The 144,179-nt window shown below is 41.1% G+C and overlaps 3 protein-coding genes across 9 annotated transcripts in view; 1 reads left to right on the forward strand and 2 right to left on the reverse strand.

Annotated features, from left to right (window-relative positions):
• The first annotated feature begins 2,878 nt into the window (after positions 1–2,878).
• irf7 (interferon regulatory factor 7) lies at positions 2,879–31,752 on the forward strand. 3 transcript variants are annotated; one of them, XM_048545690.2, is made up of 10 exons: positions 2,879–2,941; positions 3,150–3,315; positions 8,643–8,817; positions 9,926–10,050; positions 15,575–15,635; positions 16,656–16,832; positions 17,940–18,092; positions 23,135–23,503; positions 24,166–24,278; positions 27,804–31,752. In XM_048545690.2, the coding sequence occupies exons 2-10, from the start codon at positions 3,151–3,153 to the stop codon at positions 27,972–27,974; spliced, it is 1,509 nt and encodes a 502-aa protein (XP_048401647.1). In that variant the 5' UTR covers positions 2,879–2,941; position 3,150; the 3' UTR covers positions 27,975–31,752. The 3 variants fall into 3 exon arrangements, with proteins under 3 accessions (XP_048401647.1, XP_048401648.1, XP_048401646.1); XM_048545689.2 differs by having other exon boundaries at positions 2,932–3,005; XM_048545691.2 differs by lacking the exons at positions 16,656–16,832; positions 17,940–18,092 and having other exon boundaries at positions 2,922–3,005.
• A 1,030-nt stretch (positions 31,753–32,782) lies between these two features.
• Positions 32,783–63,605, reverse strand: si:ch211-210p4.6 (malignant fibrous histiocytoma-amplified sequence 1). 2 transcript variants are annotated; one of them, XM_048545098.2, is made up of 11 exons: positions 63,571–63,605; positions 61,369–62,254; positions 59,349–59,643; positions 57,936–58,122; positions 54,164–54,342; positions 50,762–51,249; positions 49,391–49,548; positions 41,534–41,696; positions 36,216–36,331; positions 35,509–35,606; positions 34,416–34,538 (listed from the first exon to the last, which is right to left on the reverse strand). In XM_048545098.2, exons 1-11 carry the CDS (start codon positions 63,584–63,586, stop codon positions 34,524–34,526), a joined length of 2,601 nt encoding a protein of 866 aa, XP_048401055.1. In that variant the 5' UTR covers positions 63,587–63,605; the 3' UTR covers positions 34,416–34,523. The 2 variants fall into 2 exon arrangements, with proteins under 2 accessions (XP_048401054.1, XP_048401055.1); XM_048545097.2 differs by lacking the exon at positions 35,509–35,606 and having other exon boundaries at positions 32,783–34,538.
• A 7,633-nt stretch (positions 63,606–71,238) lies between these two features.
• phrf1 (PHD and ring finger domains 1) overlaps positions 71,239–144,179 on the reverse strand; it is an 87,958-nt gene continuing 15,017 nt past the window's right edge. For 2 of the 4 annotated variants that reach the window (XM_048545490.2, XM_048545489.2), the window contains 17 exons: positions 138,940–139,060; positions 135,176–135,325; positions 132,961–133,166; positions 131,669–131,752; positions 129,332–129,453; positions 122,804–122,895; positions 111,344–111,525; positions 108,193–108,331; positions 104,416–104,549; positions 104,141–104,328; positions 103,432–103,563; positions 95,386–95,543; positions 91,376–94,795; positions 86,942–87,099; positions 81,455–81,781; positions 75,579–75,707; positions 71,239–73,660 (listed from right to left, as the gene is read on the reverse strand). In XM_048545490.2, coding sequence (XP_048401447.2) covers positions 73,508–73,660; positions 75,579–75,707; positions 81,455–81,781; positions 86,942–87,099; positions 91,376–94,795; positions 95,386–95,543; positions 103,432–103,563; positions 104,141–104,328; positions 104,416–104,549; positions 108,193–108,331; positions 111,344–111,525; positions 122,804–122,895; positions 129,332–129,453; positions 131,669–131,752; positions 132,961–133,166; positions 135,176–135,325; positions 138,940–139,045 — 5,880 coding nt within the window. In that variant the 5' untranslated portion in view covers positions 139,046–139,060 and the 3' untranslated portion in view covers positions 71,239–73,507. Of the gene's footprint in view, positions 73,661–75,578; positions 75,708–81,454; positions 81,782–86,941; positions 87,100–91,375; positions 94,796–95,385; positions 95,544–103,431; positions 103,564–104,140; positions 104,329–104,415; positions 104,550–108,192; positions 108,332–111,343; positions 111,526–122,803; positions 122,896–129,331; positions 129,454–131,668; positions 131,753–132,960; positions 133,167–135,175; positions 135,326–138,939; positions 139,061–141,308; positions 141,329–144,179 lie in introns of those variants that run through there. The other 2 variants (XM_048545491.2, XM_059652072.1) reach the window with 2 other exon arrangements.

The raw sequence follows: 144,179 nt of genomic DNA on the forward strand, positions 1-144,179 counted from the left end.
TCCCACAGTACAGCTCCACCAATAACGCAACATTCCCACAGTACTGATCCTCCAACAATGCAGCACTCCCACAGTACTAATCCTCGAACAATGCACCATTCCCACAGTACCAATCCTCCAACAATGCAACATTCCCACAGTACCGATCCTCCAACAATGCAACATTCCCACAGTACTGATCCTCCAATAATGCAGCACTCCCACAGTACTGATCCTCCAACAATGCAGCACTCCCACAGTACTGATCCTTCAACAATGCAACACTCCCACAGTATTGATCCTCCAACAATGCAACAGTTCCACAGTACTGATCCTCCAACAATGCAACATTCCCACAATACTGATCCTCCAATAATGCAGCACTCCCACAGTACTGATCCTCCAACAATGGAGCATTCCCACAGTACTTATCCTCCAACAATGCAACATTCCCACAGTACCGATCCTCCAACAAAGCAACATTCCCACAGTACTGATCCTCCAACAATGCAACATTCCCACAGTATGGGTCCTCCAGCAATGCAACATTCCCACAGTACTGGTCCTCCAACAATGCAACATTCCCACAGTACTGATCCTCCAATACTGCAGCACTCCTACAGTACTGCCCCTCCAAAAGTGCAGCATTCTGTACTACTGACCTTCTGACAGTGCAAAATTCCCACAGTACTGACCCTCCAAAAGTGCAGCATTCCGTAGTACTGACCTTCCAACCGTGCTACATTCCCACAGTACTGACCCTCCAAAAGTGCAACATTCCGTAGTACTGACCTTTCAACAGTGCAACATTCCCACAGTACTGACCCTCCAACAATGCAGCTCTCCTTCAATTCAGTGCAGCTGTCACTCCAAGGAATCCCTCAGTACTGATCCTCTCACAGTGCAGCAATCCCACAGTGCTGACCCTCTGACAGTGCAGCAATCCCACAGTCCTGATCCTCTGGCAGTGCAACACTCCCTCAGTACTGACACCCTGACTGTGCAGCGGTGCCTCAACACTGACCCTCCTACAATGCAGGATTCCCTCAGTCGTTCATTGGAGTATCTCCCAGATTGTTTTACTCTCGCCCTTGAGTGGGACTGAAACCCACACCTTCTAACTCACAGCTAAGAAAGGGCGCCCACAACTGAGACAAGCACGGAAGTGTTGTTTTATGTGTTCCTGAGAAAAAAAAGCATTGCTGTTCAAGCTATCGCTTTTCATCCCCCACTAATTGCTCTTGAGAAGTACCGCTGAGCTGTTTTCTTGAACGCTTTGCCTTTGGAATGAGGGTATTGCCACAACACTGCTCGGAAGCAAGTTGCAGGATTATGACTCAACAATAGTGAAGGAAAATTGATATAGTTCTAACGTGCGTGACTCAGCAGGGAGCCTGCTATGGTGGTGTTGCAATGTAATGTTACTGCTGGCCTTGTTTTTCCAGGTGATTGAGGGCACAGGTTTAGAAGATGTTGCCTGTGGAGACTTGGTGATTTGTTGTAATGTCACCTGTAGATGGAAAATTATGTGCCGCTATGCACTGCACATGGAGGGAGTGAATGTTTAAGGCAGTGAAAGGGGATGTTGAGCAAGTGGAAAACTTTTTCCTGGATGTTGTCAATCTTCCTGGGTGTTATTGAAGCTGCTGCCATCCAATCAAGTGGGGGTCATTCTATCATGTTGGAAAAACTCAGCAGGCTTCTGGAGAAGGTTAACTGGACCCAAAATATTAACTCTACTTTCTCTCTACAGATGCTGCTAGACTTGCTGAGTTTTTTCCAGCAATTTCTGTTTGTGTTTCTGATTTCTAGCATCTGCAGTTCTTTGGGTTGATTTTTTCATTCTATTATGTTCCTCACCTGTGCCTTTTATACAATGGAAAGCTTTGTAAATCACAAGGTGAGTTATTTACTGCAAGAATCCCCAGACTCTGGTCTGATCTTGTAGCCACATTTATTTATCTGGCTGGTCCATTCTGGTTCCTGGTCAATGACAAGTCCCAGGATATTAATGGAGGGGAACTTAGAAATGGTGCTGCCTCTGAATATCAAATGGAGGTTCAGTTTTCTTGCAACATGAACTTCGCCTGCTACTCCAGTGGCACATTCATTACACTTATGAGCTATTGATGAGCCCTCAACTGAATGTTACCCAGATCTTGGGGCTATGGGCAAGGACTGCTTCAGGATCTAGAGTTGCAAATGGTGCTGAACATTGTTCCAAACATCAATTAACATCTCCACCTCTGACCTTATGATGGAGGGAAGATCATTGAGGAACCATTCGAAACTGTTTGGCAGTGTGCCTGTGTGTCTGCAGCCCTTGCCTTTTTACTTTTACAGGTTATGGATTTGAAAGGTTGGAGGAGACTTGGTGAGTTACTCAAGTGCAAGTGACACACTCAAACAGCTGTCCAAGGGCTAGTTTGTGGAAGAGGAATTTCTCTCAGGGCCTGGAAACATACAGAGGGCTTGGGTTTTGCTCATCTTCAAATTACTTGCTGATAATGTTCACTCATTGGTAAACAAAATTTCCCAAAGCCTTGCAAAATGAAAGGGCTTTCCCTTTTTTATTTGAACAGAATTGGCTATGTTCGAAGTTTGGCGCCAATTCCTGTTTGGCTAACAGCGCAACAATGGAAAGTGAAACTTAGAAATAACTGAGCTTACAAATTCGACTGGATTCCACGTGATTTCAGGGAAAGGAAACAGGTTTGCCATATTTGGAAAATGACAGTACGCGCGCCAAGTATGAGGATGGAGGCTGGTGCTGGGCTTTCTGAGCCGTGGTGAGATGATGAAACCACAAACCGCGGGGGTGGAGAAGGGTGGGGACAGACGTGAACTCTGCCTGTAAAGTGAGGTTATGGTGGGGGTTGGATTACAGAAGGTGGTGCTCCCTGTTAGCATGTGACGTCTCTGAGCGGCCCACACCTCTATATAAGAGCTTTGCAGAGCCAGGGTGCGTTGAATTGAAAGCAGAGCGATGTCCTGATGTTTGTCGTTTCTGCAATGGGCAAACAGAGGTGACACGCTCTCTCTTGCAGGAATGTATTTACTGGGGACAAGTCTCCATGTCTGATCTGCACCTTGTACTGTTGCAGAATTCGTTATCTTGCTTTGCTCTACACCGTGTTTGTAACACAGAGCGTTGTCCCAATCTGTTACAGAATGAACAACCAGAAACCACAGCTCCGATCCTGGTTAATCGCTCAGATTAACAGCGGCAGTTACCATGGACTGCGTTGGTTGAATAAAGAAAAAACCATGTTCCGTATTCCCTGGAAACACGCCGGCAGACAGGACCTGTGTGAGAATGATTACAGCATCTTCAAGGTAGGGGCTTGCAGCGGGGTGTGAGCAGTTGCCTGCAGACAATTAATGTTGTTTGTACAGTCAGCCTGGGAGTATGAGGCGGCTGAGCGAGCAAATGTCTGAATTAAAAAGTCCGAACCCGATATTTTGCATAAGATTGGCAGCACTGAGGGATCGCCGCTCAGAAAGTTAGACCCTGGTGGATGTCAAGACTGTTTGACATTAATTATGAAGAACAGCAGGAGAGTATGCTATGGCGTTTTTGTCAAAACCAGTAAATTAAGAGATTATCTTGTAATTGTCTCACTACTGTTTGTGGGAGCTTGCTGTGCACAAATTGTTTGGTCTGATTCCAATATTACAACAGTGATTAACTTCAAAAGCATTGATTTGGCTGTACAGCACGTCGAGAGATCTGCTGCTCCAACAATGTGCTGCGGCAATGCCAGTCTTTTCGATGTTGTCTATCTCTAGAGGGATTCCTGTTTGAAATGTTTCGGCTTTGAGAAAATGAAAAATGTTGGCTAAGCTCTCTTTAATTAGATTCTAATTTCAATTGGAGTCTGGCCTTCTCAAGGAATATTAGTTTAGAGTTTGATGTGTAGCATGAAAAGTTAGTGAATTATGGTAAAGTGAGACCAATCAGCTAATCTCAGCAGAGACTGTCCAATATAGGGAACCCACGGCAGCGTTTAGTTTGTAAATGCTCCCCATGCCAAACATCACATAAAAACGTTGGGTTCTTTGCTGCCCTGCTGTGTAGATACGTGGTGTTTACCTGACGTGCATACACAAGGAATAAACCAGGTTCCTTATCACTGCTCCCTCTGCTGGCGCAGTGGAGAGTTGTACTGGCCTATTCTTTCAAATTGGAAGATGAACTCACTTGGTGATGCTGTTGTTATGATGGGCAGCTGAGGATGTTGGGGAAGTAATGATCAGCCACTGCCCACTCCCTGGGTGATGGCGATTTTGGTGAGAAGCCAGAATAGCTGTCAAACGAAAGGAAAGCCCCACAGATGCAGGAAATCTAAAACGGGCGCAGAGAATTCTGGAGGAACTGAGCAGGTCTGGATCTGGAAATTTAGTTATGAACAAGTCGTACAGACTGGTAACATTAACTCTGTTTCTCTCGCTGCAGATGCTGTCGGACCTGCTGAGTTTCCCCAGCATTTTGTGTTTGTTGAGGAATAACTATCGCCTGGGGCACAGCCTGACAATATTCAGTGATTTAAAGTGACAGAGCATCCGCTCCTCCTGAAACTGAAAAAATGTTTCAAATCTCCTTCCAGACATGGGAGCTCAGTGCTGTCGGAGGGTGGGTGCTGAGGGAGTGCTGTCGGAGGGTGGGTGCTGTGGGAGTGCACAGCTGTCAGGAGAGTTGGCACTGAAGGAGCGTTTTATTCTTGGAAGATTGTAATGCATTTATCAACTCGATAACCTCCCAATGCTCCAATTCATTTTATAACTTGACCTTTCATAAGTCAGCAGCCTGGCATCTGTTAACTGGGTTTAATTAAGTATTCAGTTTTGGGTCAGTGAGTAGCTGTCTTTTTGTCTCTTTACATGTGTTGTGGAGGTGGTTAGCTCATTTGGCTGGACAGCTGGTTTGTGACGTAGATTGATGCCAATGGTGTGGGTTCAATTCTTGGACCAGCAGAGGTTCCTCAAGGAAATTTCTTTTTCAGTCTTTGCCCTCACCTGAGATGTGGTGATCCTCAGGTTTAGCTACCACCAGCCATTTCTCCTGTCAGAGAGCAGGTCTTTGGTCTGCTAGGCTATGGTGACCTTAATAATGTCAGCCTATTGATGCATGTCTCTGCCTGTGTATTTCTGTGTGGGATCCTCCTGTGTGTAAATATCAAGCTCCTAAGTGATGATTTGGCAATTTATTTGTTTTCAAAACACTTGAAATCCCAAGCAGCAGACTTTCTCTGGCTGTCGTTGTCTGAGGGTCTCAATACACTGTAAGTGTCACTTTGCTGTCCCTGTGCTTAGCAGCTTGAGGGATGGGTGGAGCATTTCAAGGCTTGCTGCATGCCACCTCACCTGAACACCTGCAACAGCTGTGATCGGTGCTCAAAGAGAGATATGACAGTGGGCATTCAAAGTATGGAGGGTGGCTAATGTGGTGCTGTTATTTATGAAAGGTTGTGAGGAAAAGCCAGGGGACAATAGGCCAATGAGCCTGACATCAGCGGTGGCTAAGTTGTTGGACGGGATTTTGAGGGACAGGATTTCCATGCATTTGGGAAGGCAAAGACTGATTAGAGAGAGGTCAGCATGGCTTTGTGCATGCAAAATTATGATTGAGTTTTTTGAAGAGGTGATAAAGGTGATGAAGGCAGAGTTGTCTATCTGCACTTCAGCAAAGAACTTGACAAAGTTCCACATAATAGACCTGTTAGTAAGGTTAGATCTAGGGGCAACTAGCCAATTGGACACTAAATTGGCTTGATAGTAGGAGATAGCCGGTGGTGGTGGAGGATTGCTTTGCAGACTGGAGGCCTGTGACCTGCCGTGTGCCACAAGGGTCAGTGCTGGGTCCACTGCTTTTTATCATCTATAATAAACAATTGGGATGTGAATATAGAAAGCATGGTTAGTGAGTTTGCTGATGACACCAAAATAGGTGTAGTGGACAGTGAAGAAGATTATCTCAGAGTACAACAAGACCTTAATCCGATGGGGAAAAATGGGCTGAGGAGTGACACGTGGAGTTTAATTTAGAAAATTTGAGATGTTGCATTTTGGTCAGGCAATCAAGAGCAGAGCTTATACAGTTACTGGTAGGCCCCTGGGGAGTGTTGCTGAATAAAGAGACCTAGAGGTGCAGGTGCATAGTTTCTTGAAATTGGATTTGCAGGTAGACAGGGTGATGAAGAAGATATTCGGCACGCTTGCCTTTATGGTCAGAATTGAGATATTATGCTGTGGCTGTGAGGCCACTTTTCGAATACTGCCTACAGTTTTGGTCATCTTTCTGTGAGATAGATGTTGGTAAAGTAGAGAGGATGCAGGAAAGATCGACAGGAATAGGCTGGGGCTTTTTCCCCTGGAGCGTCAGAGGCTGAGGGATGATCTTAGAGTTTTATAAAATCATGAGGAGTATGGACAGGACTGCTGGCCGCTTGAATTGGAGAAAACATGATCTGTTTGGGGAGAGACACTTTTCAGTCCCTGGACAGTCTGCGTGCAGCCCATCATAGATATTTTTGCTTGTGGAGCTGTCTTTTTAAAAAAAAGACACTGGAGTTTGCTCAATGCAGGAGCAAATGACTGTAGGTGCTTGAATCTGTACTGAAAACAAAAAGTGCTGGAGATCTCAGTGGGTCAGGCAGCATCTGCGGAGAGAGAGTAATCTGACAATTCAAGTCTAGATGATTCTTCATCAGAGCTGACGTGAAGTGACATGAAGACTTCACATCAGTCCTGATTAAGAGTTACCTAGACTCAAAACATTAGCTTGTTCTCTCTCCGTAGATGCTGCCTGACCTGCTGTGACCTCCAGCATTATTTCATGTTTAGCACTGGAGTTTGTTCATTTGTTTTTCATTAAATTCCGACTACTCTGCTACCTTTTTGTTTGTTCAAGGAGTAGGAGTGTCACTGGCTCGGCCAGCATTTATTTTCCATCCTTAATTGCCACTAAGAAGATGACAGGTGGTAACAAAGTGTGGAGCTGTATGAACACAGCAGGCCAAGCAGCATCTCAGGAGCACCAAAAGCTGACACTTTGGGCCTGCTAAGTTCACTTGGTGTAGGTAGAGCCTCAGTGCTGCAAAGGAGAGAGATCCAGGATTATGACATGGCAGCACCGCAGAAACAGTGCTGTAGTTCCCGACCGTGTGGTTGTAACACATACACGAATCAAAGGCTGTCCTGAAACTCCACTGTACAATTTAAAGTTTTAGCAAAGATCTGTAGCTCGGGTTGTGGGTGAGGTTGTTGATTTGCTCACTGAGCTGGCTTGTTTTCGTTCAGACGTTTCGTCCCCATGCTAGGTGACATCAGCAGTGCAGCCTCCGATGAAGCAATGTTATTCTACTCGGCTTGGAATTTATACTGCCTGGTCCATTATGGTGAGTAGTGTCATTTCTGGTTTTGACCTGTGTGGGTTTGTATATGGGGTCCAATTCGATGTGTTTGTTGATTGAAGTATGGCTGGAATTCCAGTGCATGTTTGTGTTTGGCCTGGACTACTGGGACAAATTGACCATCGTAGCCCAAGCCAAACATAGACGTGCATGGGAATTCTTAGAGACATGATTCTCCTCCTATAAGGCAATCAACAGACACATAGAATTGGACCCCATATACAAGCCCATATAGATCAAAACCGGAAATGACGGTACTCGCCATAATGGACCAGACAGTATAAATTCCAAGCAGAGTAGAATAACATCGCTTCATCGGAGGCTGCACTGATGATGTTACCTAGCATGTGACGAAACATCTGAACAAAAACGAGCCAGCTCAAGTCAACCACTTCATCCACTGTGCAATGCAGTGAGGGCCAGTGCCAACTGACTGATGTAGGTTCCTGGCAGTCCATACAGAGAACACACCACTAGCCCATTGCATCCATTCCATCAGCAAGGTGAAACACAAGTACATGCTGTAGAGCCTAAAAGATGATAGGGACAGCTGGGCAGAAACTCTGAAGGTATGTAGTGGTCCTGACATGTCAGTTGTCATCTGACTTTTGGGAGACTATTACTCACATCAGTGATCTCCTGATATCAATATTTATCACATTATTATTGGCGTTTTCCTGTTGCACCTTCCCTGTCTTTGGCATGGGAAGGAACATCACAACCAAGGTGGCATTTATGAAGTGATGTAACTTACGTAGACAAAAGTGGCAGCTAAGTTGTTTATAGAAAGATCCCACAAACAGAAATGAGGTGATGATCAGACAAGTTGTTATCAATGATAGCTGAGGGAAATACATTGGCTACTGCATTGTCTTAATCTTAACTGTACTGCTGTACTTTGAGTAGATAGGAAAGACAAATGCCAGTGTCCACTCATGGTTCAGTAGGTAACGTTGTTGCCTGTTAGTAATAAAGTTGTGGCTTCAAGAACTACTCAAGGGATTTTGGTGTATTACCTTAGCCAGCAGTCTCAGTGCAGCAGAAACAAATTGCTGCACTATTTCAGAGGCAATACTGAGGGAGTGCAGTACTGTCAAAGGGGCAGTATGGGGGAGCACTGTGACGATCAGTACTGAGCGTGCACCGCAGCGTCAGAGGGATAGTACTGAGGGAGCACTGCACTGTATTGTCACTATTCTGGTACTGTTCATTGCAGTCAGTTGCTAAAGAATGTTGCTGTTTCTTTTCCAGGGCTGGGCAACGGTGAGTGGGAAATGTACTGATGGTCCACCCAAATGGAAAGCTAACTTCCGATGTGCCCTCAACAATATTGACTCATTCAGTTTGCTGGAGGACAACTCAAAGGAATCATCAGATCCACATAAAATCTATGCCATAACTAACCAGAAGATCAGTTCAGCTGTTGGTACGTTTCCCTTGTGAATTTAGGCACAATGGTAGCTTAAGCATTCCATTTCAAGGACTGAGATGCCTGGCACTTAGTGACAAATCAGCCATGGTCTCATTGAACAGGCTAGAGAGGTTAAATGATCTCTTCCCCATTCACAGTTCCTTTGTGTATCTGCATATGCGATTGTTTGGAACTCTCCATCTAGTTGGACTCAGCATAATTGTTTTACTGTGGTTTATTGCACTTGCAACCTAGGCCATCCGTTTCAGATATAGGAATAGCAAATGGCAATACAAGACTATACTGCAGTGATCGTCAAGATCCTGAACACTGCTGAAAAATCCCTGGGGCAGGAATTGAGTTTTAAAAGTAAAATCTTGATCAAGTTTCTGGATTTTATTTATGAAACAGATTTGAACATGCGGAGGAGAGCTCTTTGACATTTTATCTGGTAATGATATGTGGGTGCTGCTGGCAAGGCAAACATTTACTCTCCATCTCGTATAGTCCTTGATTAGATCATGAACTACCAACTTGAACTGCTGCACTCTATATGGTGTCAATTAAGAATCCCACAATTGGTTAGCGGAGAGTCAGTTTCCTTTCTGATTAGCTGTGGGGCTCATGGATTGGATGACCAATGATGAGTCTGGATACTTGCCAGGTGGACCTAAGTTAATGCGGAGAGGTGAGAGAAGCCGAGGGTGCTGTCCTTGCACCAGTGGTGGTCTGAAGGAGATTTAACTGAGGCGTTCAAAATTCTGGATTATTTTGATAGAAAATATGAGGAGAAATTGTTTCCAAAGGTCACAGATTTAAGGCTATTGGCAAAAAAAAAAATCAGAGATTGATGGGGATTTGTTTGTGGACCACTGTACGGTCTGGAAGGCACTAAGCCTTACAAGATGATGGAAGCAAATTCAATAATAATACTGCACACTGAAAGGAAAATATGGGCAAAGCAGGGGAGTGTGAGTAATTGGATTATTCTTTCAAAAAAGCCATCAGGGACGCAATGGATTGAATGGCCTACTTCACATTCTTTGATTTGAAGTATTGGTAGAAAAGCAATTCAAAACAAAAAAAAATTAGATGTTTAAAATCTGTTTTGCTGTGATTTCAGATCCAAATATGGATGGAGCTCTGCAGGAAGATGATAATCTCGAATCACAACTGCACATCAATCCTGAGACTAACCTGGAACAGCCCAACTTTGCATTGCACTGCTCTGCAATGTTTCACCCTCAGGTATGTTGGGATGTGGGATTCAATTTCGCTGAGCTTTCAATCACCAGGAAACCCATTTGACAGATAACAAGATTACAGCAAAGATGGGAAACGGGATGTGGAGCAGGGAGCAGTGATTTGGAATTATGGCTGTGAGACCTCTAGATAACAACAGGAAGCTTCCTTGTACTTCTCCATAACTGCCCCTTTGTTAATTATTTTGGATCCATAACTATCTAGGGAATATTACAAGTTTTTACCATTTAAGTCCGGTAGACTGTTTAATGTCAAGATGCACCTTTAAACTGCTTTAACTCAATTTGTATATGTGGCTTCCTTGTTCAGGAGTTCAGGATTCCTAAACTGAAGGGAAAAGGCACTCTTAATCTATGTTGTAATCACCCCAAACTTCATGTCTGTCGAGGAGAAGGCAGCTTTTCTGGTTGCTCATCAGTGTGGTCACAGCTATGACTCAAAGGAGGCAGCACCCTGAGTCAGAATGCTGTGGATTCAAATCCCACCCCAGTTATTCTATGGACAGAACTGAGTGTTAAGGAAGCGGTACAGTATTGGAGGAGTCATACAAAGGCTGCCCTACACTGTCAGAGGGGCAGTACTGACAGATGGATGTGCGGTCTTTCTGGAGAGATCTTAAACTATATCCCCCCGCATAGGGGAGGCAATGGCCTAGTGGTATTATTTGCTTCACTGTTAATCCAGAGACATAGAACATAGAACAATACAGTGCAGAACAGGCCCTTCGGCCCTCAGTGTTGCGCCGACCTGTGAACTAATCTAAGCCCATCCCCCTACACTATCCCATCACCATCCATATGCTTATCCAAGGACTGTTTAAATGCCCCTAATGTGGCTGAGTTAACTACATTGGCAGGCAGGGCATTCCACGCCCTTACCATTCTCTGAGTAAAGAACCTGCCTCTGACATCTGTCTTAAATCTATCACTCCTCAATTTGCAGCTATGCCCCCTCGTACAAGCCAATGACATCATCCTAGGAAAAAGACTCTCACTGTCCACCCTAAATCCTCTGATCATCTTATATGTCTCTATTAAATCCCCTCTTAGTCTTCTTCTCTCCAATGAGAACAGACCCAAGTCCCTCAGCCTTTCTTCATACGGCCTGCACTCCAGACCAGGCAACATCCTGGTAAAGGAGGGTAACCAGTCCAACCTGTCTCTGCCTCCCTAACCTGTTCTTCCTCTCACCCATCCCTTCCTCCCACCCCAAGCCGCACCCCCATCTACCTACTAACCTCATCCCACCTCCTTGACCTGTCCGTCTTCCCTGGATTGACCTATCCCCTCCCTACCTCCCCACCTATACCCTCTCCACCTATCTTCTTTTCTCTCCATCTTCGGTCCGCCTCCCCCTCTCTCCCTATTTATTCCAGAACCCTCACCCTATCCCCCTCTCTGATGAAGGGTCTAGGCCCGAAACGTCAGCTTTTGTGCTCCTGAGATGCTGCTGGGCCTGCTATGTTCATCCAGCCTCACATTTTATTATCCAACATCCTAGTAAATCTCCTTTGCACCCTTTCCAATGCTTCCACATCCTTCCTGTAATGGGGCAACCAGAACTGCACACAATATTCCAAATGAGGCCACACTAGCATTTTGTACAGTTGCAGCATGACATCATGGCTCTGGAACTCAATCCCTCTACCAGTAAAACCTAACACACTGTAAGCCTTCTTAACAGCACTATCAACCTGGGTGGCAACTTTCAGGGACCTAAGTGCATGGACTCCAAGATCCTTCTGCACATCCACACTAACAAGAATCTTTCCATTGACCTGGTATTCTGCCTTCCTATTATTCTTCCCAAAGTGAATCACCTCACATTTATCCGCATTGAACTCCATTTGCCACCTTTCAGCCCAATTCTGTAATTTATTCAAGTCTCCCTGCAATCTGCAACATTCTTCCACACTGTCCACCACTCCTCCGACTTTAGCGTCGTCTGCAAACATACTAACCCATCCACCTATCCCAGCGTCCAAGTCATTTATAAAAATGACAAACAGCAGTGGTCCCAAAACTGATCCTTGAGGCACACCACTAGTAGCCGGACTCCGGGCTGAATATTTTCCATCAACCACCACTTGTTGCCTTCTTACAGAAAGCCAGTTTCTAATCCAAACTGCTAAATCTCCCTCAATCCCATGTGTCTGTATTTTCTCCAATAGCCTACCATGTGGAACCTTATTAAAGGCTTTACTGAAGTCCATGTACACCACATCAACTGACTTACCTTCATCCACATGCTTGGTCACCTTCTCAAAAAACTCAATGAGGTTTGTGAGACACGACCTGCCCTTGATGAATCCATGTTGACTATCTCCAATCAAACTGTTGCTTGCTAGATGATTATGAATCTTTTCTCTTATAATCCTTTCCAAAACTTTTCCTACCATAAACATAATACTCACTGATCTATAATTACCTGGGTCATCTCTACTGCCCTTATTGAACAGGGGCACAACATTTGCAATCCTCCAGTCCTCTGACACTAAACCTGTAGACAATGAGGACTCAAAGATCATGGCCAAAGGCTCTGCCACCTCCTCCCTAGCTTCCCAGCGAATCCCCGGAAAAATCCCATCCAACCCAAGGGATTTATCTATCTTCACACCTTCTAGAATTGATAACACCTCCTCCTTACTAACCTTAATCCTTTCAATTCTAATAATCTATGACTCAGTCTTCTCCTCTACAATATTCTCCTTTTCCTGAGTGAAAACAGATGAGAAATATTCGTTTAGCACCTCTCCAATCTCCACAGGGTCCACACATAACTTCCCACTTCTGTCTTTGACTGGCCTATTCTCACCCTAGTCATCCTCTTATTCCTCGCATACCTATAGAAAGCTTTAGGGTTCTCCTTTATTCTACCTGCCAATGTCTGCTCATGTCTCCTCCTTGCTCTTCTTAACTCTCTCTTTAAATCCTTCCTAGCTAATCTGTAACTCTCCATTGCCTCATCTGAACCATCTCGTCTCAACATCACATAAGCCTCCCTCTTCCACTAAACAAGAGATACAATTTTTTTTAGTAAACCACGGTTCCCCTACCTTATCGCTTCCTCCCTGCCTGACAGGGACATACCTATCAAGGACACACAATATCTGTTCCTTAAACCAGCTCCACATTTCGATTGTCCCCATCCCCTGCATTTTGCTACCCTATTCTATGCCTCCTAAGTCTTGCCTAATTGCATTGTAATTGCCCTTCCCCCATCTATAACTCTTGCCCTGTGGCATGTTCCTATCCCTTTCCATTGCTAAACCAAATGTAACTGAATTATGGTCACTCTCTCCAAAGTGCTCACCTACCACTAAATCAAACAACTGGCCTGGTTCATTACCAAGTACCAGATCCAATGTGGCCTCCCCTCTCGTCGGCCCTTCGACATACTGTGTCAGGAAACCCTCCTGCACACATTGGACAAAAACTGATCCATCCGACGTACTAGAGTTATAGCATTTCCAGTCAATGTTGGGGAAGTTAAAGTCTCCCATAATGACCACCCTGTTCCTTTCACTCCTGCCCAGAATCGTTTTGCCAATCCTCTCCTCCACATCCCTGGAACTTTGCCGAGGCCTATAAAAAGCTCCATGCAGTGTGACCTCTCCTCTCCCATTTCTGACCTGGAAAATGGTGACCTGGGTTCCAATCCTGCCACAGCAGGTGATGGAATTTGAATTCAATTTTTAAAAAAAGCCTAGAATTAAGAATCTAATGATGACCATGAATAGATTGCCAATTGCTGGGGAAAATCCCATCTCATTCATTAAAGTCCTTTAGAGAAGGAAACTGCCATCCTGGTCTGACCTACATGTGACTCCAGACCCACAGCAATGTGATTGACTCTGAATTGTCCTCCGGGCATTTAGGGATGGGCAATAAATGCTGCCTGGTCAGCAGTGTCCTCCTGCTGTTAATGAATGAAAAAAATGGATGCTAAAGAGGCCATTGCAGTATTTTTAGAAAGAATAGGAGTTTTCTGTTCAGGGTCACTCAACCAACATCACTGAAAACAAAAAGAAAGCCAGTCATTTATTATGTTGCTGTTTGTAGGGTCTTGCTGTAGATAGTGGCAGCTGCTTTATATCAAGGAATACCCTTCAAAATGTTATTGCTTGGCTGCAGAAGGCTTTGGGTTACCCTGAGAGTTGCGAAAAGCATATTGAAATTCACATCTTGTTTTATATCCTATGCTGCGAGTGCAGCAGAATCTAACATGTTAAAACATTTATTGCAAATTAGACAATTACAACAAATTAGCAAGAAACAGCAAGTGTACAAAACAAGGATTGCAAGTAATCTGTTTCACAAACAAAAAAATTCCAAACACTTCAGTTCTCTTTCAAGTTTTCCAATGAAACCTGCTTTATTACATGGAAGATTGGCCTTTGACAGGAGCTACAATTATTTCCCAAATATTCCCAAAGTAAGGAATTAGGAACTGTAGTTTTGTTTTATCACTGATAACTCCATCTTTACTCTGACATTAAGTGCTCACTTGTTGATAAATCAATTCCTTGACCTTTTCCAGTCACCCAAAACTATGACGAATGTCTGGTATTGAGTTACTTTGATTGCAGCAGTGTTTGTGTCCAGAAAAACCTGTTAATTAATCTGGTTGGAACTTGCTAACTCTGTTTCTCCCTCCGTAACTCCTGACTAAGTTTCTGCAGCTCTTAGTTTTTATTATGTATTTCCAGCATCTGCAGTGTTTTGTTTTGAGTAGGAAAAAAATTGAGACTTGTATTTCCATAGCGCCATTTCCAACCTTAATGTTTCTCAAGGCATTTTACAACCAAAATGAAGTAATTATTGAAGTGTAGCCACAGTTCCAGTGTCAGATACACAAAAGCCACTATGCATACAGCAGGTTTCCACGCAGACAGGGCCTTGGTATATTTCATATCGCTAAGGCACGCCTCTGTCATTTCAGCACTGACCACCTGACAGAGCAGTGCTCCCTCAACACTATCTCGCCAACAGAGCAGTGCTCCCGTAGCAGTGACCCTCCAATTGTGCAGTGCTCCTGCAACACTAACCCCCCAGCAGTGCAGTGCTCCCTCAGTACCGGCCCTCGAACTGAGCAGTGCTGCCGCAGTACCGGCCCTCGAACTGAGCAGTGCCGCCGCAGTACCGGCCCTCGAACTGAGCAGTGCTCCCGCAGTACCAGCCCTACAGTAGTGTTGGGCAATGTGCTCATGGACTCGAGTAGATCCTGATCCCACAGCCTTCGGACTTCAATGAGAGAGTGAAGGTGAGTGTGATCCCAAGGGAGACATGGCTAACCCCTTACATCATCCCCATTATAGCAAGGGAATCAATGACCTTTCCACCTGTGCAATGATTACAAACTACTTGGTAAAAATGTTCATTGATGACCTGTCAATGTGTGTATAATCAGTTTCTGAGCTGAATATGATAGGAATGGATGAAGGGTTTTGTGATTTGGCAACGTTAACCGTCTGAAACACAGATGTCTCCTCTTGGTTCTGTTCAATCAGGGACAGTTAGAAGAATGGATTCCAGAATTTGATTTAATGAATCTGTCGGATAGTGCTGAAGGTTAGTACTTTACTCATTGATATTGTTTGGGTGTATCTTGGTGAAGCTGAGCTGCTTGAAATCCTGACATGGAGAATCCACTGGGACACACAACTGGTCATTCCCAGCCAGCAGCTGAATGGAGGTGAATAATGGAGCCTTATTAGAACTGCCTGTGGGCTGGGGGCGAGCAGGAACGCACGCAGCCAAGTAGCACCCCTCAAACTCACCTCCCGCCTTGCCCTGCCACCACCACCCAAAGCACTGAGCTCCATTAGCGTTAGTCTTGCCTGTTCTGGAGTGCTCCTCCCTGACTGAAATGGACCTCCAGGCGGGAAATCTTTTAATGAGAAAAGACTCACTTGCAGTGTGGAATTAAAACTTCATCACAAGAAAACCAGACTTCCCAATTGAAAGATAACAAAGTGTGAAGCTGGATGAACACAGCAGGCCAAGCGGCATCTCAGGAGCACAAAAGCTGACGTTTCGGGCCTAGACCCTTCATCAGAGTCTCTGATGAAGGGTTTAGGCCCGAAACATCAGCTTTTGTGCTCCTGAGATGCTGCTGGGCCTGCTGTGTTCATCCAGCTCCACACTTTGTTATCTTGGATTCTCCAGCATCTGCAGTTCCCATTGTCACTTCTCATTTGAAACTTCTTTCCACCACAACACCACCATCTCACTAGATGACCTGCAAACTCTCCCACATGACATTGCCTGGATAATATCCAGGCCAACATGTTGAGAGTTGTTTCCTTCAGTTGCCAATTCCCAGTTCTTGACCTAAAGCAATGCTTCCTTTATAGAGAGCAATAAGCCATGTTCACATCTGGAGTGCAGAAAGGAGAGCTTCTCTGTAGAGAGAGCACAGAGCCAGAATGATGCAGCAGGTAAAGGTTTATGGGAACTTAGAGAATTCAAAATGCAAGAGTGACGTCACTTTCAGAAGTACTTCAATGATTGCAATGTACTTTTGGAGTGTTGGGAAATGTGTAATATTGCAGCGGGAAAAGAAACTTCCTTTTTGTTCTTTCATTAAAGACCAAATGGCCCCTGGCCTGTTCTATCCAGCGAATATCTATAACCCAGTGATGAACAGATTCGACAGTCTCCAGGTGCCTCTGGACACCCATCCCCAGGAAGTTTTCAGTGTGTCCCCAGCTCAAGTCGTGCCCACTGATGAGTACAGGGAACTGCCAAGTCACACATTCAACACAGGTAATTCCTGGAACCAGAATCAGGGGAGCGGGTGGAGGCAGAAGGGTGTTTCATTAAAATTCAAGTGTGATTCACTTGTCACCTGTAATGACTTTAATCATTAGCTTAAATGGGGTGTCTTTACCCTGAACATGAAGACAAAAGGGTGGCCATTGCTATCCAGATGTACACTGGCACCATCTCTCTGCCTGCTCCAGTCCTTGCCGGGTACACTTCCCTGAAGGGTAAAAGGGCTTATCTCGGGTCCAGTGGCCTTTGCTGTTTGTCCTTGAAAGATAAATTAGGGTTTCCAACTGGGATTAATGTGTTCGTGGATGTTTCATCATGTGACTGGCCCCAAAACTTCACCATTGGCCATTTCAATCCATCCTTTGACATATGGCTACCTTACGCTAATTAGAAAGTTAGAATATTAATTACACAATTAGATGATGCTTGAGTGTCAGCCAGTCTCTTCCATTTTTGTTTTATGTAATGTTTGACAAAGAGGAATGTTCAAAGAAAATAATTTTAAATATTTTTTTAATGCCCCTATGATTCTTCACTTGGGATTGCTGGTCCAACTGTGCCCTGGAGTTTGATCTTCAATTTTTGGAGGGTTGGCAACCCTAGATGTACAGAATGGCCACCTTTTCAGTACACATGAGAGGTACAAGGCAGAAGCCTGCCTTCTGGCCTTGACACCAAGCAGCTTGTAGGGTTGGGCATTGTAGCTGCTCAGGAAGAAGCTCCAGGACTCTCTTCTTCACCAGGCTAAGAAACACAAAGCAGATTACGTTAATTCTTACCACTCAGCATAATAACCTAGCACTAGGCAGAGGATGAAATAATGTAGTCTCCTGTTTGGCTTGGGTATGGGACCCTGTCCAGCAAAACTAGTGACGCTGTGAATCCTTCAGACCTCTTGACTTCAAATCCAGATGGAGCAGTCTGATGGAGAGGAAGGGTCTTCTGATCACACTCTAGACCCATGTCCTATTGACATGCACTTGAGGTCCACTTGGGGTCAAATCCATGCAACATTTTTGGGGAGGGTGCTGAAAACGGTGCATGCTAAGTTGATGTCTTTAAACAGTAAGAATCTGTGTTTTACGTTCCTGATATTAGACCAAACGTGGGAACCTCTGCATGTCCCAACATCTCATGTAATGGAGAATACGGCCCAGGAGATACCAGTACACTACCTTACTCCTGATGTCCCTCTGAATCCGGCTGCACAAACACAGGTTGAAATTCCAATCGTATCTCAACTCCAACAAGGTATGTCAAGCAGAGAAATAGCTGAACCCTTGTGCCAACTAGTCCAATTTTTGCCCTTTCTATTTAAAAGTAAACATTTTTAATGAGACATTTAGACAGAACAGAAAGATTTGCATTTTTGCAGCACCCTTCAAAAACTCAGAATACCCAAAATGCTTTTCAACTGATGAAGTACTCTTGAGACAAAAAAACCTAAGAACTGCAGGTGCTGGAAATCGGAAACAAAACAGGAGATGCTAGGAAAACTCAGCAGGTCTGACAGCATCTGTGTAGAGAAAGCAGAGTTAATATTTCAGATCCAGTGACCTTTCTTCAGAATGGTCAGAGTTCATGTATTCTTTAAGTGTCGCCACAATTCAATTATGTGAAATTATTCAGATACCGCAGTTAGTGAAAAGCAAGATCCTATAAAACAGCACTGAGATAAAAACATGGAAAATAGCCAACAGTAGGCTATTCACAGTTCATTGAGACAACTTTGCCATTCAGTCTGCTCATGGCTAATCTTCCATCTCAATACCACACTCCTGCTCTCTTCCCACATGCCTTGACATTTTTAATGTCTAGAAATCTATCTATTTCTTTTGTAAATATATGAAGTGACTTGTCCTCCATTGCCTTCTGTTGTAGAGAATTCCAGAGGATCATCACCCGGGTATACAAACTTCTCTTCATCTCAATCCTAAATCCTGTATCCTAAGACTGGCAACCTTTGTTCTTGACCCCTATCCCAGACAGGGGATACGTCCAGTCCGTCCAGGCAGCATTTTATATGTTTCAATGAAATCTGTTCTCATTCATCTAAACTGGAGTGAATACAGCCTCGAATCGACCCAGTCTCACCTTATGCAACAATCCTGCCATCCCAGGAATCAGCCTTGTAAACCTTCACTGTACTCCCTCTATATTGGCAAGTATGTCCTTTCTTAAGGAGACCAAAACTGTGCATAATGTACTAAGCATGGCTCATCAAGGCTCTGTACAACTACCGTAGGGTTCCTTTGCTCCTGCACTCAAACCCTCTTGCAACAAAAGCCCACATACCATTTGCCTTCCTAATTGCTTGCTGTATCTGAATGTTTGCTTTGTGACTGCTGTAAGAAGATACGTCTCTCTTGTACATCAGCATTTCCCAATGTGTCACCATTTAAGTAACACTCTGCTGTTGTATTTTTTTCTACCTCAGTGGATAACGTCGCACTTAATTCACATTATATTGCATATAGAATAGAACAGTACAGTGCAGTACAGGCCGTACAGCCCTCAATGTTGCACCAACCTGTGAAACCAAACTGAAGCGTCTCTAACCTACACTATTCCACTATTATCCATATGTTTATCCAATGACCATTTAATTTCTCCATTCCTTCAAATTGTGTGAATTGCTTTGAAGCCCCTTAACACCCTCATCAGCACTTTCGATCCTATCTGATTTTGGGTTGTCAGCAAACCTGAAATATCAGAATGAAGTCACACTTCCAAATTGTTGATAGATACTGTGAACAGCTGAGGCCCAAGCACTGATCCCAGCACTAGTTTGAAAAAGATCTGTTTATTCCTGTTAGCTAACCAATTCTCAATCCAAGCCAACATGTGACCTCATCCCAATTGTTTTGATTTTGCACCATCCTCTTATGTGTGGATTTTATCTGAAAAGCTAAATACTCCACATCCACTGGTTCTTCGTCATCAATTCTACCAACACCTACCTCAAATTAATTTTGACTTTGTCTAATTAACTTGATATTTTTGAAGTGTCCTGTTATCACATCCTTTATAATAGGCTCTAGCATTTTCCCTAATGCTGATTTTAGGCTAAGATTAGGGTGCCACCTTCCAATCTGGCAGGAATATTCTAGAATCAACACAAATTTGGAAGATGACAATCAACGCTTCTACTTTTTCTCCCTCTCTTAACACATTGGAAAATAAATTATCAGGGATTGGGCATTTATCAGTTTACAGTACAATGAATTACTCCACTATTGTTTTCATTGATACAGCTCTCCAGTTTCCCCTTCGCAATAGAACTTTGGTTCCCTGGAGTTTTTGGATGTTTTCTGTGTTGTCATCCACGAAGGCCGAACTAAAGTAATTGTTTAATACTGGGCCATTTCCACGTTCTCCACTATCAGGTCTCCCATTTCTAACAATAAAACACCTACAAATAAAAGCCTAATATTGGAGATGCTGGAGATCTGAACTAAAAATAGAAAGTGCGGGAGAAACTCAACAAATCTGGCAGCATTTCTGTAAGGAGAAACAGTTATCTTTTTGAGTTCAAAAGTACTTTCTTTTTTGAAGACTTAGGGGTTGAGTTGAGTTTCTTCAGCACTTTCTGTTTTTATTTAAATAAGAAACCTATGTTTGTCTTCACTAATCTTTCTCTTTTGATATAGTTGTTAAGCTTTCACAGTTTATTTTTGTGTACCTCGCAACCAACTTTAGTCTCAGATTCTTTTTTTTTCTCTCTCTCAATCAATCAATCCCCTCATCTTTGTTTGCTGCATTCTAAACTACTCCCGATCATCAGACTTGCTACCTTTTCTAGCAGCATTATATAATTCCTCTTTGCTTACTATCAAATGATCTGCATTGTCTGGTGTTGGTGTGGGGATGAATTTTGGAAAAGACGTTGGGGGAGCTCTCGCTGAAATAGAGCCATGGGATCTTCACATCCAAGTCAGATGGCAGATAGAGAATTAGTTTTAATGCCTCATTCAAAAGACGGCATCATTTGAATGTTTAGTATATCATCAGTGATTCCCCTCCCACAACATGGCCATTTCCTCAAGTACTGGATGTCGAACAACAGCCTTGGGGTGCAGGTTTATAGTTCCTTGAAGGTGGAGTTGCAAGTAGACAGGGTAGTAATGAAGGTGTTTAGTGTGTTTGCCTCTATTAGTCAGTGCATTGAGTATAAGAGTTGGAATGTTATGATAGAGGTTAGGCTGCTTTTGGAACGTTGCAATCAGTTCTGGTCTCCTCGCTGTAGAAAAGATGTTGTTAAACTTGAAATGGTTTGGAAAAGATTTATAAGGATGTTGCCAGGGTTGGAGGGTTTGAGCTACAGGAGGAGGCTATTTGGGGCTATTTTCCCTGGAGCATTGAAGGCTGAGGGATGACCTTATAGTGGGTTATAAAATCATGAGGGGCCTGGATAGGGTGAATGATCAAGGCCTTTTTCCCGGGTTAGGGGAGCCCAAAACTAGAGGTCATAGATTTAAATGAGAGGGGAAAGATTTAAAAGGGAACGAAGGGGCAACTTTTCCACAGAGACGGTGGTGAGTATATGGAATGAGCTGCCAGAGGAAGTGGTGGAGGCAGTACGATTACAACATTTAAAAGGCATCTGGATGGGTATATGAATAGGAATGGTTTAGAGGGATATGGGCAGATGCTGGCAAATGGAACTAGATTAATTTAGGAGATCTGGTCAGCATGGACCAGTTGAATGGAAGGGTCCGTTTCCATGCTGTACATCCTCCTGATTGTACGACTATATTACAATACTGCCACTGTGGGAATTGCTAGAGTCTATTATAAAGGATTTGACAACAGGACACTTCAGAAGTATCATTGAAAATAGATAAAGTCAAAATAGATTTATGAAGGGAAATCATGATTGACAAAACCACTGCAGTTTCTTGAGGTAGTGAATAGTATAGATAATGATTCCATATCTTTTAATACCTCTACCCAGCAAAAATCTCTCATTTTCCAGTTGAACCCTAGCCTTGATAGCTTCTTGAGTAGAGTGTTTCAGATTTCCACTGCCTTCCGTATGAAGAACTGCTTCCCGACATCACAATATCACACCTGAAGTGTCCTACCTCCAATTTTAAGGTTACATCTTCTTCTGCTGGGCTCTCCTACCAGTGGAAATCCTTTTTTTCTAACCACGGTTATGAAACATAGGTTGACCCCCTCCCCCTCACTTCCCGATAACCTGAACTGAAACACCCAAAGAGGCTCATATTGCCCTATAATCTGGTAAAAGAAGTGTGAAAAGTGATACAACCTGCCTCCGCACCTCACAATCTGTTATAAAGGAGTAGTTAAACAAAATGAAATCCTTTCACTCACTCTATAAATCAACAAGTAACAATTTATTAATCTAACTCTAACAGTGAACAAATTAACAGAACTACGAACAAACTAAGCAATTCCCCTTAACTACTAACTAATCCCTGAATAAAACAAAATTGTAATGGTATGCTGTTCAAATAAATACAACTCCCACTTATATAAACCATAATAATAATAATAATATAAATTAAAACAAATCCCTCAAAATTGCAGCCAGGATATGTCTTCTGAAATGTTCCATGCCTTCGCCGCTGATCCTCAATCAGGAACGCCTTTCTCTGAATTCATGTGTCAGGAATGTTAGCCAAGATTGCAGCTATACCTTTAGTTAGATGAAGCTTGTTCTGAGAGTTCAGAAAATTCTGAGAGCCAGTGATTTCCTCTTTAAAGCTGATGGGCTCTTAACTCCAGTAGATGGCAGTTACACCGATTTTCAAATGCTGTCCATTTTTAGACCTTTGATGACCTATGAATTTCTTACAGTTGGATTGGTCCTAGATTATCAAAACCATCAGATTTAATTTTAACTGGTTTTTAGCTTCTAAGTGCCTGGTTTAAATTAATTGGCTGATTTTCAAATGGGTTGCCTTAATAACAAAATAAACCACTACCTGGCATGTTAACCGTATAGCCTTTTAATACAATGTTTCAACTTAAGGAGTTCTCTGTGCACCTGCACATTTTTAAAAAATCTCCAAACCTAGAAAAACACACAATCTTTTAAAGGGACCACACACCCTTCCTCTCTATCATTTTACAAACATCAAAATGTTCTACCCAACTTCACAACACTACACTATCAAATTCTTTCATCATTTTAATGAGACCAGTTTTTCGTTTTCTAGATCTTTTTATCCTTTGTAGCTGATTACTAGATCTGCTTAAATATTGCAAATTATTGCAAGGCAAAATGAAAAGCTGTCTGGTGATTAAACCTCTTTCTCTTTGTGCAGTTCTAAGAGATTTTGACCTTACCATTTACTATCGTGGCAAAGAGGTTTTTCAGAGCACAGTTAGCAATGCTTATGGCTGCCGCCTGTATCATGATGAAGAGAATGAAAGATTCACTCAGCTACAACAAATCAGGTTCCCAAGTACAGAGGAGATAAAGGATCGCCAACAGAAAAAGTTCACCAATTGTCTCCTGTCAAACATGGCGGGAGGACTTCTCCTGGAGAGTAAAAATGGAGATCTTTTTGCCAAGAGGCTGGGCAAGTGCCAAGTCTTTTGGACTGGCTCAGGGGCATCCATGAATGAGGAGTCAAAGAAGCTGAACCGAGATGAGGAGATTAAGTTATTCAGCCTGAAAGATTTCTTCACGGGTAAGTTTCCTGCTCATGGGCTTCTGTTGTTGATGTTCAAACCCCCCGGCTTCCTGTAAATCTTCAATGTTGGAGATACAATCCAATCTTCCAGCCTCACCATGGAGTGTTTCTCCTGTCACTGCCTCGTTCTCCTTCTCAGTCATCTGGTCAAGGCCAATATCTTTGTCTGTGTGCTTTGATACACTTTCAGCTTCAATATCATTTCCACATTGCCTTTGACTTGTGCTTTTAATATCCCATTCAACCTTCTTTAATATTAACCTACTTCACCCATTAGGAGATTTCTTTTTGGAGGGGATGTGCTTGTCGATGGCTATCTGTGTGAATAGTTATTAGCCACCTCATTCCTTCTGCTTAAAAACACAACTCTTCAAATGTTTCCCAAAGGAGGAGAATGTCAGGTTGAGACCAGCCACAGCAGCATGTACCAATCACACTGTCCATGAGGCATGATGGCACATCTTCCAATCTGTTAAACACAGTCTGTTTGGGATGGGATTAAAGAGAGTGCTGGGTTTAAACCCTGACTGCGAGAAGGCAGGCTGTATATCCAGCATTTTCCCCAACCTCTGGGTCAATTAGTTTAAAACTTGCCTCAAAACCCAGCCTCTGAATGCAGTTAAAATGGAATGATTAAAATACAGTCTCTTTTTCTTCAGAATATATGGAGTTCATGTTGCAGGAACATGGAATGCCACAAAGCTCCATCTTCCTATGCTTTGGACAACAATTCCGAATAGGAAATGAGAAGAAGAAACTCATCCTGGTCAAGGTCAGTGGGTCTTCATCAGTCCAACAGGGAATTTTAGAGAGATGTCTTTGAAGACATACATTTTACATAGGACCTTCAAAACCTTAAGATGCCCCAAAGCATTTCAGAACCAGTGAAATACCACTTACAATGTGGTTACTGTTGTACAGTAGGAAATGTGAGAACCAATTTATGTGCAGCAATATCCTACACACAGGAATGTGATAATGACCAGAATAATCTTACCCAGATACTGGTTCACATGTGAAACTCGCTACTATAACGAGTGGTTGAGGAGAACACTATAGATAATATACTTGAGGGGAAGCTAGATAACCAAACAAATAAGGAAAGAAACTACAGAAGGCTGTGTTGATAGTGAAAAGGAGTGGGAGGAGGCTGGAATGGACAGTTTGGGCTGAAAAGTCTGTTTGTATGTTGGATCTTCTCTGTAAGTCTAAATTGTCCATAACATGAAGGTTTTAGACTACGGCATCTTATGATGGTGACACCATCAAACAACTTATCTACTCCTGCTCTCCCTTTTTTGCTGTGCAGTGAGATTTCTTGGGCTGATCCTACTGGGTTAGTTTTCTAAGTCTCCTTTTTATTTTAAAATGAAAGAGTTTGATGGGGGGGAATTTACTTGTGGCTGAGTGGTCAGCACAAGGCTGACTGGTTCAATCTCACACTCTGGCGTCTGTGTGGAGGTTGCACATTCTCTCTGTGTAGGCATGTGTTTCCTCTGGGTGCCCCGGTTTCCATCCACAGTCCAAAGATGTGCAGGTTTAGGTGGATTGGCCGTGGGAAATGCAGAGTTGTAGGGTGAGTCTGGGTGGGATGCTCTTGGGAGTGTTGGTGTGGGACTCAATGGGCTGAATGTCCTTTTTCCCCACTGCAGGAATTGATTCTAAGCCTTGCAGCAGGGTGAGCTCAGTGATTAATCACTAGCTGACTTCCCAGCCTAAATAGACTCTTTGATAGCACCATTTAGATCAAGATCCTCTGGTGCAGCAGACACATGAAAACGCCACAAGCTGCCTTCTAATTTACACAATCCTGACTTGCAGCAAAATCAGGGCCTGAATCACCAAAGCCTTGTAGTCAGATTTCTGAAAATTAAATTCTAAACGGGGGCTCTTCTAAGTCTTATAATCTTATGAGTCACTGGTTCACCATCAGCAAAGTCTTGTGTTTATTTCTGCTGACCATACTTTTGGAGTAATATGCATGTCCCGGACAGAGGGGATTTATGAAAATGTTTCCCAAGGTGAGGAACTGCAATGATGCGGAGAGACTGGTGAAATATAGAAAAAAGCAGCCTATTGGGCCTGCACTAATCATACTGTGACTGATCCTGTGTGTCAGTACTATGCTGCTGCTCTCTCCCTATATGCCCTGATGCCTGTGGTGTCTAGACGTCTTTCTATTTGGTCTCCACATCGCGATAGAGAATTCCACAAGTCCCCGCTCTGACTGAAGAAATGTCTCCCCTCATTCAATACAACAAAGGCCTACCCTGTATCCTTAGACCAAAACACCTTGTTTTAGGACAGCTCAGCCAAGGGGAACACTCCCCCTGCATTCAGTCTGTCCAGCCCTGTCAGAACTTTATATGTTTCAATGCAAGCCCCTGTCATTTTTCGAAACCCCAGTGAATTTGAGGTCAGTTAACCTTTCATGACGAAAGAATTAAAATAGTTGTTTAATTGCTATGTCATTTCCTTGCTCTCCATCAGTTTTTTCCATTTCTTTATGTAAGAGGCCTACATTTATCCTCACTAATCCTCTTTTTGCCTTTTTACGCAGCTAAGTCCACTTTTATATTCCTTGCGACTTTACTGTCATTTTTTCAAAGTCTTAACGAATGTCTTGCTCTTACCTTAATGAATTCAGAACTCTTCCCAGACCTCTGGCTTGCTACTTTGTCTAGCAACTTTATATGACTTCCTTTTGGATCTAATACCATCCTTAATTGCTTTGGTTAGCTGTGGTTGGAACGTTTCTTCCTGTTGTTTTTGCACCAGAAGGGAATGCATAGCTGTTGCAATGTGTGCATTTGCTCCTTGTGTATTAACTATTGGCTGGCCATCTGTCATGACTCATTTTACTGAAGTTACTCAGTCCAGCATAATCACCTTGCCCCGTGTACCTTTATACTTCCCTTTGTTTAGATTTCTGACCATAATTTTGGATCAGACTATTTCACTTTCCACGTCAATGAAGAATCTTAATGTTATGATCATTCTTCCCTGAAGAATTCTGCACAACAAGATTATCAGTTAACTCCTTCTCAGTACACAATATCAAATTTGGAACACCATGTTCCCTTGTTGGTTCCTCAGTGTATTGTTCTAAACAAAACCTTGTACCCGTTCCAGGATTTCATCTGCCACAGCTTTATTGCTAGACTGGGCAACTCAAACTATGTGTAGATTAAGGTCACCCATGATTACCATAGCATGCTTATTACATGCATCTGTAATTTCTTGCTTACTTACATTCCCTACCTTTTTAGAGGTCTATAGATAACCCTCACTAATATTTACCTGCCTTGTTGTTTATTCACGCTAGCCAGTATGATTCCACATCTGGATTTTATGACCCAATATACTTTCTCACTTGTGTATAGATTTCATTGTTTACTCTTCTCATCATCTTTTCCTTTATGCCTGTACTTTCTAACCATTGAGTACCCTTGGATTTTCAGTTCCCATCCTTGGTCACACTACAGCCATGCTTCTCTAATCACAATTGTATCAGACCTGTTTATAACTATTTGCACCATTAAATTAATTTACTTTATTGTGATGCTGTGTGCTTTGGATTGACAGTAACTATGTAGATTTGTCTGTGATGGTTCTTCACAGCACTGAAAAGGGTAAAAAGATATTGAAATGGAATAGACAGAAGTGTTTTCATAGAGAAAAATGTGAAAAGAAATGTTTCCTGTGACAGGAAGGTAAGTAACCAGAGAACACAGGCTTAAGATAATTTGCAAAAGAACTAGAGGGGAAATGAGAATTTTGTTCCGCACAGTGAGTTTTTGTGATCTAGAATGCACTGCCTGAAAGTTGGCAGAAGTCTTTTCAAGCAAAACTTTCAAAAGGGAATTTGATAATGTTCAAAGGAAAAGGTTTTACACGGCTCTGTGGGGGGGAGGAGGTAAATTAACAAGGGAGTGGGATTAATTGAATTCTCTCTTTCTCAAAAAACTGGCTCAGGCACAGTGTGCTGAATAGCCTCTTTCCTTGCTATAGCATTCTATGAATCTACAGCAGGAATGTTTTCATTCTATTCCAGGGTGGTAGGGATGCCAAGATCTTTCACCCCATCCCTTCACTAACAATCTCAATTCCACCCGATGCTTTTCATTCTGAGAACTGAAGGTAGCAAAGGGTCAAACCCAGGTGTCTTTGGCAACTTTACACAAACAGCCTGATGATATTGGCCAACAGTAGAATTTAATGTTTGCTTTTGTTTTTCGCTTTAAGTGGCTGAATCTCATTCCATCAGTGTTGTCTTTCTTCTGTTTCCAACCCTCAGATTGTTCCTAAAATCTGCATCTGTCTGATTGAATATGCCCATCAAGAAGGAGCATCCTCACTGAACAGTGAAAATGTCAGCCTGCAGATCTCCAACAATTCCAACACATCATCCATGGAGAACTTGATAGCTTTAATCCAAGAATTGGAAAGTATAATGGAGGTAGAGTAGCTGAGGCACTGGTCCCAGGCAGTGGGCGCTTCGAATATCTGCAAATGTCAACTTGTCGTGAAAATCTCCTCTTGATCACACCTGCACATGTAGCTACAAAGTATTCTGACCCAGTTCCTACAATGTTTAGCCAGAAAGATCTTCTAGAACTTGTCACTGTCTCTTAACCTTTGTGCATTTGAGTCCCGGGCAAATCTTCAGTATAATCTTTTAGGCATTCAGAGGAATGTTTCTTGCATCTTGCTTTTTTCTAGTTACTGGTCAAGATATTTGACTGTTTGCAACCATTCAAAAAGCTGGATCAGAATTTGCTTCCATCTCAGCTGGTTCTTGCTAGTAAGGAAAAATAACAGAAGATTAAACATCAAACCCACCTTTATTTCACAATAGTACTGATTCAGTTAAAGTCTGGAAGCAGCAGATATTGGTCATCGTGAAGAACAACACACTCTGCTGCATAGTGTGTTGCTCATTCGGGAAACTGGAAATCAAGATTCAAACAACCTGCATTTCTGTTGCTTCCCCTAGTGACTTCAGGATGTTTCGAAGTACTTTTCAGCAAAAAAAGTACTTTTTTATAATTGATGTACAGATTTATTCCACAAAAAGTAATGGCCAGATGAAGCACACGGTGGGGCCATAGATTTAGATTGTTTGGCATAGGGCAATTTTTTGTTTTGCTTACCAGCCTACCATGAAGCTTTGTTTTTGAAAGTAGGGAAAAGTATTTCGGCATTGCAGTTTTTATTATCTGTTTTTGGAAATTTAAATGTCTTTTCTTTTGGTCCCTTCCATTCAAAAGATGCTGCAGTCAATTTTAGTCCACTGTCCTGCTCTACTACCAGTTTGTAAATCCTTTCCCATCAAGTCTCAGGATGTTAGCCTCCATAGCAAGGCCAGCATTTGTTGCTCATCCCTGTTTGTTGTTGAGAAGTTTGAGGTAAGCCACTGATTTGAACAACTGTAGCCTATCAGATGTTGATATACTGTTAAGGAGTTGCAGTCTGTCGATGCAGTGACAGTGAAAGAACAGTGATAGAGTTCCATATCAGTGTGTGACTTTGCAGCAGTGTTGTCCTGTGTTTTGTCTTTTGCAAATAGTGATGGTCCTGGGTGTGGAGGTGCAAATTTTTTTAAAAAGAAGCTCTGCAAGTTAAGTTGCTGTGTAGGTGTTATTCAACAAAAGAGAACCTACCCTGTAATTCTTTAAAAAGGTGAGCCCATTTTCAAATCAATGGCACAGGAGTTCCCAAAGGCCTGGTTGAATCTTTCTGATTAGACACTGGGGAGCAAAGGTGAAAGTGAGCTCTGATTCTCACACAGAAACAGTCAAACTATTTCTCTGATACCAGAGTCATACTGAGGCAAAACAAACAAACCAACTTGTTTGTTTCAAATTTTGAGAGAAAAAAATATCTTATGTTTCTATAAATACTGAAAATTAGGACCAATCACGGAGCACTTTTTTAAATATATTTCTGATTAACTTCAGTTGAAATTATATAATAGCTGACGTTGCCCATGGTTCTACAGCAGCAAGAGTGTTGGAGTTTAATGGGTTCACCAACAATATCTCCCCTCAAAACATTGTCCTGGAGTGTCCAGAGTTTCTTGGCGATGATTGTTGGGGATTATCTTGTTTTTAGATCAAGGGAGAGAGCTGCAAGCAAGCTAGTAGTAGAGTTTCCTCAAACATTTTAAGGTAGGTTATTTTAATGTCACTTAGCCCAATATCTGGGAGTGAATAATCTCACTCTCAGTTCCCGCATGGACTCTATCCAGTCCTTTGCCTCGCAACACCATGAACTGTAAAACAGACACTGGCACACTTAAAGTTAGGGACTTAAAAAAGGGGTTATGCTGCAAGTTCTGGAATTTAAACAAAGCAGAATATTCTAGAATTACTTGGAAGATCCAGTAGTACCTTTTCTTTAAAAAAAGCAAGTCATCTTTGGGTGATGTTGTCCCTCGTAGCTATGTGATTAACTCCTGGTCTGGGCAACCCACTCCATTCAGAGGCTGTAGTGAGAGAGGGTTTAGCCTGCAAGCCTTGAAAATTTGCCCTTCAAATGTTAATTTCCAAAGTTCGAGTATCTTTCTAAGAAGTGCATGCAGACTCAGTTGGCTGAATAAAGTTAAATGCTGCCTTATTCTATGTTAAATTCTTTTATCTGCTGTAAACAGAAAGCATAAGGGAGTGGCTTTAAGGCTTTTCACTAACCTGTCACAAAAATACATGAAACCTCTTAAAACTGATAGTCCTTAACTTCAAGGCAGAAACCAGTATGTTAGAACATTCAGGAAACGTCAGCCGATTCTGCCCGCTTGTTACTTTTCTTCTGTGTGATATTTCTCTTGCTGCTGCCTCTTCAAGAAACTTTCAACCTCTTTTCGGGTCGTTGATTTTTATACTTTGAAACAAAAGTTAAAGCAGAAAACCTGACAATCCATCTCATCAGTGGGGACTTCTCTGATGCTGGTCATGATGGTTTGAATTCAGGCATTGTAACCACACTCCTGGGTTTTCAGAGAGCAATGGTTACAGAGAGTCAATATTCCGCTGGTAGGATGGAGTTAGAAAATGTTTACCAAAAATGATTTAAGGGCTTCCTTTTAAGCTGTGAGTTGAGGACAACGTGCATTCATCTCATCACACTGGACGAATGATGTGAAAGTAGTCTAGAGAATCTTAATTTCTAGGTGTTACTTTGTACAAAAATTGCATTTTAAGATCCCTTTCATTTCATAGATTGTTGATTTGTTTCAGGATGACCTCTTTGATTCTGCCCAGTCTTATTTCCAGTGATCCAGGTGACTGTATTTCCCTTCCCGTAGATCGGGGTTGGGGGACGCGGTGGGGAGCGGGGCTGGTGTGTGTTTGGTGGTGGGATATCATTCCTGCTGGCCAGGCAGAATGGGGTACTCCTGGTCTCAGCCCAAGGCAGCAGCAATCTTCAGTGCAGAGGTCACTGAGAAAAAGCCATTTGATTCCATTTGAGCTTGCTGCTCTTTGAGGGCAGAATCTGGCCCCAGCTAAAACTGGGGAACTGTCAGATGTTACTGATTCAGTGATAGTGTCAGTCATGAAATCAATCTGAGGATTCCCAAACCAACTTTGGAATAAGTACTTATTGATAGGGACAGGAATTGCTCTACATTAGTCATGGGATCATTAGATCCCAAAACAAGCTACCAGATGTTGGTAGCAGATATACAATCACTCCATTTCCCAATGAAATATCTTGAGGAGGAATTTATTGTGTGGTGAGGTGATTAGGGCTTCGATGAATTGCTAAGCTGAATTCTCTCAGTATCCAAAGTACCACTAGTGTTGTGGTACTCCCTCCAGGATCAGGATGGTTCTCATTTTGGTGCTAAGTTAATCTGCATTCAATGCACATTTGGCACTTGTAGTCCAGGTGACAGGGTCTTCCGAGGGAAACCATGTGTATGAGGTGTTTTCAGGTCACCTGCTGACTGAATTTGACCTGAAGAGGGTGGATGGGGGAGTCAAATGAAAAAGGTGCACATTCTGGGGTCCATTGTTGTATGGTTGACCCACAGATCTCATTTGGGAGATAATACCTTCAATTAGATGTCCCCCAACCATTGAAACCCTTTCAATCTGCACTTTGAAAAAAGAACCCATTTTCCCCAGCTCAGCAGAGCCTGAACAGTCTTACTGGGGTTATAAGGGTGAAGTGTACATATCTTTCTAAAACTATATCCTTTATATTTTATAATTTTGCTGTTTAAAATTTTCTTGAAGTTTATTAAAATAGAGACAAATTGCAACTCCTGTGTTTTCTTGGATTCAGTTCATTCTCAGTAACACTTGCATCATTTAAGGTAATATTTGTACTTAGAACACTTACAGAATCTGTGAACCATGCTGAGTTGTCCCTAAGTGTGGCCAGTCGTCTGACAGCGTGGCCTGCTCTGGGAGTTTATCCACTAGGTGTCCCTCCCTTTAGTTTAAATACAGACTCTTCATGAAACATTTTCAAGATGCGCCAACATTGTTGTGATTTGTAGTTGCTCTTGCAACTTGAATAGATGAAAGTCAGTTCCTGAACAGAGAGGTCCCAAAACAAGCAGCAGGCAAACAACCTGAACAGTCTCTTTCTTCGTGGTGAACATTCTTTATCAGAGGTAGAGTGTTTTGGAAGACAATTTCAAAGATTTTGGTGCTGGTATCCTCCAGACTAAGTCTCCAAACGAATGAGGTTTATTAACAACTTTGTGAAGTGGCTCATACCAAGCCCTTTCGTTTTGTCAGGCTACTAGACTTTCAAACAGATTGACCAGCAGCCGACTCCACCACAAGCTCATGGAGGGAATAACTTGCTTCCGTGCGGTACCCTTCTGAGATACCACCTTTATGAAGGTTTTGGAGATCATGACATCCACTGATCTCCAAAACACAATACAACTATGACAAGCAGCAAAGAGATATTAAGAACGAAAGTTTTTCTTCCTCCCCTTTCCAATATTTCGGTTTATTTGTAGTGAAAATGTTGGCGAGGATAGGAAAGACTGTTTGGCCATCAGGCCATGATATTCTCATTGGGCTCTGACTGCTGACATTGTTCATATGCAAGCCTACATTGGTGCTGGCTTTATCCCAGACCCAGCCATTCTGATTTGTACTGTGTTAGCATTTCATCTCTTACAGACACAACTAAGTCCCAGACCTCAAACATTAACTCTTCCATTACCTCACCATCCAATAACTAACACGTCACAAGTCAGAAACAGTGAAGCTCAGCGAGGAGAGAAGTAATTTCTTTATTAAGGATTTCCTCTCTTTTGAACTTATACAAAACTGAAGAAGGCATTTTATGAGTGGAAATACTTGTTAATAAAACAGTTTCCCAATGTTCAGTAATTTTGCACAAGATGGGGATTGACTCTATTGCCCAGATCACAGGTTCCTGCTATCACAGTGCAGGCATTATCACTGTTCATGTAAAATATACCCCAACAGCAGAATGTAATGAAACAGTCTAAAATGATTCAGTGGCACAGAAATATACAGTCAAAGGTAATTCAAAGTGATATTAAATTAGCAGGTTTACTGAGAGTACAGTTCTAACAGTGAGGGTAGAATATATCTCAGGAAATAGCACTACACTCTACAATCACTATGTTAGGACCTAATGCTCAAAAGCAACTTGTGTTAATGTAGTGTACTTAATAGCAAACTATGCCAAGGTGCCTTAGAAATATTACAGTGTAAAATAAACATTCAAGCTATGTCAGCTGATATGAGAATAGCTAGCCAAAAGCTTGGTCAAAGAGTAATGATTTCTAAGAAGTGTTTTGAACCACAACCCAGGGATAAATAGGTGATAAGGGAATTTTGGAGCTTGGGGCCCAGGTAGCTGAAAGCATAGCCAACAATTGTGAAGTGATTAAAATCAGGGACAGTAAAGAGGTCAGTATTAGGGGAGCTGAGATCTCAAGGGTTGAAAGGAGGAGATGACATAGAAAGTGGGAGAAAAAGCCATGAATGAGATTCTTTAAAAGAAAGACAGTGTCGGTCAGTAAGCAGGAGACGAATTTTCACCCTTCCCGGCTCAGAAGAAAAATGCAATATTCTGATCACATTGGCTCCTCTGTTGCACAGTCACACTGCTGACAACAGAAAGCAACTGCACTGGAAGTTGTCAATTGAATATGAGTCAAGAAAGTACTCGGAAGAAAACAATGTAGCACCCACCATTTTCTCCGCTCTCCCCTCCCCTGCTGTGAATGACCTAGCTACCGAACATCCTCTCCACCTGGCCTGCTGTGCCTGGGAAATACACTAGCAAAATTTAATTGGGTACTGATGTTATCTCAGGCCTGGAGGAATCCTCTTCCTTCTATGTTTATCAAAACACTGAACAGCCAATCCCTCATCATAAATATCAACACCCAAATATCTGTTGATCACAGCTTTCTTTCGACAAGTTATTGGCCCCATTTTCACTGAGATCAGATTTGCAAGGTAGAAGCTGCAACAACAACGACCTACATTTATATAGTGTGCTTAATGTAACCTCCAAAAGACATGCGATGAATATCCCGGGGCAGGCTTCTTACCTCTGCTTCCACACAGCCTGCTTCAGAAGGCTCAGAGGGGATGAAATCAGGTAAACAGTCTCAAAAAGTATATTCAAATAGTCTCAAATGTGTGTTATGCCAATTAAAACCTTTTAGACTAACAAAGGGTCTCAAAAGAATTGAATGTGCTCAATTGCTTCCTCATCCCAGTGGTGTTGAATCTTCCCTGAATCATTTCACAGGCCCAAATACCCACACACTCAGGAACAGTGTGATCCAAACTGCCCTGCGGAACTCAGACTGACCAAACAATGTGGGTCCTCTGTGATTTGGCAGAGAGCAGGCAGGTCCAGTTTGAAACGTATGGGAGGACAGTGGTGTCACTGAATGCTGCTGAGATATGGGGGTCAAGGAAAATGTGCTCTTGTTTCTCCAAATCAATCAGTTCTTCACTTTCAGTTCCAGAAATGCTGCCTTCGCTTTCACTTAGAGTGGTTGAGACTATTGATGGAATTCCTGCAGAAATAAAATAGTTAGGTTGCAAACTTAATTTGCAAATTAATACAAATATTTCCCAAAATGGATTGTTAACATTATTCCTGCAGGTTTTTATAGCCGCTAAAACTGTACATCAAGCACACAGTTTCTGTTCCATTTGGACCTTGTATCACACTTACAAGGTCCAAATAAATAATAGTAACCTTTCCAAAGTCTTGCAAGATTGCCGTTTCTCCTGACGTAATGTGCTCAATCTTTTCATGTGCTCCCACATTTCAGTCCAACTGATATGGATGTGAAAGATTTCCCATTTCTTCTGACAACATGGGTGTTTGGTTGTCTCAATCTTACTTGAAGAGAGTCTGATTATTTAAAGTATGAATGTCACTCAGACTCAAACTGCAGCACATTAATGTGAGCATCAGCGTGGTACACAGTGAAGGACACTCACCAAGAGACTTGTCCTCTACTGCCTTTGAAGGATTCTCACCCAAGGTCCTGAAATTGGCGCATCACCCTCAAGCACTGACATCTCTTCTTAAACAGGACCAACCCCACCAGCACAATTTACAACAGTAGATATGGCATTGTCAACGCTGAGAAGGTGACCAGAGTATATGACAATGATTATCCATAGACAATGCTAAACTCTTGTGACTTTCTGCATTACACATCTGTATTTTTGCAGAGATGCTCATCTATTGAAGATAAGTGGTTAAGCTTACACTGAGTTAGTGACCAGTGCAAAGTACATAAACCAATTAAGCATCCATTAGATCTGGTTTAACTGGCTTAGTGTCAGAGTGTGAGCATTGGGCGAAGTGAAAATTTCAGCACTAATTATGCAATTCTCTATCAGGCATGGACCTCAATAGGTCAGCTGTGAGATGCAGACTTGTAATAATAGGAATGAGCAGTCCAGTTCCATTGAAACATTCCAGCATTTTATGCTAACAGAGTTCCCTAACAGCCAAACTTACAGATTTACCTGTTCCTTTATATTCACTGTGCAGGAACCACTGACATAATTTCCAGTTACATTGTAAGTGTTTTGGATAGTCTGTTGAGTCATGATGCTGTTTGCAGCTGTAAAATTAAAGAAATTAACTTTACCCGAAGCACTGGAAGACAGTCGAGTTAGGATTTGCACATCTGACTTATTTTGATTCATCCGGAATAATCCTACGCTCAACCCTCCACTCCTGCCCCATTAGGCCACACACTCATTACTTCAAACACACCCACCATCCTCTAACCAAACTGCACTAACCAGGCTGCCAGTATCTTGCAATACCTGCCATTATTTATACTTTGATGCCTCAACCTTAAACAGATTATCTGGGCACTTAGAAAAAAAAATTGGCATGGGGCAAGAGGGGGTGTGGGAAAAAGGTTAGGTAGTTCTTCCAATGAACTGGTACAGAAACAATGTGTAGAATGGCTTTCTTTTGTGCAGTGTGATTATCTGAGTTTTTTTGCTTTTTGTGCAAACTTACAGTATGCAGTTTGGCCAGTGCAATTTCCTACATTACAACACTGACTATATTTTCAAAGTATTTCAATTGTTACAAAGGCTTCTGAGACATCCTGAGATCATCAAGACTGTAAAATGTGACAAAATGATGTGCAGACAGGTAAAACAGATTGAGTATATTTCGCAGCATTTCTTAAGAGCCCTGGAAGAATATCACTAACCTTCAACTGTCCCATTGGAATCCCACGATCTTTTACTTGTACAGAACAAGAGATCAGTCTGGAAATTTTCACCGCAGCTCTCACATGTCTTTTCCTTCTCCTCCAAGATCTGCTCACTGTTAACAGCAACAAAGTGCATTCATATGGTGCTTTTAAAGTAGTAACTTATCCAATGATGTGTCACAGTTGCCCTAACACACAAAATCTGACGCTGTTGTGAAATGGGATTGGGACGCTGAAAGTAGCCTTGCAATTATGTCATAGTTTGGGCAGACGTTAGACTTTAGAGAGACTAGAAGCAACATTCTGCAAGACACACTAGAATGAAGCTGTCTAGAAGAAATATGAAGATCACAGGGACATGAGTGCAAAGAAAATGAATTATTCACTTCCAAATGTAACTATAAGTCAAAGCCTGGTACGTCTAAGATGACCATATATTATCAGTATTCAGTATTAGTGTATAATTAAGTGTTATTTCAAAATCTAAGTCTAAAAACAGTCCTTGACTTTGCCTTCTCCTTAACCAGTCTGTAAAGAATCTAAACTCATATCATGGGATCAAACCACACAGTAACAGAGACACAGTACTTCATGTGGAGATAGCAGATCAAATAGACAAATGTGGAGGTTTCTTAGAGGTACATTTAAGGGAGAGAGAGAGAGAGAGAAATTGGTAGATGTGTAAGAGATCAGAACTGGAAGAGCTCAGAGACCTTGAAAAGCTTTAGTAGCACACGATATTAGAGTTAGAGATGAGAGGGTTGAAGCTGTAGAAGGGTTTGAAAAGAAGTTTGAAACTTTTACAATTAGGTCCTGATTGACCAAGATCCAACCTAGGTTGGTGAGCACAGGATAATCGGGAAATGAGACTTGGTATGAGATAACAGATGGGCAGCAGAATTTTGGGATGACCTCAAGTTTACGGAAGGTGAAACAGTCCAGAGTCCAGTGAAATGGTCAAGCTTGTAAGTAACAAAAACCTTTACAAGAGTTTCAGCAGCAGATGAGCTAATGCAGATGGGAATCAGGTAATGGTACAAAGGTGGAAAGAGATAGTCTTTGTGATGGTACAGACATGTGATCAGAAGTTCGTATCATGGTCAAATACAGAGATCATAAACAGTCCTGTTCAGCCTCAGAGATTACCAGAGAAGTTGTTGGAGGATAGGATCAGGGTAAACCCTAAGGCTTTCTATAGGTAGTTAAGGAATAAATGAATGATGAAAGTAAGTTTAGGGTCAATCAAGGATAGTAGTGTAAGTTGTATGTGGAGTCAGATGAGATAGGGGAAGCACTAAATGAATATTTTTCAACAGTATTCACTCTAGAAAACGACAATGTTGTCGAGGAGAATACGGAGATACAGGCTACTAGACTAGGTGGGATTGAGGTTCACAAGGAAGAGGTATTAGAAATCCTACGGAGGGTGAAGATAGATAAGTCCCCGGGCCGGATGGGATTTATCCTAGGATCCTCTGGGAAGCTAGGGAGGAGATTGCCGAACCTTTGGCATTGATCTTTAACTCGTCATTGTCTACAGGAATAGTGCCAGACGACTGGAGGATAGCAAATGTAGTTCCCCTGTTCAAGAAGGGGAGTAGAGAAAACCCTGGTAATTATAGACCAGTGAGCCTTACCTCAGCTGTTGGTAAAGTGTTGGAAAAGGTTATAAGGGATAGGATTTATAATCATCTAGAAAAGAATACATTGATTAGGGATAGTCAGCACGGTTTTGTGAAGGGAAGGTCGTGCCTCACAAACCTTATTGAGTTCTTTGAGAAGGTGACCAAACAGGTAGATGAGAGTAAACCAGTTGATGTGGTGTATATGGATTTCAGCAAGGCGTTCGATAAGGTTCCCCACAGTAGGCTATTGTACAAAATGCAGAGGAATGGAATGTGGGAGATATAGCAGTTTAGATCAGAAATTGGCTTGCTGAAAGAAGACAGAGGGTGGTAGTTGATGGGAAATGTTCATCTTAGAGACCAGTTACTAGTGGTGTACCGCAAGGGTCGGTGTTGGGTCCACTGCTGTTTGTCATTTTTACAAATGACCTGGATGAGGGCATAGAAGGATGGGTTAGTAAATCTACAGACGACACTAAGGTCGGTGGAGTTGTGGATAGTGACGAAGGATGCTGTAGGTTGCAGAGAGACATAGATAAGCTGCAGAGCTGGGCTGAGAGGTGGCAAATGGAGTTTAATGCAGTCAAGTGTGAAGTGATGCACTTTGGTAGGAGTAACCGGAAGGCAAAGTACTGGGCTAATGGTAAGATTCTTAGTAGTGCAGATGAGCAGAGATATCTCGGTGTCCATGTACACAGATCCTTGAAAGTTGCCACCCAGGTTGACAGGGCTGTTAAGAAGGCATACAGTGTTTTAGCTTTTATTAATAGAGGGATCGAGTTCTGGAACCAAGAGGTTATGCTGCAGCTGTACAAAACTCTGGTGCGGCCACACTTGGAGTATTGCATACAGTTCTGGTCACCGCATTATAAGAAGGATGTGGAAGCTTTGGAAAGGCCGCAGAGGAGATTTACTAGGATGTTGCCTGGTATGGAGGGAAGGTCTTACGAGGAAAGGCTGAGGGACTTGAGGCTGTTTTCATTAGAGAGAAGAAGGTTGAGAGGTGACTTAATTGAAACATATAAAATAATCAGATGGTTAGATAGGGTGGATAGGGAGAGCCTTTTTCCTAGGATGGTGATGGCGAGCACGAGGGGGCATAGCTTTAAATTGAGGGGTGAAAGATATAGGACAGATGTCAGAGGTAGTCTCTTTACTCAGAGAGTGATAAGGGAATGGAACGCTTTGCCTGCAATGGTAGTAGATTCGCCAACTTTAGGTACATTTAAGTTGTCATTGGATAAGCATATGGACGTATATGGAATAGTGTAGGTTAGATGGGCTTGAGATCGGTATGACAGGTCGGCACAACATCAAGGGCCGAAGGGCCTGTACTGTGCTATAATGTTCTATGACCCAGCATTAATAATCAAGGGAATTACATGCTTATTTATCAAATGCAAACACTTAGCTTGAGGTGTTCTTTACAGTCAAGCCCCACAAACCTTCAGCAAGATGGGAGGATGGGATCACAGCCACAATCTGCAGCCGCTCACAACAACATAACATTTATTCCACAGAAAGAGGCGAAGAGGCCACTGTGTCTGCACTTTCACAGGGAGGGAAATACATTTTAACAGGGACTGGCCTGACAATGAAATATGATAACATGACAAAATAAAACAGAATATTACCCCTTGAATGCCCAGTTTGAAACCAGATGTCATGTTAAGTCGACCTGTTCATCACTTCCTTTTTGTTCTGTTAGCAATGACACAAATATGATGTGCTGAATGGCAGCTGCTTGAGCTCCAACCAATGCATATCTTTAGAAATATTTATCATCAAAATTCCAATCATCTTCTGCAGTAAAATAACACAGCTTTATTTCCTTTTAAACAGAGCACCTTGCTGCATTGGGTTATGCTGGTGTGCACTTTCACAGTCTAATCCTCTCCACAGCTACATTCTAATGACTGCAGTTAGTGTGCAAGTCTAGAGGGGACATGTTGGCAATGATTTTACCCAAGCAACTGCTTTCATAATCGGACATCAGCACATTTGGACCTCCTGTAACAGGCATCATGAATTTGAGCTGACTGTTTGCCTCACTCTGCTCAAAGCCTGTCCGACATGTCCATGGTACAATTCAGTCATGCAATAATTGATGAAGGGTCTGATGAAGGGTGTAGGCCTGAAACATCAGCTTTTGTGCTCCTAAGATGCAGCTTGGCCTGCTGTGTTCATCCAGCTACACACTTTGTTAAACCTGAATAACTGCAGTGAGATTCCTTTATTCTGATAGTCCTTCTTCAATAAAGGTCAACATGCCATTCGCCTTCCTAACTGTTTACTATACCCTATTCTAGCTTCCTTTGCTCCTGTATGTGCACAGCCAGGTCTCTCAGAATTTAAACATTTACAAGTGCCATGCCTTTACAAAAAATCTACTTCTCTATTATTCTTACTGAAGTGAATTAGCTCACATATCCCACATTGTACTCCGTTGTTGTCCACTCACTTAACCAGTTCATATCTATGAGCAGCTTCTTTGTCCTCTAACAGATTACAGTCCCACCTACCTGCATCATCAATAAACGTGAATATATTACTCTCAGTTTCTTTGTCGAAGTCATTAATATAAATGGTGAATGGCAGAGGTACTGATCCTTACTGCACCCCATTGTTACAGTTTGCCAACATACTTCCTTTGCTTAATGTCCATTTATCAATCTTCTTTCCATAGCCTTCTAATTCCACAAGATCTTATCCTGTTTGTTTTGTCTGACGCCTTCTTGCATGCTTTTTGCAGCCAGATCGGGTAAGGACAGCAAGTTTTTTATCCCCCTAAATGGCATTAGTGAACCAGCTAGGTTTTTTTTACAACCCAGTGACTTTATGTTCACTACTACTGATTCCAGATTTTTAATTCTAGATTTAATTCATTACTTTTAAACTCAAACAGCTACTAGGTAGGAATTGAACCCTTGCTTCCAGGTTATTACTAAAGTTTCTGGATTACTAGTCCAGTAACGTAATCATTATTCTACCATCACAAGGACAGAGGAGCTGTGCTTTGTGCTTGTGATAACCTTCAAAGGAACAATGCAGGATAGCAAAGAAAACTAGATCAGTGCAGGCAGCTTAGATCTAAATGAGGAAAGCTATGCAGAATTCCTTGGATAGCCCTGGAGCACCCATTAATGCTTGCAATGCTCAGCTATAATATCATAAGTAGATCTATGAAACACTGAATTCAAGATTAGAGTCTCAAATTAAGTTGTAGGCTTCCCTTGCCGAAAATGGATCCCAGTTCTGTTCTTCTAATTTTTGAGAAATTCTCGCTTAAAATTTAGAAATTAGAGGATTGAACACATACCACAACTGACCCTGGACCAAGTCAGTATAAAGGCTTAGCTTAACTTTCATTGCTATTATATTCTCTGTCTCCAGAGATCTGAGGTCATTTTTTTGCTGTAGAAATAACAGCAAAGCCCTACAGCTATCCTGTGCAATCCCCGTGCCTGGGTAATATCCTATTTTGTGTCCAACCAACATTGCATTTCTCCCAGCTGTGACTCTCTCTTGTTCGCAGTTCTGCAGCCTTCACTGTCACTTTGAGCCATTCAATGTTACAATCTCCATCACATTCTCCCACCTGATGAAACATGTTAAGGACCACTTACCAACCACTGAGAGCAGCCCATCTAAAATTTTCAGATGAGCAGATGATCTGAGATGAAAACTTACATGTCTCTGCCTTTCTCATCCAAGTCTGGCCAGTCAAAGTAATGCCCACAGGAAGGGTTTCTGCAGGGTGTTTTCAATGAGTAATGGAGACCAGGCCACTCTTCTAACACTTTCTTCACTTTCTCAATGGCCGTCATAATCAGGCTCCATCGTCCTTCAAAATCTGCAACATGAAAATATGGAAAAGAAGGTGAGTTCTGACAGCAGGCTGTCGACCTGAAACATTAACTCTTCCAGAGACCCTGCAGACCCCCTGAGGGATTTCCAGCATTTTCTGTTTTTATTTCAGATTTCCGACAACTGCAGTATTTTGGTTTTGTAAGAGCTCGTCAGTGCTTGAAAATTAACTCATCTCTATTGCTGCCCATCAACTTCTGTGTCTTTGGAGAGACAGTCCCCACATCTATCGCTTTGTCTGTCTTCCTGTTTCTCTCACTCACTCACTCACTCACACTCTCTCTGTTTCTATAAATCTGTCTTCTCTGTCTCTGTCATTTTGGGTACACCTTTCTTTCTCAATTGTTCCGTCTCCCCCTCTCTGTGTCTCTATCTCTTTTCAGAGACATAAATTGTCCTGTTTCAGTTTCCGTGTGTCCTTCGATTTCTGGTCTGTCTTTCTCAGCCTTGCTGTCACTCTGTATATCAGACTGTAACCCTCTTGTTCTTTCTCTCTTTCTTCCTCTCTGTCTGTGACTGACTCACTCTCTGTGTTTCCACTTCTGTCTCTGATTGTGAAAATAGGAATGGGTTGAGACCATTTAGTCCCTGCATCCTGTTCGACCATTCGATGGGATTACAACCAACCTGCAAACTAACTTCATGCACCTATAATTGCCCCATATCACTTAATACATTGGGCTAATAAAAATCAATCAATCTCAAACTTAAAATATATGATTGATTTCGCATCAACTGACTTTTACTGAAGAGATCCAAACTCCTACCACCCTTTGTGTGTGAATGTGTTTCCCAATTTCCTTGATGAAAGCTTTGGCTCTAACTTTTAGACTATGGCCCCTAGTGTTGGGCTCCCAAACCACTACCCAAATCATTCCTCTTCTGTTTATGTTCCTCTTAACGCTTTGAAAGTTTTGATCAAATTCACCCTTCAAACTTCAGAAATGTGGTGAATACAACCCCAGTTGCATTACCTTGCCATGTCGTTTAGCATCTCGTCTTTTGGGAGAAAAGCAGACAGAGACAGACCTACAGGAGATACATCGTGGGAGGTAGGATAAACACAGCTCAGGAAGTGCGGCCTACATTACTTCCCCTCAAAGACAGCAGTGAGCAGAGACAGACCTTCAGGAGATACACAGAGCAAGGATAAGGATAAATATAGCCCAGGGAAGGTGGCCTGCGCCCAGGCCTTTGAGGAGAGCAGTTGAAGGAGGTGAACCTGGAGGACTTAACATGGGAGGAGGCTAAACACGCTGGGTTTGAAAAACAAAATCAAACAGGAACATCACAAGAAAGTGCGAGCTGATTGGTTGATAAGTAACTGCTGTTAGGGACGGTGATGAAATTGAGAAAAATGTTATTTTTAAAGTTAGTTAATGGTAGTGAGAAGAGACATTTGTTTACCTAATAATTAGTTAATTGCTAATTGCTGAATTAAGACACAATAAACATGGCCGGGCAGGTGACACACGGCAACTGCAGAAAGTTCAGAAAATGAGTTAGGAAAATAAGCTAAGAAAGGGGTGGTTCTGCTAATTAATTTATGGTATTAACACAAAAGAGAGCATGACCTATATCAGGAAAGCAAGATGTTGATTGGGTAAAAATGAGAAATGCTAATATCATAAAGTCTTTTGGTGGGACTGATGTACAGGCCTAGCAGTATTATAGGTTAAAATGTAAAGGAAACAATAATTGGGAGCCAGTCAGAAAGGTGCAGTAATTATCATGAAGCGTTTTAATCTACATATACACTTGAAAAAAGAGATGGACAAAGATAGCCTAGATGAGGGGCTCATAGAATATTAACAGGATAGATTCTTAGAAGAGGATATAACACAGTCAACCAGAGAGTAGGATATTCTGGGCCTGGTATCATGCAGTGAGAAATGATTAATTAATGATGTCAAGGCAAAGATGCCAGACATAGCATGATTGAACTTTTTTTCCAGTTTGAAGGACAGAAGAGTGGGTTCGAAGTTAATATGTTAATTTTTAAAATGGCAGTTGTGATTGCACGGAAGTGAGCTTGCTAAAGTCATCTGGCAAATCAGAAAAAGGGATAGGTCAATAGATGCGCAGTGGCAGATATTTAAGGGATTATTTCAGCATGAACACAACAGATACACAATGACGAGAAAGAAACATATCCCTAGGAAGGACCAACCAGCTGTGCTTCACTAAAAAAAAACTCAAAGACATTATCAAACTTTAAGAAAAAACATGCAGTTGCACACGGATCGCACAAAATATATTTTAAAATATCAAAAACAACTACAACATTAAAAAGGAGGGAAAACTAGAATACGAGAGAAAACTAACTTGAAATTTAGAAACAGATTGTAAACGTTTCGATAGATTTTTCTTCTTAAAAAGTAAGAATTGGTCCTATCGAAAGTGAGTGATAGGAATTAAAATAGGAAAATAGGGAGATGGCATGTGAAGTGGACAGGTACTTTGCCTCAGTCTTCACGACAAGGGTATGAATAATATCCCAGAAATAGCTGTAAGTCAGGAAATGAGGGGAGAGTAGGGACAAAATAAAATTACAATCACTAGCGAAGTAGAATTGAACAAATTCTGGCAGCTGCAATCTGACAAATCCTTAAATCTTGAAGGATTTCATTTTAGTGCTTTAAATGAAATAGTTAGCGAGGTGTTACAATTTTACAAAATTCCACAGATTTTGGGAAGTTTCCATCGAATTGGAAAATAGCTGACATAACTCCTTTGTCCAAAGAGGGACAGAGACAAAAAAGCTGGAGACTACAGACCAGTTAGTTAGCTTAACATCTGTCATAGGGAAAATGTTAGAAGCTACTATTAAAGATCTTGTAATAGAACATTTAGAAAAGTTCAAAGTGATTAGGCAGAGTCAACATTGTTTCATGAAAAGAAAATCGTTTTTTTAATCAGTTCATTTGAGTTCTTTAAGGACATATCATGTGCAACGGAGAAAGGGGAACTTGTGGAAATTCATAGATTTCCTACAGTGTGGAAGCAGGCCATTTGGCCCATCAAGTCCACGCCGACCCTCTGAAGAGCATCCCACCCAGACTCAACCGTGCATTTCCCATGTCTGATATACCCAGTCTGCATATCCCTGAACACTATGGGCATTCTAGCATGGCCAATGTACTTAGATTTCCAGAAAAGATTTCATAAAGGGCTGCATCAAAGCCTCTTGTAGAAACTAAAAACTTATGATGTAGAACTTAACATATTCACATAGATGGACAATTTGCTAAAAAGTAGAAAACAGAGACTAGGAATCAACTGTCATTTACTGGCAGGCAAGATGTGAAGAGTGTTGTGTCCTCGGTACTAGTGCTGGGCTCTCAATCTTCACAATTTATAGAAATGAATTGGATGAAGGGATGGAACTTGTGCTTTCTAAATTTGCTGGTGACACAAAGGTAGAAAAGTAGGTTGTGAATGTGCTTTCAAAAGGCTACGAATGCTATTGGTAGCTTACCTGAGTGGGTAAAGATCTGTCCAGTGGACAATGTAGGACGATGTGAAATTGTCTATTTTGTTTGGAAGAATAAAAAAGAAACACACCCCCGAGATGGTGAGAGATTGCAAAGTTCTAAGATTCAGAGGCATAGAAGTCACAAACAATTAGTATGCAGGTACAGCAAGTACTTAGGAAAGTTTTACTGAGTTATCATTTATCGTCAGGAGAATTGAATACAAAGGGATGGAGGCTATGCTTCATATAGATCATTGCTGAAACCACAGCTAGAGTACTGTGTCCAGTATTGATATCCTTATTCAGGAAAGGGTGAGGGTGTAAATCTGTTGCAAGCAATTCAAAGAGGGTTTACTCGATTATCACCTGGACTGGGCAGGTTGTCTTATGAGGGAAAGTTGTATAGTCTAGGCTTTTATCCACTGCAGGTTAGAGGATTGAGAGGCAGCCTGACTGAAATATATCATACCCTTCAGGGCCTTGACAGATGGATGTGGAAAGGATGTTTACCATTATAGGTGGATCTAGAATTTGGAGCCATTGGCTTTTTGGAAAAAATGGTCATCAATTTAAGGCAGAATTGAAAAGGTTCTTTTCTCACAGAGATGAGAGTTTGAAAGCTTCGTCCTCAAAAGACCATTAAAACAAAGTCTTTTGAGTCCTTTTAAGGTAGAGATTGATAGATTCTTAATAAGTAAGAGGGTGAAACTTTTTCATAGAAACCCTAGTGTGGAAACAGGCCATTCAGCCCAACAGGTCCACACCAACTCTCCAAACAGCATCCCACCCAGACTCAACTCCCCTACCCAATAACCCTACATTTCCCATGGTTAATCCACCTAACCTGCTCTTCTTTGGACTGTGAGAGGAAATTGGAGCTGCCAGAAGAAACCCACACAGACACAGGAAGGACATGCAAACTCCACCCAAGGCCAGCATTGAATCCAGGTCTCTGGTGCTGTGAGGCAGCAATGCTAAGCACTAAGCCACCATGCTACCTGGTGATAGACTGGAATGTGAAGTAATTAGATCAACCATGGCCTTCTCCTACTCCTAATTCATATGTTTATCACCTTGGAGCCCAACAATTTCTGTCCAAGATCCAATACATGCTTCTAACATGTGGTGCCCAGAGCTGTTAACAGGGCTCTGGATGAAGTCTAATCAGAGTTCCTATCACTGTAACATGACTCACTCATATTGCAAGGCTCTCGATATGAAGACCTGCATAGCCCATCAGAATTTTGATTATTTTTGGTACCTGTTCATAATTCTTTTATGACCTATGTACCTAAATCCCAAATTTCATTGAGCCTCCACTGATTCTACTTTTGCATCGCACTCCATTTTTTCCTTTTTAGATCTAAATATGGATGACCTTATGTTTATTTACATTGAAATCCATTTGCCATAATTTGACACATTTATCAATATCACTTTGTAATTCTACACTTTCATCTACAATAATGCTTAACATTCTGTCGTCAGCAAATGTAGATTATTGTTATCCCTTCATCTAAGTCATTAATGAGTACTGTGAGTAGTTGATGTTGAGTTTGGTCTCACAGCTAGAATACAATGTATCTGTAAAAGACATGTTCATCATATCATCACTGCATCATGGCATGTGACCTGATGATGTCAACGTCTCAGACTCTACCTTACTGTAACTGCTTACATGACACACTGCGGAAGGTGTTCTATAGTTTGTAAACCCAGATAGACATGATAATGCCCATTATTATAATCATTGCTCCTCACATCATGCCAATTAGAGTGATTACAATCAGACCTGATCTCTGTCTCCTGCTAACCAGCCAATTTCCTAACCTGGGTGAAACAACTTGTCTTCACTCCCATGGACTACATGTAGCTAACAGTCTCTCACGATGATTGTATCAAATGAAGGCAAATGAGGTTAAGAGACAGATCAGCCATGATCTACTTGAATGGCGGAAGAGCTTAAGAGGAAAAATGGCTTCCTCCATGTGTAAACTAGGGAGCTAATGCTTCATGACACAGACACATGTTGACTTTCAAACAGTGAGTATACAAGGTGTAATATCTCTGGAAGTCACTGTCACTCAGAAAACTGTTCGCAGTGAGTGATTTTGGAAACAATGATCCGACACCGTGCTGTGGGAACTGCTCTCTGAGACTGCGGCCAAGCTGAAGAGTGAGAAAACCACACACAGCAACTGCTCAAGACTTTGCTGACACTGAGCAGAAAAGCAATATTTGCATGTTTTATTTGTGGAATGTGCATTTTTTTCTGTTAGGACAGTTAAAAACATCTGACAAGCAAACTCGAAATCAGGAAAGGAACTTCCTAACTGCCAGATGTTCTGGGGTCAAAAGGCAGAGATGTGACTTCAAGTAGATTTTCTCCCTAACATGTTCTTTGCTGTTCCAGGACAAGGCCCAGGAATAATTTACATTCTGTATAAGGAGTGAGTTGACTATCCCTGCTGCTGTAATGACAAGCATTTTAGTACCTAGTGATAACTGATACAGAGACACTGATACAACAACAAAATGCAATTATGTAGAACCTTTAATATAGAAAAATGTTGCAAGATGTTTCAGAGGACCTTTATCAAACAAAATCTGACATGTGATTCACTTAAGGGGATATTTGGTGAGATTACCAATGTTGTAGCCAAAAGGAGATGTCCTCGAGAAAGTCTTAAAGGAAGAAGAGAGGTTCGGGGAGGGAATTCCAGAGTTTAGAATCCAGGCAATTTTTTTTTTACAGCCACCAATGGTGGATTGTTAAAATCAGGAATGTGCAAGAACCCTCTTATTGCTTCTGACCAACTGCCACGAAGCATCTAATCACTGAAAAGTCCTTTCCTGGCCTCATGTTAGCTCATATTGTTAGCTCTTCCCTCTCTTCAAGTACTGCCGGACTCCACTTGAAAATCTGTCCACAAACATCCTCTCCTCAAAAAGCCCACCCTCGACTTCTGACATTGTTAATTGTGGCTAAAGGTGTTATATAAATGCAAATTGTTGGTGTTTCAACTCTGGCCCATTGTGTACGCCTGATTTTCATTGCCCCACTTTTGGTGGTCATGCTTCCAGCTGGATGGCCTCTAGGCTCTGGAATTCCCTCCATTTCTCCAGCACCTCTGCTCCTTTAACATGCTCCTCAAAACCTACCACTTTCGGTCACATGACCTATTATTCTTTGTGTGGCTCAATGTCAATATTTTTTTCCATAATATTACTGCAAAACACTTTGGAACATTTAACTTTGTCAAAGGAGCCATATAAATGCAAACTGTTGTGCTGGTGATCACATAAATCTGAATCTGTTATCATCCAGCATCTATGCAGCATACTGAGTTCAGTTGAGGGCAACATAGTACAGGCAATATATTAAGGGTTAGTGTGCATTCCCCTTACTTATTTAATTGAGATTTTAACTAGTTTTAATGCAATGGATTAGCACATCAGTCTCCTCTACAATGGGGAGATAAAGCACAGACTGGGCACTTCGCTGAACGACTACACTCTGTTCGTGAAAATGACCGTGAGCTTCCAGTTGCCTGTCACTTCAACACATCACCATGTTCCCATGTAAACATCTCTGTCTCAGGTCTGCTGCACTGCTCCAGGAGGCCCAACGCAAGCTGGAGGAATAAAATCTCACCTTCTGCCTCAGTACCTTACAGCCTCCAGGACACAACAATTTCAGAATGGGAGCATCGTGCTCTATGTTTGTCACCACGCCCCACACCTCTAGGTCTTCTCTTGTACGGATTGTTTCCAGCACAGGCAACTCATTTTCAACTATTTACTCTTCTCATTAGCACACCTAATCCATCCCTCTCTCTCAATTTATCATCAGCAATTTCTTTGTTTGCCTATCCTACCCTCCCTCCCTCTGTCTTTCTCTCTCTCTCCGGACACCTCTTCCATGTACTCTATTCACATTCACCTCACCTTATCATCAACATAAATACCACTCCTTCCCAGGAATTTTCACTTCAGAAGGGTCACTGGACTCAAAACGTTAACTCTGATTTTCTCTGTACAGATGCTGCCAGACCTGCTGAGTCTCTCCAGTGCTTCCTATTTTTGTTTCAGATCTCCAACATCCATGTTCTTTGTTTCCATTTTAATTTATACTAAAGTCTAATTGAAACAGTCTCCCCAGTTCACAAAAGGGCAGGCAAACAAAAGGGTGTGACCACTCCTACCAGTCTCCCCTTCCTTCTCCTTACAGCGGAATTCAATGTAACTGTTGGCTTCTTCATTGTGTTCCTTCAGGAGCAGCTTCCTTCCATTACATATCACCAGGCACCTCTCCTTTCCAACCCAGTGAGAGCAAATAAAATTACACAGTTTTATTGTTACCCTGTGAAAAGTGGAGATGAGAATTAGGAAAAGGATTGTCTTATGAGCACTTGCCAACTGCCAAGTGATGTTCAACGACAACAAAAATAACTGCATTTATATAGCGCCTTTAAGATGGTAAAATTTGCCACGGCACATCAAATATAGCATTACCATATAGTTGCCAAATAAGGAGATACTAGGATAGGTGATAACTAGTTTGATCAAAGTGGTAGGTTTTAAGACGCATGTTGAAGGAATACGGGAATGGACAGAAAGATGGGGAGGTTTAAAAAGGAGGGAATTCCAGAGCTTAAACACCAGACTACCACAGGTATTGCTGCCAATGCCAGAGAGATTAACAATATGGATGAAGAAGAATTGAGAATGACAGGAACCCTGACATCACAAATGGGCTAATTCGGCAGGGGCAAGGTGAGGGATCTGAGGACAAAAATGAAATATTTTAAATCAAGGTACATTTAGGCCAGGAGCCAAAGGTTTATGCAACATCACTTTTAACAAAATTTATTTTCAGTACAGCTGCAATGAAGTTCTATTCCTTAAATAAATCCAAATCTGTTAAGACAAAACTGATTTAAAATGCAATTTAAATTAATTAATGTAAACTTATAAAGAAGCCAGACTGCAAATACTGAAGGTACACAGAATTTCTGAAATGTAAAGCTAGCTCAGGATACGACTGTCTTATCAACAACATAGTGAAATGGGATGAATGGCCTACGTCTGTCCCGTTTCTCAGGTTTCCCAAACTCATCATCTTTCTCATTGTTTGGGTGGCACGGTGGCTCAGTGGTTAGCACTGCTGCCTCACAGTGCTAGGGACCCAGGTTCAATTCCACCCTTGGGCGGCTGTCTGTGTGGAGTTTACACGTTCACCCTGTGTCTGTATGGATTTCCTCGGGGTGCTTGGGTTTCCTCCCACTGTCCAAAGATCTTCAGGTTGGGTGGACTGGCCATGCTAAATTGCCTGTAGTGTTCAGGGATGTGTAGATTAGGTGGGTTATATGGGGTGGGTCTGGCTGGGATGCTGAAAGGGTCGGTGTGGACTTGTTGGGCCAAAGGGCCTGTTTCCACACTTTAGGGATTCTAAGATAAATTCACACTAGATATTGTGGAGAGACCTGTTCCTCATGAGCCTTCGTCCCATCCCCCATTAGCATTTAACAGAGGAGAGAAAAATGGAACAGTAAAAAGGTTAAGAGCAGTGATACCTGTGGAAGAATCCTTGTGGAATTTCTGGCAAGAAGAATGCTCTAACATGGAGATCGTCATCGCTGTCTTCATTCCACTGTTTTGATACCACCTTTGCATCAGTCAAGTAACTTGGGAATAAGTAGGTGAGAGGCGGTGCACTATCTGGCAGTAACCACTGGCGGCCTGGTCTGAACTCAGGTGCATTAGGATTTAGGGCCTGGAGTTTTGAAGAAAGACAGATATCAAAATATTCCAATATTTGGAAGAGTTTGCCCTTTTCTTGGTCATCTCCAATCAGGTCCTCTGCAATTTCATGCAGCTCTTTATTACCATTTACCCTCAGTTGATGCTTGACAAGTACCATGATGGCTTTATGGTGTAGAGTTGCTTTAGTCTGAAAGTCAACAATCCATTTTTGTTGGTCTGGCTTAATGGCTGATTCCTTTTTCAGTGTTTTGGCTGGGATGTTGTTCAGCTGGTTTAACAGATCATGGCGAACAATCATCTGAAATAGCAAAGAAATTGATTGGAAAGACATTCCAATTTATGTAACTTTAAGTCCGTTTTCCCTATTTACTCACTGGTACGTGTATTAGAGAGTTTTCATTAGCGATTGTTGTTAACATTCACGTTATTTCATATATAATCACAAAATCTCCCTAGAAGGGAGATAGAAAAGAAAAACACAGAAAGAGTTCTGTAACATAAGGGTAAAATACTATGGAAATCTGAAATGAAAACAGCGAATGCTGGAAATATTCAGCACAAACGGCAGCATCCGTAGAGGGAAATACATTTCACATTTTGGGTCTGTGATTTTTTTTCACAGTTCTAATCAATGGCCTTAGCCCTGAAACATTAACTCTGTTTCTCGCTCGAAAGACCTTACAAAATTTACTGTGAGTATTTTTGTCATTTTCTGTCTTTTATTTCAGATTTCTAAAGGCTTTTCACAATTTCAACATGTTACAGCGAACAAAGTATTTTTTGAACTGCGATAATTGTTATAAAATGCAAATCAGTTTATAGACAGCAAGAGTCCACCAAGAGAAATGTAATAATAAGCAGATAATAAGTATTTGTGGTGAGCTTGGTGCTGACGAATGCCAGGACACCAGGCAAAAAACCCTTGTCCTTCCTCCATCAGTGGCAATACACTCTTTAATCTGCCAGGCAAAGACAGATGAGGCCTCCCTTTAAAAACTCATTATCTAACGGCGCAGTGCACCTTCTAGATATTTACAATCAACCTGTCAGAGACGTTATTACAATTTGGGACTTCAACTCCTGACTCAGAGGTAAGGACAACACCACTGCATCACAAGAGATCCTTAAATGAACAGAACAAACTGAGGCCAAAGTATCACCCAGTCATGGACACGTAGGAAGACTCTCGAGTGGAAAAGGAAGCTCTGGGATTATTGTTGGCTCTTAAATGTTACTAAATTCATGTTATCGGTACCACAAAGAAACACAAATTTACACTGATCATAAACCGTTGGCCTTTCTAAATTTGCAATTCGATATACTGAATTAATTTGCTAACAATAGACAATAGGCAATAGGTGCTGGAGTAGGTCATTCGGCCCTTCAAGCCAGCACCACCATTCATTATGATCATGGCTGATCATCCACAATCAGTATCCTAACCAAACCTTATAATGCAGAAATTGTTCCAGATGCACTATCAAGAATATAACAATACTCGTAACTAATTCCAATCTGAAGGTGAAATCTAGGCTGATGTTTTCCAACATTCTGTGACTGTTGGCAATTGGATCTCGTTGACAGGAAATCACAGGAGCTTTGAGAAGTGAATCCATTCTTTCTTCTGCATTCGAACCCCTGCCCCTACGTGAGTGTTGTTCTTTTGTTTTTGCCTAATTTTGAAACCCATGATATCTCTGCAGAGTTGTCTGTCCTTGTCTGTGTATGAATTATGTCTGTGTGGGTTTCAGGAGATATAGTTTAAATCTGTGTAGTAGTTCAGTTGATAACCAGGTTTACCATTTCTTTAAGCCATAAGTTTGTTTCTAATAAATAGGCTTCTCTTTACTTTATTAAAGAAGCTGGTGAAGGTCTCTTTTGTTCCAGATAACAGTAGTAAAAAAAAATAATTTGCCGCTTTGGTGATTATTTAAGACATTTACATTTTTGGTGCAGCTCACGGAGTAGTGGGATTTGACAGATTCCTTCTGTGCTGTATGTTTCTACCATTTTGTGAATGGTGAAAGGAGGGAGTGATCCAAGAATGACATTCATCTCAAACAGAATGGAAACAGGAGTGAACCCAGTCTGACACTTACCCTAAACAAAGTGATCAGAAATGATGGCTTCAGGGCATCTGATGAAAGGTTATCAAGCTGAAACATTAACTCGGTTTCATCTGATAGATGCTCTCTGACATGCAGATATCTTCCATCCATTCATTTTTGTTTTTTTTTTCAATTTTCAGCATCTGAGGTGTTTTTCTTGCATAGTGCTATTTATTTCATTACCACTTCTCTTCTGGAATGCCTACTTTGACAAAAATCTGCTCTCCTTTCCAACTTCACTTCTGTTTGGTCCTCCCAACCTGGCCACCTTCTTTGCTTTCTGTTTGCCTCCTCTCGTATCTTTAAAGTAAAACTCATTTTACAGCCATGTTTCCTTCCTCAGCAACTATCCTAGGTTCAACCTATTCCTTGAGGAATCCAACTCCACCCTTCCTGTTACAATCTCAGGTAACATAGAGAATTCCTCAAGACTTTGCTATTGCCACACTCTTTGGATGTATTCTCAAAGCTACTATGAGCTCACTCCCTCTATCTCTAAGCTAACCAACTGTTCCACAGCTTCATTTCCTCCTCCATCTTACTTGGGACTTTAACAAAAAAAGCATTTTGTCATTCTTTCAGGTGTGAAAGATCACAAGCCCTCACTGACTCATGGGTAGCAGAACCCCTCTTGATTCTTCACCCTTCCCCCAATCCCTCAAGTCTCATCCCTTTCTACATATTCATAATACATCCCGACCTTCACCACTCTGAACCTGAGCACTTTGGCCTTGGAAAAGCTCTGCTTTGTCTGAGTCCTCACATGTTTGGCAAAGTAATTAGAGAGAAGTAGGAAAGACTTCCTGCATATGGAGTTAAGATTCCAAGTTAAGATTACACTTCCTGAAAGCATTGTGGAAGCAGATGTTAAAGGAAATTTTGGAGGATAGTTGGACGTGAATTAGAAACCTTTGCAAGGATGTGGAGAATTGCCGACAGACTGAACTTGGTGATATATCTCTTCCAAAAGGGCTGGTACAGAGGTGACAGATTCCTTCTGTGCTGTATCTACCATTTCATGAATGGTGAAAGGAGGAAGTGATCCAAGAATGACATTCATCCCAAACAGAATGAAAACAGGAGTGAACCCAGTCTGACACTTACCTTAAACAAAGTGATCAGAAATGATGGCTTCAGGAATACAATTTTATCTAGAGCCTGCAGATTCTGGAACCACAGAATTAACCCAATCCGATGCAAATAACTCAAAATGTATTCCAGTTGCTCGCTGTCAATGTTGTGAACATTTACCATTTCCAGTAATTCATCGAGTGCTACAGTTCCTGTTGTTAAAAGTCCACAACATTAAAAGTTAGCGCCTGTATAACTTGTGTGCTAGGGAATCTATGTGGATGAACTGTATGCCTGTGGGAATTACGTTGTGTGGAACTGTGGTCCAGAATCAGTGTTTGTAGAATCTGTACCCAAGTGTGAATCTGTGTTTGTGGAACTATGTCCCAGTGACAGTTTGTCTCTGGAACTGTATCCCAGTCACTAATGTAAGTGGAACTGTGCTCTAATAAGAGTTAGTGTGTGTCGGATTGTATTGAAAGTTGTGATGTAAACTGTGTGATTTAACATATTAATATCATTTATTTTAGAGTTTGGATTTTGAACTAGTACCAAGTGAGCTTTAGTCTGTGTGCATATGGTCATTTCATGGATAACTTGTCAATATTTCTGAAGTAGTAAAAACTGCAGATGCTGGAGATTTCTGAGATAACAAGGTGTGGAGCTGGACGAACGCAGCAGGCCAAGCAGCATCAGAGGAGCAGGAAGAGTGAGAAGGGTCTAGGCCCAAAACGTCAACCTTTGCATTGTAGTGATGTTTATTATTGCATGGAATTTGGAGATGGCTTTGAATGTTGCTGAGAGTTTGCTGAAGGTGAAAGATATAGCAGTGGATTGTCTGAAATTTTTGGCTAAAGCTAAACTGAAATGGCTGGCAGATAAATTAAAGGTAGAAGTAAAATCAGGACCTCGTAAGAGTTAGAATTGAAAAAAGGAAACCTGAAATTGGGGTGTTCCAGCTGGAATTATCTCAGATAAAGTTAGGGAAGAAAACATGAGTTAAAAGAGAGAACAAAAAGCAGACAATAGGGGAAAGGACACCGAGCTAAGAACATTTGAAATGGAAAGTGACGCAAAGGGAAGTCAGAGGACATTGGAAATTGATGAGAGAAAGTAAACCAAAGGAAGATGAAGGTGAGGCAAACAAAATATAGAGGGAGATGGAAATAAAAACAGTTGAATTCCAAAGAGAAAGGTAACTTAAACAACATGATCTGACCAAAGAAAAGGTTTAAAGTAAAGAAGAAAGAGTAAGGTAATAGCTCAAAGGATAATTCTGATTCCAATGAAAGACTTGGTTTAACTTAGACTTTATACACAGTGATAACATTTCCAGAGGATGGAGTCGAAAGGTATTCTACCTCCTCCGAGAAGGTAGATGGGCAGATGACATGAAGGAGATTTGTTTCAGAGCTTTAGACAATTACAGTTATGACTGTGTACTATATACCATATTGCCATATGATGCAGGAGCAGAATTAGGCCATTTGGCCTATCGAGTCAACTCTGCCATTTGATCAGGGATGACATGTTTCTCAACCCCATTCTCCTACCTTCTCCACCTAATCCTTGATCCCCATGAGTAATCAAGAACCCATCGACCTCTGTCTTAAATACACACAATGACCTGGCCTCCAGATTTTCGGGTGACAAGGAATTCCACCAATTCACCACCCTCTGGCTGAAGAAATTCCTCCTCATCTCAGTTCTAAAGAGTTGTCCCTTCACCCTGTGGCTGTGTACTATATACCATATCGCCATAAGATGTAGGAGCAGAATTAGGCCATTTGGCCCATCGAGTCAACTCTGCCATTTGATCAGGGATGACATGTTTCTCAACCCCATTCTCCTACATTCTCCACCTAATCCGTGATCCCCATGAGTAATCAAGAACCCATCTACCTCTGTCTTAAATACACACAATGACCTGGCCTCCAGATTTTCGGGTGACAAGGAATTCCACCAATTCACCACCCGCTGGCTGAAGAAATTCCTCCTCTTCTCAGTTCTAAAGCGTTGTCCCTTCACCCTATGGCTGTGCCCTCAGGCCTTAGTCTCTCCTACTAGTGAAAACATCTTCAGAACAACAGAAATAGGTATTAAAATGACAGCAGTAGAGAACATATTTCCTTGGAATGTACTAAGAAGGAAGAGATGGTTCTATACAGCTGAAAAACAACTTTATTTAATATTGACAAAAAGAATCATATCTCTAGGAGTTCTGAGTATTTTGTCTCAAAAGGAGGGTGACTCCTTATGCTTAGAATCAGGGGGTAAACCGATAAAGATATTGAGAAACACTGAACCAAGTCAGTCCATTGATGCTGGTTGATAATACTATTTGTCCTTCAGAGAGGTTAATGAAGGACAAAATATTGACTGGATGCATATGTGGAGGTTGCAAATCAGTGAGATTAAAAAGTGAATTGGTAAATGTAGAAGTTGTAATGGGAATAATGGAATCAATTTTCTCCGGCAGGTTCACTAATATTGACTTCACCAGTGCTGATGATATAATGAGTAGAGGTAAAAGGAACTGAAACGTTACAGAATCAGTATCCTGTATTGTTCCTTCATTGTGTCAGGGCCAGTCTCAGGCCCATAGAATTAGGCAGGAAGACAAGGAGTCTATAAAACAGGAGAATGATTGAGTTATAAATTCAGTTATCGGATGCATTTTTTAAAAAAAGCTGGAAAAATGAATGTGAAGAGAATGAGGCTGATATGTTAAACCCTTTTCCTTTCATAGAAATGCTACTGATTCAGAATTTAAACAATTAAAAGCCTGTTTAACGCCCTGGTTAGAGTTAGATGCAAAAACAGTATCTCCTCAAGAAAGGAGACAGTTCAGGGCAGTTAGGAAATAGGTTACTTCAGTGTAAGGATCAGGTTTGAAAGCTTCAGACCAGAATTGTTTGTCTATAACCTGAAGGGTTATTTGAAACTGAGAAAATCTATGTTCAGTTGTGTGAATAATTAGGGGAGATGCTATCAGATTCTCAAATTACAAGAAATAGTTGACCAAACCAATAGATGTGATAGGGAATGGTATTTGTGGGTACTGTAAATTGATGGTGTTGGGAATGATGGGATTGTCATTTTAAACTGTGTTTTGAGATCTCCCAAATTGTATTACACCTAAGTAGCTCAGTTTATTCTATCTTTTTTTTTCTATCTTATTCTATCTGTTGCATAATAAATTTCTGTTAGAGTGCTTGCGTTTCAGTGAAAGAGCACCTTGATCAATAAAAATAGACAAAATATGATCTTTAAAGCCAATGCAAGTCAATGCGTGTGGAACTCTACTCCAGTGAGAATCAGTACTTTTAGGAGAGATGTGAAATGAAGAAAGAGCGAGGGAAGAGCAGGGATAATAGGCACTGCAGGTGCTGGAGAACCTGAGATAACAAGGTGTAGAGCTGGATGAACACAGCAGGCCAAGCAGCATCAGAGGAGCAGGAAGGCTGACGTTTCAGGCGTAGACCCTTCATCAGGAACTGGTTAGTGTGCAGTGACGTATTCAGGACTGAGATGAAGAGTTTTTTTCAAAGACTGTACATCTTTGGAATTCTCCATCTTAGAGAGCAGTTACTATTAAGTCATTGAGAATATTCAAGACAGAGTTCAATTAGTTTTTAGGTACTAAGAGGATTTAGGGACATGGGATATTTCAGACGTTGTGGCTGAAGTAGAAAAGCCTTGAAAGAACTGAATGGCCTACTGCTCTTATTTCTTATTTTCTTATGATTGATTGTTGTCAGCGTTGAGACAAGCCCCAGTGCTGTGTAAAATGAATAATCCTTACCATGAAATGGAACTTTTTGTGTTTCAATCAGTCCAGTAATAGCTTTTTCCACCTTCTTGTAAGTGACTGGAAGTGTCCGGATTGCATTTGGGAAAATATCTGTATTCCGAACTGATTCTAGAATCTGCATCCAAGCCTTGTTTATAGCATCATATTGAGTGCAGTCAACAGGAATGAGATCCAAAACCTGCAGGGCAAAGATGACCAATTCTAGTTCAACCCTGTTCAAATTCTCAAATATCTTCTCAATTTTCCAAGGAATGATGGAAGGAGGAAGGAAGGGAATGAAGGGGGCAAAGCATGTGTGAAAGGACGGAGGGTTAGATAGAAGAAAGGGAAAGAAAGAGGGAAGAATAAGATGAAAAATAGAAAAACAAAGATGGAGGGAAGGTAGGAGACAGGGACTAGGGAGAATGAAGAAATGAGGAAAGGAAGGGAGTGAAGGAGGAGTGCGGGGGAGGGTTAATTTGGAGGGGAAGGCATAGTATTTATGTTGCTGGACGAGTAAACCAGAAGTTGTGACTTCTGGAAAGTATGGACTCTGAGTTTAATAAATGCGGTAATTTATATCTGGCACCAGGATAATGACCATGACTCTTGTAGTTTGCTGTCTGACCGTTGTGAAGCAAACTGGAAAAGGAATGAAGACTGAGACTGACACTTCCTAATTCACTCAGGTTCTAGTAGGATGTGGCATCTCTGTAAAACGGCTGAGGCTGATGTGGGGGCCAGAGACCATTATAAATCAACGAGGACCAAATAATGTTTGAATAACATCACCTCTATCTCTCTGCCTCCTCCTGTTCCTCCCCAACAGTGGGCAGCATCAGAAGTATTCCTTGTCAATCCTTGTTCCATGCCAATGTCTGCCCATTAGTAAAGCACAAAAATCCAGGGGCATCAGCGCCTATAGTCCCAATCTGATGTTACCATGGAATTGGTTCTGCCCTGTTTAACTTAATTCTGTATTCATTCACATGATGAGGGCATTATTGGCTAGGCAGCATGTATTGCTCATCCAGAGGGCAGTTAAGAGTCGACTGCATTGCTGTGGGTCTGGAGTCACATGTAGGCCAGACCAGGTAAGGTTGGTGGATTTCCTTCCCTAAAGGACATTAGTAAACCAGATGGGTTTTTCCCCAACAATCAACAATGGATTCATGGTCATCAGTAGATTCTTAATTCCAGATATTTTATTGAATTCAAATTCCGCCATCTGCTGTGGTGGGATTTGAACCCAGGTGCCCAGAATAGTCCCCATTATCAGTCCAGCAATAATACCACTAGGCCATCACCTCCCCTTAACGTGTGCAAGTGAAACAAAGTGTTTCCAAACAAAGCAGTGACCCTTTAAGTGGTTAGCATATCCAACATGAAGCATGTTCTACCTTATAGAGAGATCATTATCTTCACCTTTAAATTATACTTGACTAAATCATCCAGCTTATTTGCTTGATCCCTGTATAATTCACACTGTGATTTCTCATTTAGTTTCGCCAGACGCTGGTTCAAATTCTCGTTTCTTTCAGTCAGCATCTCTTTGATCTTCTCTTCAATGTCCTTCTTCTTCATCTGGACATCATCCTTTTTACACAGATCCACGTGAGTCCCAATAGGAAGTACAATGGAATCTGGAACTCTCATGAAAATGTTATTGATCCAGAAACCAACTAGTTCCTTGAAGGAATCCTTGTCATCCAACTTATACCTGGAGAGAGATAACTAGCATCACTTAAAGACAAAATGAAACAAGACAGGGAGCCAATTGCGCAACTCAGAAATCAGGTTTATCTCATCAACTCTATCATAGATGCTGCCCTGCAACATTAGTCTCTTGTCAGGGATATCTTCCCCACCGGGTAAATAAGGAAGCGTCCAAAAAATTCATCCAACCTCACAACTTCATATTATAGTCCATTTACAATCAAATTACCATTGCCCAAATCTTGGCATTTGATGCACTGGGGATTGTTTGACCTTCCAAGTCTGAGGCTACCCTTTGACCTTCCAAAACACCAAACCAAGCTTGAGATTTATCCAGGCTCTTTCAGAAAAGTTTAGTCAATCAGTAACAGTGGCTCTTCACTGACAGGAAATTAGCTGAAAATAAATATACCCGGATCAAACCTTTTCTGTCATGAAAGTACATGTAAGCAAAGCAGAACTTGATTTTTGGAATGAGAGTTCAGATTGAACCAACACAAGTTTCAAGCTTGTTTAAAAACTCAATGAGCTGATTTTCTGAAAATGCAGTGAAGAAAACAACATTGGGATACTGAGACACTTTCGTAGAATCTCTACAGTGTGGAAACAGGCCATTCAGCCCAACAGGTCCACACCACCACCTCCCCCCCCGCAAAGACTCTCCCACCCAGACCTATCCCCTTGCCGTTTCCCTATAATTTCCATGTCAAATCCACCTAATTTATACACCCCTGGTCACTAAGGGTAGTTTAGCATTGCAAATCCATCTAACTTGCACATCTTTGGACTAAGGGAAGGAAACCAGAACAAGCCCATGCAGACAAGGGGAGAATGTACAAACTCCACACAGACAGTCACCCAAGGGTGGAGTCAAACCTGGGTCCCTGGTGCTGTGAGGCAACATTGCTAACCACTGAGACACACTGGGACTGTGAAATAGTGGGACATTTTGACACTAGTATTTGGACCCTGGGGCACTGTAACAGTGAGGAACTGACGCTGAGAGTGTGACACTGGAAAATGGTAATCAAAAATATGAATAGCACAGAATGAAAAGTATTCAAATGGGATTTGCTCATCTTAGTATGGACACAATGGGAAAGGAATAATGGAGAGAATGAAAGGAAGGCAATAAGAGATAGAGGGCAACAGTGAAAGCAAACTAAGTGGAGGATCTTTTTTAAATAGGAGAGAAGGAAGAGAATGTAAATTGGAGTGATGGAGGAAATCCAGCAAAAAGACAAGGAGAGGCATAAGACAGCAGGAAAGAAAGAGATGAAAGGGGAGGTAAGAAAGAATAATGAGGAGGGATGACTAGATACTGATTCACATCAGGAGGTTTAGATCTGCTTTCCCAAGCTCCAACGATTTAGTTAAACTGCAGTTCTGCAGATGAAGCAGATATTTTGCGCATCTTTGATACACGCTGTCATACACTGAGCTGTGTTCACTCAGTGAGATACTGAGCTGCTTGAAAATACCTTTTAAAAAGGAAGCAGTGTGATTAACACTTGGAGCAGATCAGGCAACTCCAAATCTCTGCAATCAAAGTGAAATGCTGCAGATCCTGGAAATCTGAAACAAATACCAAGAATGACAAACAGACTGAAGAGGAGTCAACAAGGGATTTCTGACACCAAGGCGGTTTCTCTCTCCACAGATCCTGCTGAGTTTTTCCAGCATTCCTCTGTGTTTGTTCCTGACCTCTCAATCCTAACCATCCGCTCACCTGTGCAAGTCAATGACAACCACGACCAGGGCTTGTGGTGTGATGAAGACATGGTGAGTCAGATAATACTCCAGGTGCCCAGCGAAATCCCAGCACAGGAAGGAGAAGTCTTCGATCTGAAACTCACTGATCTCAATCCCGATTGTCCTGTCATTCTCTGCAATCGTCACCAATTCCCGCTTGGTCAAACTTTTACACACAGTTGACTTGCCTGCCATGGATGCTCCAAGAAACATGGTCTTGACCCGCTTGTCCTTCAGAGACTCGTTGTTCTGGAGCTGTTTGAAATAACTGCGGATGTGCTGGAGGCCTCCACCACAGACTTCATCAGGGGGCTCCCTGAGTGGATTTGCACGGGCACTGAATCGCCTGAGAGAGCAGCCTTCAAACAGCACAGGCGGCAGCTCACATAACTTGTTATTTTCAATGTAAAATTCCTCAAGTTTTCCTAGTTTGCCAATTGCGTCAGGAATTTTCCTGATAAGGTTGTGAGACATGTTAAGGTACTGCAGCTCAGCACAACAGGTAAGGTCTCCCGGGAAGTCACTGAGCCGATTGTTGTTGAGTTTAAGCTGTTTTAGGAGTGGGAGACAGGAGAAAATTCCCTCTGGGATCTGTGGGATTTTGTTCTGGTTCAAATGCAGCTTTTCAAGATATCGCAGCGAGCCAATCTCTGAGGGAAAGTCCACCAGCTCATTTTTAGATAGGATGAGGGTCTCCAGACTCCTCAACTCGGAAATGTCTCTGACATTTTTCAGTCTGTTGCGGTCTAAATTGAGCTGACAGATCTGTGGGTTCTGCAGGATGTCCAGAGGTAAAACTTTTAGACGCCTCATGGATAAGTCCACATCTCGACCTTGGTTTTGCTCAGCTGTCTGGCTTTGCTCTGAAAAACAAACACACTTTCAAAAAAAAGTTCATTTAAAACTGGAGCATCAGAAATTTTCAGTGATATATTCCTGAGCAATGGCTGTATGCTGATTTTTTAAAGTGAAATTTATAAAAATTAGCGAGCCAAGCTCTCAAATTAAGGGCTGTGTTCTCTTTGCTGGCTGAACAGAAGTTGGGTTTTAGTGTGGTTTGTGTGCAGCATTCCAACCAACTTTATACTTCACTAACAAGCACCAGCAGATGGACGTGTGTAAATCAGGGGAGTGTGTGTGTGTGTGTGTGTGTGTGTGTGTGTGTTTGTATGTATTTGTCCATGCATGGAGTTGCGTGTGTGTGTGTGTATATGTCCATGCATGAGTGTGTGTGTATATGTGCGTGCATATATATGTGCATGTGTCTGTCTGTTCATGTGTATGTGTATGTGTGTGTGTGCTTCCATGTGTGTTTGTGCGTGCATATGTCCATGCACGTGTGCCTGTCCGCGCATGTGTGTGTTTGTGTGTGTCTGTGTGTGTGCACGTGTTTGTGTGTGTGCACGTGTGTGTGTGCACGCGCGCACGTGTTTGTGTGTGAGTGCGCATGTGATGTGTGTGTGCACATGCGTCCATGTGTGCCTGAGTGTGTGTGTTTGTAAGTGTGCGTGTGCATGTGTGTGTTTGTGATTCTGTGTGTGCATGTGAGAGACTCTGTGTGTGTGCTAATTAGGTAGTGCAAATCTAGGAGGGTGTGTGTGTTCCTGTGTGTGTGATAGCGTGCGTGTATGTATAAATCCAGGAGTGTAAATTCAGGAGTATGTTTGTAAAAATCAGGGAGTGTAAATCCAGGAGTTTTTTTCCCAATTCTGAACAATAGCAGACTTCCATTGGGCAATTACACTCAGTTGCCAATAAGATTGTCCTATATAAAGAAAACAATTTGAAAACAGGAAGTGGAGCTCCAGAAAGTGGGTTATTCTGCTCCCACATACCAGAGAGAGAGAGAGACTCAGCGAAAGACTGAGGGGCAGGACCGCACACAGAGTCACACACACAACAGCGTCAGAGAGAATCGCTGAAGCTGGGAGATAAGGGAGACAGAGATTGCGCCGCCAACCGGACACATCTCCGAGGCAGAATTTGAGAGTGCGGAACCGGACTCTCACAAAATCTTTGTCCCTGGGAATAAGATCACCGAACTGCCGGGCTGGGCTGCCCAATTTAGGGCTGCAGACAGGGAACAGCCCTTTGGTGCAAGCCGCTGTGTCCCAGTGACACACGGGGACCTGAGCCGGCACATCCGCGGGGGAAAGGGACCCGATAATGATTCACTCACCCGCTCTCCCGGCCATTCTGCTCCGAAAGGGGAAACGAAACTGAAAGCGTGTGACGTGTTGGGGTTGTCTCCGGGGATATTATGGGAACTGAGGATGAGGACAGTCTCAGAAGGAACAAATATACACCCCAGCCTCCCCATCAAACATGCACACACATAGATAACAAAGTGTGGAGCTGGATGAACACAGCAGGCCAAGCAGCATCTCAGGAGCACAAAAGCTAACGTTTCGGGCCTGGACCCTTCATCAAATTGTTATCTCGGATTTTCCAGCAGTTGCAGTTCCCATTATCTCTTAGTATTTTCAGTTAGTTTGCTGCTGCTGCTCAACACTTGCCTTCTTAACTTTGACGCCACAGCTGTGGCCCTGGAGATTCCAGTTTTGATTTCAGCATCAAAGGACAAGTTCTTCGTAATTCTTGATCCAAGGCATGTAAAATACCAATCATAGGTAGTAGACCATTCGGCCCATCTAGCCTGCTCGCAATTCAAGCAGATCATGGCTGACCTAATTGTGCTCTCGACTGTAGATTCCAGCCTAACCCTGATACCCACTGAGTTTCTGTAATTCAATATCGGTGTAGCTGTCAATGAACTCCAGAGTGAAGATGGTAGTATTGGTGGAAAGTGGCATGTCTATGCCCTAGTTCTTATCCTTGATTCACCTAATACCAATTGTTAGTCCAAACTCCTGTTGGCCCAAGTGAACCAAATTAAAACTACTGGGATGTCATTGGCAAACAGCAGCTTATAGTCAAGCATGTTACTTCAGTCTTGGTGCCAGGTTGAACAAGATGTTAGTTCTGGTATTCAGGCAGATGCCCTCATTTGAGTCACCAAAAGCATATAGTAACAACATAGAAAAAAAGCCAAAGAAAGTTGCCACCAAGGCATTGCGATAGTTGAGCTGACAATTGATCTTGAACACATCTGATATTGCTCCATCAATACTGATGGATCTGGGGATGTTCACATGGAAAGGAGATAACAAGGAGTGCAGCCAGACAGCTGATTTGGCATAAAATTTTGAAGAATCTGTCTTTACTAATAAAACCAAGGATCTTGATGAGGTATATGAAGGTGGCGTGGGGAGATCTGTATTATTGGCAGTATTTATTCAGTAAGTACTGAAGTGAGAATATCAGGTTGGACTGTCCATCTGCCAGTTTTGAAGCTGCACAAAGACTCAGAATAGATGTGTGACACCAGCATTTGCAATCTGATTAAAGTGCACGGTGGCTCAGTGGTTAGCACAGCTGCATCACAGCACCAGGGACCTGGGTTTGATTCCACCTTCAGGCGTCTGTCTGTGTGGAGTTTGCACACTCCCCCTGTGTCTGCATGGGTTTCCTCTGGGTGCTCCAGTTTCCTCCCACAGTCCAAAGATATCAGAGTAGGTGAATTGGCCAGGCTGAATTGCCTGTAGTGTTCAGGGATGTTTATGTTAGGTTGGCCAGATATGGGGAAATGCAAGGTATGGGGGCTGGGCCTGGCTGGGATGCTCTTCACAGGAGTGGTGTGGACTTGTTGGGCCAAGTAGCCTGCTTCCACATATAGTGATTCTGTTCTGTGAAAAAAATCCTTCCTTACAACATTTGGCAAGGAGCTACACTGGTGATTGTTGCAGTCGCTATGATGGCCCTTGTTTATGCACAAGGGGACTGTGTCACCTGTCACTACCACATTTCTGTGAAAGGTACGGTTACTGCACAGTGACCATCAACCCATCAGTACAGATAACATCAGTTTTCAATGATGCACAACACGTGGGTCATTGACCACAGGCATAAATCGACTAGAACAAAATCTCTAAAAACTATCACCAAGATTTCCAAATAATAAGATAACTTTTGACCACCCTTCTCTCCCCTGCACCATGGGGTCATCATCGCAATGAATATCAGACGCCTATTCAGTTCCTAATGTCAATGTACACTGGCATTATTTATCAGTGAAGTCTCCCCCTTTGTACTCTGCATTGTAAAGGTGTAGATTACAACCATAGTCATCTATAAAGTATATCAGGTAGCACTGGCAAAGTCAGCATTTGTCACTCATCTCTAGTTGCACTTAAGGCGATCCATCTTCTTGAATCATTATCAGCCATATTGTACAGGTACAGCCACAGTGCTGTCCAGAAGGGAGTTCCAGGATTTTGATTCAGTGACAGTGATATATTTCCAAATCAACATGGCCTGTAGATATTTTCTAAAGCTCACAGGTCAGTGTGCTGTTTCTCTGCCTCCAGGCTTTTTAAAATCTCTAGATTTATCAGTATTTTTAATCAATCTGTTCAGATGTCTTATGATGCTTTACTGGGGCAGGTGGCTTGAACTCAGCCCTCCTGACACAAAGATGGGGGACACAACTAAGAAACAAAATAGCTTGTAATCTTGAGAGGGACTTGTAAATAAGGAAAATTGTTTTTAAAAATCCAAAGGACAGTGGCTGTTGGAAATCAGAGACAAAACCAAAAATTGCTAGAACTCACCCGGTCCAGCAGCATCCAGGGAGAGAAAGCAGAGTTAAAGTTTCACATCCAGTGACCCTTTTTCAGTGTTGTTTGTAGCTAGGAAACAGTTGGTATATATGCTAAAGATGAAGGGAGGAGTAAATCATTGGTGGAGACGGAGCCCAGAGAGAGAGATATTGGGCAAATGGGGATTGTGAGTGGCTGTCAATGGGTTGTCTATGGTAGCAGTCCATGTGATGAGAAGTCTTAATGGGTGGGGTTGGGATAAGGATATGGGAGGTGCTTAGGCCCTAAAGTTGTTAAACTCAATATTGAGTCTAGAAGGGACTTTTTATTACAACTCATTCATGCCAACCAAGACTCCCAAACTAAGTTAGTACCAGTTACCAGCACTTGGCTCATATTCTTCTAAATCTTTCCTATTCACATACAACATCTAAGAGACATTTAGATGGGTAACTGTACCTGCATCTACTTTATCTAGCAATTCATTCCACATATGAACCACAGTGTGTGAAAAAGTTGCCTCTCAGGTCCGGTTTAAATCTTGCCCCCTCTCACCTGAAAATTATGCCCTCCAGTTTTGAATTCCCTAACCCTAGGGAAAAGACCTTTGCTAGTCACCTTATCAGTCCCTCTCAAGAGATGAGTTCCCACGAAATTTTCCCACCTCTGACCACTTTTGTATCCATTTGTATTTATGTGGCTGGTTAAGTTTATGGTAAATGACTTCAGGATAATGATGATGGATAATGCAGCAATGATTATTGGCTATGAAGGAGAACTGGCTGGGTTCTCTTATTGGAATGTTAGATAACCTGACATTTATGCATTGCAAAAATTAATTTCCTTACATTTACCCTACACGTAGTGCATGCAAACAAGAAAATCTACAGATGGAACGAACCATTGTGCCATCATAAATAGTAGCAGCAGCTAAGATTAAGATAGTTTCCTGAGGAACCTCTACAGCAATATCCTGGTATCGGGATAATTGGCCTCCAACCATCATTTCTATCATCTTTTGTGACTTCAGTTAGTAGAGAATTATTCCCAGATCCCACTCACTTCAATATTACTAGAACTCTTTGATTCCACATTGCTTAAATGCTACCTTGATTCTCATTTCATTTCTAGGATTCTACACTTACGTCTATTTTTGAAATAAGGCTGTAATGAGCTCTAGATTGGAATGGTCAGACTTATGTGGGCTAGTTTCCACTGCGTAAAACAGATGCAGTGGTGAACACGGCTGGAATCCATATTTCTACAATCTGGATGTACTGCTGGCAATTATTTTCTTACACTCAACAGAACAATTGTTAAGAACTACCAAAGGTGAAACAACACTTATATTGTATGATAAAGTACTGCAAATTAGTTTACTTAACAAGATAGAGTCTGTGATGTTTGAGGTGGTAAATTAGCATGAATAGAGGATTAGTTAACAACGGAAGACAGTTAGAATAAGGGGTGTATTTTCAGGATGGCAACCTGTAAGCAGTGGGGTGCCACAGGAGTCAGTATTGAGACCCAATTATTGATAATATACATTAATGACTTACATGAAGGAAGTGAAGGTGTTAGTGCCAAATTTGCAAATGACACAAAAATGAGTGGGAAAGTTAATATGCGGGTGACACAAAAAGAAACTGTGGAGGTAACTAAGCTGGTTAAGTGAGTTGGCAGGTGAACATTGTGTAAGAAAATGAGATGATGTACTTTGGCAGGAAGAATAAAAGAGTTTAATATTAGTTAAATGCAGAAAAAAATTTAGAAAGTTGCAGCATAGAGAAATTTGAGCAAATTGAATGTGGCCTTTATTTCAAAGGGAAAGAAGTACAAAAATAGTGGTCATGTTAAAATTTTATTAGGTTTATATGTCAGACTACACCTAGAATATTGCAAACAGCAATAAGAAAGATATACTTGCAGTGTAGGCGATCCAGAAAAGCTTCACCAGGTTGAGCCCAGGTATGCAGGGATTTTATGAGAGGTTAAGTAGGTTGGACAAAGAGTTTATATGAGAAGCAACCTTATTGAAACACATAAGAGTCGTAGGGGGTTTGATAGGGTAGGTGCTCAGAGATCATTTCCCCTTGTGGAAGTAGAAAGCACAATCTCAATTTAAGCGGTCACCCAATTAAAACAGAGATGAAGAAGAATTTCATCTCAGGCTAATTATCCCACAAAATTTTCTTTTACCACAGAGAGCTGCAGAGGATGGATCATTAATGATGTTCAATGCTGAAATGGAGATTTTTTACTCAATGAGAGACTCTACAGTTATGGGGAAAAGGCAGGAAAATGAAGCTGAGGATTTTGAGACCAGCTGAGGCTGAGATCTGGTGGCATGGAGTGGCAGAGTTGAGCCAAAAGGCCTACTTCTGTTCCTAAGTCTATGATTACTCTAAGGATGGCATGATCTTCCCCATGCTCCTACTGATACTTTCCCCTCGATCAACATAATTAGAATAGATTATCTGGTAACATCTCATTGTTCCTTGTGGAATTTGCTTTTGGGATTTGATAGTGTAAATTGAATGAGTTTTCTTTATTACAAAGGTGACTTCGAAAGTACTTGATTACGAGCAAAACATTTTAGGACATCCTGAGGTTGTGAAATGCATTATAGAAATGTAAGCATGTTTTCTAAAAAGATATCAATGAACCAGTTATGTTTTGTAACAATTCAACAAGTTCAAAGAGTTCAACTTTTTATCCCTTGGATTAAACACATTGGTCAACAAGGAATACTAGTTTAGGCTGCAATCTCCAGTCATGTCTCAACCTTTAAAATGATAACACGACAGTCTATACTGCCTGGCTGTACAAGGACAAATTTTGCTTTTTAGAAAGAAGTTTCAGCTTTTCCAGCAGAATATTTTGAACCTTTCCTCTAACATGTCACTAAAAAGCTGATGCAGCACGGATGTGATTAAATGCTTTGATGTATCAAGTTGCACCACTACAGCAAGTGTTCTCCAGTGACCTTCACTTTGTGCTGAAAATAGTGACAAAAACGTAGGACTGTACCAAGTCAGCACTCAAACCTAAAGAGAGGCAGCTGCAACCAAAATAGAGGCCTTAAAATGGGAATTTGCAGCAACAGACTGCATGCCCACTAAGTCTCTGTAATTAACAATTTGGGAAATTCAAAGCTCTACTTTGGACAAAATCTGGTATGAATTAAAGGGTGGAAATTTAGCACTGGTAAGATCTGTAATTATTTTTACTCAAAGAACAGTAGATAAGTTGGGGAAGGCGGAGTTGTAAATGGCAGGTAAATGGCTACATTCTGTTGTAATTTTTGAAAAGTTAAAATATTTGAGGATAAAACAGGGACATCAAACTAAATTTGCTATCAGTGATCAAGCTTTTGGCTACGCGCACTAATGTCTCATTATGTGATTCATTCTCACTAACCACTCTTGAGAAGCACCTTGGGATATTTTGTCTTAATGGCATTACTATAAATATTCTTTTTGTAAAGACATCTACATTACACCAGTTCCACATGATCACTACTTCCTGCAAGGAACTCAGCTGCTGAAACTGCTACAAAGCAACAGATTGAGGTAGCTCACCGACAACCTCTCAGGGAAACCAGAAATAGGCAGAACAGACGGCCAGCCTTCTCAGCAATGTCTTCATCCGGACACTGAACATTAAAAAAAACCAAACTAGAATAGGACACAAAGATTTGTAATCGATTTCTGGGTTAACAGCTGTTTGAAATTGAAATCAACACTTTTTTGATATTTAACTCAAATCATTCATCAATAAAGAGTAAACTCAGTTCGCGTTGAAAATTCTACTTAAAAAAACTTTGTCTTCGCACACAGTGGATAAAACCTAAGCAGTCAGAAAAATTAAAGTAAGAATTTTAAATGCCTCGATTGTCCATAACGTGATTTTACTAATGCATTCAAGTGGAAATAGGAAAGCAAATTCTAAGCCTGTTAAAATTCTTTGAAAAGAATTAGTATCTCATCAAGGATGTCTAAAAATTGAATATAAAACTTACTCAGAACTGTTAATATAGACTGCTGTTGAAGTCCCTTGTTCCTAATTGACTGTAATATGTTCCCGCTGATGTGACACACTCATGAACTGAAACCTTGCTAAGAAAAGCTTTTTCTTAAAAATGCATGTAAAATAACACTCAAAAGACCCAAAACCTCATCACTCAATGCTGGTAAATCCGCAAACATATAAAAGAACTTTCAGCTTCTGAGGGGAAGTCAATTAGTGTGGTTATTTCTCAGTTCATTTAGACAACTCCCAGGATCAGTGTGTTGCAGCACCTTGAAAGTTTAGGGATTTGTTTTCACATTCCACTTGTCAAAATGATACAGTAGATTCCAGCGATGAAAATAAGAGCACTGCACAGCCTCAACAGGATCTCCTGCAGAGATTTGAATGCAATCAAATAGGCATATGTAATAACTAATTTATTACCGTTGGATATGACAAGCAATCAACTACTGTTCTAGGATCACTTCACAGGTCTCCACTCATTGTGGGATTGTTGCCCACAAATAGTTGTCAAGTCACATTCTTCACCGGTGTGTGTTGATCAGCTATGCAGTCGCAACTGATTCTGACTCCTGTCCTCAAACACTAATCAGGAACAGAATCTTGGACCTGTTTAATTTTTGCCTGCCTGATCAGTGAAATTAATCCCAGACACAGAAAAGGCTAATTGAGTTCAGCTAACTCTGGGCAAATGAGGAACAGACCCTGTATAATTAGGCACCTATCTATTGCACTGTCAGGTACACAGCATCTTTTAATCTATCTTCAATAAAGCAAGAGAAAAATATATACTTGATAAATAAACAAAAAAGAGAGCCTGATTAGATGCCTTGCTCCTTGAATTCTTCATCAGTAGATGGAACATTCATTTTCAACTTACCTCTCAGTTACATCTGAATTAAAATAATTTGAATTTAAAATGTGAAAAATTAGAAAATGTAATGCATGTTCAAAACAAGTTAACTTCCACACTGTTTAAGATAGTAGGAACTGCAGATGCTGCAGAATTGGAGATAAGAAGGTGTAGAGCTAGATGAACACAGCAGGCCAAGCAGCATCAGAGGAGCAGGAAGGCTGATGTTTCGGGCCTAGACCCTTCCGGTCTAGGCCCGAAACGTCAGCCTTCCTGCTCCTCTGATGCTGCTTGGCTTGCTACGTTCATCCAGCTCTACACCTTGTCATCTCAACTTCAACACTGTGTGTTCAAAGAAAGTGTTTTCAATGGTCTAAAGCGTTCAGGAATCAGTTTAACAAGGACAATTCAAAGGATAGTCCCTTGTCAAGTTTGATATTATGTCCTTTAAAATAATCTTTTGTTTAAGCAAAATGCAAATGTACTAACACAATTAAACAGACTAATTCTATTTTCTCTTTAAAAAGATGGAAAATGGCTTTTAAAAAAATCTCATGTCCACGAGGCAAACTTAAACAATGCCAAATGTTCTGTGATGTGAACAATACAGTCAATTCCCACTAATAAGGCATTGTGAATAATAAAAATCAATCTGGGGCCTTGACAGAGGAGAGGAAATCAGCACAGAGTAGATAATGAGCAAGTTAACACGGAATCCCTATCAGGACCAGCTAACCAGCCAAGGTGATTAGGATTCACAGAATTTAGAACAATGTGTTTGAGCCTTAAGGATGAAATAGGTGTGTTAGGCTTGGAGAACCAGTGCATGTTGGCAGGAGCTAAGCCAATAGGCATATTGGAAATAGCCAGGGAGGTGGAGTGAGTAGAATTCAGGACCAGTTGAAACTTTATAGTGAATACAGTTGGCAAAACAATTCCATTTGTTTTGTCAATTGCAAATACACCAGGCAATGTATTGACCAGTACGGTGACAATAGCCACGAATTTGAGCAATTATCAATGAAAGGTGATCAACCTGAAATATGAACTGTTTCTTTCTCTCCACTAACACTGCCAAGCTTGATTATTTACAGAATTTTCTGGTTTTATTTCAGATTTGCAGAATCTGCAGTACTTTGCTTTAGTCATGAAATACCCTTCAGGAAAGGGAAAATTATCATCCCACCTTAACCAGAACCTACAGCCAACTCCAGTCCCACATAATATGCACGACAAGCCACTTCATTGCTAGGGCAACTTAGGGTGAAGACAAAATGACTGCATGCTGAAATAATAAATTACTATATTCAGGTAACATGATAAGAGTAGCGGAAATATGGAAAATCTCTGCCCAGTAGACTGTGAAAGTTGTGCAATAATTGGAGACTTCAGGATTGAGATAATCTTATTGTTGTTGTGTAAGGGTATCAAAGGATACAAAGCAGTGGTATGTAAATAGAGTTGAAATCCAGATCTGACATGATGACAGTATAGGTTCGAGAGGCTAAATGGTCTCATGCTCCTGTGTAACAGGCTCAAGGGGATCAATAGCCTCCTCACAGGCTCCAGTGACTGAACAGCCTGCTCTTGCTCCATCGTGACAAGCTTGTGACACTAATGGCCTTCACCCTCTCCTGCTTCAGGAGCTGAATGATCCTTTCCTGAATCTGAGTAACAGGCTTGAGGAGCTGAATAGTCTCCTACTGCTCTTAATGTTACCGAAATCTAAAGTCCCAGCACAATGTTCTAGTTTGCAAGAACCACAGGGGTCCAAAAGGTTGACCAATTTGATTAATCAGGATGAGTACTTAAGCAAGACGTTTCTATGCATTGTTATTCTAATCTTAGTTGGGTTGTTTAAGCACAATGAAAACAGAAAGAATATACCCAACATACCATTTACAATGCATTTTATCATCACAAACCTATAATTATTCATATTGGGGAGAGGAAAAAAACACTCCATTTCTCTAACAAATGAATTATTTGAATATTATTTACAGCAATAAAAGATGCAAATATGGCTTTTAAATTATAACTTATGACAAGCAGTTTAGAGCGTTGATGATCTTCTGCAAATTTTGATAAGCCAAGATGTTATGATTTAACCAGAAACGAGTAACCTAAAAATAGACTGTTTGAAAAAAGTGGCTAATGTTTTATAAACCCGAATTATTTAGACTTTTACCTTGTATCAGGCACAATCAGACTGACTAAACAGAGCTTCAAGTATTCAATTGATCTTAAGTAAAGGAACATTATGCTAAAGGCAAACAATGTCTATAAATCGGATTCATGGCAGGAAAGACAGTCACAGTGTGAAGTTGTGTTCTATTGTACAAAAGAAAAGACAATGGGCAGGAAGGTTCCAGTTGAAGATCTTCTGGCCTCTTTTTTTTTTCCTTTCTCCCAGGTGCATTTATACATTGACTGACGATACCATGAAATATAAAGTGTCTCGGTGCTGCAGTCAACATTGCCCTGTTATAATTGGTCTCGGAGTGTTCTCCACATTCACAGGAGAAACCGTACAATGAACCAAAGAGGGTATTGTCTTTGCAGGTTTCACACATTCAGCTTGCTTCTGGCTTTGCCTCTGTTTCTTTGCTGCTTTCTCCTTCTGCCCCTTTCTTGTATTTCCTGATGTGTTTGTATTTCTCCACATAACCTTTCACAAGGTTAGCAACTTTGACTGGATTAATTTCACCACTCTTGCTGTGGCAGATCTGTAGCATATTTTCAAAAAGACATACTTTGTGTTAAAACGTTCATTCCAATTTGAACCCAAAGAAACCTTGTTTTTTGCTGTTGCACTAGTCTGTCTTTACATCACCCTGGCTTTGTTAACAGCACTCTCAACTGAGACAGAAATTGGAGATTCAGGCCTCACTTCAGGGATTCAACTCAAAATCTAGACTCTTGCAAACAAACAGTTGTATCATAGTACGGAATTGAATACTGCTGAACACATTTTGTCAAAGCTTTTCACCTTGCAGCTATCAAGGCATCCACAAAAATACCAGTGTAAAGAGGAACAACATTTTATACTGTATAAGTGAGTGCTGATCAGTTAGCTAGCAGACTCTGATAGAGGTAGTAGGAACTGCCAATGCTTGAGAGGAGGGAATAGACACTCGGTCCTGTCTGCATAGTAGTAACATACAAAAGCTAATTTCACCTTGTGCTCAGATTTTAATGATGTTATATATCCTTCCAGGGTAATATGAAGTAGACTGGGCATTTTTCAGGATTAAAAGTGGCAGCCTTAGGCCCACACAAAAGATTAGTCTTAACCTTGCAAACAGAGCCTGAGTCCTTTGCTCACCATGGAAGTCTGACGTTGAAATAGGGGGCATCAAAGGTGTTTTGCCTTTCTCAAATTATTTCGTGTTGTGTATCACTCGAGCTCATGAATGGGCATAAGGCTGCCACTTTTCAAGCTGCTAAACAATCCTGAATGCTATAAGCATTAGGGTCTGATTGTCAGTGGGGTTTGCAGTAGGGCTTGTATAATGGACGCTACATACCTTAATTCAGAGTTCTGCTCTTTGTAGACAGGAATAACATAGGCATGCAGCAGTGATTTTAAAGAAATAATTTGAGAAAGGCAAAACACCTTTGATGCCCCCTATTTCAACGTCAGGCTTCCATGGTGAGCAAAGGGCTCAGGCTCTGTTTGCAAGGTTAAGACTAATCTTTTGTGTGGGCCTAAGGCTGCCACTTTTAATCCTGAAAAATGCCCAGTCTACTTCATATTACCCTGGAAGGATATCACATCATAAAAATCAGAGCACAAGGTGAAGCTAGCTTTTGTATGTTACTACTGTGCAGACAGGAACAAGTGTGGTATTCATCCTTAATAGTCCCATGGATAGGGATATGGATAGGGTGAATAGACAAGATCTTTTTCCTAGGGCAGGAGAGTCCAAAACTAGCGGGAATAGGTTTAAAGTAAAAGGGGCAACTTTTTCCACGTAGAGGGTAGGGTGTGTATGGAACGAGTTGCCAGAGGAAGAGATGGAGGCGACTACAATTACAATTTAAGAGGCATCTGAATGGGTACAGGAATAGGAAGGATTTAGAGCGATACGGGTCAAATGCTGCAAATGGGACAGGATCAGTTTAGGTTTCTTGGTTGGTACAGACAAGTTAGACAGAAGGGTCTGCTTCTATGCTGTACAGGTCTATGATTCTGTGAGTGATTTACTAGGCCACCAGGGAGAACATTTCTGAGTTAATCATCATGTTGATGGTAGGACTGGAGTCACACTAGACCAGGTATGAGCATTATATTTCCTTTCTTAAAAGGATCTTAATAAACCAAACAGATTTTTGCACCAATGTGACAGTGTCATGGATACTTTTACTGATCCTAGCTTTTATTTTCAAAATCTCAGGCTGCTCGTGGGAGTTAAACTGTATTGCTCACGATTATTAGCACAGCTATCAGATTAGATTGATATTTAAAAATGAACAAAGTCCACAGTTCATTTTCCGATTAAATTGTTTTCTTAAACTTAACTAGATTCAACACTTAAAAGGCTATTTCCATTTAAACACAGCCTTTCTCAAGCATCCTGCTGCCACATCCTATCAGGACACTTAGTTGCAAAGTTCTTTTTAAAATTCATTCTGCGTTCATACCTTTTGCACTGCTTTCCGTAGAATCTCTTTATACTCTTCTTTGGTGATCTCTTTATTCTGATAATAGGGTTTTAGTGCTAATTTGGCTTCTTCAACAGCCCTCTCTTGCACATGAAGTTTTTTTATATACTGAAATACAAAGGAACAATTTCAATAAGCATTTCCTTTTTAACTGACTGTAACATTTCAGTGTACTCACTATTTACTGTAGCCTTAAGGGTAACAACACTAAAATTCCTCCTAGCTACATAATTAGCTTGAACATACAGAACAGACTATTCAGCCATTGTTTATGTTCGATACAAGTCTCCTTTGCTGTATTTGCTTCAATAAATACACTAAAAATATCCTTCCCTTCCCTTTTCCCCCACGTATTTTATCCACCTTCTCATTATATGAAACTATGCTACTTGAGCCAAGCCATGTGGTACAGATCCATGCTTTCACCACTCTTTGGGTAAACAATACTTTAGGGAGTTTGTAGCCGAGTTAGTAACAAATACATCTCTAGATCACAAAATTTCAGGCTCATGTGCCACTCTAATGTGACAGCACAAAAATCACACAAACACTCCTAAAGAAGCACTGCATTTAGAGGTAGATTTTTCACATGAGATGCTATACCAAGATCGTGACTGCCTTGGGCTGACGTAAAAGATCTCTCAGCATTATTTTGAAGAACAAATTGGAGGGGTTATTCCCTTTGTCTTGTTGAATGTTTATCATTCAATTAAGACCACTAAAACAAATTACCTAGTGATTATCATACTGCTGTGTACAACTTGCATAATAACTAACATTTCCTGCATTATAAAAGTGATAAAATACTTCAAAAGTACTTTATTGTCCATAAACCAGTAAGCAATGACCAGTGGTTATAAAATGTGATATATAAATGTAAGGCTTCCTTTATTTTATCTTGAAAAGTTTTCAAAATATTTGACTTTGCATCCCAATGTACTCAGAAATCTGTGTGCTAGACAGGTGGGAACAGCCATTAATTACTGCTCCAAATAGAATGCCAAAGGACTCAAAACATTAAACTGCTTCTCTCTCCACAGATGATATCAGAACTGCGGAGTTTCTCCAGAACTTTGTTTTTTATTTCGGAACTCCAACATTGGGAGAATTCTGTCTTCAATTAATTATTAGCATTTATTTAACCTCTTTAAAACACCACAGAGTTTATCCGATGAGCGCCGAACTGATATCAGTTATATCATAATTCTAACAAAGCACTCCAGTCTGTGGAGACTGGAGCGGCCTCATATGAAAGATGTCAAGACCTTAGAGATGGTGCAAAACATATTCACTAGAATGGAGTCAGGGTTGACGGATTTCAATTATTTGGGCAAACTGCCCACAGTGGTTATCCTGAGAGTAGGACAGGCTAAAGAAAAATTTATAGAGAGATGGTCAAAACCATGAATAATGAGAAGCTGTCCAAAAGAAGGGTCACACTCTCTGACTAGAGATTTATGGATTTTAGACGATTGGGGAAACAACCCGAAGCGAGCTATGGTAACATTTTGTTACACATTGAATTACTATAATTTGGACTGAACTGCCTAAGTAGTGGAAGCAGTTTCAAAAGAAACATTCAAAAGGGAACTAGATAAATAACCAGACATTTAAAAATTACATAAGTATGGGAAACAAATAGCAAATGGTTAATCATATAATTATTTGGATAGTTGTTTCAAAGGGCCAACAGATGCACAAGAAGCTAAGTGGCTTCCTTTCACGCTGTCTTATTCCACGATGTGAAGGCCTTAATGATGGAATGTAGCATTTACCCAAAAAGCCTACAGAATCAACCATCAGCATCTGAATCATTAACAACTGCAGCAAAATGTCAGTCACACATTAAAAAGGAGGCAGCAACATCACATACAGTCTAAAGAAACTGCAGTGATAGATGCGGACAACAAGGCTACTTTGATGGTCAATCATTAGACAATTTGTTGACAACAGAGCTAAAGAACCTGCTACCAAACAGTCTAGTGACTTTATGCCTATCACTGTAAAAATAAGCAAACATCAGTAGGCAAAACATTGATGCGATAGATCTCCCAGGTTAACTTTGAAAGACACCAAATCTGATAGCTGCAACCCCACAAGTGAAACCGATTTTTTAAACACAGAGTTACAAACAATTCCAGTAACATCAAGTACGATTTGTCAAACTCATAAGATTATATGTATCTGGAAAAACTGAACAGGCTGGAGCTTTTTTTCCTCCAAAACAGAAGCTGAGGGATGACCTGATGAAGATTTTATGAAAGTTTGGAAGTTATGGAAGCTTAATAGAAAAGACACTTCTACTTGTGGGGGGAAACATAGAACATAGAAAAGTACAGCACAGTACAGGCTCTTCAGCCCACGATGTTGTGCCATGGAATAATCCTAATCCAAAAATAAAGTAACCTAACCTACATTCCCCTCAATTCACTGCTGTCCATGTGCATGTCCAGCAGTCGCTTAAATATCACTAATGACTCCGCTTCCACGACTACCACTGGTAAACTATTCCATGTGCTCACAACTTTCTGGGTGAAGAACCTCCCTCTGACGTCTCCTCTATACCTTCCTCCTAACACCTTAAAACTACGATCCCTCGTGGTAGTCAATCCTGCCCTGGGGAAAAGTCTCTGGCTATCGACTCCATCCATGCCTCTCATTACCTTGTACACCTCGATCAGGTCACCTCTCTTCCTCCTTCTCTCCAGAGAGAAAAGTCCGAGTTCAGTCAACCTCTCCTCGTAAGACAAGCCGTCCAGTCCAGGCAGCATCCTGGTAAACCTCCTTTGCACCCTCTCCAAAGTCTCCACATCTTTCCTATAATAGGGCGACCAGATCTGGACACAATATTCCAAGTGTGGTCTCACCAGGGTTTTGTAGAGCTGCAGCATAACCTCGCGGCTCTTAAACTCGATCCCTCTGTTAATGAAAGCCAAAACACCATATGCTTTCTTAACAACCTTATCCACCTGGGTGGCAACTTTGAGGGAGCTATGCACTTGAACACCAAGATCCTGCTGTTCCTCCACACTGCCGAGAATCCTGCCTTTAATCCTATATTCAGCATTTAAGTTTGACCTTCCAAAATACATCATTTTGCATTTGTCCAGGTTGAACCATCTGCCATTTCTCAGCCCACCTCTGCATTCTGTCAATGTCTCGCTGAAGCCTGCAATAGCCCTCGATACTATCAACAAAGAAAGAAAAGAACTAGAGGTCATAAGAATAAGATCTCTCATAAATCTAATGGGGAATTCGAGAGAAATGTCATTCCTGAGACTGATTAGAATATGGAATGAGCGACAACAGAAAATGCCACGAATGCACTTGTGGGGAAATTGACAAACATGAGGGGGAAATGAATAGAAGGATTTGCTTATAGGGTGAGATGAAAAGAAGTGGGAGGAAATTTGTGTGGAGCACTTACCAGCTAACCTAATAGCTCATTTCTATGTTGTTCATTCAAAGTAACTCTAAGCAAGTTAAACTCAAATCTTTGATACACATTTTCTGTTTATGAAATAGATATGAAACAAATATTAAAGGAAAAACAAAAGAGATCAAAGAAAGAATTCCAGAAATAAATGGGGGTATTCAGTTTGGGAGTTAATTACCATGAAAATCACACTGTATTTACTGGGGTAGAGATGCGCTAATATCCTTAGTCAGTATTGGTTAGATGTTATAAAGTTGTCTATATCATCGAGAAAGCTGAACTAAGCAAGCTACAAATCCAGCTAATCACTGAATTTGGCCTTCAACGCAATGACAACAGATCCAGATCAATTTCTCCTAATGCAGCTATGAATGGGAATTTCCTATCCAAGTTATTACCTGTCTGAAGTCACTCATACACCATCTTCAACTACAATCCACAAAAGAAGTGCTGAGAATTACCTTCTAACTCATGGGTTACTAATAACTGACTTTAAAGTATAAATTTGAAATGATTGTCTAAGACTGTACAAAATTTGTAAAGTGTCATTGAACACAAAGAATCTTACCATCCCAGTGGTTGGAGATTTCAGTGAAGATTAAATCTATGTCGCGTGAGTTGGAAGAAACCTGCCTTTTCACTGTATTGACCCACGTCACACAGCAATTGAGAGCAGATGACTGAATCATTGATGGGGGGATATGAAGGGTGAAAACCTAGAAATGCTTATGAGGTCTAATTTTATCCACACTATTCCATCAGAATAATGTTTGGAAACCGGAGATGGAGTTTTGGTCATTAATGTCATAAACTGCAGTTATAATTAGACTACTTGCCCCTGTGATTAGACAGTTTGATTAAAACCTGAATTGCCAAGGGATGAAATGCAGGGTCCAGTTGGGACAATGACCTTATAAACCTTCAAGGGATAATTAGCTATCAGGTGTAAAATGTCTGTGTCTCGGATAAGTCACTGGGCAAGGAGATAACCAAACCAGTGACTCCACCAATTAAGGTCAATAGTGAGATCAAATAATCACCAAAAGGCCTGGAATAAACTGATTGGAGCACTGGAAGGAGGAGAGATATCTTTATTTTTGACAGCAGGGAAACACAGTAGCTGGTCTAAGTAAGGTTTGGAATCAATGCAGAGTTGGTGGGCCAAAGGGCCTGTTTCTATGCTATACTAAATTGTACTTGTACATGCAAATAAGTTTAAAAGGTGCATGGATTCAAATGCACAAGGTTAATTTTCAGGATTTGTGGGGAATATGTCAAAATTGTTTGAGAATGGTAACTGAAATATTGCCGTTAATTTCATTTTAAAATAATAGTTTTTGGTACTTTTTCTTGCGCTAAGAGAAGTTGGGATCAAACGATGTTTCATGAGATTAGGTACTGGTTTTATTGAGCTTAACTAGTCCATGAGAATTCCCTTACAGAAAGGTTCTTTGAAAGACTGAAGAATCTTCCAGCACAGGCGGCCATTCTCTGCCTCTGGCAACACTTTGAAACAGCCATTCAACCAGTCCCATGTTGTACTCTCGCCCCACAACCTTTTTTCTAATCCTTCAAATATTTATCCAATTCATTGTTGATTATTAATTAATACCCTCCCATTATCCTTTCAGACATCTTCCAGATCATAACAAATCCAAGTAAAAACCATTTTCTCATACTCTCACTTTTTAACCAATTACCTCAATGTATGTCTTCTGATTAAGATTCCCCTACACTAAAAAGTTGTCTACCTAATTTATGATTTTTTTTAATACCTCTCCCAAATCTCCTCTTAACCTTCTCTGCTTGGGTTTGATCAATCCCACCTTATCCAGTCTCTCCAAACAAATGAAGGCCTCATCCCTGAAACAACTCTAATAAATTTCATCTGCACCCCCTCCAAAGCCTCAGAATTCCTCCTAAAATGCAATGTCAGAATTGAATATAATCCTTTCGCTGGAACCTAACCATTGTTTTCTAACAGTTCAACAAAATATTTTTGCTTCTACACTCTATTCCTTTATTAATAAAACCAAGGATGCCAAACACTTTAAAATAATCTCCTCAACTTGTTCTGCCACCTTCAAAGAGCTGTATATACAACTCTCAAGGTGTTTCTGTTTCTGCACTCCCCTAATATCCAATGCTACTTATGTGAATAAGCATTCTAAGAGGATGGAAAAGAAACTCCAGTTTTGAGAACTACTGTTGAATTATTTCTTACAAAAAATGCAATTTTAACGTATGACAGCAATGTTGCACTGGAACATATGGATATCATCAGCATAAAAAAGGACCACTTCCAAGATAAAGCTGTCATACAACAAGGTTCTACAAATTACAAATGAACAAGAGGTTTCAGGCTCCATCCAGGAGATTCAGATGGATGTACACACAATTACTTTTAACATTCTCTTACAATCTCATTTTGAGCTTTGTCTTCGGAAGATTTATTATCGGTGTCCAAGTTTCCTTCGGTTTGCACTACTTGTGTTTCAGCGGCGAAATTCAAAACAACAGGAGTCGGAACTGGAGCAGCAGGAGGAGGAATAGGAGCAGGGATAGGCGCAGCAGTTTGGTAAGTGGGCTGTGGGAGTAATGGAGGCACAGCAGTGGACCCAATCAGCGGGATATTCCCTGGCACAATATATGGAACTGTAGGCTGGCTGACTGGCGCATAGGGAGGTGGATGCAACGGTGGGAAAGGTGGCATGAAAGGTGGTGGCATGTTGACTTGGTTAAATGCCTGCAAGGGTAAAAGAAAAAGACTTAGAAATTCACAACAGTAAAACATTTGCACCAATCAGCGTTTAATTCAAACACACATGCCATAAAGCAATTAATGCCCAAAAACTGTGAGCCATGAATCAATATACAGCACATTTGTCAGACATAAGGTTTTGCAATCAACTCCAAAGCTAGATATTTAAACACAATCAAGGCTGTAACTCCCAGAGAACTGAGCAGTGTCTGCACCGTCAGAGGGGCTACGCTGAGGTTGCACAACACTCTCGGAAGATGAATACTTAGGGAGCGTCACACTGACAGAGAAGTAGTGGAGAGAGCACTTTGCCATCTGAGAGATGGTGCCACATGCTCAAAGAGAAAGTTTGAGGAAATGCTGTGGTTCCAGAGGGAAAATACCGAAGGAGCACTCCAGCACTGCACTTTAGTATCAGTTCAGATTAGCTGCTAAAGTTCTGAAGTGGGGTTTGAGCCTTTCATGGTCCGACTCAGACAAGAATACTGTTAAGTAAGGCAAATTAATGCTAGTTATTTTATGCTGGTGTATTACAACAAGTAAAGCAATAAAATCATAAATTAATCGGAACTCTTAAGTTGCTCCAGCATTCAATAAAATCATAGCTGTCCCGATACCTGATTCCAGCCTTAATTCCACTTTCATGCCTGCCCCTAAAAGCCTCAACTTGCACATCAATCAAAAATCTGGCTAACTTAGCCTTGAATATATTCAATGACCCCACCTCCAGCTCACTGCAGAAGAGAATTCCAAAGAGTAGCAAAGCTCTGACAGAAAAAAAATCCTCACCTCCGAGTTAAATGGGAGACCTCTCATTTTTAAGCCCTGGAATAGTAATTCTAAGCCACTTAGATGGTGTACTTTTTGCACCAGATTTAACTAGGTTTAGCAGATTGAAGTTCCATGCAAATTTTTGTGTTTAATCTCAGATGGCTAATAAAAAATGTAAATGAATTCTATTATGCAGTGAATTTTGCGTATTCCACAGTGAAGAACGCCAAGACTGGTGGCTGTGATGCAAGAGACTATTATTCAAATTGAGTATCTGAGCATCAGAATCAAGCACACACCAACCACTGATGATTATCCAACCACTTTCTAAATGTGTCAAACCTAAAATCAACACAACGCAATGTTGGTGAATACAATCCAATGCATGCTGTGAGTATCGCTGTTAATGGGATGTGAGCGTCACTGGCAAAGCTAGCATTAATCGTCAAATCCTAATTATTTGTGAATGATACAAGAATTGGTCACATGGAGGATAGCTGGAAACTGAAGGAGGATATCTCCATGCTGGTCAGGCAAAGCTCTGGCAAATGAAATTTCGTCTGGAAAAATGTAAGATAATGAATGGGGAGGGCTAAAAAGGAAAGGGGTGATATTATGAATAGTAGGATCTTGGACGTACTGAAAACCAGACAGGACTTGAATGTGTATATCCACAGATACTTGAAGGCAGCAGGGCAGGCAGATAAGGTGGTTAAAGGAGGCATACAAGATACTTACCTTTATTGGTCAAGGTACAAAATACAATAGCAGGGAGAATATATTTGAATTGTATAATATGCTGGTTAGGACATAACTGTATGAATGCACTGTATGCAGTTTTGATCAGCACACCACCTTATGAGATGTATAAGATTATGAGGGACATGAACAGGGTGGATAGGAAACAGCTATTCCACTTAGTTGAAGGGTCTATAATTGAGGGGGTATAATTTTAAGATGCAGGGCAGAAGGTTTAGAGTGGATTTGAGGAAAAGTATTAAAGGAAAACTTTAAGGGCAGGACCCGCATCTGTGCTTCACTAAAGTAGGTATGGAAATCTTTAAACCTAAGGGAAAAGCAAATATTGAGTAGCAGATCAGGTAGTTACTCAGTTTTGTTTTGTTGCGGCAGATTCAATAGCCCAAAGGGTCTCTCATGTACTGTATGACTCCATATGAAGAACAACAGAGAATGACTTAATCAGTACCCATGAGAAATGAGAGTAGGAGAAGCTAGCTAGAAATGTGAAAATGGGCAACAAGATTTTCAACAGGCATTTAACAAGGAAATGACCAAATCAAGTCAGTATTACCTTATAGTGAGAATGGGGAGTTAACAGCAAGTAATGAAAGCAATGGCGGACAGAATTTAGGAAAAATGCTTGTCTTCACATTACAGGATACAAAAATAGATTCTGATAACAGTTGTTAAGTCAGGAGGTAGAGAGAGGAATTTAGAAATTACATTCATTAGGAAAACAGTGTTAAGCAAACTGACAGAGTTGTAGGCTTACAAGTATCCAGATCCAGATGGACTCCATCCTTAGATGTTAAAGGAGGCAGCTAATGAGGTAGTAGATAGATGTTAATTTTCCAAAATTGCCTAGATTTTGAAAAGATCCATTGGACTGGAAAGTAGCAAATGTAACTCCTGCATTGAAGAAGGTGGGAGGGTGCGGGGGAAGGTAGAAAGTAAGAAACTATAGGCTAGTTGGCTTGAAGTCTGTTGTGGATAGCATCTTAGAACCATTTAATAAAGAGGTTAAGGCAGAAACTTAAGCTAATCAGGAAGTCTGAGGAAGAGCAGAAGCCAACTACCAAAGCAATAAGGAGGGGGGTGGAAACAGAAGATGAAATATGAGGGTGAGCTAGCTGACAATATAAAAGAAAATTGCAATTTTTATTTAGATATTTTAAAAACTAAGAGAGAGACAAGAGTGGATACCTGGATAATTGGAAATTGAGCTGGAGTAGTAGTAATGGGGAACAAAGAAATGGCACAGAAAGTGAATAGGTGTTTTGCATTAGACTTTTGCCAGAACTACAACACAGTCAGAGGATAAAGGTGAATGCAGTGGCCATCACTATGGAGAAGATGTTGGGAAAGCTAAAAAGCTAAAGGTGAATAAATCACCTCGAATGGACTGGGCTGAACTGAACCCCAGGGTTCTGAAGGAAATAGCTGAGCAAATTATGAAGAAATTGGCGATTACAGGAGTCAGGGAAGGTCACATGGATTGGAAAAGCTAATGTAACACCCTTGCTTAAGAAGGGAGGGAGGCAGAAGACCAGAAACGTGAGGCTTGTTAGTCTGACCTTGGTTGTTGGTAAGATTTTAAGTCCTTTATTAAGGATGAGACTGTGGAGTACTTGGAAGTGCATGGCAAAATAGGGCTCAGTCAGCACAGCTTCGTCAAGGGTAGGTCATACCTGACAAATCTGTTAGAATTCTTTAAAGAAGTAACAAACAAGTTAGACAAAGGAGAGCCAGTTGATGTATCTATCTGGATTTCCAGAAAGCCTTTGACAAGACGCCAAACAAAATAAGAGTCCATAATGTTAACGGCAAGGCGGTGGTATGGATATAGGATTGGCTAACTGGCAGAAGGCAGAAAGTGAGGATAAACGGGTTTTATTCAGGCTGGCAGCAAGTGACAAGTAGAGAGTTTTCAGAGTTCAGCATTGGGACCACAACTATTCATCTTACAGGAAGGAATTCAGAGCAATGTTGCTAAGCTGGCAGATGACACAAAAGATACCTGAGGGATGCAGAGCGTTGAGGAGGCTGGGAGGCTGCAGAAGGACTTGAATTAGCTAGAAGAGTGGGCAAAGAAGTGACAGACAGAATACAGTGTGAGAAAGTGAGACGTTATACAATTTGGTAAGAATAGAGGCCTAGGCTATTTTCTATTTAGGGAAAGGTTTTGGAATTCTACAGCACAAAGGGACTCAGGAGTCTTACTTCAGAATCTAAGGTTAACATGCAGGTTCAGTTGGCAGTTAGGAAAAAAAACTGCAATCTTGTCAGGCAGATTTTGAGTATATGGTGGGAAAACGTGAACTTCTTTATTTTGGCAGGAAAGATAAGCAGAGTATTATTTGAATGGAGAATTCTGAAGTGGAGTGGGAATCTAGATATTCTAGTGCATGAGTTCACAAGAGGTTAACTAGCAAATAATGAAGGTTAATGGGGATGCTATTCTTTATTACAAGAGGAGCTGAATATAACTACATTTATGCAGGACATTAGTGAGACCATATATTGAATACTGTGTACAGTTTTAGTCTCCTTATTTGAAGTAAAAAATACACACATTGTAGCAGTTAAAAGGTATACTGGACTGATACCTGGAATGAGTGGGAAGTCTTACAAGGAAAGATTAAAAGGCAGGGTTTGTTCCCACTGGGATTTAAGGAGTGACTTGACTGAAGTGCACAAGATCCTGAATGATCTGACAAGATGGACGTGGAAAGGAGATTTCCTCTTGTGGATAAACCAAGAACTAGAAACAGTTTTAAAATTAGCAGTTATCCTTTAAAGGACAGAGATGAGAGGATTTTTTTTTCCTCTCTCAGAGGGTTGAGAGATTTTGGAACACCTTATCTGTGAAGACAATGGAAGTGGAGAAATTGAATATTTTTCAGCACAGGAAGATAGGTTTTTGTTAGATGATGGAATGAAATGTTATTTTGGTTTCTGAAATACCAACAAATCAGCCATGATCTTACTGAATGGTAGATTACATTTGTGGGGTTGAATGGCCTTCATCTGCTCCTATTTGGTATGAAGGTTTACTGTCATTTCAGGCAGTACATTACAGACCAGATCAACTAACTATGTAAAAAAATTTTCATTGGCCGATGGGTGGTTTGCCAATTATCTTAAATTGGAGTCCTTTGGTTGCTACCATTTTTTCAGGGGGCACTCATGCATATCTTCCATGTATAGACTTTCAGTGACAATCCTCAGCAATAACCTAATTATTCATTAGAACAGATTTGAAAAATCATCTAATTGGTATATTTTAAAGCAGACTGACAATAAAATCTCAAAAACAACACTCCTTCATTGCAATTGTTACAGAATCAATAATTCTTTTCTAGCCATGGTTTGGAACCAAGAAGCTTGGATGGAGTTATGGCACAGATCAGCTATGATCTTACTGACTGGCAAAATAAGTTTGAAGGGCTGAATAGCTTCACTGACTCTTACACACATTTTTTCAACCTTACAGAAGGAATTTCTCACAGAACGGGGCAATTTGTCCAAACAGGAGTTTGAAAATCTGTTTTTGGCATGAACCCATAACCATAATCACTGCAGAAGCAGAACTATGCCAGGATCCTACACGCAAAACTGAGGGCTAGCACCAACCTGAGGTGGAAACAGACCGGGGAAAATTGGTGGAGGAATCATAAAATTTGCTGCTGGAGGCTGGAACATCGGCACCTGATTTGGTGGTGGACTTGTTTCTGGAGCTTTCCACATGCTTTCTTTATTAAACCTGTGCACCCTGTAGGAGAACGGTGTCCCTGTATACAAATTCAGAAGACATTTTAAATCCAAAGCTTTTAATCTTGCTATATCTCAAATGAATATCATCTTCACAATGCTTAATGTATTAATATAATACAGGTTCAAATAGCCACAGTGCAATCTTAACCTTTTACACTTGCTCAAGAATTCTAAAGCTAGCATACTTTAAGATCTTCAGCACGGGCTCATGGTGAGTAATAAACTCTTAACACATTTAGGCCCTGGATGTTTCCAATGTCGACAATGGCTGGATACACAGAAAAATAAAATTTAACGTCTGTCCAGGAGATGTGGCAGATGCTTTCAAACCATTTAGTGCTTACAAAAGTACGGTCCTTCTCTTAACCTTGCCAACTAACACAAGTGACTTCTGAAGAAGGGTCTAGGCCCAAAATGTCAGCTTTCCTGCTCCTCTGATGTTGCGTGGCCTGCTGTGTTCATCCAGCTCTACGCCTTGTTATGTCTAATCTGTCTGCTCCTCTTCACATTCTACAAACTTCCATAAAATTAGTGTCTAATTTATAGAACCCTGGAATTGTGGAAGCACCATCGAAACCTGATACACTTCTATTTGTAACAGAGTGTTCCACCACTGAAGATTCAGTGATATCTGTAGAAAATCCAGAAGAATCAGCACACATGAGTACAGTTGAGGAACAACAAAACTCCAGATCGCTTGTTAATGAAGCAGTAGCTTTGTTTAAAACGAACACTTTGACAGTGCAACAGGTACCTGCTCCCATAAGAATGGACCAAATCATGGAGACTGTGTCGGCTAGCTCTGGTTCAAACTGTTTAAATAAGCAAGAGGATGCACAGAGATGTGACTGAATGACTCCTTGGATAGGAAGCCTGAATCAATGAAACCCTGAATCAATGAAACCAGACTGCAATATACACAGACAGCAGTATATACCATGTACTAAATGCACTGTGGATTGTTGATCAGTATCTAATTAATTGGAGTTATGAATTAGTTGCGTATGTTTAGTGAGACAGGAAAGTCTCTTCCAGGTCCATTCACAAATTCTAAATACAAGGAAATTCCACTGTTGGAGTCAACAGTGTCTGTGAAAGAGAAGACCGCAAATGAAACACATTCCCAAAGCAGGCCTGGCAATATCTGTGATGAAAGAAGGGGTTTCTGTGACTTTTCATCAAAATCAATGGACGATGCCCATATACCCAAATACACTTTATATGATGAACTGGCCACTGGATCCATGCCTCCATTATAGAAATAGCTGTATATGAGATATGAAGATAGTGGAAATCAATAAACTAAGGGGCATCCATCGACAGCCAAGACATACAGCAAAAACCTGAAATCAGTAACTCAATACAAAACTATTGAATACCCACATGGCATTAGCCTAGGACAGGCAGAGGAACCAGATGGTGTACATCAGAAAGCAACAGCGAATTGAATAAAATATTCAATTGAGCAGAATAGCGGGTATTGAACCTTTATTGTTAATAAGGGTAAAATACCTCGCATGGTCAAAAAAAAAGTGAACCACTCAAGCTGGTGAATGGAGATGAAAGAGATTCTACTGTCTCAGTTCTGAGGTTCGGTCACCAGACCTGAAATGTTAACTGTTTTTTCCTTCACAGATGCTGCCAGACCTGCTAAACTTTTCCAGCAACTTTGTTTTTGTTCCAATTAATTAGATACTGATCAACAATCCAAGGCGCATCTTGTACATGGTATATACTGCTGTCACTGTGCATTGTGGTGTCGGAACTGAATACTTAAAGTGGTGGATTGTGTGTCAATCCAGTAAGCCACTTCATCTTGCATGGTGCCAAGCCTCTTCACAGTGTTGCTGGTGCTGCACTCATCCAGACAAGTGGAGAGTTTTTAAATCACATTCCTGAAATGTGGCTTATAGATAGACAGGCTTTGGGGAGTCAGAGGTGAGTTCTAAGGTTTTGGAGTAGATTTGTAGCGCAGGTTGAGAGCGTTGAGGTTGGTTGGCTTGCTGAGCTGGTTTGTTGTTCCGCAGACATTTCGTTACCATGCTGGGTAACATCCTCAGTGCAGCCTCCAATGACGTGTTTTCCTGCCTGGTTTTTAAACTCTGGAGTCTGTTGAGCTGGATTGCCTCACTTCTGGTTATCCTTCGTAGTGGCGTGTATATGAGATCGAGTTCTATGTGTTTATTGATGGCTTTCTTCGTCAAGTGCCAGGCTTCTCGGAATTCCCGTGCCTGTCTCTGCTCAGCTTGTCCCAGTCGAACTGGTGGTTCTCCTTATCCATGTGTCATCAGTTGTGTCTTTTTGTAGCCAGTTAGTTCCGATGTTTTCCTGATGGATGGTAGTGTGATGAGTGTCACAGGGCATGTAGTACCTTCCTGATGATGTTTGTGTAGGCATCTTCTAACCCAGTTTTTTTGATATCCATATTTCCTTGAAAACCTCAAAGAGGTGTTCCTCTTCCTCTTGGCATAGTTCTGTGTTGCTGCAGTGTGGTGTTGCCTGTTTAAACAGTGTTCGCACGCAACTTTGTTTGTGTATGTTGGGATGGTTACTGTCGAAGTTCAGTACCTGGTCCATGTGTGTGGCTTTTCAGTGCACTTTCGTTTGGAGTTCCCCATTTGTCTTGCGCTCTACCATGGCATCCAGGAATGGGAACTGTTTGTTGTTCTTCTCCTCTCTGGTGAACTTTATTCCGGTGAGAGTGTTGTTTATAAGTTTGAGCGTCTCCTCTAGTTTCGCCCGTTTAATGATGACAAAGGTGTTGTCCACGTAGCATATCCATAGTTGCAGCTGGATTAGCAGAAGGGCCGTCCTTTCTAGTCTTTGCTTCACTGCCTCTGCTATGAGTCCGGACAGGTGATCCCATGGGTGTCCCGTTGATTTGTTTGTATATTTGGCCGTTGAAGAGTGAAGTGGGTGGTGAGGCATAGGTCCAGTAGTTGTAGCATGCTGTCTGTGGAGAGGTTTTCACTGAGGTCTTGCTCTTGTTCCAGCAGTGTTGTCATTGCTTCCCTTGCTAGTGGTATGTCTATTGATGTAAATAGGGCAGTGATATCAACAATATCATGATTTCCTCGTCGTCTATCCTTATGTCTTTGACGGAGTTGAGGAATTCTTGGGCTGAGTGGATTGAGTGGGGTAAGTGAGGGGCATTATTTGCTGCAGAATTCCCAGCTTCTGACCCGCACTTCTAGCTTTAACATTCACGTGATGGTCCAGTTAAGATTTCAGCATTGGCAACGCCATTGAATGTCATGAGGAGATGCTCATTGCCGAACAGATGCATAGTGTAAATGTCACTTGCCACTTATCAACCCAAGCCTGAATATTATCCAAGTTTTGGTGCACAAGAGCACATACGACTTCAGGTTCTGAGGAGTCATGAATGGTAATAAATAGTCAATCATCTACACTTCTGACGTTATGGTGCGGGGTAAGTTACTACTGAAGCAGCTGAAGGAAAATGGACCTAGGGCACTTCCCGGAGAAACTCCTGCAAAATGCACTAGGCTGTGATGATTTAACTCCAACAAGAACAACCATCTTCCACTTTGCCAGGTATGATTCTCCTTCATGCCACTTTCAATCAAATACTGTCTTGATGTCAAGGGAATTCACACTCTCACCTCTTAAACCTTAGTCTTTGTCCATGTACTCGTTGGCTCATTGAAAGTATTATCCAATTCATTCTAATCCCAGGTTGTTTCCTCATAGCCCTGTAAGCATTTCTTCTTTAAGCATTCAACCAACTTTCTTCAGACCACACATTCAAGATTACTGGAGTTTTATTTACTCTCCCTTCCCATCCCACAAATACCTTAAATCGGTATTCTCAACACAGCCTGTAGCTGTGCAGTGAGCAGCACGCTGCAACTTCAGGACAATCTGCACTTGTAAACTGCAGACATCCAAAAGATGCGACCATGTTCAGAGAAGTAATGACGCTGAACACCTGGCATTCCAAGACATTGTCAAATTCTCGGGCACTGTTTCTAAATTGAACGATAATAACATCATCGCGGCAAACTAATTTCAGCAACAAATTGGCAAAAATCGTTGAAAATGTTTTATCTAACTTAACAATGCAGTATTAGTGAAAAATACCTCACAGTAAGCACTGAAATCCTTCTAAATAATGCATTTTCAATTATCAGAGTTGAGTTAACAATAAACGTTATAATGTTTGATTAGATCTTGCCCCACAGTGCAAAATGTCAAGAAAGGAGACCATCTGTAATTTGTCTGCAATCAGAATTCAAAGGAAATAGTACAATTGAAAATAATTACACTTACTTGCAGGCCTCCCAGAGGATGCCTCATCCTTCTCCTCTGTCTCCAGGTTCCAAGTAACTCTCTTGACAAGGGGTTTAGTTTTCACTCCAGTGCTTTGGGAACTAGTTTCACTTGCGGTCTTCACTTTTGCAGACTCTGTTGATTCCAACATTGGAATTTCCTTGTAGTCCTTATTGCTCTCTGTTTTCATTGATTCTGGCTTTGTCTCCAAGGAGTCATTTTCAATCACATCACTCTGTGCTTCCTCTTGCTTATTTAAACTGTTTGAACCAGAGCTAGCCGACACAGTGTCTTGATTTGGTTCATTCCTCTGGGAGCAGGTACTTGTTGCACTGTCAAAGTGTTTGTTTTTAAACAAAGTTACTGCTTCATTAACAAGTGTGCTGGAGTTATGCTGTTCCTCAACTGTACTCATATCTGCTGATTCTTCTGGGTTTTCTACAGTTACCACTGAATCTGCAGTGGTGGAATTCTCTGTTACAGATAGAAATGTATCAGGTTTAGCCGGTGAATGATCATGAGATGGTTCAGCTTCAGGTCTCAAGGCTGTTTCTTCATTTACTGATAAGAGTGGAATCTCCTCCTGTTTGCCAAAGCATATTAAGGGAATAGAAACCTCATCTGGAGCAGCAGACACTTGGTAACAAGGACTTTTAACTTGTAGAAACTCAGATACAATATTGGAACTTTTCATTACTGTATCAGCCTGGCTTGTGCAAGAGTTAATGCTTTCCCAAATGTGGTCAACTCCAACAGAAACATCAGTAATAGTTTCTCCTAAGCTCTCACTTTTACAGCTGGAGTCCTTGTTTTGATCAAGTAGTTCTTTGTGTTCTTCTTCTTCCTGTGTACTGTCAATGTATGGTGCTGGTTCCTCGTTAATGGCAACTGAACAGGATGAGTTCTGAATAGCTGGTATAAAGTTACTTTCCTGAAAATTCTGAGACTCACAAGAAATAGGCAACTTATTTACTGAAGCTTCCTTCTCCAAAGGCTCATTATCTCTGCAAGTTGAAATTTTCTTTTGCACTTGATCCTTCTCATCAAATTTTACTTTATCTTGAAAGAAAGTTTGTTTTCTATCTACTTCTGGGTATTGGCATTTTGATTGTGAACACCTATCTCTCGATCTTGATCTACTCTGACCTTTAGACGTGGAGCGGGTTCTTGATCGAGGTCTTGGCTTTCTCCTTTCCCTAGATCTGGATCGAGTCTTTGATCTTTTCTTTTCCCTGGACCTAGCTGGTTTTCTCTTCTCTCTGGAACTTGATCTTGTCCGTGATCTTCTCTTGTCTCGAGAGCTGGACCTAGACCATGACCTCCTTTCTCTAGAACTTGATCTGGACCAGGACCTTACCTTCTCCCTAGATCTAGGCCATACTTTTTTCTTATCTCTGGACCTTGACCATGATCTTGAGCGCTTTCTCTCCCTGGACCAAGAGGTTGACCGTCTGCTTCGTCTGTCATACTGTTCCCGTCGGTACAGCTTCCTCTTGCCTTTCTCACTGCTCCAAGAGTGCCTGGAGAAGCCTTTGTGATCCCTTGATCCTGATATTCTCCTTCTTCGCTTGTGACTGTCTGTAGATGAGCCAGAGGAGGAACTACCTGACCTCCTCTCTCGAGATCTTGATCTGGAACGTCTTCCTCTTTTTTCTTTGCTCCTATCTTGTTTGGGCTTTCGCCTTTTAAACTTCTCGGAGCTGCTGGAGCGAGACCTTGACCGAGATTTTGATCTCCGTCGCTCCCTTGAGCGGGACCTTAACTTCTTCCGTTCCTTTGACCTTGACCTTGACCTGTAGCCTTTGTGTTCTTCAGAGACTGAGCTCTTACATTTGTGTTGGCTGTGGGAACGCGATCTTGATCGTGATCTTGAGTGAGCCTTTGATTTGGGGTGGGCTTTTTTATTCACTGTTTTTCTTAGCTCATTTTCTGATGAAGTATCTGCATCAGTTCGCACACAAGTGGGAACAATTTTGGTGACAACTTGTAAAGTACCCTCTTCAGAGCCTACACAAGAATTAACGCCATCACTGTCTGTATTTATTGTCTGCTGTTCAGACTGTTTGTCATTAGATGTTGAAAAGTTGCAATATACTTGTCCAGTGCGTTCACTGCCCCACTTTCTCATGTCAGATTCTACATACAATTTTATATCTTTGTCCTCAATATTAGCCTGAGACTCACTAATACCTTCTGCTCCAGAGGTCAAAGAAGGCGCAGTAAAAGATTTACAGCCATCGGGATTGTCAGTTGGTTTCTCTAATGTTAGAGCTTCAGTTTTGATTTTATAAGGCTCCGTTTGTTGTGTGCAAGATAGCTGTGTAGTATCAACATTAAAATAAAGACTTAATGTATTAGTCGTGTGTTCATTTCCTTCAGAAATATCATTACCAGGGCTGGGCACTGGGGATTCGCCTCCAGATCTTGACTCATTCCTATCAGGAGTGGAATTTGATGAAGATGGATCAGAGCCAGTGGGTTCAAATGGATCATATATCTCATCTATTTCTTTTTTTATGTTGCGTTTCAATCGTGAAGTATTTTTGCTGCTTTTGCTACAATGCTGAACTTCATCATCTGTGGGTTCAAATGGGTCATAGGCATCCAACTTTGGCAGACTAGTCAAGTGACCAGTACTACTTGTCACTTTTGTACAACCCTGACCAGATGAGCTGGAAACCAAGTCCTGAGCTTGGTGTTTTTCTTGAAAAGTACTGGAGCAGCCAGTCGAACCTGTGATGGTAGAAGATTGATGCCTTTGCTGGACAGGTCTTTCAATATCCTTTTCACTATTTCCCAATTCCATTGGTTTTGTAGCCTGGCTATTCCGGTCATTACCTGCAAGTCTGTTGATACAGGCACGAGGTATTCCATTGCTTTGCTTGTTACCAGTTTGAAAGCTTAAAGTACCAGTTTGGTTCTTGATCTTTGGTATCCTAGGAAATTCTGATATATCAAGCCTCCTAACAGGTGGTTTCGGTGGAACTCTGTTCAGAGAGCCCATATTGTTTTTGAAGAGCAAGTTGGAGGCGCTATTCAACCATTTAAAAGGTGTGAAGCCACTGGTACTCTTTTGACTGTCCCCAACACTTTTATTAAATGCTCCTGTCCTCTGTGTATTGAGCAAAGTAACAGATTCACCAGGCAGAGGACCAACTGATATTTCAGGCATTGGAGTAAATGTTCCCGAAAAGGCAGGTCTTAGATTGTTGGATGCCATTTGTTGCCTTGGCTTGGAAGCTAAACCAGATGCAGATGGCAACGTACCCAAGACAGGTTTTGCAGTATTAGTTACAAGACCAGCAGTTTCCTGATTATCTTTCAAGGTGCTTACAGAGATCCCTGAGATGCAAGCACTTGTTGATGAACATCTATTCGATGCCTCACCAGTTTTGTTGTTACTTGATTTTACAGGTTGCCCTAATGTAAGAGCAGAAAGGAAATTTTACAATTAATACTTTACACAACACACATTTATAAACTAACTTCTGGGCTATATTACTTTAAGAAGAAAATGGCAAGACATTGGGTGGGGCATAGCAGTTCAACAGGATAACACAACAGGTTTAAGGAACTTCAGTTACATGGAGAGAGTGGAAAAACTGGGGTTCCTCTACTTATAGAGGCATACTCAAAAGGAGATTTAACTGAGGTGTCCAAGATAATGAGGGGTTATGACAGAACAAGCAAGGAGACTGGGAATGTAGGCTAATGGGGAAAAGGCAGGCAAATGTGGACAGTTCTGATCCATCTCAAAACTGACAGAGAAAGCAAGTTCTAACTTATCAAGACATAAGTAAGACTGCCAATGCTGGAGTCAGAGATTACGCAGTTTGGAGCTGGACGAACCCAGCAGGCCAGGCAGCACCAGAGGAGCAGGAAAGTTGACGTTTCGGGACCCTTCTTCTATGGACTGTAAAGGTCATGAAAGCAAATGTATTGACCAGAATTCGTCCACTATAAATAGGGATTAGTCTAAAAATGACTAAATGCTGTATTTTGGATAATACCTCCATCTTTAAGCTTTAGGCTTCCATCCCTATTGATGACAACATCAGAACTGTCCATCAGTAAGACATTCTGTCCTGCTAGGATACTTCCCAACACATCGGGTACGGGGGGAGTTTCTGGCGCTCCTTCCTGTGCAACAACTGGAAGTCTTCCATTCCTGTCACAAAGAAAAGATTTAATCTCTGTTTAAACATTCTCTGCCATTGAAGTGAGTCATTTCCAGCCAATTGATTGTAAGACCAAAGCAGAAAGTAGACATAATAAAAACCAAAAGAATTGCAGAAGCTGTAAATCAGAAACGAAGTTCCTGGTAAAGCTCAGCAGTATGGCAGCACCGGTGAAGAAAAATCAGCGTTAACATTTTAACGATCCTTCCTCAGAATTGATGGAGCTAAAATGTCAGTTCATGTGCAGAACGTAGGTTGATGGGGGAGGGGGTATGTGGGTAAGGAGTAAATGGTAGGTGGGGATAGAGTGCACGGAGAGAGAAGACAGTTGGACAGACACAGGAGTGGTTAAAGATTTGGCTAGGAGAATGAATAGCTGTTAATGGAGACTGTTAGTAGCTAATAATAGGTAGTGTGGCAAACTACGTGATAGCAAGAGATAATAGGAATTGCAGATGCTGGAGAATCCGAGATAACAAGGGGTGGAGCTGGATGAACACAGCAGGCCAAGCAGCATCTTAGGAGCAGGAAAGCTGATGTTTTGGGCCTAGATCCTTCATCAGACCGGGTCTAGGCCCAAAACATCAGCTTTCCTGCTCCTAAGATGCTGGTTGGCCTGCTGTGTTCATTCAGCTCCACACCTTGTTATACAATAACAAGGCCTGGTGTGTACGGTTGGGGGATAAAGCATGGAGGAGTTCAGGCCCTAAAACTACTGAACTCGATATTGAATCCAGACGGCTGCAGGGTCCCCAAGCGGAAAATGAGGTGCTGTTCTTCCAGCTTGCGCTGAGCTTCACTGGAACACTGCAGCAAGCCTGAGACAGAAATGTTGGTCAGGGAACACAGTGGTGTGTTAAAGTGGCAGGAAGCTCACAGTCTTTTTCATGGGCAGAATGTGGATGTTCTGCAAAGCGGTCACCCAATCTATGCTTTGTTTCCCCAATATAGAAGTGACCACATTGTGAGCAGCGAATGCAGTAGACTAGATTGTGAGAAGTGCAGGTAAAGTGCTGCTACACTTGGAAGGTGCGTTTGGGCCCGTGGACGCTGAGGATAAAGGAGGTACATGGGCAGTTGTTATGGCTTTGGCATTTGCAGGGGAGGGTGCAGAGTGTAAGGGGGGGGTGTGGTGTTGGGAGTAAAGGAAAACTGGATCGGATAACTGGATCAGGATATCCTGATGTGAATGATCCCTACAGAAGACGGATAAGGGAGGAGAGGGGAATGTGTGTCTAGTGGTGGCATCTCGCTTAAGGCGGTGGAAATGGCGGGCAATGATCTTCTGGATGTGGATGCTCATGGGATCGTAGGTAAGGACAAGGGGAACTCTATTACTGTTGTGGGAGGAAAGGCAGGAGGTGAGGATGGAATTGTGGGAGGTGGGTCACAGCTGGCTGACAGCATTGGCGACATCGGTCCTGGGGAATCCTCAGCTGAGGAAGAAGGTGCACATTTCAAAGCTCCCTTGTTGAAGTTGGCCTCGTTAGAACATATGCGACAGAGATGGACAAACTGGGAGAACAGGATGGAGTCTTTATAGGAAGCAGGGTACGAGGGTATTGAGTCCAGATAGCTGTGGGAGTCAGTGGATTTATAGCGGATACACCACTGTAGTAGATAAACTCACCGACTGTGAATCCATTGTCGATTGTCAGAAAAACCCATCTGAGTTGCTAGTGTCCTTTACGGAACTAAACTCCATCCTTACCTGGTCTGGACTACATGTGACTCCAGACCCACAGCAATATGATTGACTCTGTACTGCCCTCTGGGTAATTAAGGATGGACAATAAATGCTGCCAAGCCAGCGATGTCCCTTATCCCCGTGAATGAATAAAATAAAAAGGAGCTTTGAAATTGTCTGCCTTCTTCCTCAACTGAGGACTCCCCAGCAGCCTTCTTGACAGGCCCCTCAATGGGGTCCAACCCAATTCCTGTACTTCCATCCTCAACCCCTCTCATCCCTCCCGAAACAGTGATAGGGTTCCTCTTGTCCTTACCTATCATCCCATGAGCATCCACACTCAAAAGATCATCAGCCACCATTTCCACTACCTCCAGCAAGATGTCACCACTAGCCACGTATTCCCTTCCCCTCCCTTGTCCGCTTTCCACAAGGACCGTTCCCTCCAGGACATCTGGTCCGTTCTTCCTTCAGTTCCAACAGCCCACCCCACCCACAATACCCACCCCAACCCACTCCCACTCCCACTCCCAGGCACCTTCCCCAGCAACTGAAGGTGTAACAACCGCTCGTTTATGTCCTCCCTCCTCAGCATCCAAAGGCCCAAACATACCTTCCAGGTGAAAGAGTACTTTACCTGCGCTTCCCACAATCTAGTCTATGGCATTCGGTGCTCACAATGTGGTCTCCTCTCCACTGGGGAAACCAAGTGTAGATTGGGTGACCACTCCGCAGAACATCTATGTTCTGCCCACAACAAAGACCCCGAGCTTTCAGGTGCCTGTGACTTCAACACACCAACCTGTTCCCAGGTCAGCATCTGTCTCAGGCTGGCTGCGCTGTTCCAGTGAAGCTCATCACAAGATGAAAGAACAAAACCTCATTTTCTGCTTGGGGACCTGAGAAGCTGCCAAACTGCTGAGCTTTCCCAGCAATTTCTGTTTTTGCGAGTAGCAAGTAGACATGGTTCTGATGCGAGCCTTCAAATCGTTGGAGAATTCATAGGACAGTGCACATGTTCTAGTAGAACACAGGGCTGCAAAGTTACTCACCACATACACAGGTAGTGAAAAATCAAAATAATTTTAATAGGGAACTATTTTCCCAATAACTTTAACCATACATAAACTGCCAAAATGACCAAGGTGCTAGGATTAGATCATGACTATAATGATTGAGTTCAATGGGTCCCAGAGTGCAGCAGTTTACAGCTACAGGCCACAATATGAATCCACACGATACACCATAAACCTATTAGATCTCCAAGGATTGACAGCAAACAATTTCTAGCCAGAACAGCTATGATGGAGTACATCAGGAGAAAATAGAAGCAAAGTATGCTGGAATCTTAAGTGAAAATTAAGTTCAGTCAAAGCTCAGTAGTTCAGGCAGCATCTGTGGAGAGAGAAACAAAGTTAAATGTTTCAAGTCGAATGTGATTGATATTTGAAAGGGGAAAAAAAACAGAGATGTTGAGTAAACAGCAAGAGAATAAGACCAATTAAATAGTCCTTTCAAAGTGCACAGGCAATTTCCTGTGCTGCAACATTCTATGACATAAAAATTAAGAGATTTTAGCTGTGATTCACTGCCTCTGATATATCTCCACATCAGGAGCCTAGAATCAACATTCAGCCCTGAACTTAACTATGCTGATACGATACTGTTAAAATATAAAGGTGGGAAATGAGCATACAAACAATAAATTAGTTAAGAAGAAAAAAGTTATTTCCAGCAATACTGACTGAATATTTTGTTTCAGTATTTGCACGAGACAGTTACTGAAGAAAAGGTAAATCTTAAATCAGCTAAAAGCAAAGTAGATGGCAATAATAACTAATGGGATGTGTGATTAGAAAAGGTATCATAATCATTACTGAGACATGGTTTAAAAAAGGAGTGGAATGGCAGTTCAAGATTTCTGGTTACCAAGTTGTCAAAAGGATAGAGGAGGAAGACATGAAGTTTTTTATTGTGGGGTGAAAATGGGGAAAGATGGTCACAACATTAGCTTAAAAAAAAGCAATGACATCTGTGGGGAATGTCATGCTAGAAGTCAACTGAAAGCATGAGTTGAACTGAGGAACAAAAAGAGGGCCAATCACACTGCTGTAGTTATAGTTTGGAATGCCAGACAGTTAGAGGAGCAAATATGCATGCAAATTGATGAAAAATGTAGAACTAAAAAAGATTGTACAGTGAGGATTTCAACTAACTAGGGCAAATTAATTGCAAAATTTACAAGTTGTGCAATAATCTTAAAATTCATTTGGGGTAACTTTTTTGTAGACATAAAATAAAATTTGTTTTATTTATTCATGGAATGTGGGAGCCACTGGTAATTCTAGGCCATCCCTGCAATCCATTTGCTATAGGTAAACCCACTATGTTGTTAGGAAGAGATTTACAAGATTTGTCAACGATGACATATTTCTAAGTCTGGATCACGACTGACAAAGATGGTGGTGCTACCATGTATCTGCTGCCCTTGTCAGTTTAAACGGTAGAGATCACAGGCTTGGAAGTTAAGAAGCCATGGTGAATTTCTGTAGTGCATCTTATAGGTCATACAGCTGCTACTGCTGAGCGTCAGTGGTGAAGGGTATGGATGCTTCTGGATGTAGCACCAATCGAGCGGGTTGCTTTGTCCCAGATGATGTCAAGCTTCTTGTGTGTAGCAGCTGCACTCATCCAGGCAAATGGGGAGTATTCCATCACACTCCTGACTTGTGCCTTGCAGATGGTGGACAGCACCTTCCAAACCCACGACCATTTCCATCTAGAAGGGCAAGGGAAGCAGACATATGGGAATGCCACCACCTTCAAGCTGCCCTCTCCAGCCACTCACCATCCAGATTTGGAAACATTTCACTATTCCTTCACTGTCAATGGGTCAAAATCCTGGAATTCCCTCCATAATGGTCAACCCATTGCAGGTAGACTGCAGTGGTTCAAGATGGCAGCTCATCACCGACTTCTCAAGGGCAACTAGGAATGGGAAATAAAAGCAACTCCCACATCCCCACAAAGGAATAATTTTTTTTTCCAAAAAGGAGAAAATAGCATCCTTTTGCAATCCTCTTTGGCTAAAGGCATGGTGCCATAATATTGTTGTAAATCTTTTCTTTTGCAACTATGTCAGCCTAACCTCAGAAGTGCACAAATCATTGCAAAAAAGTTCTGAAAGATGGTAAGAACTATCACTTAGACAAGTACAGATTAATCAAGGACAGTCAGCATGAACTTGGAAACAGAAGATCTTGTGTGACTAAGTACTGTATTTGTGACGAAATAACTAGTATAATCAGTGAGGGTGGTATATTTGATGATGCCTACATAGACTCAGTGAGATTTTTGTTGAGGACCCAAATTAAAGATTAAACTTTATAAATGAAATGTTCCTGGAATCCAGGAGAAAGTGGCATGTTAGATCAAAAATTGGCTCAGCAGCAGGAAGGAAAGGGTTGTGATTGACAGCATTTTAAAACTGCTACAGCGTTTTGTGGGATTGCTGCTGGATTCCTTACTGTTCATAGCATATCAAATATTGTATTAACCTGCATCTACAGGACCAGAAGTGTCTGCCAGTTGATCAAGAGACCCACGTAATCAGTGTAAAACAACACTAAAATGATAGAAATGTACTGCAAGATATACATATCATTGTTATACTTTATTTACAGCATGAATCACTTAAATAATAATGCAACTTAGCCTTAAAGAAAATTTAATGACAGACAGCCTTTTCACTCACACCCTCAAACTGGTTACTCAGGCATCACTGAGATTGCAATACGACAGTAAACTTCTGTTATTTCAGGTATATAACTTTTTCCAGTTTAAGTGGAGAGCCAATTCAAACATCTGCTGTATATATGACTTAGTCTCTTTAATCTTGGTTTAAATATAAGGGGCAAGATTAAGAGGGTTGCAGATGGTGGGTGTTGGGGAACAATGAGGAGGAAAGCTATAGTCTCCAAGAATATATCAACAAATTGGTCAGACAGACAGAAAAATGACAATCAGGAGGTAATGTATTTGAACAGCTCAAACAAGGCAAGGGAATAAGCAATACATGATTGAATACTGCAAACATAAAAGAAACAAGGGAACTTTGGAGATAACAAGGTGCAGAGCCAGATGAATACAGCAGGCCAAGCAGCAAAGCCTTCCTGATCCCATGATGCTGCTTGGCCTGCTGGGATCATCCAGCTCTACACCTTGTTATCTCGGATTCTCCAGCATCTGTAGTTCCTATTATCTCTGAAGGGAACTTTGGAATGTGTTTCATCATCAGAACCAAGAGCAACATTGTTCAAGGCGGCATAGGGAATAACTTCTTTCATTGACCAAGATTTAGAATGAGAGATCAGAGAGGTTACACTGGAACTGTACAAAACACTAGTTAGCTACAGCTAAGCTATTGCCTACAGTTCTGATCACTGCATTACAGGGCACAAGTCATCACATCACAGATACTACAAAGAGATTTACAAGGATGGTGCCAGGAATGAAGAATTTTAGCAATGAAGAAAGATTTAATAAGACTACAATGGTGTTCACTGAGGCAGCAAAGGGCAGAATGAATTGAGATATATAGAATTACGAGGGTGCCGGAATGTGGTTCCAAAAGAGAAGAATTAGGCATAGCTTAACCTCAAAGATGCACAAAACATTGAGAAAACAACACAAATAGAGGAAAAAAAAAACCTAATCTGATTAGCTAAGAGCATCAAAAGAAATGGGTGCATAGATTTAAAGCAATTGGCAAAGAACTTGAGCAGAGTTAAAGAAGAACTTTTTCATCCAGAATGTGCTATTTGTCCAGAACACACTGCCTCAAAGATAGAGGTAGAAATCTTCACATTTTTAAAAAGTCTGGATATGTACTTAAGGAGCCATAACTCGTAGGACTACAGGTCAAGAGCTGGTAATGGGACAGGACTAGATAATTCTTTTACAAATATCCCTTTTGTGTCATAAATTTTTCTGGGTTCATGTGTAAGATGGTCAAGGAGCACAGTGAAGCAACCTGATGGGATAAATACAAGGAATCCAAGGAAATTTATGAAGAACCACCTAAGACCATAAGCCAGTGGTTCATTGAGCAAAAATGAGAGGAGAACGATAGGAAAATGATCACTATAAATCAATTGAGTAGTCATGCTTAACATGGGTAACCACAGGCCAACTGGCTTAACATGTGCCAGGAGAGATTTTGGAGTTTAGAAAGATAAAATTACTAATACTCAAAACAAAAGAAACCATGGTGCCAAAGCTTTTTCTTTTTATCAAAACACTCAACAGGTCAAACCAAGAATATCAAATTTCTAACAACTGCAACAATTTATACCAGAGGAAAACAGGATGCTGAATGGTTGGGTAAGTCGACTCTGATTAACTGAAGCGTTGCCGTCTAAAAAAAAACAGCCAGAAGAACAGAGACAACAAGGTGTAGAGCTGGATGAAGACAGCAGGCCAAGCAGCATCAGAGGAACAGGAAAGCTGCTGTTTCGAGCCTAGACCCTGCCAGAAGAACATGCTGCTTGTTCTTAATAAGCAGCATAAAAACCTTATTCAACGAATCCACCTATGCAGCTCATAACATGCGGTGTGTATGTACGATTCTGCAGTTGGGTAGCATTTGCTGAACAGTTCTGAACGTGCTAATATTACATAAACAATTTAAGATATTCATTCAAGTTCATATCATAGTTCAGTTGCTGAAAGTGACATATAATCATATGCAAGGATGTGTTCTCTGCAAGGAACATGTTCAACTCATGTGCCTACTCCAAATTACTGGAAGCATGGAGAACCTGCAGTTCTATATAGCTTTTGCTATGGCAGTCCTTTGACCAGAAAAGACTTGCCAACAATCAGTATCCTTTCCACCGTTAGTACACATTTTTGTGATCATCCGAAATCTGACATTCTTTCATTTGTCCGGATGAGTGCACAAAGAAATAATTTGGAAACAAGTCGCTCTTTGTCAGCAATATTCAAAAAGAAAATGTTTAGAAACAGTAAACACTGATTTTATAAAGAAAGCTGATGCTAAACAGAACTATGCCATAGTAAGTTGTCTAATCTTAAAGGGGAGGATAACATAGGATTCTTAACATTTCTATTATGCTAAAGGATTATTAAACATCAAATCACAGTAACAATCCGCCAATTGACTTTCATACCTTGAGATTTTTACAGAAATTGGTCGGGCTACGGGCCGATGAGATCGCAGAGCTGAGCGGGAAAGAATTCTTCTTTTGTTGCTAACAAGCGACCTAGGGCTTGATGTTTCCCTGCCCAAAGGTTCAGCAGCACTAAAAAGTAATATTTATTTCTGAATCATTTAGTTTTCTCACAAGGCCTAAATTATTAGTAATTTTACATTTCAAATGACAGCCAACTAATTATTCAGCCCATAAATCTAACAAGTCTTAAGGAGCTTTGCACAAGAGAAATATACAGCACAGAAGTACATAACAAATAGAACAACTTGGTCTGCTCCTCTTTCAATATGATGATGGTTGACTCTGTAACACAATTTCACCTTCCTCCGGCTTCCAATATCACCAAATTTCCTGAGACATCAACATTTCGTCTACATCAGTTTTAAATACACTCAACAAAGGAGAGTTCATGACTCTCTGGAGTAGGCCACGCAACATTAACACACACCTACAAAATCCACCTCCTTATGTACATATCCTTCATGGCCTCATCTCTATGCTATTCTTCACCTCTTCTATGTGTGGCCTTTTCAACACTCTCAAACCTCCCAAAGAGCCTTCACCTTTCCTGGCTGTGATCTTGAAAGCCCTCCCTGAGGTGTGAGCCTAGATTTGTAACCAAATCTCTGAGAAGTGCACTAGAACAATCACATCATAGAAAACAAACCTTTCAAATGGGTCCAGGTCATTTGGATCACCGTATACAGATAATGAAGCCGCTCCAATATCTGTTCGCATAGACTTCAGGGATGGTTCTAGAGGCCTGTACACAGACGGAACTGAAATGCCATTTACAGGCTTTCCAAGGCCAAGGTTCTTTGCAATGCGTGACCGTGCTGTGAAACTCAATTTAACCTATTTAAAAACACAAAAGTGTTACCCAGATATTTGACTGAAAATGGGAAAAATTCAGTACAGAACAACAACAATGGAGGTTCTCACTGCCTTCTTCTTTCCCTTCCTTCTTTTCACTTTTCTCCTACGTTTCCTTGCAGGTTTTCCAGTGACTTTTGATCCAGACGCTTGACTGGTTTTGCTGCGAGGTTTCTTTGTTCCAGCTTTTTTCCTCTTTTTACCTGGAAAGACCACAGTGAGGTCACATCACAAGTCAGCTCATTCAACTTCTGGATGATTACTGCATGGCTAGAAATACAATTCTAACACCAAATGTCATTCTACGGTCAGAAATGCAGAGTTAAAAATACTCCTTTTCATACTCAACGCCTGCTTTGTACAACCATCAAGAATGCCCCCAGCCTCCTGATCCCATTCCATATATTATAAAGAAAAATTAAAAGAATTTTTGCTTCACTGGCTAGAACAACGGTAAATAAGAGAATGGCTCTGTGAAGTATCTAATATAGTAACACGATAGACTTGTAAATAATAGCTTGGTCAATGGCAAACAAAGTCATAGAAAATACAGAAAAAGCAAGAAAGAAATGCTTTGAAGAATTTATGATGGACTAGCTCAATAGTTCAAAGCCGTCATAGTTCAAAGCCCTTTTAAAAAGTTCAATATTGACACAGCATACCTTAGAAAAGGAACCTAGGCAGAGGGAGTTCTCAGGGGAGTAAGGGAAAGCTGGAAGGTCTCTACTATAATGCTGGAAGTATTATAAGACAGACAGATGAGTGTGGATTGACATATGTAATTTTGATGTTGCTGCCCTCACATGGATAAGGAAGGGGAGGGACTGGCAACTCAACATTCTAGGGTATAGTATTTTCAGGTGAGACAGGGAGGGTGTAAAAGAAGAGGTGATATTATATTTGTCACTCAAGGGGTCAGTTACAGCAGTAAGGATGGGCTATACCTTGGAAAGGTCATCAAATGAGGCTTTGTGGGTAGAGCTTAGGATTTTTAAGAAGTAGCTACACTGTTTGAAGTCTATTATGGGCAAACGGTTAGCAGTTATCTTGGGGAGCAGATAACAGGATCTTGATCAAATGGGTCAATGGGCCAAAGAGTGGCAGATGGAGTTTAATTTAGATAAATGAGACTTGCTACATTTTGGAAAGGTAAATCAGAGCAGGACTTGTACACTTAATAGTAAGTTTCTGAGGAATGTTGCTGAATAAAGAGACCTTTGAATGCAAGTTCGTAGCTCCTTGAAAGTGGAGTTGCAGGTAGATAAGATAGTGAAGGAAGCATTTGGTAAGCTTGCCTTTATTGGTCAGTGCATTGAGCATACATGTTGGGAGGTCATGTGGGTGTACAGGACAATCGTTAGGCCACTTTTGGAATACTGCATGTAATTCTGGTCTCCCTGCTATAGGAAAAATTTCACGAAACTTGAAAGGGTTCACAAAAGATTGCCAAGGATGTTGCCAGAGATGGAGGGTTTGAGCTTCCGGGAGAGGCTGAATAGGCTGGAGCTATTTTCCCTGGAGTGTCAGAGGCTGAGGGCTGACTTTGCAGAGGTTAGTAAGTTTTTGAAGGTGATGGCTAGGGTAAATAGACAAGGTCTTTCCCACAGGGTGTGTGTGTTCAAATGAGAGGGCGTAAGTTTAAGGTGAGCGGAGAGAGATTTAACAGGGCCCTAAGGGGCAACATTTTCATGCAGACTGTACTGCATGTATGGAATGAGCTGCCAGAGGAAGTGGTGTAGGCTGGTACAATTACAACATTAAGGAGGCATCTGGATGTGTATATTTAATAGGAAGGGTTTAGAGGGATACAGGCCAAATGCTGGCAAATGGGACTAGATTAATTTAGGATATCTGGTCAACATGGATGAGTTGGACTGAAAGGTCTGCTTCTGTGCTGTACATCTCTATGACTCTATAACTAATTCACTGAGACATGTAAAAATGACAACATATATTATTATTATATGTATAAATAATGCAGATGAGAATGTGGGGAGATACAATAAATAAATCTGTGGATGACACTAAGATTGGCCAGGTGGTTGACAGTGAGGAAGAAGACCTTAGGATAGAAACAGATTAGTCAGATGAGAAGATTAGCGGCAGATGGAACGTGACCCTAAGTGTGGGGAAGAAGCAAGAAGACAAGGAAGTACTTAATGAACGGCAAGAAGCTCAGAAGAACAGGGGGATCTTGAGGCAGTAGGCCACACATCACTGATGGCAGGATAGTTTAACAGGATATTTAAGGAGGCATACTGGATACTTGCCTTTATCATAAGGCCCTTATGATAAAAAGAGCAGGGCTGGTATGTCAGAGCTGTATGGGAGTTTATTTAAGTCAAACTATAGAACTATGAGCAGTTATGGATTCTGCACAACAGGAAGGACGTGATTGCACTGGAGGGGGTGCAGAAGAGATTCACCAGGAATGCAGCATCTTAGCTACGAAGACAGGCTGGATAAGCTCAGGTTGTTTTCTTTGAAGTAGAGAAGGGGGTCCTAATTGAGGGGCATGGGATAAAGTAGTTGTTCTCCTTAGTTGAACAGTCAATACCAAGAGGGTAAACTTTTAAGGTGAAACGTGGGAGGTTTAGAGGGGATTAAAGGAAAATCTCATTCATTCACAGGGTAGCAATGTTCTGGAATAGATTGGCTAGGGGGATAGTTGAAGTAAGAAATCTCAACCTTTTAAAAAGTACTTAGGTGAGTGCATCAAGTGTGCGAACATTGATGGGAATATGCCTAGTGCTGGAAAGTGGGAATGTAAGTCACAAAGTCATACAGCAGGGAAACAGATCCTTTGGTCCAGCTAGGCCACGCCAACCATGTTTCCAAACCAAACTAGTCTCGCTTGCCTGTGTTTGACCCATATACCTCCAAATCTTTGCTACTGACATACTTACCCGAATGTCTTTTAAATGTTATAAATGTATTTGCGGCCACCACTTCCTCTGACAATTCATTCCACGTATGAACAACTCTTATTAAAAAGTTGCCCCTCATGTCCTTTTTAAACTCCTTTTCCTCGAACCTTACAAAAAACGCCCCTAGCTTTGCGCTCATGGAAAAGACCCTTGCTATTCGCCTTATCTATGCCCCTCATGATTTTATAAACCTCTAGAAGGTCACGCCTCAATCTTCCACACTTCAGTTAAAAAGTCCTAGCCTATCCTTATAACTTAAACCCTTTATTCCCGGCAACACCCTTGCAAATCTTTTCTGAACCCACTCCTTCCTATAGCAGGGTAACCAGAATTGTACACGGTACTCCAGGGTTTGTGTAAATTTAGCGCATTTTTGCTAGTACAAACTTGATGGACTGAAGGGCCGCTTCTGAACTGTATGATTCTTTTGTTGTGTCAAACACTAGTAGTCTGTTTCCGTGCTGTATATGCCATGTAGTACTGGTACAAAGTAAGCAAGCAATAATTTTGCTATGCTTCAAGTATAATAAGTAGCAGTTAATGTACAAGGAGGACATTTTTGGTGTGAGAAAGGGATGGTTTTTGATTGGCAGCTAATGGGAAAGAGAGTTAAGCTATGATGGGAACATTAATGGGAGAACAAGGAGGGTTTTAATGAGAATTAATGAGAAAGGGGGAAGGTTTCGATCAGAATAATGAGAGACAGGGAGTGGAGTGGCTATGACAGTAGAAATATCAGGACAGAAGTAAGGACTTTGATAGCAGAGTTTGAATTGGCTTTAATAGGGACGTTAATGTAAGAGAAGGAAGGGTTTTGATAGAAGAGTCAATGGTGGAAGAGAGATGGGAATGTTCAGGTGCAAGAATATTAGCTTTTACATCCCTTTTTTTCCAAATGCTTGAATCTAGTCACAATTACCTGGTCTTCGTCTACATTTCTTTGTGCTTGGAGTTCGTGGAGTGAGAGGCCGGTGATACACAGCTGTGTTTAAGCCTGCAACAACTGTTTCAATAGTTTCATCCAGAAGGCTTGCATTCATCAAGTACTGTGGCACATGCTGTTGGTAAAACCAGCACAAGTTACATAACAACTTTTAGTGCATTTAGTAGTTGTAATCAAGTTTCCCTTTTTTAAACAAAGCCAAAAATTGCTGGAGAAACTCAGCAGATCTGGCAGCACCTGTGGACAGAATGCAGAGTTAATGTTTTGGGTCCAGCGACCCTTCTTCAGAACCGTTCTCTATCAATTTTTGATTCTGTTCCAGATTTCCAGCATCCCCAGTTCTTTAGTTTCTGTTCCTTCAGTTTTTGCTTGACATGATGCCAATTTGATTTAAAAAAAGAATCTTTTTAAAACAACTATGATCATAATCATGATAATACATATTGCAAACTCAATGGTTTAAATTTAAAAAAAAAACCTTAGAAACATGTGGCCCTTCCAACAATCCAATACCAAATTATTTCCAAACACGTTCACCAAGCAGTGTCAACTGATGAGCCACCTAGGCCTCCTCCTGAGGTCACTAACATCACTGGTTCCAATCCTGAGCTAATTCAATCCATACCACATGATAATAAGAAATGGTTGAAGGCACTGACCACAATAAAGTCTACGGGTCTGACAATGTCCTGGCTGTTGTACAGAAGATACGTACTTCAGAACTGACCATGCCCTGGCCAAGTTGTTCCATTATAGCCAAAACATTGACATTTACCCAAAGACAAAAATTGTCCAGGTTCACAACAAATAGGACAAATTCAATCTTATCAATTCCCATTTGTCTACTCTGAATCAATGCCGGAAGGTGTCATCGACAGTGCCAATAAATGTCACTTACACAGTAAAAACTCTCTCAATCCCGCTTAATATGGGTTCCTCCACAGCAATGTGGCTCCAAATCTAACTTGAGCCTTGGTGCAAACATGGACAGAAGAGGCAAGCTACGCTCAGCTCAACTGCCCAAGACCTCAAGGTAGCATTTGGCCAAGTGTGGCATTCAGGTCCCTACCAAAATGAGTCAGTGAGAATCAAGGGAAAGCTCTATACCAAGAGTCATACGCAGCATAAAGAAAAATGGTTCTGTTTGCTTGAGGCCAAACAAGTTTTCCTTAGGTTAGGATGTCAGGCTCAATCATTTTCAGCTGTCTCACCAATGACTTTCCCTCCATTATAAAAGTAGGAATGACTGCCGATGATCAGACAATGATCAGGACGTGGCTCCTCGGGTCGGAAACAGCATACATTCATATGCAGTATGAGCCAGATAACATTCTACTTGCCACATAAGTGTCAGGCAGTGACCATCTCCAACAGAGAATCAGTCCCATTCTCACCCTCTCGTGCCACGGCGCTGATATACAACAGTGGGGAGTTTGAGAGAGTTGAAGTATCAAGGCTGCTGAATGGCTTTGCAGCATTGACAGGTCAATATGCCACATGGTATCTGTTAATATTAAATGGGGTGCAATCACAAGATTAGTGTCTGAAGTGCCTTGTCTAATGTAGCCTCAGTACTTGTTCACGAGTGGATTTGGTTCAATGAGGAAATTATCCATGTCATGTGACTGTTACATAGGAGGAAAGTTCCTACACAGTGCTGAGCTAGCCAGTTAGTTGGTGAAATTATTATTAAAATTAACAGAGATAAAAAAAGCCAGATATCACTCCTGAGAGTAGCTCCTGGTACAAAACACATACATGGTTGTCTAATAAGTATAGGATCACAAGTAGGGATGGGTGATGGATGTCACAACAATGAACACATTTCAGCATAATTCACGAAGAGAAGTCATCGGCACAGACAAAACCAAGGATCCCTGCACGAGTCACTACCATTTAGTCAACTAAATCCAAACATGAAGGCATTGAATTGAAAACTGACTGCAATGCTAGGATGAGATTTTTGGGGCACTTAAAATTCTACAAACTGCCACTAAATCTAATGATTTATGAACATGACCAAACAGATTACAATTACAAAGCCAACAATTAGTTTAAAAAGGCACCAATTACAAATCTCTCATTTTGCAATCGGAGTTACAGTGAAACTATCGGTGTTCACTCATCATTATTCTAACAAATCCACGGATGCAAAATAATGTAGAAAGCCAGAATTTTATTTTCATTTATTCATGGAATAAGGGCTTCACTGGCTAGGTCAGCATTTATTTCCTAACCCTAATTTCCCAGACAGTAGATAAGAATCAACCACAATGCTATGGTTCTGGAGTCACATGTAGGCCAGACCAGGTAAAGATAGCAGCTTCCTTCCCTACAGGATATTACTGAATTTGGTGTTCACGATTCTGTACTTTTTCATAGGTCATGCAGTTGAAGTCTCAGAAAACTGACAAGAGATTTCCATTTAATGCTGTAATATTATTAAAAACATCTAAAAATCACAACTTATAAAGAAGCGGAACTCATTTTCTGACGAATTGCAAATCATAACGACTGATAAATAACATAAGTGACTCCTTAATTAGTGTGATGTCAATCAATTTTGATTTAAAAAATCCACTTTTAATATGTATGATCCAATCTTTAATTCACCCTGGACAATTTAATTAAAAATGAAAATCAATACATTTTACTTCACAATTTGCGGTCTGTGTGAGCATATTTAAAAGTGTCTAGCTACTTATCCTACTTAAAGGTATTAATACGACTGTGAATTTAGACAATCTCCTCAACTTGACGCAAGACTGAAATATTGGGAAGGGTGAAAGGCACATCGCACAGATTACTAGATCTCTGTAAGTACTTTACTTGGATATCCAAAAGGAATGCCTTGTTTTATCCCTAACCACAAAAACACGCCTGATTCAAAAAATTCATCAATTCTTTAAACGCATAATTGGAAGAATTCCTGGGTTACAAGACAGTTAATGCAGCTTTGATTCAATTACTTCCCAAGAGAGTCATAAACCTGCAGGAGCTCAGATGTGGACATATCTCAAGGTATATTTGAAACATCATTACATCACATCCACTGGGTTGTCTTAACTTTGTTTCGTACAGATATAGTTGTGAACCACATGGTTTCACGTTCTGAAATTCAGCACACCTCAATTTGATGGGCACGGGTAATCCTGCTCCGATTTACATTTTCCCGTACACGTTCACTTTGGCGAGTTCTTGCAATAGCACGAGTTCTTCTAGTAGAGGGACGTAACCGGGAAGTAGTGGGTTCTTGAGCTGCATCAGCAACAAGGAAGGCAACTTCTTCTTCATCAATCTCCTCAACCACTACAAACATAGGCAAATGAGATCAGTTATTACTCTCACAACACCTTTTCTAACTATCTTTATCCATTCACAAGCTTCAGTATGAACGAAGAAAGAATCCAAATTACTGTATTCACAACCCAGTGCATTTAGCTGCCAACCTGAAAAGACCTATCTTCTGTAAACATAATCTTCTGGGTAAAAAGGTCCAAGAGTAATGAGCAGTTAGTTGGGCACAAACTCAACTGCAACATGTGCCTATTTGGCATCTTTAATTTAATAAAGAGTCTTAGGTCTTCTAATTGAGAATAAAAACCACAACTAAGAAATTAAGTAAGTGGTCCAACAGGTGACCTGCTAATGTGGCTCACTGAAGAGATAATGGCCTGCCCAAGCCATTACACCAAATACAGACATGTAGAAATGGAAGAGCTCCCCTTAAAGAGTGAGCTTCTCAACAACTACGCAGGAGAGTAACTGAGTGAATACAGTGTGGACGTGGAGGAGCACAGCAGGTAGGCAGCATCAGAGGAGTAGGAGCGTCAATGTTTCGGGCCTAGACCCTTCATCAGGACTGCAAGTCCTGATAAAGGGTCTAGACCTGAAATGTCAACTCATCTCCTCTGATGCTGCCTGACCTGATGTGCTCCTCCAGCTCCACACTGTATTGACTCTGACTGCAATATCTGCATTTCGCACTGAGACTGGAAGAGCAGTAAGCAGGAAAATGAATGGTTTCACTTATCGCAGGTCTGAAGTTGCAGCAGTGATGCGGCTGGATGGGGTATAGGAAGATTTCAAGGAGAAAATTAAAGGAACTGGGGAGGAAGCAAATGAAAGCCAGGCTGCCAGGAAGTGGAGGATGGGTGGGGTGTCATGGAAGAGTCAGAGAAGTTAGAAGGGGTGAGCAGTAGTTGCAGACCCTGGAACAACAGAATGAGACAGGGTGCAGGGAGGGTGGAGTCAGGGGCAAGATGCAAGAGAGAGTGGGGGGCGAGGCCAGTTGAGCTTAAGCGAGAGGATGCACAGGGGAGTTGCAGGCAAGGGGTTGTTGTGCGATAGAACATAGAATGGTACAGCACAGGAACAAACTCTTTTGCCCACGATGTTGTTTCGAACGTGACCCCAAATTAAAATTACCCCTTCTGCCTGCACTTGGTGCATATCCCTCCAGTCCTTGCTTATTCATGTGTTTATCTAACAGCTCCGTAAATGCCCCAACGTATCTGCCTCCACCATTGCCTCTGGTAGTGCTTTCCAAACTGCAACCATTCTCGTTAAAAAAAACTTGTCCCTTACATCTCTTTTCAACTTTCCCGCTCTCAGCTTAAATGCATGCCGCCTGGTGTTAGATACTTCAACTCTGGGAAAAAGATTTTGACTGTCAACCCCATCTAAACATCTCATCATTTTAGAGACTTCTATCAAGTCTCCCCTCAGCCTTTTGCATGAATTCTTCAATTGAGGCCATATAGGTAAAACCTAAAAGCAGAAAGGAAGCCATTATGTTACAGGAGGTATACTTTGACCGCCAAACAGTCAGGGTGCTATAGAAGGGTATGAGGCAAATTTCAGAGGAATGTAAAAACAACAGATTGATAACAGGAAGTGCAACTTCCCAAACACTGAATGCGACAAGTTATGAAAGAATTCGAGGCGGCAGAAATTTTAAAATATGTACAGCACCATTTTTTAAGCCAGCACCTACAAAGTCAGACAAACAGGGGGAATTTTGGGAAACAAACCTTGGTAAATGATAGAAGTGTCAAGCAAGAAGCGTTTCAGTGATAGTGGCCATAACTCTAAGATTTTTAAGGCTTATGGGAAAGGACATAGAAGCATCAAAACTAAAGGTAGTGAATTGGGAAGACCAATTTTAACACGATAAGACAAGATCTAACCAAAGTGGACTAGGAAAGTTACTTGTAGGAAAATCTACATCAGATCGATGGGAGTAATTTAAAAAGGAAATAATGAGAGTGCAGGCCCAACACATTCCTGCAGAGGTGAAGGAGCTGCAAACGTGTCCTGGGAACCCTGGATGTTGACACAAGTACACGATTGGACAAAAGGAATAAAAGCAAACCTTACAGTGATATCAAGGGGTAAAAACAGTTGAAAGCCTCAGAGGAGTATTGAAAATGCATAGGGATACTTAGAAAGTAAATTAGGGGAGCAGAGGGGGGGCATGAAAGATAAAACGGTGGGTAAAATAAAAGATAATCAAAATGCATTTTTAGAAGTAGTTTAGAGGCAAGTGGATAACCACGGAGAAAATAGGGCCCATTATAATGCATGATGGCAATATGTGTAGAGCCAGAAGTCATATGCAAGGTTTCAAATTATTAGTTTATATCAGCATTCAATATCAAGGTAAACAAGAAAGATACAAAAACCAGGGACATGACTGTGATCAAAATAAACAAATTAGAATTGAAAGAGAGGAGGCATTAGCAGCCATAAAATTTGATAAATCCCAAATTAGATGTATCCTAGACTACGGTAGGATGCAAGGGCCTTGAAATTAATTTGTTAGTTCTCTCTGGACAAAGGGAAGGTGGGTTTATGTGGTACCATTATTCAAGAAGGACAGTAGGGGTAAACCAGGGAACTACAAGTCAGTGAATGTAATATCAGTGGTAGGGAAACTTTAGAAAAATTCTGAGGGACAGAATGTATCTCTACCTGGAGAGACAAGGACTAATCAAAGAGACTGGGCACAGCTTTGTCAAGTGGAGCCAGTATCTAACAAATTTAATTACATTTTTTGAGGTAGTCACTGGGTGTGTGGATAAGGGTAGTGCATTTCATGTAATCTACATGGACTTCTGTAAAGTTTCTGACAAGGTCTCATGTGGGTGGCTGGTCAAGAAGGTGTGAGCACTTGGGATCCAGGACCCTTTGGCTCAGTAGCAGATACAAAGGGTGACATTTAAAGGTACTTTTTGTGGCTGGAAACCTGTGTCCAGTGGTGTTCCACAAGGTTCTGTGCAGTTTCATTTGTCAGCCACGTACAAGTTCTTAGATTAAACAAAAATTAGTGGTGTGATAAATAGTCAGGAGGAAAGTTTTAGACTACAGGAAGATTTAAACAAGCTATCAGGTGGGCACAGCAGTGACAGATGAATTTTAAACCTGAAAAATGTGAAGAAACAAATTTTGGGAAGACTACCGGTGTAAAAGCCTAAATTATGAATGGTAGGGCCCTGGCCAAACTGAGAATCAGTGGGACCTGGGTGTACATGTCCACTGACACCTGAAGGAAACATAACCTGGTTTGGGTGGTTAAGGCAGCATCTGAGATACATGCCTTTATTAGGTGACATACAGAAAACAAGAGCAAGGAGATTATAATGGAGCTGTTTAAGTTGTTGGTTAGGCTACAGCTCGAGGACCCTGCACAGTTCCATTGCCACACTATAAGAAGGAGGTGACTGCACTAGAGATTTGTCAGCCTGTTGCCTGTGCTGGAACATCTTGCTTGTGAAAACAGACTAGATAAGGTGGAGTAGTTTTTCTTACAGCAGAGAAGGCTGAGATGTGATCTGATCAAGGTCTACAAAATAAATGAGGAGCACAGATTTAAAGAGTGGAACAACAAGTTTAGAGGTGTTAGGGAGAATTTCTTTCCCTCAACGACAATGAATTTGTGGAACTTAGTGTCTGAAAGGGTGGTAGAGGTAGGAAAAATCACAACATTTATAGAGTATTTAGATGAGCTCTGGATATGCCACAGCATACAAGACTACAGACCAAGTGTAGATAGACGCTCAATGGCCCATCATATCTGTGCTGCTCAAAGGGCCACTTTTATGTAATACAGTATGTCTTTGACACTTTCAGGCAGTTCATTCCAGACCTGAGCCACTGTGACAAAAATCTTTTTCACACATTGTATGTTCTATGTCTTCAAATTACTGAAAATCTGTGCCTCCTCATTCTCAATTCTTTTACAAACAGCAACAGATTCTCAAAATCTACTCTAGCCAGACTTCCCAGGATTTTGAAAACTTCTATCGGATTTCCTCTTGGCCTTCTTTTCTCCAAGGAGAACAATCCCAGCTTCTACAAACTAAATTCTCACAACTCAATTTTCTCACCCCTGGAACCATGCTTGTAAATCTTTTCTGCACCTTTTCCATTGAACTCACATCCTTCCTACAATGTCCAGTTGAGGCTAAACAACTGTTTTGTATAAAGTAACCATAATCTCCTTGGTTTTGTATTTAACACCCCGATAAATAAATTTTGCTTTATTAACTGGAGACACAGTGTAGAGCTGGAGGAGCACAGGTCTGAGGCAGAATCAAAGAAGTAGACTAGTTGATGTTTCGGATCGGGACCCTTCTTCTCCTTTTCCCTCCAAAAGTTCTTGCTATTGCCGAGTTGCTTTATTAAAACCATAAGATATAGGGGCAGAAATCATGCCATTCGGCCCATCAAGTCTGCTCCGCCATTCAATCATGGCTGATAAGTTCCTCAACCCCATTCTCCTGCTTTCTCCCCATAACCCTTGATTCCCTTGATAATCAAGAACCTATCTCAGTATTAAATGTGCTCAGTGATCTGGCCTCCACAGCCTTCTGTGGCAGTGAATTCAACAGATTCACCACTCTCTGGCTGAAGAAGTTTCTCCTTTTCTCTATTCAAAAAATTCTTCCTTTATTCTAAGGCTATGCCCTCAAGTCCTAGACTCTCCCACCAACGGAAGCATCTTCCCAACATCCATTTTGTCCAGGCCATTCAGTATTGTCCCAGAGTCTTCAAATGTTCCTCATATGTTAAGCTTTCCATTCCTGGGACCATTCTCGTGAACCTCCTCTGAACCCACTCCAGGGCCAGAACATCCTTCCTGAGATATGGGGCTCAAACTTGCACAAAATACTCCAAATGTGGCCTGACCAGAGCTTATAAAGCCTCAGTAGTACATCCAGCTTTTATATTCAAGTCCTCTCAAAATAAATGCCAACATTGCATTTGCCTTCCTGACTAATGACTCAACCTGCAAGTTTACCTTGAGAGAATCCTGGACTCGAACTCCCAAGTCTCTTTGCACTTCAGACTTCTGAATTTTCTCCCCATTTAGAAAACAGTCCATGCTTTTATTCCAAAGTGCATGACCTCACACTTCTCCACGTTGTGCTCCATCTGCCACTTCTTTGCCCAGTTCCTAACCTGTCCAAATCCTTCTGCAGCCTCGCCACCTCCTCAATACTATCTGTCTCTCCACCTATCTTTACATCATCTGCAAAGTTAGCCAGAATGCCCACAGTTCCTTCATCAAGATCATTGATGTACAAAGTGAAAAGCTGCGGTCCCAGCACCGACCCTTGCGAAACACCATTTGTCACCGGCTGCCATCCTGAGAAGGACCCCTTTAGCCCTACTCTCTGCTTTTTGCCAGACAGCCAACCTTCTCTCCATGCTAGCACCTTGCCACTAACACCATGGGCCCTCATCTTACTCAACAGCCTCCTGTGAGGCATTAACTGCTGTTTCCATTTACTCTGCCACCTTGGGAGGACTATGCACATATACATCCAGCTTTTGCAACTCCTTTAGAATTGTACACCCAATTCTATATTGAATTTCCATATCCTTTCTACCAAAATGCATCACGACACACTTCTCCAAACTGAACCTCACCTGCCACCTACTGCCCACTTCAACATGTCAGTGTCCTTTTGGAATTCTACACTTCCATCTCCCAGTTTACAATGTTTCCAACTTTCCAGTAGCAGATGCTGAACCTGTTCCCTGCACATCAAGATCAAAATGACTAATATGTAATCGGGAAAAGCAAGGGTCCCAATGCCAATCCCTGGGGAACTCCACCACAAATCTTCCTATCTTGAAAAATATCTATCGACCATGACTCGTCATTTCCTGTTACTCAGCCAATTTTGCATTCATTTTACTATTGTCCCTTTCATTCCAGAAGCTTTCTGTCATGCAGCATTACATCAAACACCTTTTTAAAAAGGTCATGCATACCTCATCACCAGTATTAACCACATTCACCTTTTACATTACATCTTCAAAAAACTCCAGCAATTAAGTCAAACACAATTCCCCCTACAAGAATCCATGCCAGCTTGCCCTTAACAATCTTTTTTCACGTGACCGCTAATTCTAACCCAAATTATTGTTTCCAAAAGCTTATTCATGACTGAATTTAAACTGACTGATCTGCAATTGCTGGGCTTATCATTACTCCTTTTCTGAACAAGAATACATGGCTATATTTCTCTAGCCTTCTGGAACCTCCAGATTCTCAGGAAGACTAAATGATTAAATGTAATTTCCTTTCCATTCCCATTCACTTCCTTGAATATCATTGGAACAGTCTCATCAATCCAGAACTTCCTCCTCTGAACCTTGGCCTGAGTAGCATCTACTTTCTTGGTAAGACAATGCAAAGTATTAATACCTCAGTCATGCTTCTTGCCATCACATGCAAACCATCTGGTTGGATCGCTAAATCGGTCCTACTCCTTTTTTTGCCAGTCTTTACAATTCGTATACCAGTATACGACTTTGGGATTCCACTTTATGTTGGTCACCAGGCTTGTCTCAATCCATGTTCGCCTATATTTGTTAATACATTTAAAAACCTCCATGTCGGATAGATTAGGCTTGTTGTCCTTTGAGTATGGAAGTTTTAAAAGTGATTTAATTGAATTAAGATCTGATAGATTTTCAAAATCATGTTGGGTTTGGACTGCATAGGTGGAGAAAGCCATTTCCACTTGTGAAAGGATCAAAAACCAAAGGGTACTGATTTAAAGTGATTTGCAGAAGAAGCAAATGTGATTTGAAAAAAGATTTTCATACGTGAGTTGCATGGGCTGGAATGCGCACCCTGGAAGTGTGGTGGAGGCAGGTTTACTTGAGGCATTCAAGAGGGTGTTGAATAATTATTTAAATAGAAACAACGTGCAAGGATATGGAGAAAATACAGGAGAATGGCATAATGTAAGTCACAACACCCATATGGAGAGTTGGTGCAAACACGATGGGCCAAATGGCCCCCTTCTGCACAACCAAATTGTTTTAATAGGTTAGATTTGCTAGAGTACATAAATGTAGTTTACTGCAGTGGTCAATGCAGAATAAGGATACAATCTTAAATTATACTGACAACCAATTTAGATTGTCAGGCAGGGTGGCAACAAGGTGCACTTGCAACTACTGGAAGTTACATATATTTACACAGATAGCCTTGCTCTTTGCAGACTGAAAGAACATGTACATACACTGGGATAACAAGTTGTAGGAGCTGGATGAACACAGCAGGTAAAGCAGCATCAGAGAACTAGGAAAGCTGACGTTTCGGGCCTAGACCCTTCTTCAGAAATAAGGGTCGAGGCACAAAATGTCAGCTTTCCTGCTCGGCCTGCTGTGTTCATCCAGCTCTACACCTTGTTATCTCAGATTCTCCAGCATCTGCAGTTCCTACTATCTCTGTATTAGTGAGTTTTGAGAAGGTTTGTAGCTCAGGTTGAAGTTCTGGATGTACGTTTGCTCGCTGAGCTGGAAGGTTCGTTTTCAGACATTTTGTCACCATTCTAGGTGACATCATCAGTGAGCCTCCGGTGAAGCGCTAGTGTTATGTCCCGCTTTCTGTTTATGCGTTTAGGTTTCCTTGGGTGGGTGGCATCATTTCCTGTGTTGGTGATGTCATTTCCTGTTCTTTTTCACAGAGGGTGGTAGATGGGCTCCAAATCAATGTGTTTGTTGATGGAATTCCGGTTGGAATGCCATGCTTCTAGGAATTCTCGTGCGTGTCTCTGGTTGGCTTGTCCTAGGATGGATGTGTTGTCCCAATCAAAGTGGTGTCCTTACTTATCTGTATGTAAGGATACGAGTGATAGTGGGTCATGTCGTTTTGTGGCTAGTTGATGTTCATGTATCCTGGTGGCTAGCTTTCTGCCTGTTTGTCCAGTGTAGTGTTTGTCACAGTTCTTGCAAGGTATTTTGTAAATGACGTTCGTTTTGCTTGTTGTCTGTATAGGGTCTTTTAAGTTCATTAGCTGCTGTTCTAGTGCGTGGGTGGGTTTGTGAGCTACCATGATGCCAAGTGGTCTGAGTAGTCTGGCAGTCATTTCCGAGATGTCTTTGATGTAGGGGAGAGTGGTTATGGTTTCTGGGCACGTTTTGTTTGTTTCTTTGGGTTTGTTGCTGAGAAATCGGCGAACTGTGTTCATTGGGTACCCATTCTTTTTGAACACGCTGAATAGGTGATTTTCTTCTGCTCTGTGTAGTTCCTTTGTGCTGCAGTGTGTGGTGGCTCGTTGGAATAATGTTCTAATGCAGCTTCGTATGTGGGTGTTGGGATGGTTGCTCCTGTAGTTCAGTATTTGGTCCGTATGTGTTGTTTTCCTGTAGACGCTGGTTTGAAGTTCCCCATTGGCTGTTTGCTCTACTGTGACATCTAGGAATGGCAGTTTGTTGTTGTTTTCTTCCTCTTTTGTGAATGTTATGCCAGTAAAGGGTATTATTGATGGTCTTGAAGGTTTCCTCTGATTTGTTTTGTTTAGTGATGACAAAGGTGTCATCCACGTAGCAGACCCAAAGTTTGGGTTGGGTGATTGGCAGAGCTGTTTGTTCGAGTCTCTGCATTACTGCCTCTGCTAAGAACCCTGATATCGGAGATCCCATGGGTGTACCGTTGGTTTGTCTGTAGGTTTTGTTATTGAAAGTGAAGTGGGTGGTAAGGCATGGGTCCACTAGCTTGATGATGTTGTCCTTGCTGATGAGGTTGGTGGTGTCTGGTGTATGTGTCTTTGGTTCTTCTAATAGTGTAGTCAGTGTTTCTTTGGCCAGGTTAATGTTGATGGATGTGAACAGGGCTGTTACGTCAAAGGAGACCATTACTTCATCCTCTTCTATCTTGGTGTCTTTGATGGTGTTCAGGAATTCTTGGGTGGAGACTAAAACACCTAGTAGAAGACTCACGCCACTCCTTTCACTCCACCCAAGAATCAGCAAGGACAACATCATCAAGCTAGTGGACCCATGCCTTACCACCCAATTCACTTTCAATTACAAAACCTACAGACAAACCAACGGTACACCCATGGGATCTCCGATATCACGGTTCTTAGCAGAGGCAGTATTGCAGAGACTCGAACAAACAGCTCTGCCAATCACCCAACCCAAACTTTGGGTCCGCTACGTGGATGACACCTTTGTCATCACTAAACAAAACAAATCAGAGGAAACCTTCAAGACCATCAATAATACCCTTTACTGGCATAACATTCACAAAAGAGGAAGAAAACAACAACAAACTGCTATTCCTAGATGTCACAGTACAGCGAACAGTCAATGGGGAACTTCAAACCAGCGACTACAAGAAAACAACACATACAGACCAAATACTGAATTACAGAAGCAACCATCCCAACACCCACAAACGAAGCTGCATTAGAACATTATTTCAACGAGCCACCACACACTGCAGCACAGAGGAACTACGAAGAGCAGAAGAAAATCACCTATACAGCGGGTGTATAAGGAGCTGAATGGAACGGGTGCCCAATGAACACAGTTTGCCGATTTCTCAGCAACAAACCCAAACAAACAGGCAAAACGTGCCCAGAAACCATAACCACTCTCCCCTACATCAAAGACATCTCGGAAATGACTGCCAGACTACTCAGACCTCTTGGCATCATGGTAGCTCACAAACCCACCCACACACTAGAACAGCAGCTAATGAACTTAAAAGACCCTACAGAGACAACAAGCAAAACGAACATCATTTACAAAATACCTTGCAAGAACTGTGACAAACACTACATTGGACAAACAGGCAGAAAGCTAGCCATCAGGATATATGAACATCAACCAGCCACAAAACGACATGACCCACTATCACTCGTATCCTTACATACAGATAAGGAAGCACACCACTTTGATTGGGACAACACATCCATCCTAGGACAAGCCAACCAGAGACACGCACGAGAATTCCTAGAAGCATGGCATTCCAACTGGAACTTCATCAACAAACACATTGATTTGGAGGCCATCTACCACCCGCTGAGAAAAAGAACAGGAAATGACATCACCTACACAGGAAATGACAACACCAACCCAAGGAAACCTAAACACATAAATAGAAAGCGGGACATAACACCAGCACTTCACTGGAGGTTCACTGATGATATTACCTAGCATGGTGATGGAACGTCTGAAAATGAACCTTCCAGCTCAGCGAACAAACTTACATCCAGTATCTCTGTATGTACACTGGCACCTGTTTGAATTTAACAAAATAGGTGTCAAATTTCTACTCATTTCTCAGGGCAAATGCCCTGACCAACCAGAGTCAAGAGCGTGGTTTAAAATTGAAATACTGTCTGGCTTTAAACTATTAATCATTAGTTGATGCATTCTCCATGGCATCTCTTAACAATCAATCTCCCACTTGCCAGCCAATTATCAGCCCCCACTAATGCAGTAGAAATATTGATTTTCTACATGCATTGGTTCTCTTGCAAATTTTCCTGACGCCTGCATAACAAAGACCTTTGAATATTATTGAAAAATAAAGCTATATTCTGTCAATCTTAAAATAACAGCTACGCTATTTTAAGGTGAACAGGGAGCACTCCTTCATCCAAGTAGCCCTAGAGGAAGCAGTTCAGGTTGGACGGATCAAACATTTCTAAATGCAGAGTGATAAAAGGAGATAAAGTATTGAAAAACCACGATCAAAGAGTGCAACAAGACCAAGGAGCTGAATGGAATAAATCTTCAGACAATCACTGCTGACACCAGTTGCATAAGCACTTTATATAAATATATACTTATATATGGCCCAGGACTTCCAAACACAATCTCTTCCACTTCTGTCCTTAACTTCAAGTAGTTCTTCATTTCACAGGCCTCCCAGCTGCCTGCAGCCTAATTGTCTGTACTGGTAGTATGGTTCTTGCTGCCAGAAAGTGGTATTGCTCATGTTAGGATCTGCCACTTCTGGCCTGCTCTGCTGGCCAATCACCCATCTTTAAAAGTCTGTGACCACTGAATTCAACTGGCAACCCATACAGCTTCTTGGTCAATTCATCACTCTACTGACCACCCACCTTCTCTCCTTCTCAGTCACCAGTCTGCTGCCAGCAAAATGGTGAGGCCAGAATTCCCAGACTCTTAGTGTGCCCATCCAGCATCATAACCAGTCAAATCCTATATTGTCTAAACACATTTTCTCCAGTCACAACTCAGAAAACAAGACTAAAATATTTAAAGAGTACATCTTCCTTTAAATATTAATTTTTTTTCCCCTCACCAGGTGTGGGATTGTTAGCAGCACATTCTGGGCAAAACCATTCTTCCACTGGAACAGTATTAAGGGCAGGAGTGAGACAGTCCAAGTGGTATCTATAAAAAGGAAACAATTTGAATCATCAAAAAATATTCTTCATTTAAAAAAAAGTTAAAATCACGCATGCAGAATTTTAATTACTTAAACTTGAACCATCCAATGCTTTCTGGCAAACCTGTAGTTGCCAATACAGAGCTAAGAGATCTTGCTTCCTTCAGCTTGAAAGAACTGTTATTATACATCACTGGGAATGCAAATAGAAGAAACACAGAATTGGATCTACATAGAATCATAGAATCCTTACAGTGTGAAAGCAGACCCATCAGTTCTACACCAACCATCCGAACAGCATCTCACACAGCCCAGTCGCCCAACATTTCCCATGGCTAATCCATGTAACCTGCAAAACCTGGACTCTACAGGCAATTTAGCTTGGTGAATTCACCTAACCTGCATGTCTTTGGACTGTGGGGAGAAACTGGAGCACCCAGAGTAAGCCCAAGCAGACATGGGGAGAATATGCAAACTCCACACAGACAGTCACCTGAGGGTGGAACCGAATGCTGCGAGGTGGCAGCGCTAACCACTGAGCTACCGTACTGTCCCTTTGAAGTCTCAGAAGTCATGAATTTGAAGGCCATGAATTTTGAACTGAAAAACAATAAAAGAGCTATTTTGCTCACTATGGGCATCACTAACTGGGACAGCATTTATTGCCTATTCCTTGTTGTGCTCGAGGTGGTGATGAGCTACCTTCTCAAACCACTGCAGTTTGTATGCTGAAGGTATCCCCACTGTGCTGTTAGGGAGGGAGTTTCAGGAAATTGTCCCAGTGACATTGAAGCAATATATTTTCAAATCAGGATGATGAGTGCCTTGGAGGAAAATGTGCCAGACGATGGTGTTCTCATGTATTTGCTGCTTTTGTACTTAATGTCGTGGTTATGGGTTTAGAAGGTGCTGTCTATGAAGCTTTGGTGAATTTCTGCAGCGCACCTTGTAGATGGCACACACTGCTGCTACTGATCCTCAACATTAAGGGAGTGAAAATTTGTGGTGCCAATCAAGTGGGCTTTCTGCTGGATACCGTCAAGTTTCTTCAGAATTTTTGAAGCTGCACTCTTCTGGTAGGTGGGGAGTATTCCATCACATTCTGGACTTCCGCTTTATAGATGATGGGCAGTCTGCAGGGAGTCATGACAATTCCTAGACATTGACCTGCTCTTGTAGGTACAGTACTTATGTGGCTGGTCCAGTTCAATATCTGGACAATGGTAATCATCAGGATGTGATGGACGGAAAATCAGCAATGGCAATACTGATGAATGTCAAGCAATGATTGTTAGATTCTGTCTTTTGGGGGTGTTGATTGCCTGAGTCCTGAATTCTACTTGGTACAACCTGCCTCATACAGGCTGCGTCAGTTCCTGACGAATCGTAAATAGTATATGATGTTGTGCAATCATCAACAAACAAAGTCATAGAAAACTGAAACAGGTCCTTTGGTCAAACTAGTCCATGCTGCATACAATCCTAAGCTAAATTTGTCTCACCTGCCTGCTCCTGACCCATATCCCTCCAAACATTTCCTATTCATGTACTTTTTTTTTTTAAGTGTCTTTTAAACATTCAGTGCACGCATCCACCACTTCTTCAGGAAGTTCATTCAACACGTGAACAATCCTGTGTTAAAATATTGCCCTTATCGATTTTAAAATCTCTCTGGTCTCACCTTAAAAATACTCCCCCTAGTCTTGAAATCCCTCATCCTAGGGAAAAGACAACTACCATTAACTCTATATATAGCCTTCTCAACCTCCGACACTCTACTCAAAGTCCCAGCCTATCCAGCTTTACTTTATAACTCAATCCTTCCATGTCCAGCAATATCCTGGTAAATCGCTTCTTAACCCTCTCCAGCTTAATAATATCCTTTCTATAACTGGACATCCAGAACTGGATGCAGTATTCCAGAAGAGGCCACACTAATTTCCTGTACAACCTCAATATGACTTGCCAACTCATATACTCAAAGGATTGAACAAAGAAGGCTAAAAACATCCTTAATCACCCTGTCATTATGTGACGCAAACTTCAAAGAATTATCTACCTGAACTCCAATGTCCCTCTGTTCTACAACAGTACCCAAAGGCACAATATTTGCCACCCTCCAGTCATCAGGCACTCTCCACTTCTGATCTTACTCAAGACAGAAAGTCACTGATAAGCAGCTGAGGGTGGTTGAGCTTAGGTCACTACCCGAAGAAATTCTACCAGCGATGTCTTGGAGCCAATGTGACTGAACTCAAACAACTCGAATCACATCTTTCTTTGTGCCAGGTATGATTCCAACTAGCAGAGCACTTTCCCGGATTTCACTGATTCCAGTTTTGCTAAGATGTATTGCTGGCACACTTGTTCAAATACTGCCTTAATATCAAGGACGGTCACTCTCATCTCTGGAATTCAGTTCTTTTATCCATGTTTGAACCAAGGCTGTAATGAGGTCAGGAGATCAGTGATCTGATACCAATTCAGCTGAAAAATAGACTGTGCAACATCATCGGAAATCAATTAAAACAGAATTGAATAAATCCATGAATTCCCTAAAAATAAATTTGCATGCATGCTGTAATAATTTTAGCAATGTTCTTTAGCTCCACATCGTGATTTTGAAAACAAAGAACGGTGAGAATGGCAACTTCCCAGGTATCAGGACTTGGAATTCAATATGCGTGGGTATATGACCAAAAACAGGAGGTTGTGGGGCAGCATTGTTTAATACAGGAAGGTATTGGTGCAATGGCGATAGTTGTAAAGGTGCAATAGATTGTGATCGGAATTAGTTTGGGCAAGAAATCACAGGTAGCAATCTTCTATAGGCCCTCCAAAACTTAGCTCATTGAAGTACTACGTAAACATCAGGAAATAATGGAGGTGTATCAGAAGGGCACTATCACTGTCATGGGTGATTGTAATTAACATTACAAATCAGATGGAAAAGAGGAAGGAGGAAGATGAATTTGCACAGTGCATCAGGAACTACTTCTTACAGTAGTGGTTACCAGGCTATTTTAGATCTAATAATGCGTAATGAAGTAGGGTTAATTAGAGATCTCTTAATCAAGGATCATGTTAGAGAGTAGCGATCAGAATATGGTGGAATTTCAAATTCAGTACAAGGGGCAGCAACTCAGGTCTGAAACCAAGGCAACTATAAAGGTATACAGAGGATTCTTATAGAGGATTCTTAACAGATGCTTCATAATGTTCAGGAAAAATTAAATTGATCAAAAAAGAGACTGCGACAACAATAAATAGCTTTATAATAGTTAAAAAGTCAGAAGTCACAGAACACTAGGTGTGTGATTCCAAATAAACCTGTTGTAAAATAACCTGGTGTTGCATGACTTCTGACTTTGTCCACCTCGGTCCAAAACTAGCACTTCCATATCATAACCTGTAGTTAACAAAACCAGACAAGGACGGTATCCAGACAAAACCAAGGTGTATAAACAGTAAAAATTAGTGGTAGGCTGGATAAATTGGAATTTCTTAAGAAAGCAGATGATGGCAAAAAAAAGCTAATAAAATGGTGGAAAATGTATTGTGAAATTAAAATGGCAAATATAAAAACTGCAAGAAATTCTATGAGCGTGTAAGAAGTAAAATAGCTAATTAAAGTATGGGACATTTGGAGGGTGCAACTGGGAAGTCAATAACAGGGAGGAGAGAAATGACAGATAATTTAAATCCGTATTGTGCTAGCCTTCATGGTGGAGGACACTGTAAACATCTCAAAACTTAACAGGAAAGATCCTAGTAACAGTCTGCACACAAGGGACAAATACATGCAATCTGATGCCAATTGAACTGAAAAGTAGAGTACAATTGATAAACTAATGGCAATAAAAGCAGATCTGACACTAAGACCCAACGCCTGCATTCATATATTGTAAAAGAAAGTGACTGCAGGGATAATGGAGGCTTTTGGCCAAAATATTCCAGAAATCATCAGACTCCAGGAGGGTTCCAGCGTATCAAAAAACTGCCATTAAGACACCCTTGTTCAAGGGAGGAAAACAGGACACAGGAAACAATGGGCCACTTACCCTTTCATGCTAGAGTTCATTATTAAGGAAGAAATAGCAGAACATTTAGAAAAACATAATAAAAACAAACAGAGCCAATATGGTTTTCTGAAAGAGAAATGGTGTTTATCAAATTTGCTCAAATTCCCAGAGAATATAACAAGCAGAGTTGATAAAGGGAAACCAGTGGATGTAGAATATTTGAATTTCAAGAAGGCATTTGCTAAGGTGCCATATAAAAGGTTATTGCACAAGATAGGGGCTTACAGTATTGCCAGTAATGTATTAGCACAGATTGAGGATTAATTAACACAGAAAACAGAGAGTTAGGACTAATGGGATAACAAGTTGTACAGCTGGATGAACACAGCAGGCCAAGCAGCATCAGAAAGGCAGGAAAGCTGACGTTTCGGGTCTAGACCCTTCTTTAGAAAAAGTTAGGATTAATGGGTCTTTTACAATGTAACGTAGAGTGCCACAAGGATTAGTCTGAAGAAATCAATTATTTTGCTTTTTCTTAATTACAAACAGAGAGGGGCAGAGTGCAACATATCCAAACTTGTAATCGTAACAAAAATAGGTGGAAGGGCATGTTGTGATGAAGACACAGGAATCTGCAAGGGGATAAGGCAAAATTGAAAGAACAGGCAAAACTTGGCAAATGCAGTTTAATGTAGCCAAGTGTGAGGTAATGCACACACTTTGGTAGGAAGAATTAAAAGGCAAACTCTACTGGCTAAATGGAGACTCATAAAAGTGCAGCGCAGTGGGAGTCACGTGTTCTTGTCATGAAACACAAAAAGGAAAGTTAGCTTGCAGGTGTAGAGGTAATTAAGATAGCACATTGAATTTTGTCCATTCATTTGAGGAGACTGGAATTTAAAAATAGGAAAGTCTTGTTACAACATAGAATTTTGGTCCCTACATGTAAGAAAGAATATACGGCACTGGAGGCAGTTCAAAAAGCTTCCTGAGACAAAAGGGGTGACTTATCAAGAATGGCGAAACAAGTTAGACCCTTATTCATTACAGTTCACAAGAACGATGAGCAATCTTACTGAAACATACAAGATGCTGAGGAGTTGAGAGGATTGATGTTAGATGATGTTTCCACCACTAGTGGAATCTGAACTACACAATATAGTTACACTATAAGGGGGCACTGACTTCAAACCGAAGGAATTACTTCTCTCAGACTGCAGTGAATGTCTAGAATTCTCTACCTCAGAGAACTGTGAAGGTTAGTTCACTGGAAGTATTTTGTTATGTTGAGGAGTTGAGGGATGTAAGGAGTTTGCATTAAAGAGGAGTTGAGGCTTGGAACAGATCAGGCATGTTACATAGCACGGTGGGGCAAGCTTCATTGCACAAATGTCCTACTTCTGCTCTTTTTCTTACATTCTCATGTAAACAAGTCATGGTGATACTGCAGTTGCAAAAAGTAGTTAGTAGGGTGGTAGTGAGGCCTCCCCAAAACCAGATTCACATTCTGTGACTCACCAGGAATGGGAAATCTTTTGATGATAGTTATGCCCTTTAATTGAACTTCAGTGTTCAGTTGGTTGGTGGGAATTAGAACTTACCAGAAAGAGATGTTTAGCTGATAAGGATTCAGTTACAAGCTTCCATTGTCCTGGCCCCATAGATCCCACAGTTGCCATCCCAGTAGATATCTTCCAAGGCCAAGTGATAACGTCACCTGTAGGGGGCCCTCATTCATTAATCTCTCAGTATCTGTCTCCACTGAATGACTTGATTTGACAGTTTGTCATGGTGAAACTAGTTAGAAGTCATTCTTATCAAAATTGTGGTCATCAATGAACAAGAACAGCTAACTAAATAAAGTGACGTTATGGAACATGCAGATTCTCTTACTGCTGGCTCAGGCAGAAGGATAAGTGAGGGAGTATTAATTTTGTGAGGTCTAAACAGTCATGAACACCATGAACACCAGGTTGAAAAAGGTAGATGCGAATTCTCAGAAAGAAATCTGGCAAGTTCACCAAAGCATTGCTGTTATGTTTGTGCATCATTACCAATTTGTCAAATCATAGTTATCGCTGTACCTTTAATACATTGAACAGCAGCAACTTTGAACACTGTTATTTTGAGGAAGAACTTATACACTTAAACGAATAAGAGCCCAACCTCTAACACAATAACTGGCTGAAGCTGTGTTGCAACAAATATTGTTCAAAGACACTGAAAAGATCAAACAGCAGAGAAAAGGACGTCAGTAGCTCCCCAGGATTTAAAACTGTAGAATTTCAACCTGATACAGTTCTATCATTTAGATACATTGCTAATCAGTCAGTATGCCATCACTGCAACAAAAGTAATTTGAATTGCTATGGTTTCCAAATATAGTTTTAAGTTATTGTCATATCCAGCTGTTACATACCCCGAATCACAACCATCACAGAGGAGAAGGCTATCTTCACGGTCACTTCGTCCACACACCTCACAGTTTGTCACGTCCTCTTCCTCCTCTTCATTATCTTTATCAGGGCTCTGCACTGGAATCTTCAAAGAGAAGGAGAATTCTTAGGAATGAAATATTGGACCTGTCTAAAGATACTGTGTTTTCCACCCCCACTGAGTGTGCCTTAGTACCACCAAACATGTGACACTGAACTGCACAAATGGGAAATAGCTAAGGTATGATCCCCTGCCAACTGCGTTGGTGGACGTGTTCTCAGTGTATGGCACAATTAACAGTATCACTGCTAGGAAGAGTGTTAGATTTACTGAGACCTTCAGACCATAAGAAATAGGAATAGGAGTAGGCCATTCAACCCCACTCTACATTCAATGGGAACATGGCTAATCCAACAATCCTCATGTCCACTTTCCTGCCTTCTCCCCATAACTCATGATTCCCTTACTGGTCAAGAATCTATCAACTGCAGCCTTAAATGTATACAAGGACTCTTTTGCCACAGTTCTGTGTGACAAGGAGCTCCAAAGACTCAAGACCCAAAACCCTCAGAAAAAAATTCCTCCTTATCTCAGTCTTAAATTGGTGCTACTTTTCTGAAACTATGACCACTGTTCATAGACTCTCCTATGAGGGGGAGCGTCCTCTCAGCATTTCAACTGTGAAGAGCTTTAAAGATTCCATAGGTTTCAATGAGATTGCCTCTTATTCTTTTACACTCCAGTGAGTAGAATCTCAATCTGTTTAGCCTTTGCTCATAAGACAATCCCTCCATAACACACCAATAGAATTATACATTTTCCTAAAGAAGGGGACCAGAACTGTGCACAGTACTCCAGATGTGGTCTCACTAACGCCTTGTACAGTTGCAATAAGATGTCCCAACTCTCATACTCCAAACCCCTCAAATAAGGGCCAACATTCCACTAGCCTCTGTGATTCCTTGCTGCATCTGTGAACAAGCTGTTTGTCTTTTGTGTACAAGTATCTCCAAGTCCCTTCATTTTGGAATTTTCTGTAGTTTTACTCCGTGTAAATGACATTGTTCTTTTGTTCTCCTTCCCAAAATAAACTGCGTATTTTCCCACTTTCAACTCCATTTGCAAACTTTTTGCCTACTTACTTAAGCTATCAATATCTTTGTAAACTGTTTGTTTCCCTCTCACAACTTGCTTTACCACCTATTTTTGTGTTGTCTGCAAATATGGCTATAGTACATTCACTTCATTCCTCCAAGTTATTAATCTATATTATAAACAGTTGCAGTTCCAGCACTGATCCCTGTGGAACTCCACTGGTCATGGGTCAACAAACTAAAATAAAGCCCTTTATCCCACTCACTGCTTTTCTCCCCATGAACCAACATTCTAAGCATGTCAATGTACGTCACCACCAACATCCTGAGCTCTTATCCTATGACTTAATCTTATGCGAGGTACCTTGTCAAACACCTTCAAATACAACACATCAAATAGCTCTTTATCCACTCTATTCAAGACTTCTTCAAAAACTTTAATAAATTAAATACAATTTTCCTATCATGGTGCTATGCTAACTGCTTGATTAGATTATGATTTATTCTGCTTTTACTTCTTTAATAATCGATTCCAATGCTTTTCCAATAATCGCAGGATAATCAACATAGCTAACTACTTTTTGCCTCCGTCCCTTTTTTGAATAGGGGTGTCACATTAGCAGTTTTCCAATCCTCTGGTGCTGTTGCAGAATCCCAGGATTTTTGGAAAATGACAACCAATGCATCTAACATCTCTGTAGCTATTTCTTATAGGATCCTAAGATATAAGCCGTCTTGGCCCGGGGCATATCTGTTTTAGCCGCTTTAGTTTGTCAAATATTATTTATTAATGATGGTACTTAATTCCTCCCCTTCATTCTTTAATACTAATGTAATTTTTGAAGTATCATCCACTGTAAAGACTGATGTAAAATATCTGTTTAACTCCTTCACCATATCCTTATTACCCAAAACTGTCTCCCCTGTCTTGCACAATATACTACATGTACCATTTCAGCAAGTGGGGCACCAACAAACCTTGCTACCCCAGGGATTACTGTTAGGTACTTACATTAGCTAGATCTGATATCCATTTATTCCTAGTGAATCAATGTCATTTATTATGCCCTCATGGCATTCAGCGCCCAGGAGCACACACATCTGACATTTGTGCCAAGTATCCGAGATTCCCACAAACTGACCTACCCCCAATCATATCATCTTGTTCTGAATTTCATCCAAATACACTTATACCACCCTGATTAACAGTCTTCATTGCAACTCACCTTCTTTATGACTGTTCCTCCAAAATGTGTACGGACACAGATGTGTTTGAAGATTATTCGATCAACAGGACATGAATTGGCATTCTGTGTAAAAAAAAAATTTATAAACCATCAATACAATTCTTTTTTCTTTATAGAAATGTGGGTTAACCAATCTGCTTTGAAATTTTATGACTGATTTATAGATGGCTATCACTGTATGACAGCTGGCTTCGTAGGACCTCCTTAATTTTTTGCAGTATGGGGAAGGCAAAGTGAGGAAGACAGAATTTGCATCTCCATGATTTCCTTTAAGACATCTGAGCATCCTATGACAGTGCTTTCAGCCAATTAAGGACAGTAATTTAAGCCAATTTTAAAGGGCAATCACTGCTGTGATGTAGGAAACACAGATCATCTGTCATACTGATAGTGGTTGATGTTAGCCAGGATAATAAGGAAAATACCATGTTCTGATATAACAAGGTGTAGAAGTGGATGAACACAGCAGGCCAAGCAGGAAGGCTGATGTTTCGGGCCTAGACCCTTCTTCAGAAAGGAGACCCTTCTTTTCTGAAGAAGGGTCTAGGCCCGAAACATCAGCTTTCCTGCTCCTCTGATACTGTTTGGCCTGCTGTGTTCATCCAGCTCTACATCTTGTTATCTCAGACTCTCCAGCATCTGCAGTTCCTACTATCTCCAAATATCATGTTCTTCTTTGCATACTGCTGTGTGATTTTACTACCCATCAGGAGACAGATAGTGCCACTATTTACTATTTTATTCAATAAACTTCAGCTGTGGTAATTTTTTTCTTAAGCAAAGGTATTAGGGGATATGGGTCAAAGGCAGTTATATGGAGTTATGCCACTGATCGGCCATGATCTCATTAAATGGTGGAACAGGCTTGAGGGACAGAATGACCTATACCTGCTCCTATGTTCCCTGAGAGTTCAAGAATGATGTGTAGAACTGAATTATGTGCTCAAGCCCCTAAGTATTGAAACTATAACCTTCTGGTTCAAGGGCAACAGTAGACACCACTGAGACATGAATGACATGCTCAGTGTGAAGTGAAATACCACTGCGAAATTCCTTAAATCATTATAGTGGGGAGCAAATGTGAAAATAATAATCTCAAGTTCTGAACAAGTCCATAATCGCATCATTCTTTCTTACAGAATCAGCTAAAGTCACTTATAGTTTATCAAAATAGGTGCAGAAATGCTTAATTTTTTTTTAATATAGAGAATACACCATCAGCCTAATAGCTTCAAACAGTTCAAAAAATATACCCGATTCATAGCACTCACCTTTGCCCATTCAAGAATGCAATCAAGGCAAAAGTAATGTGCACAGCTTTCTGGAGTTCCAATAGCCTGGTCTCGGAAAGTATTCAGACAGATTGGGCAGTTTTCGGCCTCCTCATCAGAATTGCTTCCCCATTTCCCTCCAGAACTTGTTTTCTCTGCGTCATCTCCTCTAACAGCCTCCTCTGCCTCATCATCGATTTCATTGTCTTCAGACAAAATTTTTTAAGAAACAAACAAATGCAATGTCATTTACATCTACCAATCTCCGATTGTAACCTTGAATTATAACACTGCATGACAGAGGAACCAAATTTACAGTGTAAATTTATGTAGAAGCTTTAATGTGGTAAATATGCCAAGAGCTGCACAGGCCCATTATCAAAACAAATACAAAAGTACTTCAGAAATTAGAAATCTAAAAAACACCAAAAATTACAGGTCTGTGGACAGTGACAAAACTAACATTTCAGGTTAATAACCCTTCATTCTGTCGTTTGTTTCTCTGACAAGCTGCTGCCTGGCCTGCAGAGTATTTCCAACAATTTTTGTTTTTATTATCAGTACAACTCTGAAACAGAACCACCGAAGGAAATGTTAGAACAAGTTTTAGGAGCAAAACCTTAGTAGATAAGTTTCAAGAAATGTCTTAAAACAAGAGAATTAGTTTGACTGTCAGAGGGGTTTAGGACCTAGGTCGTTGAAGACACAAACATCAATGGTATAGCATTGAAAACTGGGGATGGGCAGAAGGCCAGAACTAGAAAAACATGAAGGTCTTGGAGGCTGTCTGGCTGCAGCAGGTATGAATAAAAGTTGGGAGAAAAGAGGCCATAGAGGAATTCAAATGCACGAAGAAAGATTTTAAATTTGAGACTTTACCAAGATCCAATGTAGATCATCGAGCAGTGGAAATGGATTTATGACACATGCCACAACTTTGAATGCAGGTCAGAGTTTTGGATTTATTTTATAATGTTATTATAATGGTGTAATCTCAAGCAGGTTGAACATGAATCCAGGCCTCCTGGCTCAGAGGTTGAGACACTACCACTGCACCAATAGCCCCTCTAGCAGTGTTTTAGATGAACATGAGTTTGCTGGCACTGAATTTGGGGGCTGATTAGGAGGTTAATTGATAATAAAGATATAAATGAGGGTGTCACAGGCAGAAAGGAACAACAACAGTAGCAAATTAGTGAGACATTGCTCTTGGCATTCCAGTATACAGCAGAGAAAAGATGTCTATACAAGAATCCTCCACATTGGAAATAGATTAGTAGTCCATCAAAACATTACAAGTTTAAAAGTGGAAATGTAATGTACAGATTCTATTTAGAAGAAAGACTCAAGAAACTGTAACAATACCCATAACAGCAAAGAAGACTGAGTGGAGTTAATAGACATTTTAGCATTGCAAATAGTTTTAGGAGACTGTATAAGAATGGCAGTTGCCTAAATAAAAAATTTGAAGAGGTGTTATTTAGTGATAATTGTTCTTGCTTTCAATGTATTTGAACTAGGTACAAACAGATTAAGACAACTATCACTGTAGTCAATAAGGGCAGCAATCAAGAAGCTACAATGAAAAGCTTTGAAATCAAAATAGTTAATTGTTTTCAAATTTTTGATCATTATAAACATCATTGTTTTCTGTGACGGGGATTACCTAAAATAAAAATACCAGGGCATTAACTGGCACAATATTATTCAGAACGCAAATTCCAAATACTCCATCTGCACTATACTGCACCAGAAGGGCCCTGGTCTATGTTGAATTGACTATTTGCAGCTTGGGTACAAATAGTTTATGAACCTCCAAGAATTCCACAAACACCATGCAGTCCTACACTAGAAGAGGGCACAGAAATATGCTCACACCTTAACAGGCAAGGAAAGGACAGGCTCATTTGTGCTGGTGCTTCTTACTATCCAGGTGTGTGCGTGTAGCAAGGGCCATTTATTTGACACACCAAGGGGCACCAGACCTTTAGCTTTCAGGGTAGGAGGAATGATGTGGAGGGAGGAAATCCCTTCAAACTCAGATCTGAGATATTGTTTTTCATGTCCATTCTACTAGAACAATAACTCACCTGAATAACATTTGAGCCTATAAATTCAAATCTTTGCAAGATTAACAGCTCTTAGCAGATCCATTATGAAGTATGGACTAATGAATTTGACTTAAGTCTTACAAGATGGGGAACCAGTATTATACCTTCATCTGCCTCATCTTCATCCTCATCATCTTCCTCATCACCTTCATCATCATCTTCCACTCCTTCTCCATCTTCTTCATCATCTTCATCTTCATCATCATCTTCATCTGTACCACCCTCATCTAGATCATCTTCACTGCTAGATTCCTCTGACAAAGGCATACATTCAGAGTTTGAGAGGTTAGAATTTTGTACCAGCCGTGATAGGTAGTGTCCCGGCATCAGTGATCGGCTAACAGACAGAAAACAGAGTAGTAATAAAAATGTTGGCAGGTGGTGAATAGTTGTGCACCACAGGCCTTGGTGCCCAGCTGTTCACAATGTATACAGTATAAGCGATTTGGAGATGGCGACAAAATATAATATTTCCAAATTTGCAGATGAAACAAAGCTAAATGGTAATGAGTTGCAAAGAACATGTAAAACAGCATCAAGAGGATTTGAACAGGCTTAGGGAAATGGGGAAGAACATGGCAGATAGAATATAATGGGGAAAACTCAGGGATCATTCACCTTGGTAGGAGAAACAGATATGCAGAGTATCCTTAATTGGTAGGAAGTTGGAAAATGTAGATGAACAAAGGGACCTAGTTGGCCTTGTTGACGACCCACTAAAGGCTAATGTGCAGATTCAGCAAGCTTTTAGGAAGGCTAATGGAATGTTAGCCTTTATCACAAGAGTATGAGGGCAGGATTACTGAAGTCTTGCGTCGATTACATATGCACTTGGTTAGATCATCACTGGAATAATGTGAGCAATTTTGGTCTCCTTACCTCAGGAAGATATTGTCATAGACTGAGTACAACAAAGGTTCTTCAGATTTGTTCCCAGATTGTGGGACTGTCCTATTATGTGAAATTTGGGAAGACAGGACCTGTAGTCTTTAGCTTTTCAAGGAATGAGGGATGGTCTAATTAATACTTACAAAATATTTAAACTCAGGCATGGTAAATGAAGGCAAGATGTTTCCCTTTGTATGGGAGTCTAGAAACAACCTAAAAATAAGACAGATATCACCCCAAAATGAGGAGAAACTCTTTTACTCAGTATTTTAAATCTTCAGAATTCTCTACCGCAGAAGACTGTGGAAGCTCATTCTTTAAGTGTGTTTAAAATAGAGAACATAGAACATTACAGCACAGTACAGGCCCTTCGGCCCTCGATGTTGTGCCGACCTGTCATACCGATCTCAAGCCCATCAAACCTACACTATTCCACGTATGTCCATATGATTATCCAATGGCGCCTTAAATGTACCTAAAGTTGGTGAATCTACTACCGTTGCAGGCAAAGCGTTCCATTCCCTTACCACTCTCTGAGTAAAGAAATGACCTCTGACATCTGTCCTATATCTTTCACCCCTCAATTTAAAGCTATGCCCCCTCATGCTCGCCGTCACCATCCTAGGAAAAAGGCTCTCCCTATCCACCCTATCTAACCCTCTGATTATTTTATATGTTTCCATTAAGTCACCTCTCAACCTTCTTCTCTCTAATGAAAACAGCCTCAAGTCCCTCAGCCTTTCCTCGTAAGACCTTCCCTCCATACCAGGCAACATCCTAGTAAATCTCCTCTGCGCCCTTTCCAAAGCTTCCACATCCTTCTTAGAATGCGGTGACCAGAACTGTACACAATACTCCAAGTGCGGCCGCACCAGAGTTTTGTACAGCTGCAGCATAACCTCTTGGTTCCGGAACTCGATCCCTCTATTAATAAAAGCTAAAACACTGTATGCCTTTTTAACAGCCCTGTCAATCTGGGTGGCAACTTTCAAGGATCTGTGTACATGGACACCGAGATCTCTCTGCTCATCTACACTACTAAGAATCTTACCATTAGCCCTGTACTTTGCCTTCCAGTTACTCCTACCAAATTTCTGATTGCCAGTGACATACAAGGAAATAGGGATGGAGTAGGTAAAATGTGTTGAAGAGTTCAATCAGCCCTGATTGTACTGAGTGTCAGGACAGGTTCAGTGACTTGACTAGTACTTTTTGTTCCAATGTTTTTAAATCAACCCTGAACTTGCACACTGCAGAAGTACAGTTCTTGTCTGTGCAATCATTCATCATAATTTAACTGTTTAAGTCCAGGTATAATTTAAGTAAAGCTATGCAGCATTCCCTCCTTGGTCAAAATATCTTTCCAAAGGCTGGTGCTCAGAATTTCCCTCAGAATCCAAGTATGGTCCCACTAGAGTTTTGGAGAACTGAAACATGCCTTCTACCCCATAGAATTATCTTCTCCAAGATATAAAGGCCAGCATTCTATTATTCTTTGATTAATTTCTGTACTTGTTCATGATATCCTTGTGTTCTATGTACCTGAACACCAAGTCACTTTGTTCTTCCACTGTTTCTAGCTTTCCACGTAACATAAGAACACAAGAAACTGAAACAGCAGTAGGTCTTCGAGGTGCTCAACTTTGTTCTGCTATTCAAAAAGATCACAGTTGATATTCTTCTTGCCTCAACTCCACACTCCCTACAGCTCCCCAGGTCCTTTGATCCCCCTTTATAAATCAAAAATCTTTCTAGCTCAGACCTGAAATGTAATCAATAGTCCAGCCTCCACATCTCTATGGGGAGAGAATTCCAAAACTTAACAACCCTCTGAAAGAAGAAATTCCACCTCATTTCCATCTTAAATAAGCCGTTAGATCTAGCTTGACAAAATGCAACCAATCAATCCCCCTTAGAATGCAACGCTTCCATAAGATTGCCTCTCATTCCTTTAAACTCATGAGAATCGGGCATCATGCTGAACCTTTGTTCATATGATGATTCCTGAGATGAAGTTAATCAGGTGAGTTGTCTATGCACTGCTGCCAATGTAAGCTTATCCTTCCTTAAATAATGAGATCAGATCTGCATATAGTACTCTCAGTGAAATTTCATTCGTGGTAGCAAGACTTCACTGCTTATATTTCTTTCATTCGTTCATGGTTTGAGGGCGTCACTGGCATTTATTGCCCATCTCTAATTACCCAGAGGGCAGTTACAAGCCAACCACATTGCTATGAATCTGGAGTCACACGTAGGCCAGCCCAGTTAAATATGGCAGTTTCCTTCCAAACCAGATGGGTCTTTCCAACAATCAAGAATGGTTTCATGGGCATCACTAGACTCTTAATTCCAGACTTTTTTTATGGCATGGCAGGATTTGGACCCGTCCCCAAACCTTGTCTGGATTAATGATCAATCAATAGTACCACTTGGCTATCACCTCGCCCAGTGCTCCCCATATACTCCACTCAATTTGCCAATTTATGTTCTTTCCATTTCTTTGGCAAATACTTGCTATACCTGTATGCCATTTTTTGACACAAGTTTACCAATTAGAAAATTGGTTGTTCCATCCTATTAATGTTCATCCCATGTTTACCTACATTGAAATCCAGAACCTTGGAGCCATAGCCCAAGAATCAGCACTTCCCAGAGAGAGGAGAAAACTCAAAAACACAGACTGAGCAAATAACTTGCTATTTAACTTAGACAGAATAGGATTAAATATTTAATTCATCATATGCTTGTCAGGACCATTGATTCATCAGCACATTTTTGCGATTGGAATGTCATTGATGGGCTCCCTTTTCAGAACATCATTCTCCTATTGATACTGATCACCTTCAATATGTGTAAAGTCTTTTTCAAAACAAGCACATCTGACCCTCAGCTCTAAAGAAGGGTAGTTTTATCCTATCTGCACATCCACCACGATCATACCATACTTCATCTTGCCCAACTAAATTCTGAATATTACCTCCGTCACTGAAAATGGCTACGACTTCTCGTTTTCCTCTTGCTTTCCCCAATGCAGCATTTACATTAATCAGTTCATCTTGGCTGTCGTCATCCATAATGTACATTCAGAAACTGAATATCTGCAAGAAAGAAGGATTCCATTAACTAAAATCCAAGGGGGAACAGCATCAAAGAGATCAAACAGATTTTCAGGTCATCAAGTCTGCCATTGGTGTCACAGAAACACAGAATGATATAGGCAAGGAGGAGGCAATGTGGCCCATAATGCTTGTGTTAATTATTTTGCAGAGTTAACCACATAGTATTTTCCACAATATTTTTTTCAATTCCATTTTGCAACTTATTACCTGAATCTGCTTGTCTTTTAGGTAGTATATTCCAGAACGTCATAACACACTGCATTAAGAAAAAATTTAATGTCTCCTCTGACTCCCCGTTACTTCAAATCTGTGTCCATAGTTACTGAACATAGTGACAATGGAAACAATTTGCAAAGGTCCATTAAATCCTTACCTTTTCTGGGCTGAAAATTCCTCTCCCAGGGACCAATATTAATAAATTTCCTCTCTAAGGGTCTGACATCCTTTACAACGTGTGACACTCAAAAATGCTCACAATGCTTTCAGCTAGAGTCTAATCAATTAGTTTTTAAAAGCCAAAAAAGTCTGAAAATATTTTGACAAATTAAAACGCATTTTGAAATTTGTGGAGAAATGCACATGTTTATCATTTTCAAATTGTTGTAATTGTTAGATTTCAAGTGAACAGATGCATTAGTTTTAGCTTTGTTTACTTATCACCAAGACAATGCACAAATGCATTTGTATAAAGCCAAACTAATCTCAGCATTTCAGTGTCTGATGCAGTTAGTGCAGATAATACACACGTCCAGAAAGTCCATATTAACAACCTCGCTAGATCATGTACATGTGATGTGAAGGAGTATGTCAGCACTTTGCAAACTATTTTCCAACGTGACCCCATTCTAATTCTGTACCACATTCCCCAGTGTAATTAGAGATGGGCAATGAAGGCCGGAATTGCCAGTGGTACTCGCATCCATGAAACAAAGTAAAAGCATTTGAAAATGAATGGGACTCCAGTTGCCAGCAGAACCAATAACAGCAATAAATGGAGCCTAGGAACAATTATTAAACTTAGCATATTATAGACGAACATAAAGTAATGTATTATATGAGTATGAAAATCTGTCTTAAGTACTTCATAAAAATGTACTTTTATATAATCCAGTAGCATTTCAATCAAATTCTCCATGTTCTATGCTGACAGAAGACTCAGTGAAGCACCTCTCCTGATCACCACAAATACTCATTATAATCTTTCATCACCACCAATCCCACCCAACCCCGTGCACACACCCCCACCTGCCTTCCCAACTCATCTCTCCTTTCACATGCTCACTCCCTTTCTCGAAACTTGTCCTCATACTCTCACAGCCCTCTCTCCACACTCAATCCCTCACATACTCACTCATGACCTCTCTCCATATTCACGCCCTCAAATCCATTTTGCTCATGCTCACCCTCACATCCCACTCAGCATCCAAAACTTGCTTATGCCACCAATCACATTCACTCACTCATCCTCCTTCTACCTCCACCCTCCTCGCTTTGAGATTTCTCTAACCTGCTCAGATTTCAAGAAGCTGGAGTAGTAAAGAACCAATAATGATAACAGATTATCTGAAATATTTTAGAAATATGACCTGAATCCTAAAACTTCATAAAGCATGAATTAATATGGCAGAAAATTTATAACGAGAATGTCGAGACCAGCCTTTGACTAACTGCACCAATAAAAGGTATCTAAGCGTTTGTTAGGGCAAGTGTGGATTTCAAACAGCAAAACAATAAGCTGCATGACAGTACATCATTACTGCTTCATTTAAATACACCTGCCAATTTTAATATAGGCACCACTGCCAGCACATAACAACAATAGTATTGGGCATGCAAAAAAAAAACGAAGCAGGATCCACTGGAACAGAAATTTCAGACTTGCCGGGATCAACTCGGCCCCAATCTCTCCTACTGGCCACCCCAAATCTTGCTTTCAAGCCTGGCCTCAGACCAGTACTCAGCCATCTAAGCCCCACTTTGCTTTCTTTCAACTCCAGTCAGCAGCACTGCCTTCAGTAATGGAGACATCACCAAAAGGAGCTCAGTAGGCTGACCGTGTGAATAATAACTACGAAAGGGGTAGCCTCTGCTGCTCCCAAACACAAACAGATTCAACAAACAAGAGCCAAGTGAAAGCTTCCCTGGGCTGGGTTGAGTATAGAGAAAAAAATTTCAAAGTGCATAATTCTACAAGTCAAAATTCTGCCCTACAGCAATAATGTATCACCTTTGTAGGGTGGCCTCACTCAAGATTAAAGAATAGAAGCTTGAAAGAGAAAGGCCTCCATGCTGGTCATGCATTCCAAGATCCTATGGAAACAAAGTCTCACAAAATTGATATCATTCCTGCAGTTAGTGTTTTTTTTTAAAATTCAAGCTTCCTCATTCATAACTGTAATACACAAGTGCAGTAAAATATTTGACCTAGCAAAACAGAACTTAATGATGATGTAGACACAATGTGACTCAGAGCAGTGCCCTAGGCCAAACTTTCAGGTGCTCAAAGGCCTTTTCTCAATCATAAAGTCAGATACGTAGATATTCAATGATGATTGTTTAACATTAATTTTCATTCACAATTTCTCAGGTTCTAAGGCAACCCCCATCCTAGTACAGCAAGGCCTGGATAACATTCACATTTGGACCTATAAATGGCAAGTAACATTGGCGCTACATAACGCCAATGACTATTTGACAGAATAGAATCTAATCTCCCAAAAGAACCAGCACTGCTAAATTCCCCACCAACAACATCTTGAGGATTCCGTGGCCAGAAACTTGACATTGTTCTGAACAAAAGAGCTCACATGATCCGCCACTTTAAATGCTCACTCCTTTCCAGTGCCTAGTGACAGCAGCGTGCAACAACGTACATTGCAGCAAATTGCCACAGCTCTTTTAACATCTTCAAAATCCATGCTCTGTAAGTCTTGTGACACAATGGGTAACATGTCTGTTTCTGAGCTAGAAGGTCCAGCTTTAAGTTGCAATCCAGGGTCAGATGGCCACAAAAACGTGTTCATTACATGGTTTAAAATGTTGATTACCAATGTGAATCCTTCCAATATACCTCTAACAGGTACACTTTTTCAACTGCTGCACAACAGCATCCCCACATTAAAAGGTCCCATGCGCAGGTTCCTGCGAAGGGTAAGGGTGTTCCTGAGCTTGAAAGACAAAGATGTCAACGAAGACGAAACAAAGATGATGTGATGACCCTGTGCTCTCTATTACCCAGAAGGACATGTGTCTGTTAATGAGTCACAACAACTTGCGTTTAGATTAAAGGCAGGGGAGGTGGGGAGACAGCATGGTGTGGGGTGAACAGAGGTATTGTGAGACTGAGGGATTGAAGAAAAATGAGGGTCAAAACGATGAACTGCTATGCACCTGAAAAAATGTGTGTTTTCAAGATTACCCATAAAGCTAACCAATATGGATTTTATCAAGAAAATAAATTGAGAACAAGCCAGCAAATTGGGCATGCAACTCTCAGCTTTTATTTCTAGGATAAGGTACAGAAAAGAGGCACAATTTACAATGTATAATCTGTTCTGCTATATACTTTTAGATTGATGGTACTAACATACACTAAATCCCACAGAATCTGCCAAAAACTATTCAGTCAATCCCCTGAAGACTTCAAAATAAATTCATTTCATTTTTTAATGTTTTCAGATACATTTAGCAAATCCCTACATCACATCTTAGTAATCAATATACTTTAAACATGCTTGTATCAAAGGTGCAAAGCTCAGATACGGAACGTTATGCCATCATTTGATGTATCTGGAATAATATTTCTGTATTTGGAAGTTTTTACACTTTTTGAATGAAATAGAACCACTGCTACTTCTAGAAAATCTAATTTTAAAACAAACTAAATCAAGGCACTATGAACTAAATCAAGATTAATTTCCTATGAGAAATATGCATACATTCACATGTAATGTAAAATACAGCTTATCTTGTCTGTTCCCACAAGGGGTTTGGAAAAGATAAAATCAGAAAGTCTATTTCTACTAGTCACTGAGCAGCTAACGAGATGCAGTTGACTCTAACTGCTCTCTAAAATGGTGTAGGAAGCCACTCAGTTCAAAGGCAATTCAGGATGGGATGCAAATGTTGGCCTTGCCATTAACATCCATGTCTATATAAACTGGAGGGCTCAAACATAAAACAATAGGGAAATTTACAGTAGGAGATTCTTCTGCTCTCTTGACTGAGGAGTGTTAGGAGTCCTGTGCAAAATTCAGCAGCAGACTAAGAATCCATAACAGCTTTTAAAAGGGAAATGGATTTGTACTACAAGAATATATTAGGTACCTCTTTCAAATTACAGGCACAATGGGCTATATGCTATTTCTCTATGCTGTGAAATTCCTCAACTGAAGAACAAATCTCGTCACAAAAGCAGTAACATATTACCAAAAGTGAACAAAAACACTTTGAATCATTTACTGAACTTAAAATGTAATAACCACTGGCATAGGTATTTCAGCAATCACTAATGGCAAGCATGTGAATCGATTAAAATTTATTGCAGAAGATAACATCTCAGAATACAGTGTGTGAAGAATGTTGAAATATAACATGGTAAATGTCCTTTGCTTGAGTCGAACAGATTCACTCAGATCTCTGATTCCCGAAGGCATTTCATAGTTCGCAATGAGAGATTAAAGAGAGATTGGAAGCATGCACGTATAATTAACTGAGCATTATGGAGTAAGGGTGAGCAGTTGCCTTTCAGGCAGAAAAGACGAACAACTCTACAGGTCAGAATTATGATCACTGCATTTTTCATGTCTGTTAGTGATCTGGATTTGAATGTATAGGACATCATTTCAAAGCCTGCCAATGGCATGAAACCCAGAAATATAGTATACAGTGAGAGAATGGTACCACAGTTCAAGATGAATGGAGAGGAGGTATAGCTGTAAAATTTGTTGATGACTCAAAGAAGATAGAAAATTAAGTTGAGAAAAGGACAAACCAATAGGTTAAGTAAATGAGCAAGTATCTGGCAAATGGATGACTGGTGAAAATATAAAATAGTGCATTTTGGTAGGAAGAATAAAAAGCATACTATCTAAATAGT

This window comes from Stegostoma tigrinum, chromosome 17 (assembly GCF_030684315.1).
Source record: "Stegostoma tigrinum isolate sSteTig4 chromosome 17, sSteTig4.hap1, whole genome shotgun sequence".
NCBI lineage: Eukaryota > Metazoa > Chordata > Chondrichthyes > Orectolobiformes > Stegostomatidae > Stegostoma > Stegostoma tigrinum.

Coding starts and splice junctions, on each gene's coding strand:
- si:ch211-210p4.6 (XM_048545097.2), bottom strand. Junction 49,549..50,761: donor CCACAAGGATTCTTCCACAG/GTATCACTGCTC, acceptor CACTTTTCACAG/GGTAACAATAAAACTGTGTA. Junction 36,332..41,533: donor GATGAGAAAGGCAGAGACAT/GTAAGTTTTCAT, acceptor TGCTGTTAACAG/TGAGCAGATCTTGGAGGAGA.
- irf7 (XM_048545689.2), top strand. CDS start 2,974: ATGTTTGTCGTTTCTGCAATGGGCAAACAGAG. Junction 16,833..17,939: donor AAGTCACACATTCAACACAG/GTAATTCCTGGA, acceptor TCCTGATATTAG/ACCAAACGTGGGAACCTCTG. Junction 24,279..27,803: donor AGAAACTCATCCTGGTCAAG/GTCAGTGGGTCT, acceptor TCCAACCCTCAG/ATTGTTCCTAAAATCTGCAT.